We start from the raw sequence: 144179 nt of genomic DNA on the forward strand, positions 1-144179 counted from the left end.
GTTTAGATATATTTATGAGAAATTAAAAAAAAAAATAATAGGTCTCATGTGTAAAGAAGTTTTGAATTCAGTGATATTTAGTAATTTAGAACCTATGTATTTAAATGTTAAAATAGATCTAAAACAGAACTCAACTGAGCTGAGATAAGTTGAATTGATTCAAGGATCCAAGTAAAGCCTAAGAATAATTTGATAAATAGTTCAAGTCTCATTTACAAGGGGATGGAGCCTAAATTTTCTGAATCAAACCCATGATATTTGTGCCACTTTTTCATCACCCAAGGGCCACAACATCCAAAGGCAATTCATCTGGGTTGGAATATTGTGTGTGGGAATAAAGAAGGGAACAATATATATATTTGGTATGAGAATTTTGATGTTGGGAGTTGGGACTGGGCCCATTTACCTCCTTTTGGTCTCCTTGAAGCAACTCGTGATGATGTTCAAAGACATTAAAAGCCATATTAGGACATAACTCAATTATTCTTATGCTTGACTAAAACCAGGATCTATACATATGACATTAAACTAATATATTGTTTCGTTGAATTTGAGACTGCTTAATAGTTCTCAAGTCTGAAATTAAAGAGTGAGATCGATCTGTAAACACGGAAAAGCACATTCAAGTATGTGGGCACACCTATACTCTATCATTTATAGTGGAATTATTGCACGCTCGAGAAGAAAGTGGATCTACGATTAGCCTAATGCTAAGATTAGACCTTACTTAAGGGACAACATAGTTTCAAATAGCTTATTACAATCACCAAATACCTTTGGCGTTTGACATCATTGTATTACCATTTATTTCTTTTTTATTTAAGTATTTCTATTTGTTAATCGGTGTGTAAGACATATCATTCATACAGTTGACATGATATAATTTGATTCGTAAAAACAGTTATCTCATATGAGTTGAAGGACACTTGTATGTATACATATATCGGTACTGTGCACTGTGGAGTTTGTTGTTATGGTGGAACCAACACCAAGCTATATATTTGTTTTAAGCGAGTTAAAAAACAGTACTTTCAGGCTCAATGCAATGGCTTGTTCGATGTTTGGAAAATGCATGGCAGCAGCATATATGTACTGTACATGTGAGAGAGGAGCTTTCCAGCAAACCATAAAACAAACAAATACAAGTTTGTTTTTTAAGTGGCTATTGGGAAACTTTAAGTTTTTTTAAGAGTACTATACTAGATATAAGTCTCAAATATACAAATTTTATACAGGTCTTTTGTAAAAATGTAGATTACATAAAGAAAAAGTGAGTTTTTCATATTTTTTTTTATGGTGAAGTCCACTTTTTCATAAAAGATTTGCTTGAAATTTGTGCATTTGAGACTTGTATATATCATTTCTCTTTTAATAATTCCGTTAAAAAGATGCCAAGTGTATACCATAAACACTTGACTGAGAGTCTATTACTTGATAGGAACATTAGTGCACGTAGCTAAGTACTACTACTTAGCAATCATTTAACATCATACCTTCCACCAAACAAAGTGAAATCTCCCCCAAATTTGGCTCCCATGATTGTTGCCACCATCCAAATTCTGTGTAAATATTGAGAGTTGGTATGGGGGGTGTGAATTATATTTGGACCTATAACAATAATGGACACTTGATTCATCCAACCATAACGAGAAAGAATTTATGAATTTGTTAATTTCTAATACTTTTGTACTTTGTTTATTCATTACAGAGTAACGAATATATTGAGCATTTTTGTTTGTTTTTTGGGTGAACTTAATCATGATCAAACGCCAAGAGCCATATTAGGGTCCAGCCCTAAATCAGGTTTGGTCGAGTCGGCCCTTATCCAAGCCCATAACTCGGACTTCTTCCCTTGGTAAGTATAACCGCAGAAGTGCTTGCGACTTTGTGTACCCAAAAAGGAGAGAGCTTGCGAGGGGGTTTTGATGTTCAGCTGACAACCCATCAGAGTTGGGGCCACTTGTTCTTGATCGAGCAATGTTTCAGCATACACAAATGTGAGTATTAATCATCCCATTCCCTACAAACAATGCATTGGAATGCGAGTGGATATAGTTTATGGTTCCTGCACTGAGACTGTGTCCATAGTCGCTTCAATCACTTCATGTCTTGACAAGTTGGGCGGGGAATGCCTGTGACATATTGGAGGGTGCTGCTGAAAATTTCTTGAATATTGGTTTTACATAGTTGTATCGACGTTGACATCAAGCAACATGTGTGCCCTCTGGAGATGGTTTGCTTTCTTGGCACCACCTGGTATGGCTCAAGGCTCAAGCCAAGCTTTTAACTGCATCGATCAGTTTTCTGCCAAGTGCTAATTCGGGGAAAAAGTTAGGGTTTCGAATCTTCGATGACTGTACTCTAAAGAATTGGCATAAGCATCTGTAGCCATAAACTGAATCTGCCCTAATTGAATTGAAGCATCCCCCCTCTCCCTAACAAAAGTCCCAACAAAAGCCCCCCAGAAAATGGTGCATGCAACTCTTTATCATTCGTTACAATTTACATGTTCGTCTTACATGAATTATCATACAAATGATGGTATTCTTGCCATTTTTGCTCTTGCAATTACTTTTACTCCATTGGAATAGCAAAAGAAAAACTGGAGTCTATAAAAGAGCTTCCTCTACAATAAATAACAACAAATGGAGATTGAATGAGTGACATACTTGTTTTTAATCTCCTAGCTGAACAAACGGACTTGTTCTTTCTTTAACTAGATCGGTCCGTTTTAATACACAGGACTCTGCATTTCATTTGTAAGTACAAGAGTTTAGGCAAGTCTGGTTGGCAGTACTGCGGAAGCAATTCATGGAAGTTCTCAAGTCCTTAACTTTGAAGGGGGGTGCTCGTCTTCTTCTTTGGGAAGCTCGATATCGTAGTATCCATCTATTTCATCTGTCCAAAAAATTGATGTACAGCTCTTGAAAAACAAGCAACAAGCAATTGTTTCAAGGACAAGGAGGAGTGAATACAAGTAAGCAACGAAAAGCCCCTCCAAGGCCATAGATGCAGTGAGCCTTTCGTAAAGGTGATAAGCTCTTACAACCCGGAAGCGGAACAAGGCCTCAGTAGCAGCTAGACCACAATTCAGAGGGAGAGCCAACAAAAGAGCCATTGAATTTGTTCCCCTTCTAAGCAATAAAGCCTTACGAATGGCCCAGATGCCGATGCAATTCTCCATTCCAGCCACAACCAAAGCCAAGTTGCCTACAACCATCATGTTGGCGAGTATGATGTAGAAAACAGTTCTGGTAACCATTAAAAAAATAGGATTGTTGAATAAGAACACAAAAGTTCTGATTGTATTCATGGCAGCCATATTGATGGTGATGTTGAGGATCAAATTGCACAGGTGGGTTATTAGCAGAGGCTTGTAAAGCGATCTGAAAGAGGAAAAGGGTAGTGGAAGAGATCGTCTATGGCCATTCAGAGCTTGAATTATAGAGGCTTTCCCGATCACAAAGGAGGAGAGTATCAAAGGGAGACAGAGAAGATAGTAACAAATGATTAGTGAAAGATTCAGATTGAACAGCGAAACCAATAACCAAGAGAGGGAAAATCCAGCAGCATGGAGAAGTGATTTGAAGTGAGCATGAATGATCGAAAAAGGTGGGGAAGAAGAAGACGGGAAAACGGCCAGTGATAGGAGAACGGAGGCCGAGAAAGGTAGCATAAGAAGAACTGGGGTGGTGGTGAAGTACTGAAACTCTTTGAGAAAGGTATGGATCGACAACCTGATGATTTTTCCTGCCCTTTCCATGATAACAGATGGGGCTTCTTCCATTTTCGTGGACAGGGGAATGGAATGGCTTTGTACCCCGAGTGAATTGAGATAAAGGAGAGACAAAATTTACAGGGACATTTTTTCACCTTTGCTGTCAAGAATTCTATAATGGTTAGGTTCTTATTTTCCTGCAACTTCCAACCACCACGAGCTAACACGAGCCAAAGGCAGGGGGCGTCTTTTCTTTAGGTTAATTATGGCTTTAGATGGCCTAGTGTTACCTGAGCTCTTAGTTTCTAACAAAGGTACTGCTGCTTCAACTAATTTCATGCCTATTTAGATGAGATTAGAGGCTTTCAGATCACAAACTGGTACTAAAATGCTGATGCAAAGATAGACTATTTGTCTCGTTAATTAATTGTCCTACATATCCTACCATTAGTGGGTGATGACGTAGCTTGCACGAGGATCAGTTGGAATAATTAACTTTATTAAAAAGTGTAACCATCAAGTAATTAAGCACTAGAAATGGTACAGGATGGTTCTGAATATAATCGATGCAAACAACGAAGATTTATGTATCAGTCCCTTCATTTGTGGCCTTTCCTTCAGGAAAACGAATGTCTGGAGTATATTATTTGAAAAATTATCCTCACACTTCACATACCACACTTATTTTAATTTTTTTTCATTTTTTTATAATAAATATATAGTGTATGGATGATAAATAGAACAATTTAATTAATTTAATAAGAATAAAATGAAATAAAAAATAATATTTAAATATATAAAATATGTGGTGTGGGATGATTTGTATCATTTATTATTATTTTATATTAGTGTTCATCACGAATGTAGTGTCTTCAATCACATTTGTCGATGCCACTTTCAGCATCAGTTAAGTGGTTTTAATTAAGAAATTCACCACTTTTATATGTGTGATTGATAATAGAAATGACAGAGATTAAAAACGAAGAAGGTCTACTATAAATACCATTATTAGTCTCATTTTTGTAAATTCTAAGAATTGATAGATGGTACAAACTTAATATATAAAATAAAAAAGATTTTAAGTGTATAATTAATTGAAAGGGGTAAAAATATACAGCTCAATATGGCATCCCAAACAAGGATATCATTAGAAAGGAAGAGAAAGAAGGAAACGAGGGAACATAAGTTTAAAAAGGAAAAATGTGGTAAGAGAAAAAAAAATTGACGATAAAATGGAAAAAAAGAAAGAAAAAAGAGGTTAGATACGTGAGAGAAGACAACGAAGTGACATAAAGTTTATCTTCACCAACTATTGACATAGGTCAATAACAGAAATATGAGATTAAAGATGCAAGGATTTCTAGGCGACTTGAGGAGAGAGCTTCTTCAAACCTCCAAGCTTTAATTTTATTTTTTTAGGCAATATGGGTCATCTTATTTGTATAGTGAGTTATAAGAAACTGTAAAATATTTTAATTTATTGTGAATTTTCTCTCTTAACAACCTATGAATGTAAGTCATATGCCGGATAATGTAAATTTATGTATCTCATTTCTATTTCTATTTATTATATTTATTTTCTTTGTACTAAAATGAATGTACATACCGATACTGTATTGCCATTCCATATCACAGTTGGAGACTCTAAACGTCACCAACCAAGGCTCGAATCGTTACTATAAATAAGGAATGACTTCTTATCTTCTTCCAACCAGTTCTTCCAAAAGAGGAATAATATATACCAATTTTTCATTCTAAGTATTTTTTGGAAGTTAAAATAAATATTTTTTTTTTTCCTTTATCTAAGCCAGATTCGTAAAGGGTTAATTACTCGATATCACAAATCGTCCTCATTGTTGTTAGAATATTTTTGTTGTATGCTTAGTTTTATCTTATAATTAAAAGTTGGATAGACATCAGTCGCCATATTTGAAGCTTCCAATTGCCAGACACGTGTCTCAAGTTAGACCTGTGCTCTCACGTCAACGGCTTGGATTAGCACCGTGAGCAACTACAAGTCACAGACAACATGCCCAGATGCTTTGTTCCAATCCCATAACGGTCGCGCTTTCTGATTCCCTGATCCTCCTCTACCCCCGGGAAAGCTCATCCCCTGCGACCTACTCTTCTTGGTAAGTCTTCTAGTTCTGTTACCCAGTCATTCCCTTTAATCTATCATCTCTAATGGCGTTTCCAATTTTCCCGCTCCTTATTGTTTTGCATAAACATAAGATCTGAACGACCGTCTCTTTCGATGATTATTATAATTTTTTTGTGATTTCGATAATGGGTTTTGAATAATTCATAAGCTATCATATAGTAATGTTTCTCAGTTTAGTGGCCTTGGAAATCTGTTAAAATTCGATTTTGATGAACATACGCTTTCTGTGTATGGCTGAATCGGCTTTTCGGGGTCCTTAACATGATACGTTTGAGGATATTAGGTGAATACTTTTCCAACGTTTTTTGCATGATTGTGATCTATGTTTTGGTCCCTTCAACTCGAATAGGTAAAAACCAAGTTGGAAGCTCTTAAGATTTTACAGTGTATGCGAATTGGGGGGTTAGTTCCCAATTTAATAATATGAGGATTGAGAGCAGGGCGGTGGCGATAACTTTGAGATCGTTAAATTGAACAGCATTTTATCTTTGGTAATCATGTTATTGTTTTAGTGGAGTTATTTTTTCTTGTTTTCAGGTGAAACTCAGTTCTATAAGCTTCTTTTGATTCCCGTAATAAACTGAGCAGGATCCGAGAATTTGAAGTAATTTAATTTTGACCTGCGTTACGGACTCGTGTTCAATTTTAGAACTGCTAGCTCTTTAACCAAAAATGGGGAAAATGGGATGGAGCCCATACTGTTCATTGAGGCCAATTTTTTTGTTCCTCCCCCCTTTTTTCGGCTCGATTTGGAATCCAGATAATCGGGTTCCGAATGCGTTTTTCGGTCAAGGGTTTTATCCGGGCTGATAACTACATTACCCACCCTCCCATATCCGAAAGCGGATATGGGTATAGGATGCGGGTACCAGGTTTAGAACCAGATACCCTTAGCTGTGAATGTGATAGATCGATCCATCTCTCTCTCTCTCTCTCTCTCTCTCTCTCTCTCTCTCAGAATGATTGAAAAAATACAGAAAAACCCTACTATTTGCCTTTCTTTTCACCTTCCCAAGCTCAGTGGTTTCTTCGTTTCAGCCTAGACCTTTCTATCTCCCCCTCTCTCTACTTCAACATGTGGAATTTGGTCTTCTAATCGAACTATCTGAAAGATTAACCGCGCTCTGGCAGATGCTATGGTTTTATGAATTTAATCTGTAGCTCCTTATCTTGGTTTATAGGGTTTCTCTATGACATTTCTCTGTTCCCATTTATCCGTCCTGTATTAACTTTGAAAATGGTGACGGGTGAACAGAGAAATTTGTCTTATCCGGAAATTTTCTTCTTGTGATCTGGAATTAGTTTTCCCAAGTCTTTTCATCAGGTTTTCATATTCCATTGCTTGGCATTTCGTTTGATTTATAACATTATTTTGTTTGGCTAAAGACAATGGAATCGCCCAAAATAAAATTTTTACGGAATTCCGGTGGAGCTATTGGTGTCTAAAAAAGGTTGGCATCCTGTGTAATTTGCATGGCTTACAGAATTTTTTTTTTTTGTTTGTAAATTCGGGTACATGTTTATTTAGAATGCTTGGTACGAACATGTTGATGTCTATGGGTGAGACCAGAATGGTCTCTTTAGGTTTTCAATATACTCTCCTTGTATGAAAGTTGGTTTTATGGTATTTTCTTCTATTCCAAGCTAATTTTCATTTCTTTATGTGTGTTTGTACTGTATATACATGAATTTTTATCCAAGAAAGTAAGCACAGTTGTTTCTTAGGAAGTTGAAGTAGTTTGTACTGTATGAAAAAATCTTCTTGCAAGCATACTTTGTGCACTAATTCACGCACCGATATTGATATGCAAGGCATATGTTTAATGAAACGAAGTGAATTGAAGATGAAAATAATTTTCATGAGATAGGAGATTCTCTTCTTCTTTCAAAAATTTTTTTATATTTTTTTTAAATAAAAAAGGTCAACAGTATGCAAATTAGTGCACGAAATATGCTTGTATCTAGCAAAACTCGTACTGTATATACATGAATTTTTATCCAAGAAAGTAAGCACAGTTGTTTCTTAGGAAGTTGAAGTACCAGCTCTTTTGTATATAGTGGAGTGACCCATTTGTTCTCCATTGACATGAAGTCATTGATCCTTCTATATCATTTGGAGTAAAGGAGATGAAATGATGAATATAGTGTGATATTGGGTAGAGTTTCAATGGTGGATTTCTTTTGTCAATCTTTTCTCTGGTCTGGTAAATTTCTCTGGACACTCTAATGACGAGCACCCCCATCTAAAGCCTCAGTTTGAGTCATGAGATATAGGTATTATGTGAACAAGCACTATGATGATGTGTTACTTCTTGTATTCAGCCAACAAAGTTGCCATGCATGTTTAATTGAGAAGATTTTTATTTAATTTGAAACATGGCATTTCTAAGTTCTGTTTTAGGATTATTTGCTTTTGGATGCCAATGGGTGGGTAGTGAATCTAATTTTATGCAGTTGCTAACGTGTTAGTAACATGTTAGTTTGTGCTAACCTTTTTTAACCCATTTTCTGCTTTCCCGATTTTCATTATATTCATTTGATTGTGTTGTTTGTGCATCCCTAGGATTAATTGAGAGTTGAGTTTGATTACTATGGCATCAAGACGCCATGTTCAGTACAATGCTCTTCCTACCGATGAAGATGATAATTATGACGGTATTGCGAGAAGACAGTATGATGCTCGGTTTGACTATACACCTAAAGCCTTGGATAAAATCCCATGGAAATCCATTGCCCTTGCCCTTTTCCTGCTGTTTCTTGGATCAGTGCTTCTCTTTCTTTCATATTTCATCTTCACAGGTCACATGGGAGGGGAGCACTCCCAGGCCTTCGGCCTTTTGGCCTTAGGAAGTCTCTCCTTCCTCCCAGGTATTCATATTATTATTACTAACACAATTATCAGCTTGCACAATACAAAGACATGACTAAGTATTCAACTTGTTTAATACCTATCCAATGCTTTATTTTCTTTGTAAGATAAAATTCTACTTGGGAAATGGAGGGTAATGGATACTCTGGTACTTGCGAATACTTTTTGGTTTGGATTTTGCATTGGTGTAAAATGCCAATTGTCACATATGGAATGTAAGCGGGTATCCCCATCATGGCATGAGATATTGTGTGGTCTGGTGTATACTTGTCCCATTTGTGCTTTGGCATGTAATGCATGTTCATGTTTCAAGTAATACTCAATGTAGTTTAGTTGCAAAATAAAACTTAAAAGCAATACTTAATTTAGTAGCAGTCAGTCCTATGGCTGGCGTCCTGATTTCTTTTCGAGACTTAAGTTGAAGTCTTTCCAGGCTGAACTTGGGTGAGTGCCTTTTATATGTGTTGGCAGAGTCAATTTGTCCACTACTGAAGCAATCTTCTCTTCAAGAGCATGTGCTTCCTCTCTGCAGGTTACCAAGTCATTGATGCCTTGTGGAAGTGCAACCATTTTGTCATAGTATTTAGTTTCGTCTTTGGTTAATTCTTTTGTAACACATCGCAACCTTTTACGCAAATTAGGTTTGCATCTAGTGTAACTATTTCCTGCAACAGAGAAGCTGTGTAAGGTGAAGTGAGTTGTGTTTAAATGCCTTCTCTGAGTTGTGTTTTGAGGATGGATCTGCTAAAAAGTTACCATCCATTTCTCAGTAATTGACCACCTTTATATTGATCGCTTGTGACTGCAGGCTTTTATGAGACTCGAATTGCATATTATGCATGGAGGAATGCCAAAGGATATCGGTTTGCTTCCATTCCTGAGTATTAGTACCTGTCTTTGTGATGTTCCTCAAATCGATGCCACTTCAAGTCTTGGTGTATTGTATAGAACCACATGCATATGAATTTGTTTGTTATTTCATACCTAGTGTAAAACGTGCCTATTCATTTGAATTCCCTGTATTTTTAGGGGTTGTTTTGGTTTCTTTCTGCAATAATGAGTATCTTGATCGACTTGGTGGACGATGAAGTACAGTGCCTTACCGATCCTTCGTGTTCTCGCGATAGGCTGCTTGTTATTGGTTGGATACTTTGCAAGTACATAAACGTCCCAACGAATGCATAAAAGATAGATATAGGAATGAGAAAAATAGGAAGGGAACTAAAATACGAAAAATCATTCTAATCATCGTCTCTAAGCACCACATTTTTTTTTTTAAATTTTTAAATTTTTTTTCTTTTACCAAACATTTTAGTATATGGATAATAAGTATCAGAAATTAATTAGTTTAAAAAGAACAATTCAAAAACAAATTTTAAAAAATACAAAATATGGAATTAATTATTGAATAATTTCAAAATTTGATGAATTAATAGTTTCCATTACTAAATAATATAATTTGGAAATGTGATGAATTAATAATTTGTATTACATATTAATTACTCTTATTACTTTCCATTAATGATTTTCAATAATTTTTCATCACACACCCTTTTTAGTTTTTACTGTACGACCAAAAGTTTTACAGGACTCCGTATTTATCCTCGCCAATTTATAAAAAGTTTACCCGTTCAAACTACACGCAACTTCAGAGAAGCATTTGTTCGAGCCCGTAACTCCGTCGTGAACGAGATGAGGGAAAATTGAAACAGACAAAGTGACTCCGGCGCGAGCGGGAAGAGGGAAACAGACGAAGAGCTAAGAATTAACAGAAACGTAGCCAATCAGGTCCCCTCGCTCGAGTTAGGCCCCCGCGTTAGTGCCTTGCCCAAGACGATTATCGAAGTCAATAGTCTGATTTCTTATTTTTCAATTGGTCTTTTTTGCTTTTGGGTTCTCAGATCTGTCTCAGCTAGTGTTGAAGATAGTCGCTTGGATTGGTAGGTTTTATTTTCTTTATTTTTTGTTTTGTTTTACTATTTGGGCTTTGAGGAATTGTGGGTGATTCAAGCTTTCTCATATGGGGATTTTCTCTAATTTCGATTAGGTTGTCGTTTGATGGGTCGGTTTAATTGTAATTCCCCTCTAATTTATTTCCCTACTGTGAGTTTTTCACCTAGAAACTTTCCGTAAGAGTACATGTTTAAAGTGGCAATTTGTCTTTGAAATTCTTTCATATGATTCACTAGTGTTTAGATGGCTGAGGGAATTGATTGAAAAGTTATTCTCCTCAAATTTACTTTTCCGACCGAAGTTGGTTTGGGGCTGTTTCTCAAAGATTGTGAATGTTGAAAAATGCGATTTTGAACAGTAAAAATGAAAAAAAGAAGAAATTTTTATTGAGTTTATACCCACGTTTATTGGGTTGTCGTTTGATGGGTCGATTTAATGATCTCTCTAAGAAGTTTTTATTGAGTTTATACCCACATTTATAGCTCCTTCCATCTTCTTCTACAAAATCTCTAGAGCTTGTTTTCCATGTTCTTCTTGAGGGATTCTGGCATTTAAGGACCATAAGGTTGAAAACTGCGATAAATTTATTTTGGGAAAATAAAATCCTTTGTTTTGCCTGGTCTCTAGGTGTTCTTGCTGAGTTTTGCTTTGCAACTGTGACAGCAAAGTATCCTTCCACGCTAAGAAGTTTTGTTTTTCTTCTTTTGTAGTTGTTATTGTGATTCTGATATGTTTTTAAGGCATTTTTATGTGAATTATTGAAAAAGTATTGAAACAGCCGCCAATTATAGAAAACTTCCCCTATAAATAATTCTCACTTTTAGTTTTCCTGTCGAGTTTGTTGGATTACTATCATAGAAAACATAAAACTGGCGTGTGACCAAATTCTCCAATGTTTTCACATGTTACTATCTTTAACCTATGAGGTGGTGTTTCCTCTTATAAATTTTCTTACAAAAAATGTCCTAATCTAAATTTTGATTGTAACAACAAAATCGTTTAAAGGAAAATGTCTTGGTGAATTGCTTGTGACTAAGAGATGCTTAGAATGCTCCTTAAATTTCCGTTTCTTGTGATTGGATAAATTCTTCTGAATTATGGACTTTGCTTCACTATGTTGACTGTAAACATACATTATTACTCAATGTTGTACATAGTGGGATGTCCCCCTTTCCTGGGGATGTCTTGGCCTGATTGCTACTTATGTTGCCATTCTACCTGTTTGCTTTTGTGTGTGTAATCTCTTTCCCATTGTCTCATTTTGCATCCATGCCTATTAAATAGGAGATGGATGGCTCAACTGGGCTAGGTGGCAATGACCTGGATGTGTTTTTACGAAATTATAAGCTTGGAAAAACCCTTGGCATTGGTTCCTTCGGCAAGGTGAAAATTGCAGAGCATATCTTGACTGGTCATAAAGTTGCTGTAAAGATCCTTAACCGTCGGAAAATAAGGAACATGGAAATGGAAGAAAAAGGTCGGCATTATTTTCTTGGAGATGATCTAGTTTGTATTATTTTTTCATTTTCCCTTTTGTATAAAATTTTCCTTCATTCATTTTTCCCTTGCAATTGGTGCAGTGAGAAGAGAAATCAAAATATTGAGATTGTTTATGCATCCTCATATAATAAGACTTTATGAGGTTGTGGACACACCAGCGGACATTTATGTTGTGATGGAGTATGTGAAGTCTGGAGAGCTCTTTGATTACATTGTGGAAAAGGGTAGGTTGCAAGAGGATGAAGCTCGTAATTTTTTTCAGCAGGTAGGATTGGCTACTAATTCTCAGATTTCTCGTACTGTTCATTACTCAGATAATTTGAAGTAGGTTGATCCTTATGTGTCAAGGCAGATAATCTCTGGGGTGGAGTACTGCCATAGGAATATGGTGGTTCATAGAGACCTGAAGCCTGAGAATTTGCTTTTGGATTCCAAATGCAATGTAAAGATTGCCGATTTTGGTTTAAGCAACATCATGCGTGATGGTCATTTTCTGAAGACAAGTTGTGGAAGTCCAAACTATGCTGCCCCAGAGGTATGGATATGTGGTATTTTTTGCATAGTAAAATTAAGTAACTAATGCGCGCCAATTTTCATGGTTTCAATCTGAGGGGTTACTATGTCAATTTCTTATAGGTTATCTCTGGGAAATTGTATGCTGGGCCTGAAGTGGATGTGTGGAGCTGTGGTGTTATACTGTATGCCCTTCTCTGCGGCACTCTTCCTTTTGATGATGAAAACATTCCCAACCTTTTTAAGAAGATAAAGGTGTTACAATACTTGTGATGATTAATAAATGTCATATTGGCTGATTTTGCAGTGTTTTTGTGGAATTAAATAGCAGATATTAATTTAGAAAATTTTTGGACGTTATATTTCTCTGATTGGAATCTTACTAGTCCAGTTGGTTGTTTTCAATCTTATGTGGAAGATTTTATTCCTATATGCCATAAACAGGACTGGGAATCTGATGTATGATCGCGCCATTCAATTTTATGTTGAAGATACATGAAATTCACCATTAGCGGTTTTATTATTTTACTTGAAGATCTATTTCATGTGTCACTGGTTGAGTGATAAGTCCAGATTCTGTCCGTGTTTTTCTTTCTACTGTTTTTGTTGAATCTTTTCCCCTTCTCTGTATTCATATCCAAAGTGGATTCACGCTATTGCTAAGAGATCAACTGTACTTTGAAGTGACCTTACTTTTTCCTTTAGGGTGGGATATACACACTTCCCAGTCATTTATCAGCTGGTGCAAGAGACTTGATCCCAAGGATGCTTGTAGTAGACCCAATGAAGCGAATGACCATTCCTGAGATTCGCCAGCACCTATGGTTCCAGTCTCGTCTTCCACGTTATTTAGCTGTGGCCCCACCAGATACAGTGCAACAAGCAAAAAAGGTTTGATGAATCCCATCCCCCCCCCCCCCCCCCCCCGCGGAAAAAAAAAAAAAACACCAACAACCCAACGCACACACCCCTCTCTCTCTTTTGTTGATTGCATGTGTCAACTTGAGGTGAAGTAACTACGCTATTTTGTTTAGAGTGGCCTTCTCTTAGTATGGAATTGGGGTTCTTGCTTTATTGACCCATATGTAGCCATTAATTACTTGAGAATTGGGCAACATACTTGTCATGTAATAGGGTATTTGATTTTATTGTTACATTGGTCGTATTTAATTCTGCTATTGACACACTTTTTCAGATTGACGAGGAGATTCTACAAGAAGTGGTTAATAGGGGATTTGACAGGAACCAGCTGATTGAATCTCTTCGCAACAGAATACAAAATAAGGTTCTGAATTTTATGGATTATATTTTTCTACTTTTTTTCAATGGTATCTTATTGCTTGTGATATATTCAGGCTACTGTTGCATACTATTTATTGTTGGATAATCGGTTCCGTCCTTCCAGTGGCTATCTTGGAGCTGAGTTCCAAGAGACTATGGTATGTCTATTTATTGTGAAGTTATTCTGTGCTGGGAGAGATTTATCAGTGTTATTTTGTCTTCTAGAAAGTGATTTGTTTGGAGCCTTCCATGGTCTATTGGATTCTGTGGTTTATTGGATGGCATTTCTCTGGGTTTGTCACAAGTATATCGCCATTTGAAATGAAATGGACCTGACCTTGTATGTTTCCTGGTTTGAACTCCCTGTTGGGTATGACAGATGATTATACTTAACTGTTAACTTTTTTTGTCGTTGGCCTGGATGTGTCTTTATAGAATGTACTGTACCATTTCTAGAAGTTGTATCATCTATAGTTAATGGTAGTCGAAGATTTTTCTTTGTTATACATATTGTTGGGTTATGGAGCCTGGTTTTGAGATGAGAAGATGTTAAGCCGAGAGACGAGAGGTCGCTTGACTCTTGCTCGACAAGGTGCTTGAGCAAAGTTCAGACAGAGAGTTCACTTAAGGTGTGCTCAACAGTTGGCTCGAGCAAACTTTGGACAGAAACTTCGCTTTAAGGCTTGCTCAATGGTTGGCTTGAGCGAATGTTGGACAGAGAGTTTGCTCAAGGCGTGCTCAACAGTCCACTCCACTTGAGCGAATAACCCTGTTTTGCCGTTTTAGGGTTTCTGGCATTGTTTAATATAAATATGTAATGTTTTGATTACATAATAAATCAGATTGACTATTGAGAGAGAGAGAGAGAGAGAGAGAGAGAGAGAGAGAGAGAGAGAGAGAGAGAGAGAGAGAGAGAGAGTTGTATGTTTGTAATCTCCTATGAATGACATCCCCTGTATCTCTGTAGACGTAGGCATGTTACTGAATCACATAAATCTTGTGTCGTGTTATTGTGCGTGCTTGATTCCTGTGTTTCTGCATTTATTTCATTGTCTATCTTGTTATTGTTGTTTGTGGGTGTGGTGTTTACACAACACATACTTCCATTAGATTAGGAGATCTGTAGATCTTACTTGGTTTTATTTTTGCTAGGATGGTGGTTTCAATCGTATGCATCAAAATGAGGTTGCTGCTTCAGCTGTTGGGCACCACCTTCCGGGATACATGGAGTATCAAGGAATGGGCATGAGCAAACAATTCCCAGTTGAGAGGAAATGGGCTCTTGGACTTCAGGTTAATTTCAAGCCCTTTTTACTCAAGTTTTAAGTCATTTTGACGTGGCCATTGGACTCAAGTTGTCAAGTTGCTATTCTGTTATCTTTCTCTCTCTCTCTTTCTATGCATGCACACATACATATGCATGCATATGTTGTTATTAAGCTTTGCAACATAGTTTCTTTTTGGTTTTCTTCTTGGGCATTATCCTTGATATAGTTAGGCCTTGTTTGGGTAACAAGGCATTCTCAAGTATTCTCATATATTTTTTTCCCAAACATCACTAAAACACATAACACTTTCAATTTCAAATCTTCAACTTTCTCATATAATTATTACCTAATCATTATTCAAGCGCAAAAACCAATACAAATTGTTTAAATTTAAAAACAAAAATAATATTAAAAAATTATATTCAAATAATTTATTGATTTTAGAATATTTTTATTTAACTTTTTCTCTCATTTTTTCCAAAACCCAATAAAACATAACCATTTCACTTCTATTCACAGATATTCTAAAATATTCTAAGTGTCCAAATGAGCCCTTAATCAGGTCAATAGAAGTTGATTGCTTGGCATATTGAAAAGGTCAATGCTTAGACAATGATGTGTCTCGACGATTAGGGTTGTCTGGTTGAATTCATTACTGCCCTTAACAGATTAGTGAATTATTTGACCCACTTGACTGCATAACATGTGGGCAGTGGCAGCAGGGTGAATAGTTTTTTTCTGGACACTGATTCTTTCTTTTTATCTGCTTGTTCTTATATTGGTTTATGTATTGTCTTCATTTTGGCAGTCGCGAGCTCATCCTCGGGAAATAATGGAGGAAGTTCTCAAAGCTCTCCAAGAACTGAATGTGTGTTGGAAGAAGATTGGGCACTACAATATGAAATGCAGGTGGATTTACATGCTGAAAAATCCTGTGCACACTATTTACCAATCCGGGGACGTCGTCCCTGCTGGTATTGAGAATGATGGTGTTATCGACTCAACAAATGTTGTCAAGTTTGAAGTGCAGGTAATTTTCTCTGCTATATTGTTCCTCCCTGCGTTTGTGGTTTGTCTGTGCTTGGATACGTGAGAATGGGCTGCAAGGAAGCATTCTTCTGACTGGGGGAGAGAGAGAGATCGTTGAGAGGACCAATTTTTTAATCCTTTCTACTAACATCTCGAGCATAATTAGATGGACACCAATTAGTATGAAGTTATTTCGCCTGATATATTTTTTACGTGATGTTCTTATCAGCTCTACAAAGCTCGCGAGGAGAAGTATCTGCTTGATCTCCAAAGGGTCCATGGCCCACAGATTCTCTTCTTGGATCTTTGTGCTGCTTTCCTAGCACAGCTCCGAGTCCTTTAAAGCAAGAAGCATAGGCTCCCAAGTTCACAACTTCGCCAGCGAATCTCCTGTTGCTTGTGAATAAAATCTATGATGTATATAATAGCCTTTTAGTTTGGTACCTTTCTTCCCGGTCTTTTACCTCGGGTGATGTTTGGTTCAAGCCACCAATCTGTGATACTGGAATTGGTGGCTTGCTTTCAATCCAGGATTTGGTGCAGTGTGCCCGTTCCCCTGGATTATCCTTAATGTTATACCCTGTTAGGAGTATTTATGAATTAACATGAAATAACTGCTTCTTTCACTCTAGGATGTGTAACTTGGGATCCTTGGCTTTGATGTTTACCTCGTCTAAATCATATATAGAGCTCACTTTTGTAGTTGAATTGTAAAATGAATGTTCATGCTCCTGTTTCCTTATTTTTTTTAATGGTCCTGTCAACTGATGATTGCGGAAGATCACGTCTTCTTTTCATTTCATGCTGCGGTCTTGGTAATGCTTCCTCGTGTAGAGATGGCTTGGTGACTGCTTGCTCCGCCGTGCTTCGCCTCCTAATCTTGCATTCTAACCCTGATGGCTACTGGAGACTGGAGTTCTACCTTTGCACCCTTTTTTATAACCCCCTGTTGTATACAACCAAAAGAAAAATATGAAAGTACTAAATTGAGAGAGAGAGAGAGAGAGAGAGAGAGAGAGAGAGAGAGAACCCGAGTCGTCATTCTCAGGAGAAACAAACTTCAAGATTTCTTGAAAATAATGTTCTGTTTTGAGCTTGTCGCCCTACGCACAATCATGTTCTGTTTTGAGCTTGTCGCCCTGCGCACGATCATGCTACACGTTATACAGATCCCTTGTATATGTTCATGCCACCATAAAACTCTGTTACATGCTATTCATTAAGAATCAATCATTGTTAGGGATTAACCTAAAAGTACTGTTGGTTTGTGTGGCGAAATCTCAGTCAGATGTAAAAAGAATCAATCATTGTTAGGGTTTAAATTGTTTGGGTCCAGCCTTTTGAAAATCTATTACTAATAATGAATGAAGAGATAAAGTCAAGAGATAAGATAAGGAAGAGATAAACTAAAAAGAGTTGACTTAGATTCTTATAAGGAAAATGCTTCACAAGGCAAGTTGGATTCAACCACTCTAAAGAAGAAAATAAATCTCTATAAAAAGAGATCTCTACAAATAAAGGAGACTCTTCACAAGCTTTCTACGTAAAAAACTCCACTACACATAGCGACTCCACCATATCTCTCTCAAGGGAGGCATCATTTTTAACTTCTTGAAATCTTAGATTTTTCCATTGTATTGAGCAATATGTGAGATCATGAGATATTGTAAAATCATCATAATGGATTTTGCCTCCTAATAACCTGTAGACGTAGGCTTTTAAGTTGAACTATATAAATCTCTCTGTCTTTCTTTATCTATTTTTATTTATTTATTTAATATTTATTGAAAAAGTCTGAATGAAGGCAAATTGAAGGACGGATTGTGCACCAATCCCACTTGTACAAACGGTGCCTTTTTATTTTGTAGAGGGAATTGAGTTTTGGGCGGGAAAAGTCTGATTGAAAATGGCAGCAGGTATAGGGGAAACACACCGTTTCATTCGAAAATCCCTTTCTCTCCATTCCGTCATTCTTTCTTGATCCTACTCTCTCTCTCTCTCTCTCTCTTCTCTCCATTATAGCAGAAGTCCCGAAAATTAGTGTTAATCCCAAATGGAAACCATGGTTTTCCAAGTGCTGAAAGCCTGAAAGTCGAGGCCCCTTATCATTATTAGATTGTTAGAGACTAACAGTTTCAAGGTGCATATTGAATCTTCATTGCTGGAATTGTGTATAAAGTTAATACCACATATCACTTGCACCCACTAAAAAGCATTATCGCTTGAGTTCCTTCGTCGTTATTCATTCCTAATGCACTAATGTTATGGTTATAATTAGCATCTAACAACCCGTTCGTTTTTATTTGCACATATAGGGAGCAAAAGAGATTACACTATCTTTGACCATGACAGTTGTTGAAGAGGGAGAGTATGCAGTTGATTTCCATGCACAGTTATCCACGTTACAAGCATTCTTCGTTTGCGTTGCCATTTTGCATGGCACAGAAGCTTCAATCGATGCCAAGAAGGACAGGAAAAAGCAATTATCACAAAACAATTCGCTGAAAGTGCTTATTGGCGATGAAGTGAAATTTCTAATCGAAGCAGTCACAACAGGGGAGAAAACAAAAATCACTAAGATGGAAAAAGAAAGGAGAAGTCGGAATGAAGGCAAGATGGGAGGGAAGACGAACGGGGAGATGAAAATGACTTTTCTTCTTCTCTTCTTGCACTGGAACGGAGAATAGGGGAGACGAAGTATTCGTATTTTTCTTTCTTCTTCTGTTTCTTCTTCGTTCTTTTTATATATATATATATATATAAAAGTCTGACATGGCCGCACGTTGGTGCCCATCTTCGTCTGCCAAAATGCTTATAGCGTATAGGTAAAACTGTTATTTATTTTATTAAAATTTGTTAAGTAGGAGTAAAGTTGCGTACTAATTTATGTATTAATATTAATTTTTTTATATTTAAAATTTAAATTAATATTATTTTTAATAAAATTTATTTTTTAATTAATCACATTAAATCGGTGTATATATTAATATACAGTTATACTTGTAATTATATTTTTTCTTATTTTATAAATAAACATGTGAAGAGTCAAAAGTATCGTATTATGTTTGAATCACCGTTATGGACCGGAGATAATTCATTCCTCTCTTCTGGCCTATTGTGTAATTTTAGGCATAAATAAATAATAATCATATTCGCCCCCTACGATCCCCATCGATCTCTTGTTCTCTAAATTGTGGAACCTCTTCCGATCCAAGAGCAGCCAATGTTACAACATTCTTCCAAATCCCTTGAAGCATTTGGAAAATACCTTGGTTGAATCATGAACGTATCGAGAGAGGTGGGCTTGTCAGTAGAAAACTAAATATTACCTTACAAATGTGACCGCCTTGAGCATCCGAACATCATGAACTAACATTTGAGGCATCAGATCATTGCAACTTAATTGGATGGTTTAAACCTCGGTTTAGGTCTCTTCTGCTTGCTTATAAGCAGGAGAAGAACAAAAAATGGGACATTACTTCATCGTATTGGCTAACAAATAGCGTCACATTTCAATTTTTCCTCAAGCATACATCAGAAGATCAGCATTACATAAAATAAGTGTGAATTTTTTCACCTCTTTGGACTAAAAAAGTTCTATCAATTAGTTAACAAAGCAGATGGGTGGAAGATCCAGTGAGCTCCAAAGTGACAATTCGCCATCGTTGTTCGAAGAAGACGACCCCATTTCAACTGAACTTTGTGGGATATTCTCTCTCTTCCCTATCATTTCTTCAAATACTTGGCATTCTTCTCCATTTTGTTGTGACATGCCTCTTGTAAGTTGCTTAGTTGGTCAGAGATTCCTCTTCCTTCCACATTTAAATTTCCTGATCTGAGCTTAAACTTCAAGCACTCAGGTATCCCATTGAAGGCGTAGAGAGAAGCTGAGAACTTCCTTTCATATTTCATCCTCTTCATGGCTGCTCTAAGCATTGATGGCTCGTCAGTGCAGTTCTCTGGTTCAACCGGTTCCTCATTAATCTCTTCAGCAATCTCAAATGGAGAATAGAAACAGGTCCCAACAGCATCCAGAAATTGGAAATCCATGGTTCCTACATCTGTAGTTGCTTCTTCTCCATCTTCCTCTCCTTCCCCTCCAAAATTATCCTCAGTACCACTAGAGGTCTGGGCTGCATTAATACTCCAATTGTAATCGAAGCCCATTTCCCTCCCTCCGCACTCTTCTTTTTCAGTTATAGAGGATTCAAAACTCGGGGTCATATAATCAGGACTAGCAGCTGTACTAGTAGTCGGTACAACGTTGTTGCAGTCGGTGAAATCTTCAGGATCGTTAAGGTAATGCGTGAACGAGGTATCTAAGAAATCCGTCTCCTCTTCTCTGTATACTTCTGCTTGTTTATTTTCTTGCTGGCTGATTGGCGGGGAAGAAATGGGTGAAGCAGCGCGAGTGTCATTTCTTGCTTTGAGCCTTTGGAGGAGAAGATTCGTGATCTTTGAGGGAAGAGCAGGGGATGAAGATGATGAGGAGGAACAAGGCCAGAAGTTTGTCCTAGTGTTGGAACCACGCAGCAAGCAAGCAGCCTCATCGTACGCCCGGGCTGCTTTCTCGGCTGTGTCGAAAGTGCCTAACCACACTCTTATCTTTTGTATCGTGTCTTTAATCTCCGCGACCCACCGACCGGATGGCCTTTGCCGGACACCAACAAACGGCTTCCGGGCTCTCGCAGAACCACCTAGAGCTGCGGCTGCAGCAGCTTCCTTCACCATCTCTTCCCAAGCCATGGTTCCCTCACTAGAACTTTTTTCTTCCGCTGCATCAAGACCAGCCTCTCTCTTTCTAGCCATGATACTTGTTTTTCTATGTGGAGTTCTCTTCTACACCTCTCCTTTTCTTCAAGCTAGATAAGCTTCGGGGGATTCTTGTTGCCAGTGAAGGTTTGGTTGCTATGTTTCTGTTCGTGTTGGTCTGGTGCATTTATATGAACGGATTGTGGAATATGCTGTCAAATGCATTCGAGGGGAGATCAGCTGAAATGGTCTTACTGCTTGTTCTTGTTTCTTTGTTTCTTCGTGATTTTTGTCATCCATATGTAAATATTGCTGCAATATTTTAGTGAATTTTTATTTGACCAAGCCCACGCGTACCTTAGAGTTCTGATCTTTCTAGTTATTAGTTTTACTACGCTTTTATTTTTTATTTAAAAAAAAAAAACTTTTTTGAAGCCTGAATGTGGTCATTGCATTTTTTCTTAATTTATTCGATTATATATAATATTTTTATGATTTGTACAACCTAGCTAAATGACCTGTTCGTACAAGTTATTGACCTATCCTTCAGGATCAAGCTGGAGACACAAAAGCATAAAAGTCATCACCCAAGGGAAAGAAACAACAATATATATATATATATATAAGATTAGCAAAGTAATTAGTCTATCTATATATATATTGAAAACTTTTTTATCGATTATCTTTATTTATAGCGGAGGAATATCTTATATAAAGGAAAGAAACTTAGGGGTTATATAGATAGAAAGAGATCAAAGAAGACTTGTAGTACCCACTAGGAGGAAGCCTTGCACGATCCATAAAGAAAAGAGTAATCATATCTTTAAGAAGTTAAAGAAGAGACGAGAAATTACCTTACCGCGTATGTCCCATGGGATATATTGTTATTCACAAGTGGAATGTCTTGTACGTTCTCATTAATTTGTTGGTCATTATCGATCATTCCACAAAGCTTCAAATAAATAAATACAATTTGGATGCAGAATATTGGACTTTCAATAGCCAGACCATTGCGTTTTATTAAGATGTATCGCTGAAGCTACCTGGATCTCGTTTGCAGCGCGTAAGATACAAGTTCTAATTACCTTAACAAACAATTAATCAAAGATCCCTGACTTTGAAGGCAAAAATAGTCACAAAAATGGCTGCAAAAAATAAGCATTTTCAGCAATATTTTCTTCTCTTTAATGTGAAAAGCAAAATTATTCCAAGTCATTTTCATGCCCAACTAAGAATATTGATGAATATCTTCTGGGATAATTAACCATATTATAAAGGAGTCCCTGATCATCATCTTGAATTTTTGCTTTCGTCATTGATAATCAAAGTCAAATAAACCGATTTTTTCAAAGCCCCACCACAATATAATATAAGCCTAGCGCTGTCCAGGCCACCAAACCCGACGATCAGAAATATTTTTATTATATATTGGGTATTATAAAATGGCATATCCCTATCTCAATGTTCTTATTATGATCGGTCCAATGATAAAATTTGTTTTTTCTCTCTTGTATCAGCTTATTATAATTTAATCTTGACGGGCTTTTCATCGCTCATGAGATGATGACATTCCAGGACTAACTCCATTTTCTTATATCTGCTTGTGCAATATTATTTCAATTGGTTACACGCTATGCAACAAGCTGATCTCCAAAAGTAAAAATAATTAAAAAAAAAAAACAGCTTCTTTGGTTAACTCGCCGAATTGGAGATTCTTTCTCTTCAATCTTTGGAGCTGCAGCTAGCGAAGGGATTAAGTTTTTTGGAGTTTAATGTCGACATGCAAAAGATTATTTAAATGAAAATGAAAACCGTATGTTTTCCGTTACTTTTAAGATCACATGATCAGAGTTTCATAAATCTTAAAATGGTTCTTACGATAACAGCTTAGAAACTGATCAGTACTCTAGAACTAGTTTCTGGTTGTGTGTGTATATATGTATATGTATATATATATATATCTTTATATTAATAAGTGCCAATAGCTTGAGCTACAGTCTTTTTCGTCTAACATTTTTATTTTCAGTTTTGCCCTTAGCTTTATTTGACAATTACGGTAATTTGTATATATGATAGTATTTGGTTTGGATGGAAAGTGGGTAAGTTGAGTGGAGTAGGTGGATCCATGATTAGAGCAGAGTCGCGATCAAGTCGACATCTAACCAAACATTGGTGGAGCCCCATACAGAAACAATTCATCTGAACTTGGTGCAAAAATCAATGTTTGTGTATTTCCGTAGGACAACACCTTCATAAAATTATTAAAAGAATTTTAAGCGGTGGACTTCAGACGGCAAAATAGTATTTCTCTTATATATGCATGTTTCTTTTGATTTTGTTTGTTAGGCATCTAGCCAGCTGCCAACACCATTGATCTATATAATATTCTAATATAATATTTCTTGTCATCATGGTGCAAAACTAAATGATCTTGACATGATCGATGATTCAGTCTATAATAATCCTCTTTTTGTTAATTATTGTGTGGGTCATAGCAATATAACTAAGGGTACGTTGGGCATAAAAAAAAAATTATCAACAAAGCTTAATGATATCGAGTCATGGGTTAGTGGATTCATTTGGTACTACTGTACTTCTTTAATTTTATATAATTAACCAAACATTGGTGGAGCCCCATACAGAAACAATTCATCTGAACTTGGTGCAAAAATCGAGCTAAATGATTTTTTCCACCGAAGTGATGTCAGGGATTATGTATATTAAAATTTTTTTTATCAATAGTGATAGTGCACTGGATAACTGATATTAGACGTGTGGATTCGAATTGTCATTGGAAAGTAGATGACAATTCACACCCATTTCTCACAAACCTCTCTCTCTCTCTCTCTCTCTCTCTCTCTCTCTCTCTCTCTCTCTCTCTCTCTCTCTCTCTCTTCACTTATTCCTCTTCACCGCCACACCCTCGCCTCTAGCAAAGCAAAACAGAGACACCACCGCCTCCGTCAGTGAAGCACGGTCTCTCGTGTCGGATCTCTGACCCGTGGTTTGATGGGTGGAGAGAAACGGTGATGGAGAAAAAGTCGGTGGCGTGGATGGTGAGGGAATGAGAGGAGAATTTTGGACCATATGAGTGTGAGATGAGTTGGAGAGCTGCAGAGCTGAGTTTGGAATATGCAGGTTATGAGGTTCTGAGGCATTTCATGAGATGTATTGCTCGAGAGCGTGCTGGGTTGACTGAAACATGCTGGAATCATAGTGTCTGAACTTTGATCTCGTGTTTGTTTTTCAGAAAATACAATTCAAGATCAATTGAAGAAAGGTTAAAAGAGACAAGACATGAGAGAGAGACATGATAGACGAGGGAAGTCATGAGTGTGAATCCCCGCTTGGGAGCGCTTTGGTTTGTTTTTTTTTTTTTTTGTTTTTTTTTGTTTTTTAATTTCCTTTCCTTGGAGCAAACTTGACTTTGGTCTTTTGGATGGATAATCTCAGTACTCTACCTTTTGGTGGGGTATATGGTTTCATTTATTTATTTAATTTATTAAGAAAAATGTTAATTTTCATTAATTATGTGTTGGTTTCAGGTGAGGTAGGGTATCTTGGCTTTGAATGATCGATCTAGGTGGTGGAAAAAGGGTGAGTATATATGCTGATTTGAATAATCGATTATGACATGCAATGATCAGCATAGGCCAGTTGCTGAGTCATGATAGCAAGATACAGTAGTAGTTCTTTCATGTTGCGTTGGCTTCTTAATTCCTTGATTTGCGCCTCTGAAAGGGTCTCTGATTAATTCCTCACTCTCTTTGTCTGTCTCAGCTCATATCATACGGGAGTGAGCTGGGTTGGACCATGGAGTACTTTTCCAGTCAACAGTTGGTACTCAATTCGCAAGCTCATAAAAATATACTGACAAACTCTGTTCATTTTAATACTTGTAGTTTTATCATAAAATATGAATAATATAAAACATGAATAATACTTCATTGTTTTCAAAATTAAATAGCCTTAATATTGGTCAATGCATGCATCATTTACCCAAAAACAAAAGGTATATAAATGAAGAAAAATGCACATGGAGGAGTACGAAATAAAGAGACAGTGATGTAAATGATATATATAGTAGTTGATTAGATGCTAATTATAAAAAATTATACAAAATAAATAGAGCGATCACACGTGAATAACGCTGGAGAATCTCCATGCATGCCAACTCGATTATTGATAGATGATGGGGTTCAAGACTTGATTTAGTTTATGATACCCGTTATGGGAACCAACTACTCACGTGCCCACTGCCATTCAACTAACCCTTCGTCACTTTAGGACTTTGTTTCCATATAATATCTTTTCTTATCTTATCTTAATATTAATAAGTGCTAATAGCTTGAGCTACAGTATTTTCGTCTAATATTTTTATTTCTAATTTTACCCTTAACTTTATTCCAAAATTACGGGGAGTTTGTTTTTATTTCTGTTTTGGCCATTCTCCCTTTAAAATAGTCCAAATTAGCCCTAACAATTTAAAAAAATATATAATAATATAAAATAATAAAAAAAAGTAAGGAACCCACAAGAAGGAAGATATGTTTGCTTTGATTACGGAGGACAAGGCGGGACTATTTCTGTTTTGTCCATTCTCCCTTTAAAATAGTCCAAATTAGCCCTAACAATTTAAAAAAATATATAATAGTATAAAATAATAAAAAAAAGTAAGCAACCCACAAGAAGGAAGATATGTTTGCTTTGATTACGGAGGACAAGGCGGGACCAACATTGAATAAGGATTTGTCATCTACTTTCCAATGACAATTCGAATCCACACGTCTAATATCAGTTATCCAGTGCACTATCACTATTGATAAAAAAAATTTTAATATACGTAATCCCTGACATCATTTCGGCGGAAAAAATCATTTAGCTCGATTCTTTTTCATCCATGTAATTTGGCACCCTTGAGCTTCCTTTTATTGTTGCATGTGAGACTAAAATGAAGTTTATTGTTTCATCTACTAAAATGAATTTTTTGCTATTCTGGGAGCACCAAAACATATCAATAATTTGTAGAAGCAGATAATAGCACAAATTGATTAGGAAATGTGTTGATTACATATAACATAGCAAATTACTTCATTTTAGTACACTGCAGGTACAATTCCATGCATATTATGCAGTAGTCATCAGTTCATCTTCAATTATGTTATTACTACAATAAATGGCAAAAGTTTAAAATGTCTTAAAATAAAAAACAAAAGAAATAAGTACATCTCATTCAGTATACTGAAGCAACTATTTATAAGTAAGAAGTAATAAAGAATGAAAAGAACTAATTTGGTAATCTAATATAATTAATGGCATATAGTTAAACATATATATAAGCCCAATTATTTATTAAGTTCCATCTTCCATTATATACATATGTCATCTCCAAACATACTGATTTATATATATGGTGTATATATTTTTAGAAGCCTATTAATCGTTAAGTAATTAACTTATAATATTTATATATCCCTTAAAATACAATACATGATCAATTATTAGTTGATATGATTCGAGATGAAAAATTAAAAAAAAAAAAATAGCATTTCTCAATTTCTTAGTTTCGTTTGGAAAAGTAGTCATGGATGGATAACTTTTTGACAATTGATACGTGGAGATGATTGGCTTTCAATACAAGTTAGGTGGGTTTGATCATAATTTATCAAATCTAAGACTTAATTATTATTATTTTAAAAAAAAGTAAATAACTAAAAAATAAATACTGAACCAACGCCACAAAAAGCCATAAGACTTTTCATATGCCCCAGGCCATCTTATTTAAGTGATCACATGTTTTGCTCCGGCCACGAGCTTTATTTTTTTTTTTTCTGAAGGAAATATACTACTATTAAAAAACTAAACAAAATATCCATTTCGTTGTTGACTTGTTGTGGCATAAGCCATCTATTTCCCACCAGCGGTTGTCATGGGGAGGAAAATCGTGGCTAAATAACATATTTCTTGTAGTGTTTGTGCTAATCTACATTCGATAATTTTGGGCGTTTGTAACAATGGAGCCCATAAATAATTGAATTATATAATGATCGACAGCTTTGAATTCAAATTTACAAATTCTCAACACGAAATTAACACAATTCAAAACGAAAATTAGCGGATAAACGTCAAGGATCCTTATTAATGGTGAATAAAACTATTCTATTTCTTGGCGGTACAGGTGGAATCGGATAAGAACAATGGAGAAGTCATCGTTTGAATAGTTGAAAACCCATTACGTGAATTTTTTAAAACTTTCATGATGCTCATCTAATCTCTATCGAATAAAAAAGTTTACAAGGAAAGTTGGTGCTAAGTCCCTTTCTCGAAAGCTCCCTCCTACCGACACATCTAAGAGCTCTCGCTCGGATTTGGTTTTGAGGAGACAAAGACCTATGTTCATTCAAAGAACAAAATAACAGTTAGTTCTTGATTATCAACTTATTATGGTTCAAATCTTTTTCTTCTAATATAATCAGATCCTAATAAAAACCATGAAAAATCAGTACCTGATTTGATCTTTGGAACCGAATCGTTTGTTGCAGGATTGCTTTTGGATTCAATGCACGACACCCCACCTGCACCATAAATTAAAAAGAATTAAATACGTAAGCAGTCGAAATAAAGAGATAAAATGATCGACATACTAACTTTATTCAATAATTAAATAAACTCTTCCATCTTATGTACACGTGTTATTGATTCCGGTACATGATTTGGCATATTCTCCCTCTCTTACATCTTCCCTGCCAACGTGCATGTATCATTCGACACATAGAGGTGCTGATAATTATTAGATGTGTCAACAACTTGAAGGAGCTTTCAAAGCATTTTCACGTGCTGGCTTAATTTACGAACCAAATTCAAAATGGTAGCTGGATTATCTTCTAAGTTCTCAAAGCATTCGCATTAGATTGACTATTTTAATTTTTAAAATTTGAAAAATATGTAATTTTTTATTTTTTAGCTAATCACTTAACTCTTAAAATTTATATTAAATTAACCATCACATTCTCTATAATAATAAAATATTATTATTTTTTAATTTTTAATTTTTTTTCTAATGTTCGATAACTTGCGATAATCATATTTATTTTCATATTCATAATCTAATAATCTATAATATAATAATTTTATATGTATATAGATGACAAAATCTCATATATAAATAAAAATTCCATATGTATAATCTATAATAATCACATATCTATAATATAATAATCTCAAAATATAACAAAATAATTTATTATTTTGTGTTACTAAATATCTTGTTGAACTTAAACAGTAGGGTTTTAACTTTTTTTTTCACAACAAAAATGCACATGCATGCCGGACCCTACCGAAATACTATTGAGAGCGATATGAGAGACTTCATTAGAAAAGAAAGGCTCCCTCATAATATTATCTATTGTTAATTACACAGTGCAAAGTGGGGCTAATCGACATCACCTCTATCCACGAGCAAACATTTTCTTAGATGCCTCACCATGCCAAAAAGTCAACAAAAAGACTCAAAAGTCTCCACAATATTTCACAGGGACGTGGATATGCGTGTGCAATTGTGCATGGAATATGTTGCGTGGGTTGGAATAATGATACGCTATTCTCGCACGTTTTTGGAGCCTATGGAAAAAAAAGGGGGGCCGACGCCGAGGCCGGCGACCAGGCAATAATTTAGAGAATAATTATTTATTAATATCGGTGGGTCTCGCCTGTTTGCACTGAATTCCAATTTTACATTTTGTGATTCCGAAATTAATTAATTAACTAATAAAAAAACCCAATTAAAATATAAAAAACTGAAGTAGTATTTTTGGCTTTGTCTGTGTCAAACGTATTATTATTATTTTAAAAAAAAGTAAATAACTAAAAAAAAAAATACTGAACCAACGCCACAAAAAACCATAAGACTTTTCATATGCCCCAGGCCATCTTATTTAAGTGATCACATGTTTTGCTCCAGCCAAGAGCTTTGTTTTTTTTTTTTTTTCTGAGGGAAATATACTACTATTAAAAAACTAAAAAAAATACAGTTAAGTACTATTATATTTGTTAGTTTTAAAAAATAAAGATAGACAATTTCAGAAAATATAATAAACGGGTAGCATAATGTATTAAATATGATGTTATATCATGTTCATAGTGTTGCGAGTAGAGCAGTTAATCTAACAATGTAACGGGTCGAAGACAGACTTAGTTGAGCATCCAAACAAGTCGTAATTCACAAAAAAAAAAAAAAAAAAAAAAACCGAAAACCGTTTTAAGGACGGCTGGTTTTCATTTGGTGGGACAGAATCCACTTCTCAGCACAAAAATATTGCATGTGGGTTTCTCTTGTGTGTATTGTCACGTACACAAACCTCCCACATTCCTCTAACGAAATAAAAGTAGGAAAAATATAGTTGTAAGCACAATTGTGTACTGATTTGTACACCAATGTGATGTGATTGATCAAAAAGTAGATTTTATTGAAAACAATGTTAATTTAAATTTGAAGTATGAATGAATCAGTATTGGTACACAGATTAGTACGCGACTGTGCTTGCATATAACAAAACTCATAAAAGTATTCCCCATTGAGCCACCCCGACTTCTATCATTTCGCTCCTCACCTTCTCTTTCCTCTCACTTCTTTTCTCTACTTTTTTTTGCCCTATCTCATAGGGTTTTCATGTCCTGGTAGTTTTGTTACTCTCATGAACTCCTGGCCTAAAACTCTGTACAAAGAGATTTTGGCCGTTGTCTTCTTTGGGTTTCTCTTTTTTGTTTTCTTTGGAGGGTTTTTTGGTGGAAAACGGTGTGGATTCGACCTCCTGGGTTTTTTCAGCCGTACCCATGTCTGAGATCTTCGATTTCAGTGGTAAGCTCTCGATTGCCTTAGAAAAACATAAGCGATATACTTTAAATATTCTTCTAAATGACATAGTTAGTAGAGAATTCATCAAAATTAAGCCGTTAACCTCTGTCTCTCTCTCTGTTTTTTTCAACAAAAACGGTGGCCCTTTGTTTTAGACCAGACAACTCTGATCCGTAGAATTTTTACAGGTCTTCTATAGCTGTCAGGCGCCGCAGCTATGATACTACGTTGCTCTTCTGTAGTTGTCAGGCGCCGCATAACTATGACACTACTTTGCTCTTCTGTAGATGTCAGGCACCGCAGCTATGATACTACATTGCTCTTGTCTGTTATAGAGAAATACTTCACAAGAGATGAGTCGTCATAATTTTCTCTATAAAAGAATTATTCAATTCATCTTCTTTCGCATCTCATCTTCTTCACTTTTCTGAAATTAGTCTGCATTCTTACTCTGCAATCTCTTTCTGCTTTTTCACTTTGTAATGGCTCAGCAATCTTCTCATTACCACTACATGAGGTATTCTGCACCTCGTTCACCAGTTGTTTCTGCTTCTTCCGTAAGTGCTATTATGCAATCTAATAATGATCTGACTAATAAGTCAGATAATGAACTTATCTACGAGCTTGTGAGTCTCGGTACCCGATACTCATCAGCCATTGTCGCATATTTTCAGCGACTACAATCCAGGACTGGTGGGGTTGACAAACTCCACGAGAATATTGCTATCCTTCAGCGGCTTCTTATGGAGTCCAACATGAAGATGGAAGCACTAAAGCGAGATAACAGAGATTTAAAATCTTTGCTTAAATCTTCTTTTCGAGTGACTACTCCTTTAGATAGGAAAGGCATGCAGATTTTTGAAGAGCAAGAGCGTTTAAAGATTGAGGCGAAAAGCCTCAAATTTCTGTAATTTTGCTTCGACATAATAAAATAATACTTCACAAATATTCATATTTGTATTTCTATCTTCTGTTAGATCTTCTATGTGTTCCATTTTATTTTTCCTCTAATAATGCACAATTTCTTACAAAACCGTAATATGAATCTGAAATACTAATTGTATTTAAGAGATGGTATTTTAGATCTAATAATTTTATTCATCTCCTCCATGAATGTTTCTAAATCTCAATTGAAACTTGTCATTTTACAAATTTTTTAGTTACAATTCACTTGTAAAATCTTTGCTTGTTATTTGGAAAAATTCCAGTGGATCAAGATATCAACAATCATGACAGTGTTGCTGCTCTCCTGTTAAACATGTTGATTCACATGAATAACCTCAGTTGCTTCAGTATACTGAATGAGATGTACTTATTTCTTTTGTTCTTTATTTTATGACATTTTGAACTTTTGCCATTTATTGTAATAATAACATAATTAAAGATGAACTGATGACTACTGCATAATATGCATGGAATTCTACCTGCAGTGTACTAAAATGAAGTAATTTGCTATGTTATATGTAATCAACACATTTCCTAATCAATTTGTGCTATTATCTACTTCTACAAATTATTGATATGCTTTAGTGTTCCCAGAAGAGCAAAAGCACATAGTGAAACAGCTTCTGAATTTCAGGTCAGTGATGGAGAATCCCTCATTTCTCATTAACTTCTAACCGACACTTACTTATCAAATGACACCTAGATAGAAAAATAAATCCATAACTCATTTTGTTGTTTATATCTGTGTAGTGTAATATTTTGTTGTTTATATGTTTATTATGAAGAGGAAGAAAATTGTTAAAATATAGATGAAATTCTGTCTATTTATAGCTAAATTGAAAAATTTTTAAATTGTTACACTTAAAAAAAATATCGACTGGGCACACGTGCATCGCACGTGCTGCTTTACTAGTATATATATATATATATTTATATAGATATGGATGCAATTGATCTTTTCATGTAGAGGGAAAACTTAATAGAAGGTGAGGTAGGCTGCATGCAGTGCAATATATACCACCGCCTGATCAGCAAGCTAGACATATAAACGATCGACATCATGCATGTGCTAGGTGACGGATCAAGGGAAAACGAAGAGGAAAGACCAAGCAATTCTTTATATATATATATATATATATAGTTATGCGGTGTTGGGAATTTGGACCTCCCAAATTCAACCCCCCCTAGGATCTACCATTTGCAGGAGTAATAAGAAAAAATAGAGAAATAATAACAACACAAGAAATTTACGTGGAAACTCCAAAACAGGAGAAAAAAACCCCAGACTCAGAGAAGAAAATACACTATGTGAAAAATTATTACAATCACATAATTTCTCTCCTCACCCCAAACACACCCACAAAGCTTTCCCCACTAGAAAAACTCTAACTCACACCTCTTCCCATTTTACAAAAATGGACAACAGAGGAATTTAACTAGAGTCAAAAGTTACTAGCTAAGCATTTGACTGGTGCACATAAACTAAGAGGCTAAGCCTCTTATTTATAAGCCTTGAGAGCTTGCTCCTTCCCATTTTCCACCCATGTGGGACTAAACAAAGGAGCAAAAAGTCCAACAATCTCCACCTTGCGACTTTGACTGGTCCCACAGTCAAGCTCCACCTCAATGAAGATCTTCATAGCTTTCGCTATCATGCTTCACCATAAAAGCATACCCACTTAGAATAAACCAATTCCAAGCATTTCACTTCAGCCCATGTCGAAAAACAATCTTGCTGAAAATTATGGTGTAACTTCCATGTCTCCTGGAAGTTCATCAGCCATTGACATGAATTTCCACCACACACCCTGCATCAATGCCAAACCAATGCCTTTGTGCAAACTTGTGGACCCGCTAATATTAACACATCCTCTATCATGACAACTTTGGGAATTAGTAACATGCCATAAGGATGTACATGTCTCCTTTTTCATGGAGAGAGACACAACATTAGCATCAATACCAGTATCTCCATTTACTGACTTGGAGCCATTTGCCGAACCAGCTCCTTGTACTAGCCGTTTCACCAGTTGCTAGAATCACTGCTGACTTCAGGGGTTGATCTGCCCTTCCACACCTTGTGTAAACCAATTTCTCTACCTCAAATCTGACAAGATTTGAAGCCCTACTTCTTGATATTACTTTGATGAATTTATTGTAGAAATGAATAGTACCTCACTAAGTCAGTTCCCAGGAAAGATTGGAGGGTCACAATGGACACACTTAAAATTTCCAATCTCCTAGACAGAATCTCCTTAGACTGTACATATCCACACTACCACACCAAAGCTCCACCCCACAAAAAGAACCTAGTGGCTCTGATACCAATTGTTGGAAATTTGGACCTCCCAAATTCACCCCCCCTAGGATCTACCCTTTGCAGGAGTAATAAGAAAAAATAGAGAAATAATAACAACACAAGAAATTTACGTGGAAACTCCAAAACAGTAGAAAAAAACTACCAGACCCAGAGAAGAAAATACACTATGTGAAAAATTATTACAATCACATAATTTCTCTCCTCACCCCAAACACACCCACAAAGCTTTCCCCACTAGAAAAACTCTAACTCACACCTCTTCCCATTTTACAAAAATGGACAACAGAAGAATTTAACTAGAGTCAAAAGTTACTAGCTAAGCATTTGACTGGTGCACATAAATTAAGAGGCTAAGTCTCTTATTTATAAGCCTTGAGAGCTTGCTCCTTCCCAGTTCCCACCCATGTGGGACTAAACAAAGGAGCAAAAAGTCCAACAATGCGGACCGTACAGCCATAACAAAAGATGAGACGACGAGGGGCAATGACGCAGCTAGGGAGGTTCTAACCGAGGCGCGTCTATTGCTGGTTGAAAACTATTTCCAAACCCCGTCTTAGGCCTGGGTTCGTCCCTGGCCTTCGAGAATTTCTGGAAGGGCTCCTCTATGGGGTGAAGCTCTACACACCCCCAAGCAAAAAAAAAAAAAAAACTCCAAATTATGCCTCAACCTTTGTCTTTCGACCGTTTCCTTTATGTCATGTGCTAGCTCTTGAAGTTATAACCAACACGTACACTAAGTTTATCAATTTTTTTTTTTTTCACAAACAAGATGTTTTTTATATAAGTAATGCTACTTATTATCTTAATTCTTATCATCAGATGATATAACACTAGATAATTAGAGACTATTTATTATATTTAACTTGTAAACCTACTATTTAATATATACTACATCATAAAATGATGACAAAATAGATGATGAATAGAATTTTTCTTTTTAAATTATTTACAAGTCTCGTGCAACTATGAAAAAAAGTAAAATTCATATAAAAAAGAATATATGTGTTACGATGAATTTTATATGTTTTCAAATAATTTGCATTAAATTTGCATATCCAAACTTATATCTAACATTACTCTTTTTATAAATTAATATTTTCAAACTCAATTAATAATAAATAGGTCGAGTACTCCTCCTCCTCCACTACAAAAAAAATGAATTTTTATGATTAATTTATTACAATAAAAAAATTATTTATTATAATAAATTGATCTCAAAAATTTATTTTTCTTGTAATGGATCTAACTCATATAAAATGGACATATGGACGCGCAATACTAAAATATGGAAGCATATCTATAGTGATAATATAAGCGGCAATCCGCTTGCTACAGTGTTAGGAACAGTAAATATTTTTTTCCCCTTTTTTTTTTTCTCGCTCCAGCGTTTTTTTCCCCATTTTATCCTTCAGTTTTTTTCCCCGGTTGTATTCCACCGACAGCCGTTTTTGTCATTTTAACTTCCCACCGACAGATTTCTTTTTCTCTTTTTTTTCCCGATTTTACCCTTATTTTTATTATTTGCTTCGTTGTTCTCAGTGTCGTTTTGCTTCACCGGTTTGGTTATATTGTATTTTTACAGTTAATTCTGATTGGAACTGCAGTTTAAATATTCAAATTTCTTTCACATTTCATTTCGTTGGGGCTCTCTACAACGTTCTGCACTCTCAGCAATTGACTTGTAGGTACGTTTTTATTGTTTTCCTCAGTATATTGCAAAAATTTACTGTCTTGTATGAATCAATGAATTTGTTACATTATGTAATTAGATGATATGTAGATGTATTACAGCAAAAAAAAAAATCCAAAGATAAAAACTATGTTTGCATATTTACATCTTTATTATTTACAGAGAGTACACCGAACAAAAAAATTTAACGCATCATATACAAATTCAATCTTCTGAAATTTCATCTTCTGGTTTGTTGTTGTGTGCTGAGAATAGGAAAACAAATTAACAGTTAGTCAAAAAAACAAAACCCAGTTAGTAAATTTTTGAGAAAAAAAAAACTATCGGATTGGAATCAATACACCAAAAAAATGCACAAATGAAAAAAATTTCACCTTCTGGCGTGGTCGTGCGCTTCCACGGGTGGCCATTTGCTGCGGATGTGAGCGACGATGTGAGGGACATCCAACAAACAATAGATTCAACCGAGAAACCCACAGATCCAAATAACAAACCAAAAATTTCGTTCAGATAAAAAAAAAAAAAAAAAAAAACCGAAAAACGAAATAGGTGAAAAATATCACACCTTCCGCGGTGGTCGTGGCCTGCTACGCGCCGCCATACCCAGCGGATCTGAAAATTTCCGACTTCAAACAACAAAATCGAAAACGATAAGAACAACATAAGACAAAAGACAAAAACAAGAACAAAAAAGGACAAAGAAAATTAAACAAAAAGAAATATGTTCAGATCTAAGAGGAAAAACAAGAAAATTCAAAAACCGTAAAAACATCAACAGATCTGTTGTACAGATCTAAATGTTAAAAAAAAAAAAAAATTGCTGTAAAGATGAGTGCTCCGAACGAAACTGCAAAATATTAAAACAAGAAGAAAATACAAACATAAATCAAATAAGAACATGAAAACTGTGAGAGAGAGAGGGGGGGCAACGGCCGTACATATCGTGACCGTAGTTGTTGTACAGATCTCAAAATTTCAAACTTCAAACAACAAAATCGGAGACAGTAAGAACAAGATAAAACGAGACAAAAACAAGAACAAAACACGACAAAAAAAATCAAACAAAAACAAATATGTTCAGATCTAAAATGAAAAAAAGAAATGAAAAACCGTAAAAAACAGTGTTCATCTGAAAGTATGAAAAAACAACAAAAAATATACCAAATAAACAGTTTTAGATTATACTCTAAACAACAATCTAGATCTAAACGCACAAAAGAAAAAAAAAAAAAAAAAAAAAACCCAAATAAACGGAATAGATGAGTGCTGCGAACGAAACTCCAAAACATTAAAACAAGAACAAAACACAAAGATAAATCGAACAACAAGATGAAAGCTCTGAGAGAAACGAGAAGGGACCGAGAGAGAAACAGAAAAAGAGAGAGAGAGAGAGAGAGAGAGAGAGAGAGAGAGAGAGAGAGAGAGAGAGAGAGAGAGAGAGAGAGAGAGAGAGAGAGAGAGAGAGAGAGACGGAAGATGAAAAGAGGCGGCCGAAACATTAGGGTTAGGTTTAGAGAGGCTTATATAGGGATTTGTAGGGTTAGAGCAAAATGACTTTTCTGCCCTCCTATAATTTGTTTATTACCGGATTATTTAGTTATTATTTATATCTATATTTCTATATATATATATATATTTACATAGATATATATTTACATAGATATATATCTAGCTATAGACGGACCTTTTAATTTTTAATTATATATATAAATATTTATATATTTATAATCATTTAAACTTTATATTATATTTATTTACTTTTAATTATTTACACTTTTAATCTTACTATATTTAATATAAATTTAAATAATAATTTTAAAAATTATTTAAATAGTTATGGAAATATAAAAAATTTAATTATATAAATATTATCATACTTACAAAAAAATTATTTAAATTTTTGTTTAAAATATTCACTAAAAAAATACAAAAATAGTATTTTAATATAATAAAGAAATTGTAAAGATTGACATATTGGAAGTTTATAAAAATTGAGTAAAATTTAGAGAAAATTTTTTTAAATTATCATTTTTAACTAAATTATAAATAATTTCATGGGAAAGTTAATGTGAATGGGTTTATAACATAAGTTTTTTATTATTTTTTCAAACTTGTCTATTTTGGTTTTTGTTAGATTTTTGTTTTTTTCTCCATTACTTACACAGTTTATATATTAGTATAAAATTAATTTTGAATATTATTTTTTTATTAATATTTTTTTCTAATCATGTAAACTTTTTATTATATTTATTTACTTCCAATTATCTACACTTTTTATCATAATTATATTTATTATCTTTTTAAATAATAATTTTAAAAATAATTATGGAAATATAAAAAATTTAATTATAAAAGTATTATCATACACAATAAAAATGGTTGAATTTTTTGTTTAAAATATTCAATAAAGTAACATTTCAAAACATACAAAAATATATTGAGTTGTTAAAATTCTAAATACAACTAAGACAATAATAAAAAAATAGAAAATTATTATTTTAATAGATTAGATAAACAAACTAAGATAATAAAAAAAAAGAATAGAAAAATATTATTTTAATATATTAGATAAACAATAGCAAATCAAATGTTATAGGTTTTTAAAAACTATGTAAAATTTGAAAAACAAATTTAGAAAATCTAATTTTTAACTAAATTATAAATAAGTTTATGGGAATTTTAATGTTAATGCCCTTATAAAATTACTTTTTCTGTATTTTCTCAAATTTGTCTATTTTGCTTTCTATTAGATTTTGGTTTTTATTTTTTTCGTTTACACCATTTATAGATTAGTATAAGAAGATTAATTTTAAATTTTATTTTCATATTAATATTTCCTTCTAATCATTTAACCTTTTTATTATATTTATTTACTTCGAATTATCTACAGTTTTTATTATACTCATATTTATTATAATTTTAAAAATATTTTAAATAATTATGGAAATATAAAAAATTTATCGTATCTAATTTTTTGTTTAAAATATTCACTAAAGTAACAATTTAAAAAATAAGATAAAATATTGAGTTCTTAAATTTATAAATAGAGGTAAAAACTTAATAAGAAAACAATAATAGAGTAAAATAAATAAAGAATAAGCAATTGAATCTTAAAGGTTTAAAAAAAATAAGTTAAATTTAAAAAAAAAATTAGAAAATGTCATATTTTTCTAAATTAAAGATAATTTTATGGGAAATTTAATTTTAACACTTTTTTAATATTACTTTTATGTTATTCTCTCAAATTTGTCTTTTTTTTTTTTTTTTTTTTTTTTTTTTTCCAGATTCAGGTTTTTTTTCCTCATCATTTGCACCACCTATACATTAATATAAGATTGATTTCATATTTATTTTCTTCATTTTGTAGATTTTATTGTTAAGTAAAATTATTTTCCTTTATTTTTTTAACTTTTTAAAACAATATTTATAAAACTAAATATGAACTAAATTTATAAAAGTAAATCTACTTGTAGGATGGGTGACTAAATCTATTCATGCTTTACATTTTTAATTGTTGTAGTATTTTTGTCTTCTTTATGTTTTACTTTTTATTTTTTTCAACACAGATGTAATCAATTATTAGAGTAGCCATTTATTTCAATATTCAAAAAATCTTTGAAACATGAATAAACTCAATCTAAAAGTCTTACACATAATAAAACAATAATATTGAGTAATATAAAGGAAAAAACATTTGTAGATGTAGCTAAAAATACAAATATAATTTAATATACTTATAAAATTGAATAATAAATGAGAACATAACATTTCATTTTTATATATGTCAATAATCTATAAAAATAGTCAATATTGTCAATTTATATAAGTATTAACAATGATTAGCTTAAAAATGATCAATCATATTGAGTAATATAAAATAGAGTAAAAATTTTACATGTAAATTAAGAAAAATATATAAAAAATTCATACCAATAAATGACAACTCATCATTTTATTTTTGTACACAAAAAAAAAAATAAAGGGGAACAAATCAAATTAAAATATAAATATTTATTAAAAAAACACTTCAACAACCAAAAAAATTATTTAGAAAAAAATATTATATTGCTGTAAAAAAATTAAACTAAAACAAAGTTGATTCAAGTTAAGAATAAATTGTTCAAATTTTTAGACATATGTTATATTCTGTGAAAAAACAATTTCAATGAAGAAAAAATATATAAAAACATAACAATAAAAATAACAACTAAATTTTTTTATATCTAAAAATATAACATTTAAAAAAATTTATATGCTTTAATTTTTTAAAAATTAATATGCTTCTTTTAACTAATAACATCTTCTTCTTCTTTTTTTTTATTTGTTGTATTTTTTGTTGTTAAAAATAGTGGCTATTTTTATAATATATATCCATATATATAAATATATAGAAATAAGAAATATGAATAAATAGAAATAAATAAAATAAAATAAAATGAAAAATTTTTCAAAAAATCAAATTGATTCAATGTTTGTAATTGATGTATCTAAAGTTATTAAACTATTTTGTTTTGCTGATTTCATTTGTATAAATGAATTTTACATTATTTTACATCTTTAAAGAAATATATTCTTATTAAAAAAATTCTAATATATTATTTGTTGTCAAAAATAGAGCCTATCTTGTCAACAGGAGTATCAAAATTCAGATGACATTATAATCATTTGGTAAGAAATTTGTAAGTGTTCATTTGTTTTGTAAATATTAAACATTTATTTTTTGTTCTATTAGATATTTAATTGTACATATTTCTTCAAAATTTAAAAAAAAAAAAAAAAACTTATGTCTTATTTGTTGTCAAAATTAGGGCCTTTCTTGTTAATAAAGAAATCAAAATTTAAATCACATTATAATCTTTTGAAAAGAAATTTTGAAATAATAATACATATTTAATCTTAAATATTTTTTATTTTACCTTTTGCTGAAATATTCCAAAAATCTGTTTATCATATTTTGACTTTTATGTTTTAATAAACAAATGCTATGAAACTTTTTAAAAAAAAAAATTTGACTACATATTACTATATGTTTCTTTTATGTAAAATCATTGTATATATTATATACAAATCTCAATTTATTCTTACATATTAATTACACAATTATAAATGTCTTAATTTTTCTTGTTCTTTTACAATATTTGCATTTTATATATCCATTCATACTTCAATAATTTGTTTCTTTAACAATAGTTTCATTTCTTTAAACATATTTCGTGAGACTTATTATATAAATGTTATTTTTTGCAAATATTTATTGATTAACATATGGTCAATAAAATTTTTAATATAGATTTCAATCTAAATAATGGTGTTTCCGCCAAGTTTTAATCTCAAAATCACTATACAACATAGTGATTTTAAAAATAATACCTTATTTAGACAATGATTTGTATGTAAATTTGATTTTATCAATCTATAAAATTTATACCTATAAATTCAAAAAAACATTTTATGACCAATTCTTTGACTGTAAATATTTGCAAAATAAAACATTATAATTTTTTATTATTTCTAATTTAAACTATTTAAATTTTAATTTTTTTTAAATTTAACCATTTAAATAAATGTATGAATTAAAAAATTTAAATTAAATACAAACTTAATATATAATATAAATTTTTATAACTTCTTTTATATAATTTGTTAATTCAAAAATTCAAAAGAAATTTTTAAAAAAAGATTTGAATGTTATCAATTGTATCCCTCGTCAAAATTAATTGCAACAAATTAAAAATTTTTCATCTCCTTAAAAATTTTAAAAATAAATATTTGTTTTTGAAAATAACATACATTTTTTTTAATAGGTATTACATTCTCAAATAAAAAATCTGCAGTTAACAAATATCGTGCTAGCTAAAGAAACTGTAAGTATTATTTTTCTTTATATACTACAAATTCTTTGCTTTATTCAATTTATGGTTTAAACTATATCTTTATAAAACTATAAAAAATTTATTTGCAAAAATTTATTATTCTGACTGTAACAATAAATTGTTAATTTATTTGCTTAAAAACTTAGATTATATTTCAGATAAAATTTATCACATTTATTTTGGTGGTTTCATTTCTATAAATGAAATTTACGTTACTTTAGATTTAAAAAAAATATTTTCTTATTAAATAAATTCTAATGTATTATTTGTTGTCAAAAATAGGGACTATCTTGTCAACAGGAAGATCAAAATTCAGATAACATTATAATCATTTGGTAAGAAATTTGTAAGTGTTCATTTGTTTTGTAAATATTAAACATTTATCTTTTGTTCAGTTATATATTTATTGGTACATATTTCTTTAAAAAAAAAAAAAAAATCTAATGCATTATTTGTTGTAAAAAATATGGCCTTTTTTATTAACAAAAATTTCAAAATTTAAATAACATTATAATCTTTTGACATAAAATTTCTAAATATTATATTAAATATTTATTTTTTTTATAAATATATATTTAATAGTACATATTTAGTCTTAAATATTTTTTATTTTAGCTTTTGCTAAAATGATGCAAAAATCTATTTATCATATTTGTGTTTTAATTTTTTAATAAACAAATGCTACGAAAATTTTTCAAAAATAACAAATTTACTACATATTAATGTATTGTTCTTTTATTTAAAATCTTTGTATATATTTACAATTGTCTTTTATATTTTGTTAGTTTATAAATTTACACATCATCTCTTTGATGTGAAATTTATTTCCTAACAAAAGTAAATTTATACATTTCTTTTAAAATTATTTTACTTATTAACTGTTTGTATTTTTTTAAACATTTATTTGTCCTTGAACATCAATCCATCCAGAACTTTATTAATAATTGATATCTTTAAAACATTTATTAACATAAAAAAATAAAAATAAGAATAAACTTCTATTTTTTATTTTTCTTTTTTCCAGTTCTTAAAAATTTTAAATTTTATAAATATGTTCTTTAAACTTTAATATTTAAATATAAAATCTTTGCATATAAATTTTAATGTTCTGGATGGATTTTTGTTTAAGGATGAATATTTTGTTCCTCTATATAATAGAATTAAATACCAACAGTTATAAAATACTGTTTTGTCACAATACTATATATAAATCTCAAATTATTCTTAGATATTAATTATACAATTACAATTATAAATGCCTTAAATTTTTTTTCCTTTCAAAATATTTGCATTCTATTTGTCCATTGATACTTTAATATTTTGTTTTCTTAACAACAATCTCATTTCTTCAAACATATTTTATGATAGTTATTATATAAATGTTATTTTTTGTAAATATTTCTTAATTAACATATGGTCAGTAAAAATTTTAATATAGATTTCAATCTAAATAATGGTGTTTGCATCAAATTTTAATCTTAAAATCACTATAGAACATAATGATTTTAAAAATAATACCATATTTAGACATTGATTCTATGTAAATTTGAATTTATCAAGCTACAAAATTTATAGCTATAAATTCAAATAAGACATTTATGACCAATTCTTTAACTGTAAATATTTATAAAATAAAACATCCTTATTTTATGTTCTTTTTGATTTAAACTATTTACATTTTATTTTAATTAAATTTAACCATTTAAAATAAATGTATAAATAAAACAAAATTAAAATAAATACAAACTTATTATATAATATAAATTTTTATCACTTCTTTTATATAATTCATTAATTAAAAATTCCAAAATAAATTGTTAAAAAAACATTTGAATGTTGTTAATGTTTTAAATTTGATATTATAATAACAAATGACTATTCTTACTATTATATATCAACCAAAGATCAAATTCTTGCAATTTCATTTATCAATTGTATTATTTTTGTATTTACAAATAATTATTATAATATCTCTAATCAAAATTAGTTGCAACAAATTAAAACATTTTTATCTCTTTAAAAATTTAAAAAATTATATTTCTTATTAAAAATAACATACATTTTTCTTTTTTAAAAATAGGGATTATATTTTCAACTAAAAGATCTGAAGTCAACAAATATTCTGCTAGCTAAAAAAACTGTAAGTATTTTTTTCCCTTGTATATTACAAATTATTTCGTTTATTCAATCCATGCTTAAAATTATTTCTTTATTTAGCACATAATATTTTATTCAATAAAGTATATACTATAAATAAATATATTTATTATATGTTCTTTTTTGTTCCAATTAATAAACTTTCTGAACTTTTTATTTATTGTCAATTTAAAATTTTGAACTTTTAATTTACTTTATTGACATATCAAATGATAAAATTTTATTATTTATTTCCAAAATCTTTATTTAAGGAAATAATTAAATAAAATTTTGCTTCAAAAACAATCAACAACAAAAATGTCATCTAAATATCTTCTACAAAACAAAAAAGATCAATTGCAGCAAAGAACAACAAAAAGACATTGTCAGAAACAAGTTTCAAAAAGAGATATGGTTGATTTTCAAGATTCAACGCCATCTGATATTGATCAAATGATTATATCAATCGATGATACATCAAATGATCATCTCGAACCTATTGGCAATATTGAAACTTCTAATATTCAACAATACCATGGAAAGAAGCCCAGAATTTCTCGCCGTAATTTTAACATTCTTGGAATGACCTCCTCAGAAGAGCCTAGCATATGCCCAAATGTTCATCTCCTTGCTGAAAATTCAAAAGAATCTACACAATTAAATATTTCATACAGTTCTTCTGCTGGCTCAAATTATTCTGTAAATTTGTCGAAAGGAAAGTCAACAAATGCACGAACAGAAACAAGTCAAATTTCTGAACAACTTATGGTCCAACAGGTTTAGTAACTTTTCTTTTTTGTCATCATATATTTTATCTATTTACTCTCTTTCAATAATTATTTTTTTTTCTAAAATAGGTTCTTCTTGTTGATCAATCACAATCAAGTGCTCAAAAAAATATGCGAAGATGTACTTTTGGTAAGAACTAAAAAAAAAATGAATTATTTAATAACATTATATTTTATTGTTATTTATATTTAAAATATTGATTGAAAAAAAATTATTTAATTATTTCTAATGAAATTTCTTATATTTGTTTTTCCTTTACCCCAACTCAATAGGCAGATTACGTCGTCATAATGTTGTACATAGACAGATATTACAAAATGTTCCAGTTGAAGCAAATTATTTACCAAATATGCCACATTGTCAGCATTGCAAAGCAAAAAGATTCTTTCATGAAACAAACAATTTCTGCTGTGCTGATGGATCAATCTCTTTGGTTACAAATGATGTTCCAGATCAACTCTATAATCTGTTTGTTTCAAATACTGCTGAATCTACACAATTTCGGACATATGTTCGAACGTACAACAACAAATTTGCTTTCACATCTTTTGGAGTTAAATTTGATAGAAATTTATGTCGAAGAAACAGAGGAATATATACATTTCGAGCTCAAGGTCAAATTTATCACTATCTCCCTGATTTGATTCCTTCAGATGGTCAACCTTCTAATTTGCAGCTATATTTCTATGACATTGAACATGAATTTGAGAATCGCATTGTTGACTCAATCAGAATGGATCCTTCTATTATTGCTCAACTTATGGATCTCCTTCGTGTAAATCCATATTCAACATTTTTTCGATTTATTGGTGATTTACCAAATTTAGAATATCAAAAAATCTGTATAAAATCAGATCCTGGTTTAGATCAACGGGTGTTTAATGCCCCAACATCATCAGAAGTTGCAGCTATTTGGGTTGAAAATGATGATTCAGAACATTTAACACCTCGTGATATTTTCGTATTTAATCATGTTGGCGGGAGTCATTTAGTTCAATATTATTTTGGATGCTATGATCCACTTCAGTATCCTCTGTTGTTTCCTCTCGGAGATATTGGATGGCACCAAGGCATACAAAGAATTAACAAAAGAATTGCATCTGTATCTGCCAATAACTGCACAACTCAATTAATTGATCCTCATCAATCAACATCAGCAGAAGAATTACTCAGAAGAGAAGAACAAGGTTAAATGTTCTATCCTATCTTTTTTATACAACTTATTATTAATATATTTGGTATGTATTTTTTTAAATAATTTTTTATTGCTTTTGTAGTTTTAAAGAAAAAGAGAAAAGATCCCATTGTTTCTTGCCGTGAATATTACTGTTACAAGTTGCAAATTAGAGAAAATCTGAAATCTATTCTTCTAATCTCTGGCCGACTTCTTCAACAATTTGTTGTTGACATGTATATCAAGATAGAGACTTCAAGGTTAGATTATTTTCGTTGCAATCAACAACATATTCGATCTGAATTATATCAAGGCATTGTTGATAGCATTAATCTTGGACAAACAAATGCTTCAAGAATTGGGAAACGTATAATTTTGCCTTCATCTTTTATTGGAGGCCCAAGAGATATGCAAAAAAGATATTTAGAAGCAATGGCTTTAGTTCAACGATATGGCAAACCAGATATTTTTTTGACAATGACATGTAATCCAAACTGGAAAGAGATCTCAACTCAATTGTTACCACATGAGGAAACCCAAAATCGACCTGACTTAATTGCTCGAATTTTTAGAGCAAAATTAGAGGATCTGAAGTATGAACTATTCAAACGAGAAATATTTGGAAAAATCTCAGCATATGTTTATGTTATTGAGCACCAAAAAAGAGGACTTCCACATGCTCATTTCTTAATTATATTGCGTCAAGATTGGAAATTATACGCACCAGAATCTTTTGATGAGATCGTATCTGCTGAATTACCTGACAAAGACAACAACTTACATCTCTATACAACTGTTATTAAGCATATGATGCATGGCCCATGTGGAGTTCTAAATCCAACAAATGTATGCATGAAAAAAAATGGTTGTTGCAAAAATAATTACCCAAAACAATTTGTGTCAAACACTGTTGTTGGAAATGATTGCTTCCCAATATACAAACGCTGCAACAATGGAAGAACAGCCAAAATCAGAGGACATGATTTAGATAATCGTTGGGTTGTTCCATATAACCCTTATTTACTTGCAATGTTTGACTGCCATATTAATGTTGAGATATGTTCTACAATAAAAGCTGTCAAGTATCTCTACAAATACATTTATAAAGGCCATGATCGTGTTGCCTTCAATCTGGTTTCTGAACAAAGCACTCAACAGATTGATGAAATTGAAAGATTTCAATCAGCTCGATGGATTACTCCACCAGAAGCTATGTGGAGAATATTTGGCTTTATTATCAATGAAGTTCATCCAGCAGTCTATAGCTTACATTTACATCTTGAAAATCAGCACCAAGTTACTTTCCGTGCACATGAAAACTTAACAAATGTGATAAACTCTGACTTTTCAGCAAAGTCAATGCTGACTGAATTTTTCGCAACAAATCAAGTTGATCAGAATGCCAGAAAATTGTTGTATAAAGAATTTCCTGAATTTTATGTTTGGAGCCAACAATACAAAATGTGGACTATTCGGAAAAAACAGGTTGTGATAGGTCGAATTGTTACAGCAAATCCTTTTGAAGGAGAAAGGTATTATCTGCGGATGTTATTAAATCATATAAGAGGTCCTTTATCATTTGATCATCTCAAAACTGTCAATGGTATCTTGGCCCCCACATTTCGTGAAGCTGCAACTATGTATGGTTTATTACAGAGAGATGACAGTTTAGAAGAATGCTTATACGAAGCCTCTCTTTACCAAATGCCTTTCAGTTTAAGAAGACTATTTGCAACAATTTTGGTTTACTGTAATCCTACAAATCCAAGAGATCTCTGGGAACGCTTTGAACAAGATATGTCTGCTGATTTTCAATTAGTTGAAAGTTCTTCATCAACTGTTAGAACTGAGACTTTACGCTCCATCTCCACAATATTTGAATCAATGGGTAGAAACATTAATTCGTTCCACCTTATCAACCAAAACATTGATTTTGATCAAGATGAGTTTTTGTTTAGAGAAATTGATGATGAATTAGCTGTTCCAATTCCAGAAGAAGATCTTCATGCATCAACACTGCTTAATTGCGAACAACAAAATGCTTATAATTCTATCTTACAAAAAGTTTTGTCAGATGAACCTGCGATGTTCTTTATTGATGGTCCTGGTGGTACAGGAAAAACATTTTTATACAAAGCACTCCTTGCTACAACAAGAACAAAGCAATTAATTGCTCTTGCAACTGCTTCATCTGGTGTAGCTGCATCAATCTTACCTGGAGGTCGAACTGCACATTCACGATTCAAAATTCCGCTACATACCAACAAAAATCTCACATGTAGTGTCAGCAAACAAAGTGGACTTGCAAGATTACTACAAAAAGTAAAGTTGATCATATGGGATGAAGCTCCTATGTCAAGAAAAGAATCTATAGAAGCATTGGATAAAATGCTAAAGGATATTAATGATTCAGAATTATCTTTTGGTGGAAAAGTTATTGTATTTGGTGGAGACTTTCGTCAGATTTTACCTGTGGTCCCAAAAGGAACAAGACAACAACAGATTGATGCCAGCTTAGTTTCTTCCTACTTATGGCCAAAATTGACAAAAATTCGTTTAACTGAAAATATGCGTGCAAGATTAGATCCAGACTTCTCAAAATACATATTGGATTTAGGGAATGGGTTACCACCAATCACAATTAATGAATGCGTCAGAATTCCTGCAGTCATGTTAATTCCATATGAAAATGATGCTGCTTCTTTGGATCATTTGGTGGATACTGTTTTTCATAATATTTCTGATTATTCAACAAATATTTCAAGCATGATGAATCGAGCTATATTGACACCAAAAAACAGTTATGTTGATGAAATAAACACTTTGTTGATTCAGAGATTTCCTGGAGAGTTAAAACAATATTACAGTTTTGATGAAACAATCGACGCATCTGAACAGGCAGTCATGGAAGATTTCTTACATACTTTAACACCAAATGGACTTCCTCCACATGAATTATTGTTGAAACAAAACTGTCCAATCATGTTATTGAGAAACATCAATCCTTCAGAAGGGCTATGCAATGGAACACGACTAATCTGTCGCAATTTTGATCGTAACATTATTCATGCAGAAATTGCAGTTGGTCATCACAGTGGCAAAAATGTTTTTATTCCAAGAATTCCATTTTTACCAAATCCTGATGAAAACAGTGGTTTCCCATTCAAACGAACTCAATTCCCTGTTAAACTAAGCTTTGCAATGAGTATAAACAAGTCACAAGGACAGACATTAGATTTTGTTGGGATATATTTACCACATCCAGTTTTCTCACATGGACAATTATATGTAGCTTTATCAAGAGCTAAGACTATTTCTGCAATCAAGATTCTGATACGACCAATCTCAACTGATGAACCAGAAAAAAACTGCACAAAAAATATTGTCTACACAGACTTATTAACATTGGCCTCCTCTGACTGATGTTATGCAGGTAACAAATTTTTTTTTTTATATTTAATTTTAATTGCTATAAATAGATTAAAATTTTCCCACATTTTTTTTTTATATTTCCAATATTCTATTAATTTATTCTTATTAATTAATTAATACATATAAGTTTCTATTAGTTTTTATTTTACAGTTTAATTAATTCCATTTATTTCCTTTTATGTTTATAGACTTCATTTCTTTTTGGCTTATCAGTTTTCAAAATGCGGATCACTTATACATCAATTAAAGATATTACTCCAAAGACAAGGGACTGGAAAATCAAGATGCTCGTGGTTGAAAAATCCCCCAAACGAGTTGGGCAACACTCATCAATAAAATACCAAAATTTAATGTTGGTAGATGAACATGTACAATATTTTTTTCTCTACTTACAATTTAATCTACAAATATACTCATATATATATATATATACTTTACATAACATATCTTATACATTCTATGTAATTATAATTACTTGTAAAATTTTTTTACTTTTTTTTAAAAACAAATTCCTTACTTATTATAAAAACTAACAACCAATACTTTCTTATATAATATAGGGAAATCGTCTGCAAGCAACAATGTTCGGAAATGATATTGATTCAAGAGAAGACTCTCTCCAGATGTTTCGATCCTACTATATTATAAACGCATATGTCAAACTACTGGATCCTAAATATAAAACTGAGTCGCATGAATACCAATGGATTATAAATGCAAAAACAATCATCGAAGAGATTCCAGAAAATGAACAACAAGTAGAAATGCCAAAATACAACCTCATTCCCATTAACGAGTTGGATGCTTATAAAGATTCAATTGCAGAAATAGGTAAATTATTATCATTTTTTAATTTTTTTTTCCTAAACAGCTAATCATTTCAATATTTTTAATCAGATCTCTTAGCAGTTGCTCTTCACATCAAACCTCCAAAAGAAATAACATTAACAAATGCACCAACTACTCTTCAAGAAATCTATGTTATAGATCAAAGGTAAATTCTTTTTCCCCTTTTTAATTTTTGAAAATTTTTTTATAATCTTTACTTTTTAAATTCTTTTTAATTTTCTTCTTTCATATCATGTAGCTTCAATCCTATCTCGTTGACTATGTGGGGACGTTTTGTTCAAGATGAATGCAAAAAAATTTCTGAAATAATCGAAACAAAACCAATTCTACTTGCAACAAAGCTCAAAGTTCGTTCTTACAATGGTAATTCTATTAATTCAAATTCTTAATTCTTATTTTAAATCTTACATTTTTTAACTAACAATTATCTATATTAACGAAACAGGACTATCTCTTTCATCTCGACCAGCAAGTGCATTTACAATCAATCCTGTTATCCCTGAAGCAAAACTGCTGCAAAGATGGTAATTCATATTAATTACAATACTTTTTATTAACATATCTATTAAAATTGTTCCAATTATAATTTCTTTTTTTCTTTTTTTAGGATTGCAATCAATGATTCAAAACTTGAAGTCATAATTGCAAAATCATTAAAATACCCATCTACATCTTTATCGTCAGTTGGTATTCGACAAATAACAAAAAATTGTGATGTTGCTGCATTACTAAAAAGTCTGCAACCAATGGAGGTAAATTATTTTTCTTAACATCATATTTATATTTATATTCCTTCTCATTAAACAAAATATTGTTCTTAATATAATATAGAAAGCAAAATTCTGGATCAAGGCAAAGATAAATATCATAAATTTGGACCAAATATTCTTCTATATGTCATGCATCAATTGTAACAAAGGAACTGGGCATGACCATAATGAAAGCTTTCTCTGTTACCACTGCAAACATCAAAGTGTTGCTGAACCACAGTACACATTTTTTTTACTTCAATAATTAACAATTCATTTCAAAATTATTCACATATTAATTTTACCAATACTAACAAAAAATAATACTTTTATTATTTACAGTTGTCGAGCATATGTTGAAGTTGATGATGGGACAGGAAAATTAGCAGCTGTTATATTTGGTGAACTTGCAGAACAAGCATTGGGTCATTCAGCCATTGATTTCATGAATCATACTGGAGAGGTAACTTTATTCTTTTTCACAAAATTTTCAAATAAAATTATATATAAATTATTTTTACATTTATTAATTATCTAAACTCACTAAATATTTACTACACAGGAACATTTACCATTTATACAAAAAATAGCATCAGAAGCTTCAGAAAATCAATGGATGATTCAACTTACTGTGGACCCAGAAATATTCAACCAACAAAAACACAAAAACTTCAATGTTATCTCCATCAGTCCTGTCCGATATGGACCTGAGCTTGAATGACACCTAGACAAAAAAAACAGATCGATAACTCATTTTGCTGTTTATATTTGTGTAATATTTTTGCTGACAAATTTTTGTAACTTAACTAAACAGTTAACAGTAGAACGAAGCAAACGTGCATCGCACGTTGAACCTCAACTAGTATATATATATATATAATGTATGTGATCTGTCCTTGATCGGTACCCATTTGTCATAATTAGAGGCCGTACTCAAGCGGGACTTTAATTTTTCATTTTAGAAAATTATTATGCCACGTACTTTTAATTAGACAAGTTGACTCTAGATTGCCCTGTCACGTGTAACGCTTTCGTTTCTCCAAGATTTTAATTTAGGACAGAAACTAATTAATTATAAATAAGAATATATATATATATATATATAGTATTAGTTAGTTAACTGCCAGTACTAATTTATAAGCTTGATCGGGACAAATGATCGAAGACCCTGCGAACATCATGTCATCAATATCCCTGCTGCTGGAAGATGTCAAATAGTTGTCATGCGGAATGTCCAGGTCGAACAAATCCATACTGAATTAATTATTTTCATACTCTAAGATTTAATTAATAGACAAGTGGAGAGACTCAGGAATATAATATATATAATTATAATTCTCTTTCCATGGGTCAAATATATATGTGCTGCAAATTAGCTGGGTTGTCCACGAATTTCATGCATGTTTCCCTGCCTGTATATCATGTCTTACATATATAATATAATTTGAAATAATTAATAGGTGTTATTTATTAATTTATATATATATATATATATATTGAAACGAAGAATAGAATAATAATTAGTGAAAACGGAATTACACACACCTATATATATATTAACGTCATTGGTAAAAGTCTGACTGTTTGAATATATATACTTTGCTACATTGATATGTATCTATTATTGAGGTTAGTCTCCACATCAATAAAATAATTTTGTTTTTCACTTTTCGGGCTTGACAACGTATACTTGTTGTCAAAGCCCAGATATAAATGGAGAAATTGTCATCAAGCCCACAGATGATAGTTTCTGATCTGTTTCATACAAACAAGGCCCATGAATATTGTTATATATACTTGAAAGAATAATATTTAAACTAAAAAGGAGTTTGCGTAAATAAATTCATTTATTTATTTATTTTGTTTCTCAAACAAGAATTATAAAACGCTACGGGATATATGATTAGGGACAAGGGCGGTACCTAAGACGCTAACAGACACTCAATAACAATAAACACATAAACTCAAAAAGAAATTAAAAAAATAATTTTTAAAATCAATAAATTGATCCGGCCCTAATCTTGGACAAGTCAAAGACAAAGCTGTAATATTGTCCCGTTAGAATCGTGGTAGATTAAATGAGGACGACGTTGCTTGCATTTAATTTATTATTCATCTGTATTAGTTGATGGAGGATTGATTCAGTACTTTCTATATAGAGTGCTGCTACACTCACGATGGGCGCTACTCAATGTCTAATTTTTTTTTTCAAATATTTTTTTTTAAATTTTTTAAACATTTAAAAAAAAAATGACAAACTCATTCAAAAAACATTTTCTAATTAATCATTAGGTAAAGAAAAAAAATGCAATCGATAGATTTTATCAGTGGAAATAATATCATTTCCCTTCTATATATAAAATTTATTAATTAAATTAAATAAATGTGGCTATTTCATAGACAGTGAGAAAGAAAGGGATTTATAAGAACATGCATAAATATATATTATTTGAGTACTTATTATAAGTATATGAATTAATAAAGTAATTTAGGTTAATGTCATGATAATTATTTTTCTCGTGATGATTAAATATTATAGTTGCTTCTTCTTATTCTTATTCGTCCTTTTCTTTTTTTTTTTTGTTTGCCAGTAATGCGCGCGGTGGGAGTCCGGGATGCCAGCAAGCAACCAACCCACTTATCCTAATCCACACGTTGATTTTCATTTTTCATTTCGAAATTCATTTTAATTTCTAATTTTAAACGATTTATGTCGAATAACGTACGTACGTGCAATCTGTACGTAGCTAGCTGGAATATTTTACCATGCTATATATGTAGTACCAATATCATATTTCAAGGAGATCAGTAAATTAATTATAAATGGAATTCCAAGATATAAAATGAAAACAAGCCGACCAAACCTAAGTCGACAAAATAAAAATTCATGAATAATACCATCCCCGGCCATCATAGTAAGATTACAGTAAAACAAAAATATATATAGTTTGTAGAACTTTCCCAAAGGAGATCTCAATAAGCTCGATCTATTAATAATCCATTACATGAAACCAAACCTGTTTATTCTCAACCGTAGGTTGTACTCCTCCTCGTGATCACGAGAATTAGCATCCCGGCCAGTACTACTTATAGCTTACTATTTTAATCACACCATAATTATAAGTAGCTGGTAAAGTACGTACTCTGATCACACCATAATTATAAGTAGCTGTTAAAGTACGTACGTAGTTATTCGAATTAATTAGTTCCAGCTTCAAGTTGGCCCGCAACGGTCATAGGGGGTGTGTCGTTTACACTTGCGCTTAGGCTGTGGTTTTGCTATCACTACAACAAAAAACATATTTTGGGATGAAAATTTTCGTCCCAAAATATATAGATTTCGTTCCGAAAGATTTTTTGGGACGAAAAAATTTTGTCCCAAGGTCGTCCCAACATCACTGTCCCAGAAGATATATTGGGACGAAAATCACAATTTCGTCTCAAAATATATCTTTTGGAACGATTTTGAAATTGACCGTTCGATACCGTTCAAACGATGGATATTTTTGTCACAGTTAAAATTCGTTCCAGAATATCGTTCGAATGCTTCTCATATACCGTTCGAATGTTAACGTTTCTTTTGAACGGTTATCAAGATACGTTCAAACGATCAGTAGAAATACGTTCGAACGTTAAATGAGACGATCGAACGGTATAAGAGATCGAACGGTGATGATCAACGTTCGAACGATATGGTAATGTCATGCGTTTGAACGGTTTTTTGAGCATCTGGTATCGTTCGAACGGTTTGCGCATTGTTGTTTGAACGGTACATTATCGTTTGAACGGCATGCCCATTAATGTTCGAACGTGACTCGGTCGTTCTAACGGATATTATTTTTATTAAAACCAATAATTATAAAAAAACTAAATAGACATCCATATTATTTGAAAAACATAAATTAGGAACTGTTTAATTACTCACAAAAGTTTTATAATAAGTGCGAAGAAATAAATAACCATAAAACTAGCATTGTTCATACATAATTAGATAATGTCATAAGCTAGACGTAAAAAACCATCAGTTGGTTGGAGGCCTGTACTGTTGCATAAGCTGTTGCATTTGGAGTTGCATATCTCTCCTGAACTCTGCTTGTTCTTCTTCATGTTGTTTGAGGCGCATCTCCATGTCTCCTTGTCTCGCCAATTGAGCCTCTAACTCTTGTTGTTTTGCAACCAATTCTTCAATTCTACGATTCGCATTCTCTTGAGCTATAGAGGCAGACCCGGAAGAAGAGGAAGAGGGAAAAGGTTTTACACAGCGACCCAAACCCCTCAAATATCCTGAACGTTCACCCAGAACTTGTGTAAAAATCTCAACATCTGTATTTGAAGAATTTTGATCTGACGCAGATTCAGCACGCAGGGCAACCATTTTATCCTACACATAAGATAAAGAGTTAATATCATCATAAATATTCAAATATATTTATTTAAAACAAATTATAATACTTACATAATTTTCACGGGCATCAGGAGACTCCACTCTCCATTACGATTAGTATGTGATGCAGCATATAATTTTGTCAGATCATAATTGGCATCTGAATCTTGCTATAATAAAGATTTGTTAAGATATAAAGTCATTATGATTGATATATTCAGTTAACTATATACAAATGAAAGAATAGCAATACCAATTTTTTAGAGAGGCGGTGGAAAGATCTTGAGCCTGCATGATGAGTAATCTTCAATTTTGATCTATTTGTTTTGTTTATAGAACTTCGCTCCTACATAAGAATTGAAAATATTAGAAAGCGAAATTAAAAATAGGACTAAAATAATTAAATTAATTATACCTTATATGATGGATCCTCAAACATGTCACAAAGTTTTTCCCAATCAGAAGGTTGCACATCTTGAAAAGGATGTTGGCGTGCTTCTTCACTATTTTCAAACTTATTATAATGCTCATGACACCCCGCCTTATACTTGCGGAATGCATTACTCATAAGCTCTTCCACAGTTTTACGCTCCTCTCTCCAACCAAAATTTAATTCGAAATCATCCTTACAGAAAAAAGTTTGGACAAAAATATTATCATTTATAATATTCTAACTTTAAAGTAAAATAAAATTATAAGTCCAATTAAATTTCATTTATTAAACATTACCAAACAACGCTTCTTGATAAGGTCCTTAACATCTTGGGGGACTTTCTTCCATGAACTTGTTGCTAAAGGTGCATAAGTTCGTGTAAGAGCACCCACATGCGATGCAAGCTAAGCTGCTGGTTGTCCTTCGCCTCCGGTATGTTCATCAAGAATGTTAACTTTGGTCCTATCCCATTCACGTGTGCATCAACAAACAAGCATGTATCATGTATCAATCAAGGAGTATGCCACCTTACACCGGGTAGTTGGTCCTATCCCATTCGGAATTGTAAGATCATAGTCGTAAACCTATCCTCTATAATCTGTCACGCCCAACAAAATTTCGGCAGCATCTCCCCATAGTTCTCCAAATATGCTCGTCTGGTTGTGTGCACCGACTTATCCATCGTCGATACAACATCACCGAAACTGCATATCCGGAGAACAAGGGATAAATCTGCCAAAATCTTAATGCTGGACGTATAACAGATATAGATCGATAGTTTGCGAGAATGATCTTACAATTCCAAACTGTCCACTTTGGACAATTCAAGAGTTATCAATCTTTCAATTAATGCGGATTGATAACTCTCAAACGGGTCTAAGGCTAATATTGATGAACAAGCAATATAAGATATGTCAATATTTAACATGTATCAAACAAATAATTCAACATCATAAATAATTAAGTTTTGTAACAAATTTTGGATGATTTGTAATTTAATTCATTCTCATTTGATTATTTGAATCTTTTAAGTATTTAAGTATTATTAAATGTAGATTATAAATAATTAATTTTTAATTACACTCATGCATTTAAAATGTTAATTATTTTAACACTGCCCAAGAAATCGTTCAAACGGTGCTCGTCACCGTTCGATCTAATATATTACGTTCGAACGGAACACGAATACCGTTCGAACGGATTACTTCCAGAAATCACTCGTCTTCAACCTCCGAAAACCCCAAAATTTACAGTCCATATTACATCAAAAGATAGCAAACTATATGACGAACTCATGTAAGCAAACGAAAACACTTATATAAAAACTAAAATGAGGTCAAATTTAAGGAGAATACCTGATTTGGAGAGATAAAGCGGAAAATCCACCAAACGGTAAAAACTCTTCACCAAACAGTAAAAACAACCTCTTAATCCGAAAATATAAGAGATTGATAGGAGTTAGTAATATTTGAGGGCTATATTGAAGAATAATGGCGTTGGTTGGAACAAAATGAGCGTGAGAGTGATGCTCGGTCGACTAGAACGAGTGCGAGATTGTGAGGTTCTATCGTGTAAATGTAGAACATTTACGTTCGAACGTTCGTTTAATGAACGTTCGAACGTCAAATCGACAAGCGAGAAAAATTTCCCCACTAATTTAACGTTCGAACGTGAAAATATACGTTTGAACATTTTTATTAAACGTTGGAACGGTTATATTAGACCGTTCAAACGTCAAATCGATTAGCGGGAAACATTTCCCCCCCTAATTTAACGTTCGACGTTCATATATACGTTCGAACGTATTCTTAAACGTTTGAACGCCAATACTAAACCGTTCAAACGTTTAAGTTATATTGTTGCTTATTGTATTTTTTTTGCACTATACCTTTAAATATAATAATTTCTAAATGTACTATAGTTTAGAGCCATAGTAATATAACTATATAATATATAATCAAACATATATTATATATAATAATTTCTAAATGTACTATAGTTTAGAGCCATAGTAATATAACTATATAATATATAATCAAACATATATTATATAGTTTAGTAACATATATTGTATAAAATATCATATTACATCTAATATTATAGTCAAGTACATATATTAACCTATTATATATAACATATATATGGTATCATAGCATAGGGTTATATGTATCACATGCATATATATATAATGTTTAGTACTATAATATTAATAGTAGATATTTAATAATAGAATATCTACTATTAATATATATAGTGTCATCTATACTAGTATATATATGTGATACTAGTTAATATCACATATAATATATATGTTATATAAATACATGAACATAGCTTCATGTATATAGTAGTCTATATTATATTAATTATACTATATAATATAACCTATACTATATACTATATAATATTCAATAGTATAATATATTTTAATTAAATATAATATAATATATACTATATATATAAAAAATTATATATATAATACATAGTGTTTAATAATATATAAGTGCATTAAATATATTGCATTTAATATATTTAACAATTAAAATATATTATAATTGAATTAATTATTATATTTAATATAATTAATACCGAATATTACATTTAAATATTATTTATTATCATGAAAACCGATTAATTAGGGATGGATATTAATATTCAGTTAATACGTTCGAACGGTATTAACTTACCGTTCGAACGGAACTGCATATATAAGCCCCCGACGTCACTTTCACGGAACTTTACGTCTTCATTTCCTCCGTTCTAAGCCTCCAAACCGTCGATCTCCGTCGTTGAACGCCGTCTTCGCCGCCGTCAACAGTGCCCACTCGAAGCCCCTACCTCTAACTACCGGTATTTTTCATTTTTAAAGCATTTTACCGTTTAGATTTAGGTTTTTGATAGATTAATTGTTTAAGTTAGGGTAAACCGATTTATACATCAAAATAATCGGTAGATTTGCATAAATCCATGTTAGGAACGTTTATTTAGGTTTCTATTGCATTTATTTTGGTGTAAAATCCAGGGAATCGAAGGATTTCATGGATTTCAATGGCCGAGTCGACTCGGCCTGGAATCCCGATCGACACGAAGATCGTTCGAACGCTATGCGTAGCGTTCGAACGATCTAACTTAACGGTCGAACGGTTTGTTTGTAACCATTCGACCGTTACAGTAAACGTTCAAACGATCTAACTTAACGGTCGAACGGTTTGTCTGTAACCGTTCGACCGTTACAGTAAACGTTCAAACGATCTAACTTAACGGTCGAACGGTTTGTCTGTAACCGTTCGACCGTTACAGTAAACGTTCGAAAGTTTTTTAATATTATATTTATATTATTAATATTGATATTGAGAAATATATTTATTGTTGATAATGTTGTTCAGAATATCAAATATTATTAAATTGCTGTTTGTTTCAAACTACTGTAAATAATTTTTTATTGTATTTTTCTTGTTAATGTTATATATCTAGTTTGTAATTATAAATTTCAGGTTGATTATAATGTCTACTTCTAGACCGGCACGTAAGCGACGCAATGTTGGTGAGAGTAGTAGTGGTCCAGTTCGGGAGAGGACAGTTTCACTGGAGCGACCAGTGAAGATTTCTGATTTCCAGAGTCTTCTCTGGGAGGGTCATTCATTGCCCTCAATATTCAGTGATCGTGGTTGGGGACCTATCTTGGATGAACGGGAGGAAGCATGGGAGCCAGTCTCCTACATTGACATTGTTGCTGAGTTCTATAGAGAACTCGGCAGTGCCATCGCAGATGATTCTGGGGCCTACAGTATCACTGTCCGAGGAGTACCCGTTGTATTTTCACGAGATGGACTTGCTGAGCATCTCGGTATTCCTAGGCTGCCAGATGCATATCCGAATGTGGTGCCTAGAGAGTCTGATCCTTCAGTTGAGGCGGAGACAGCTGAGGAGGAGGCATCAGTTTATACTGATGAGGTCGATACCCTTGCTGATCACGAGGTGAGGGATTTGGTTGTCGGTCCAGATGCTCCACCGTATGACGGGACGAAGAGCATCAAACAGGCAGAATTATCTTCTTTCTTTAAGATATTAAATTTGATAATTGCCAATAACATTGACCCTCGGCAGCACAAGACAGAAGTTGGCATTGATCGGACGAAATTTATGATACGGGTCGCTCGTGGCATTCCTATCGACTTGGTGGGGTATATATTCGATAGGATTCGATCAGAATCTCGGTACATTTCGATGGATATACTACCATTCGGAGTCCTGATCACCCGATATCTACTATGTGCTGGTGTTGTGCCAGATGTTGCTGAGCGTAAACGGGAGCCGATGGGATCGATAAACAGCACCACCCTCTCACGCAGCACGGGACACTCGAGACTGCGTTTTCGTGCACATGTTCCAGAACCAGTTGATCCTCACGGAGATGCACAGCCGGGAGATCATGGAGTCTCATCTGCAGCTGCAGAGACATCTACACGGGCCGAGGCATCAGTCCACAGTGTTACTCGTGAGGAGATGGCTGACATAGTGCGTGCAGCGATCAGCGAACAGATATCAGCAGTGATCGATGCAGTGCGTATGGAGATCCATTCTGCTGTGTCTGAGCTTCGTACAGAGTTTGCTGCCATGTCTGTGACTCAGGTCACCATCAGTACTCGACTGACACAAATAGAAGAACGTATAGCTGCAGTCGAGGAAGTGTGCAAAGACTTGGAGTCTTAATTACTTTATGATAAATTTTATTTATTTATTTCCTGTTTTTTGTATGGACAATATTTTATGTTTTGTAAATTCAGTATTTAAGTTATATGAAATAGTATTGTTTTATATTTTCTAAACTAATTCTTAATTTAGATTATTCATATTATTTAATTAACCAATTTTTTATAATTACTAGTTAATCTAAATATAATTTAGCAAAAAACTTAAAAAATTAAAACTCTGTCACCGTTCGACCGATTCAAATAACGTTTGAACGGTGAATATGCATCATTCGAACGATTAATATTAACCGTTCGAACGGTTTATCTATTTCCCTCCAAAATATTTTTACCTATCGCGCCAATATTACGTTCAAACGGTAAAAATTAAACGTTCGAAGGGTTAATCATTAACGGTCGAACGGTTAACTTATTTGGGACAAAAAGTTTCGTCCCTAAGAATACCGTTCGAACGCGTTCGAACGGTCTGGCATAACTGTCGTCATTTTGGAACAAAATTCAAATTTCGTTCTAAAATCTCACTTTTTGGGATGATTTCCAATTCGTCTCAAAGTAATTTCGTCCTAAAAAATGTTTTTTGTTATAGTGTATGCAACTGCTATACGCGGGAGTGCCAGGCTTTCCGCATGCTGCTACTCCCTTATTGGGATTCTTGGATACTGCACCAGAACCTGCATTAACATGAGATTATAATAATTGCACCGGCAGATAAAAAATTTTAAATGTGTTTTGCAGTATACTGACAATATGATTGACCAAAAAAAAAAAAAAAATCTAGAAGCAAATAAATAGATATTTATGCGCTCACCACTCTGAGCAGCCAGTTCGCGAGCTACAATTGAAGGGGGTGAGAAAAGAAGGGAAAGCAGGAGAAAGCAAATTATAACAAGGATAGCGGCTTTCATGTTGGTGATTGTAGATTAATGGATTGTGCTAGCTGATGAGGCCATTTCACTCCTATTTATAGTCCATTCAGGTCTGGATTTGTGGTTGGCCTGAGGTACTCGTGTGAATGGCAATTAGTAGTGGGTGGAATTTTCTTCATTTAATTATACGCACAATCAGAACAGGCCAACATTGAGTGGTATAAAAAAGCTAGCAAAAGCTACCCTTAATATTTGGCAGATAAGATGAAGTTTCCTATGAAGATAAAGGGAAAGCGATTAGCTAGAAGACATAGCAATTGACTAGATCAAGTCTAGAGATCATGATTCCCTGTTCAAGAGGAATATGAAAAGAAAAGACAGATTCCATGATCATCAGTTCGTTTAACTCTCCTTAGCTGTATAATTAACCCATCAATTATTACACTACAACAAATAAGCCTATTACCGCCGAACACAAGTCGCCGCAAATAGTATACTTTTCGCCACAAAAGCTTATTTCCGGCTGAAATTAGCTGCCCCAAAGTGGCCAGAAATTTTGAGCCACTAAAGATTTTTTCCGGCTACAGGAGCGAATGACAGAAATATTTTTCTATTTTCGGCAACATTTAGTCGCCGGAAAAAGTATAAAAATGGCCGCAAAGACATCTGACTGCCTCTAATCATAAATTTTTTTAATACGATTTTTTCACCTTTTTTTTTTAAATTATATTAGTTTTTATCCACTCTTATCAAATGATAAAATATGTCTTTTTCTTACAAGCACTCTAGAATTAATTGAAATTTAATGGATTTCATTCCCAACAAGTAAAATTTTTCTTGGCCAACAATAAATTTCTCAACAAAACAAACTCTGAATATCACAATAAAATAATGAGTTTGTTTATTATTTCTTCAACAACTCGAGATCAGTTTGGCATTGTTTCTTAATATCACACTCATTATTTCATTACAAAGAACATATAGATATATATATATATATAAGTATTCAAGGGAAATCCAACTATTCCAAGAGCCAAGTGCCTAAGAAAAACACTCAAAGGAGTATTAAGTTATTTCTTCTTCCACCTCTTTAGAAGGGAGGGAAGGAGGCTCAGACATGATAAAAGTCCTATAAGCTGAGATTACAGCGAGAACAATGAGACACCAAAGAGCCAGGTATGGAGAACTAAAGCTAGCTTCATTCTACTGCAAAACCTTCCGTAGGAACTACATGCTTCACTCCATGAGATTTTTGTCACCATTGTAAGCTAAGTACAGTATCTCCAACACTGCTGCCCCGGATGTGGCTATTAAGCAAGCTACAATCTGCACCAGAAAAATAATTGCAAAAGAAAATTGCTATTAGAACCTTTTTTGAAGGAAGATTTCAATGTTTATTTTTTCTTCAATCTGTATGGAATATTTTAAAATGCCAAAATTTATGTTACTCATTATTCACATACTACACACCTAAAGCAAAACAGAACATGTCGACAATGTTTATTATTAGTCCTCACTGCAACTTCAGGTAGTACTCCAACTTGACAATATAATGAATATCTACAATAAAGAAAAACTCCAATGCTATCTACTTTTAAACTTGCATAAAGATATTCTCTTCTGAAGTAAGACAAATTGACTATATATAATTACTGAAAAATTTGAACTTGTTACCAATAAGTTGGAAAGGATGTTTCTGGATCACCCCTCAGACTGAGTGGAGCTAATGGTTCTAACAATGACTGCACAGGATTAGCTTCAGGACAACTACTTGAGCCAATTGGCCATCTCATTGGAACAACTAAATCCCTGCAGCAAATGCAATGACAACTCTTCTGCAAAATAATTTATATTCATCAAGGTCATTATGAAAAAAAAAAAAAAAAAAACCAGAAACAAAGAAAACTAAGGTGTCCCAAAGCCTATGCCTCAAACTAAGGTCCAGCCATGTCTTTGAATGGGCCTCCCACACTGCAGGACATGTAAGAAATACCAAAACAAGTTACAAGAATTAAGAGATTATAATGAAAGGAAGCATTAACTAATCCATGTTAAACTAGAAAACAAAAGGTCCACACAAAATTCTGCTGTATTCAAAGTAGATGACTACCTTAATATTATAGAGCCTTGAAATTTAATAAGCAACTTAGGGAAACTGAACTCTTCTTCAGCAAATAATCCAGATACTTCGATTTTCTAATAATATTTTACCAAGCCTGATATCAAGGGTACAAGTCACACAAACATTTGGAGAAATACAACCTAATACAGTACACACTACCATTAAATATGAACTCTTTGATCAGCAATTGAAAAATAAACCCCAATCAAGAGGAAAGGAGAGGGGGCAGGGAGAAAAATTGTGGAAAAATATCATGAAACCGCTGTTTTCACTTCGTGTTAGTGACCTGTGCATATGGGCCAATCAGATTCCATGTCACCCCAATATTCCTAACCTATTGTCTTGTTCTAATGGTACTTGTATTTCTTTTTTCTTAATTATAAACCATGACTAATGAAAAACAAAGGGTAAAATGGTAGAATGAGTTCACAAAAAACCTCCCATTACCATCACTACCACTGCTAGAAATACTATAGGTAAGGCAAAAAATGAAGCGATAAGAACAGCAACAAAAAAGAGGACATCAACAAGACTTACGTTCAGGAGGATTGAAAGTTATCCACTTCCTGATCATCAACACCATTGCATAGATCACTATTGAACTTTTTCAATAATTATTTAATTTCCAATCACTTGAATGCAAATGTTCTTACCTCTTAGCACAGGACTTTAGTACCTGTTCTATTTGTCAGTGTACATGCACTAACAAAATCCCAAGTGAGAAAATGGTTAAAAAAGAGTCAAAGAAAAGGATACAACTTTAGACAGCAGAAAGCTTTAGTGAATTTAAAAGATCAACATATTGATGTAAAATGATCTAAAGATAAAGTCAGCAATGCTGCAGAAAGATGGAGTTTTTTTTATGAAACTCCATTTTTTGGTTGTTTGTTTGGTTGGCCTGTAGGAAAAGTCCAAGCCAGGTTCTAGGAAACTACAAACAGCAGAAAAACCAGGGGGATTGAAAACAGGAGGATTATAAAAAGGTTTATTAGCTAAATTTTTTTGGCATCAAAATTATAAAAAGGTATTTATGGCCAGATCTAGAGAAGTTAAAAACAGGGGGATTGAAATTCAGTATAGATATAAGCTAACCAGGCTTAGAAAAACCAAGTAATGAGTCCTAAAACTCTTTAATTATGATTCATTCTACTACAATATATAGAGCTAGCATTTCTCTCTTAGCATTAGAAGTAATTTCTTGTATTTTCTACAGAACTCAAATCCACCAATGGATCTGGGAGACATCGATCTTTTCCAGCTATTTATGGTCGTTCCTACAAAATTTTGAAGCCCGCAAACAGAGCAATGCTGAAAGTATTTGGTCTAGGTATGTAAGTATACAACAAGGAAAAAATCACAACAAAAGTAACTATTTCTATAGAAAAGTTCACAGAGTTTAATCTCGTGTTCTGCATCTACCCTTGGATTACAAAAAGATTTGTAATCGAACGAAAATCAGACTACTCAAAAACAAAGAAAAAGAATAAACATCTAAGATAAAAACTACACAAATCGGAAAGCTGTAAGCTCACATATAGAGAGAGAGAGAAAGAGAGAGTAACCTTGGCGAATCCGAGTGAGAGTTAGAGAGAGAGAGAGCATGACAGATAAAGTCAGAGAAACTGACCAGCGACGACAAGAAGACGGGCGGCGACGAGACTACGGCGTCGGTGTCAGCGCTTGGAAATCCCGTGAGAATCTTAAATCCCTAGAGAGACAGAGAGAGAGGGAGTGGCGAGAGTGACGGAAAGGGCAAAAATAAGGGTATTTAGAATAGTTACTACGGTGAGTAGAAGTCGCGGTAATAAGTCATTTAAATGCCAATTACGAAATTGTGGCAAACCTTTGTCGCTGTAACAAGTTATTAAAACGATCTACAATTACGGAACAGGTTATTTTTGGCAAAACTATTTCCGGCGACCAAAACTCGCGTGAAAAAGTGTTTAATTCCGGCTACATTTTCCAGTTAGCCAAAAAATCTCGACTGAAATGAAAATGTTATTTTTTTGTGGCGAAATTTGTCTTGTAGAAAATAAAAATAGTCCAATCTATTAATTTTTTTTGTAGTGTTATTTTTATTATAAGAAAATAGTAATATTAGTTTTATTTTTTCAAAGCCTCCACATGTGATGTCAATACAACTTAAATAGTACATAAGGTCTTTAATTTGATGGGTTTAGTTTAGTGATCATAAATTACAAAACCTCGATTCTTCTTCTCATTAGGTTATAATTATATAGAATGAATAAAAGTTATTAAGGGAAGGCGACATCAGTGATTTTGCTTTCCACTTTTCTCATTGATAGATATCAAGGATGAGAGTGTGAAGAGCTCTAAAATAATTAATTATAGTACTGCATCATTACCCAAGGAGTTTGTGTCGACTCTTGGCAACAATATCTTTAACTCCATTGAAATTATATATATACATAAAACAACGTCCTTAATAACGGTTTTATTCTCAATTTTGCTGAAAAACATGGACCTAAACCAAAACTTTTAACTCTTTTATTTTAAATTAAAGGGAACATTGATAGGGCTTTTATTTTAAATTAAATGGGACTTTTATTTCAGACCTTACTTTTATGAAATCTCAATGATATATTAAAAAGTAATCCAAATCAAGTTGTATAAACTAATAAATAAAAGTTAATGCTTGACAAAGTAGTTAGAATAGAGTGTGAAAGCGTGGAGCCAATTAATCTCATTCAGTGTCATGCACATTGTCCTAAAATAATATGATCTTAATGATCAAATGGAAAACTCACGGCTATTGCTCATCCCAAGGGATACCCCTTTATTCGGCTTCCTTTGTCTCTATTGTGTAATACCAGACCCCATGATTGGAGCTTCTTCCTCTTTAATCACGTGTTTGCTTTTATTTTTCATTTTCATTACATATTTTATAGACATGGAGAATTATTGAGTCATTGTACCAGTTTTAAGAGTAGTAGTTAGTAAATTATTTACATGATATTAAACCAAAAGAGGTGTGTCGCTTACACTTGTGGTTGCGCTCCATTCCTATGCATTGGCTATAGTCCATTTAGGTGATCTGGATTTGTGGTTGGCCCTGACGTGTGTGAATAGCATGCAAGTAGGTGCATGGAATTTTTTTTCATTTAATTATATACGCACAATCAGAACGGGCCAACATTATTGAGTGCATGCATGCATGGTACATATCAAAAAGCAAAAAAGTTACCTTTAATTGGTAGGTAAGATGAAACTTTCCACGAGGAAAGAGGGAAAGCAATTGGAAGACCTAGCAATTGACTAAAGATGCCATGTTCAAAAATAAATGAAAGAAAAGACTAGTAGAGATGCCATGATGATCAGGCCGTTTAACTATGATTCCTCGCTGTTTAACCCATCAATTACTATTTTTAGTATAGGAAAATAGTAATAATAATAGTTCATTTTTTTCAAAAGCTTCCACATGAGATATATGTCAATCCAACTTAAATAGTAAGGTCTTTAATTTGATGGGTTTAGTTTTCATCAATTACAAACCTCTATTCTTTCTGCGTATTAGGTTATATTAGTGATTATGTAGAATGAACTATGGTGGGGTGTTCTTTGTGATTTCGCTCTCCACTTTCCAACTTTGACAATACGAAGGATGAGAGTGTGAAACACTCCATATATGCATCAATACCCATATGGTCATATTGTTTATAATAAACATATATATGGTTATATGGTGAAAGTTCTAATTTTTCAATTATCGCATTATTTGCTACTAGTGAGGTGTCGAGCGAGTCTCGAGCAAACTCTCTGTCTGATGTTTGCTTGAGCAACATGTCTATATTCACTTTGGCTTGAGCCTCAAGCCTACACCCTATAGCTCAAGCCTCGTTCCAACTCTACAAAAAAATCATGACAAATCATTGTCGGATTGAGTCACCAAATCAGGCCGCCATAATAATTAACCATGCTTTACAAGCCCAACACCTTTAACTTCATTAGTTTTATTTTTTATTTTTAATTTTATAGGGACATTTATTAGGGCTGCTCACCTCGTTTTGGTATTACATATTTTTACTTTTATGAAATCTTAGTAAACCAAATCAAGTAGTATAAATTAATGAAAACCAGTTAATGTTTGACAAAGTAGTTAGTAGTTAGAATAGGGTGTGAAAGCCTGGAGCCAATCTTATTCTGTGTCATACACTTTGTCCTAAAATAATATCTTAATGATCAAATGGAAAACTCATGCCCGGCTATTGTTCATCGCAAGGGATGTCGCCCCTTTATTCGGCTTCCGTCATCCCCATTGCGTGATACCGAACCCCATGATAGGAGCTTCTTTGTGTTGAATCACATGTTCGCTTTCATTTTTTATTTTTATTATTAGATTTTATAGACATCGAGAATTATTGAGTCGATGAACCAGTTTTGAGAGTAGTAGTCAGTAAATTATTTAGATGTTCTTTTATTGATATATTAAACACATCATGATCAATACAACGTACGTGTCAACGATATTGTTGGGGAGTGTTTAAACAAACTTCCTATAATGCCTCGAACCCAAATCGCCCTTGGCATGGCATGTAATTATAACACTATGAATCTGCAAATAAATTTACCAAAACAAGCCGAAATAATAAGTATATATATACTTATTCACATTAACTTCCCCCAGTAAATGGATTCCCACTCACAATGAATATCGACAGCCTCGTATTCTCGCTCCTAAGATTCCATAGGCTCCATAACATTTATGAGATGAGATCTACTCAAACTCCTTTTTTTCAAACAAAAAATAATAATAAATAAATAAATAAATAAGTTGGATAAACGCAGGCTTTAGGCTTAGAGCGACCACCACAAAACATTGATATGTTAGGCAATGCGAGCAATAGTGGGCTTTGCCCATATTCCTAACATTACGAAATGGGTTTGCAAGTGAGGAAATGGGATTCGAGTCCTTTTATTTTTTATTATTATTATTATTATTATTATTATTATTATTATTTTTAAGAAAACTGTTACATACAAAAAAAAAAAATTAGACATAAATCTATAAATTGATGTAATTTTATAAAATCTGTTAGATCTACTTTATAATAAAAGTAACTTTACAATTTAACACATCATATGAAACCACATCAATTTAAAACTTTATTTATATATATTTTATTTGTGGTTAAAATATATATTTTTTAAAATATTATGAGCTTCACCGGACAACTCGCAATCCCAACCGCAAATAATGTAGGCTGTCATCAAGTTTCATACATGATGATTGTTTCTTACGTACAACCAGAAAATTCATCCGTTTTCTGCAAAATTATAACGTGAGTATATCATATATGTACGTATTGCAATGTCATAGAGAATAAATTAGATCCAAAATATCAATAAATTATTAAGATAAATGATATTTATAGTTGTAGAGTGTGCAAGTATCGTACATTTGAAAAAATTGAGTAAATATGAGATTTACATAAAAATAATAATTTTTTAACAGTGAACATCACTTTTTTTTAAATGATTGTACGGAAATTATGCACTCCACAACTGTATATAACATTACCAAATTGATAAGTTTTAATTTAATATAATAAAAAAATTTCTAGTTGGTTAAGTATGTTTTTTTCAAGAGTAATGAGGTGGGACCGTGCACAATTATAATTTTTATTTGAATTCTCAATAGCAAACATTCACTTCTTCTTTTTCGTTTTCTTCTTCTTCTTTTTGTTGCTAATTAACCATTGATAATGTGTATGATCATTTCATTTTATATCATAGACTACTTTGTTCGATTGAATTCAATGATTTCACGCCATTTCGACAGGAATCCAGTTTGTTCATAGATTCCGGCCTTCACCATATATTTGTATAAATAAAAAGTTTTTTTACCACGCTCTCTAGGTTCGTATATAATTCCAAGAGAGTAAATTAATTATTGAAATTCCATTAATTAGATGGGAAGAAAACAAGCTAACCCAAGTAATTAAGTTAGCTCTTTTATTATTGGCACACGCACATCATATCAAAATGAGAAATACAGTAACATGATTTTACATATCTCCACAGTGCAGAGCTAGAGCAAGCTCAAACAGCTTTTTTTTTGGAAAGAAACATGACTTCATTGACTTAATCGGTTGTTACAAGACTTATTGAATGATACATATGGAAGAACCTCCGAAGGACCTTCTTCCATCCAAATAGTTTTAACACGTAGATTATAAGCATGCTTTGCTAAATGATGGGGTGATTGATTAGCCTCTCTTTTGACAAAAGTGAATTTCTATCTTGAGTGTGCAGACTTGATCATTCGGATATCTTCAATAATCTGGCCCAGCCAAGAGGAATCTGGAATATTAGTATTTACAGCTTCAATGAGAAGTTTTGCATCCCCCTCAAATACCACATCTTCCATCTCCAACTCAGCACATAATTGAACTAATTTGAGTAGGGCATAACTCTCTGCAGCAGAAGCAGATTGCACATGTTGTTTCTGTCCAGCTAATGCAACATAAATTTCTCCATCTACATCTCTGATCAATATTCCCACTCCAATCTGTTCTCTATCTTTTACAAAGCAATCATCAAAGTTAACCTTTAAAAAACCCCTTACTGGAACCTGCTAATGAGCCATCCTTGAGGAGATAACATTTCATGCTCGTGAACAAGTGACTTTTGAATTAATCTCAGTGAAATCTTCTACTTTTGCAATTGACGCTACAATTAGCTGACTAGGATTAATGAATTTATTTCTAAAAATAAAATCACATCTTCTAATCCATAAACGGTAGCATATTACCATAGCCAAGTTCAGTTTAAAACCCTCTAGGTTTTGAATAAAATCATGCCATAACTCAACAAAGTCAGCATAATTAGAATTCCACTTTGAAACTAGACTATCACAACCACCCCAAACATCCATAGCAGCCTTGCAACTCCAAAGAGAGTGTATTACATATTCAACACAAGTATTGCAACATGGACATAAAGCATTATCAACTATCTTCTTACTAAAAAGATTAGCTTTTGTAGGCAAAAGATTTGACACAACTTTCCAAATAAATACTTTTACCTTACCAGCTACCCCAAGATTCCACAGTTTTGTTCACTGCAAATAATTTTGTCCACGATCAGATGATTCTCCTTCATATGGCTTTTTTCATTAAGCGCTATGTAATAAGCAATTTTTACAGAAACAATACCTTTGCTCGATGTGTTGAAAACCACCTGCAATGTGAAACCATTTCAGCACTATTCTCCAATTTGGCATATTAGGCGCCATCCACAGACACCCACAGTGTTTGCAGCAAATGACGCCCCAATCTCCTTCTGCAAATCACTGCACTGAAATCATAAATGGTAGCTGCTCTCTCCTATAAAAGAGAGAGCTCAGGTGGGCAAATATGGGAATAGGAAAACAGAGAGAAAAGAAGGACGTGAGAGAGTGAGAGAAATTTGTAGAGTTTTTTTGTAATCTCGTACAAATTTAGTAAAAGAAGCTCCAGTGGACATAGACAATTTGCTGAACCACTTAAATTTCGTCTTGAGTGATTTTGGACAGGCCAGAGTGCGCAACAATTGGTATTAGAGCTCTGGTTCACGCTGTCCAGAAATCAAGTTGATCGAAATCAACTTTTGACAACTCCAGGGTGTTCCTCGCGTCAAGACGAATCCGTTGCCGCAAACAAAATCCAAAACAGAGGTCGGAGGAGCCCACATGCGCCCTAAGAAGATGCATGAATCCACACGCCAAACGCGCATCTGGAGGTTGAAGACGACTGGACCTCATGCTCCACGCGCCCCACTCTTAGACACGCACCGTCACGTGCACGGAGGTTGAAGACGCGTGAAGTCCACGCTCCACACGAGCCCTCACGGTCCCCAGAGAAGGAAGACGCGTGAAATCCATACGTCTCACGTGCCCCCACGCATCCTAGAAGGGACCTGCGCGTGTCTTACACGCGCCCCAGCCGCACGGCTCCAGTGCGTGCATCTCACGCGCTAGACGATCGGCGTTCATTTTCCAGATCCATTTTGGGCTTGATTTGAGCCATTTGGAGTCCGATTTCAACAATCAAATAGTGTTTTCCAACTATTTGGATCATTCTGGACTCATCCGTATAGTTAGAATTTTGAAATTTTGTTGTCTAAGTTTTCTAAATTCAAATGGAAAGATCTGGAAGAGATAGGAGCTCTGAAAATCCCATTAGCTCAGGGTGTCGGTCCACAGTGTCTAATGCCAAGTTTGAAATTGAGAAATTTGATGGAACAAGCAATTTTGGCATGTGGCAGTGTGAAGTGATGAACGTTTTGATCTAACAAGAGTTGGATATTGCGTTGGAAGAACGATCAGATGACATGACTGAAAAGGATTGGAGGAATCTTAACACCCAAGCTTGTAGTACAATCCGGTTATGCCTTACCAAGGAACATAAGTATTTTGTCATGAGAGAGATAAATGCTAGGGAACTTTGGCAGAAATTGGAGGATAAGTTCATGAAGAAGAGCATTGAGAGCCATTTGCACTTGAAGAAAAAGTTCTTCAGATTCTAATTTCGTGAAGGTATTTCAATGTCTGAACATCTAAATAGTTATAACCAAATTCTTGCTGATTTGTTAAACTTGGATGTTGAAATCTAAGATGAAGATAAAGCTTTACTTTTGTTAAATTCCTTGCTTGATACATATGAGCATTTAATTACCACTTTACTGTATGGGAAGGAAAAGATTAGTTTTGAAGATGTATCTAGTTCTTTAATTAGCAATGAGTACCGCAAAAAGGATAAGCAGATACAACAAGATACATCAAGTGAAGCGCTAACAGCAAGAGGGAGACCATAGTCAAAGTATCCCGGAAAGAAGAACGGTTTTCAATCGAAAACCCAGGCCACATCACGTGGTTCATCAGTTGGCAGAAAACTCGCCAGAGACGAGTGTTCCTTTTGTCGCAACAAAGGACACTGGAAGAATGATTGTCCCAAGCTGAAGGGACAACAACAGAATCAACCCACCACAGCCAATGTCGTGGACATATATGATGATTCAGATTTTGTTTTGACAAGTTCATCATCTATTTTTCATTCCGATGAATGGATTATAGATTCCGGATGTACTTATCACATGTGTTCCAATTGGGACTGGTTTACTGACTTCACAAAGATTGAGGGTGGAGCAATACTTATGGGCAATGACAGTGCTTGTAAGACTTAGGGAATAGGTAGCATTCGATTAAAACTGCACGATGGTAGTGTCAAGACTCTGACAAAAGTTCGGTACGTTCCGGACTTGCAGAAGAATCTCATCTCACCGGGATCTCTGGATTCAAAAGAATTCAGAATCACTATTGAAGACGGAACTCTCAAAATACTAATGGGAGTTCAAGTGGCAATGAAGGATTTGAGACGAGAAAACTTGTACTTCTTACAAGGAAGTATTGTTGATGGAAAAGTTTCCATATGCTGTGAGAAGCTAGATGAGATTGATGCCGATACCACTAGTCTTTGGCATATGCGTATGGGACACGCTGGAGAAAAGACTTTGCAAACACTGGTGAAGCAAGGCTTACTCAAAGGTGCCAAAATTGGTAAACTATTTTTCTGTGAGCATTGTGTATTAGGGAAGTAGAGGCGAATCAAGTTTGGAACCGCTGTACACAATACACGAGGAATACTTGACTGTGTACACTCCGATGTTTGGGGACCTACCCAAAATGCATCTTTGGGAGGTAAGCATTGATTTGTAACTTTTGTGGATGATTATTCTCGTCGTGTGTGAGTGTATACGATGAAGAATAAAAATGAAGTGCTGAAAATCTTCTTTGATTGGAAGAAAATGGTTGAGACTTAGACCGGTAGAAAGATCAAGTGGCTCATATCTGATAATGGAGGAAAGTACACTTCAGACTCCTTCATGGAAGTATGCCGGAGAGAGGAAATTGTCAGACATTTCATGGTACTGGGTACATCGCAGTAGAACGGCGTGACAGAATGGATGAATCGTAATTTATTAGAGAAAGTGCGATGTATGTTACTGGATCCTGGATTCAGTAAGAAATTTTGGGCTGAAGCTGTGACATATGCTTGCTACCTCATCAACCGATTACCCGCAACTACCAATGACGGGAAGACACCCACTGAAATGTGGAGAGGTACACATGCTACTGATTATGATTCTTTACACGTTTTCAGATGTCTTGCTTACTATCATGCTAAAGAAAGTAAGCTTGATCCTAGAGCTAAGAAAGCAAAATTCTTGGGCTTTAGTACTGGTGTAAAAGGGTATAGACTCTGATGCATAGAGTCTAAAAAGGTGATCATCAGTAGAAATGTTACATTCAACGAATCTGAGATGCTTAAGTCACATAAGCATAAAGATTCCAATGAAGGCAACCATGATAGCGAAACACCTAGTGATTCACAAAAGGTGAAGTTTTCCACTCAAAATGATTCAAGAGAAACAAATGGAGAGCATGGACAAGATGAGGTTGATAGTCCAGTCACAGTACCTCCAATACAACCTGAATCAATAGCAACCAACAGACCGAGACGAGAGAAATGTATACCTACACGTTTTGCAGACTATGTGACATAAGCATTACCAGCTAAAGGGGGTGAGATCCCAACCACTTATAGAGAAGCCATATAGTCCATTGAACAAGTTGAATGGACAAAGGCGATGAATGAAGAGATGCAGTCTCTTCACCAGAACCAGACTTGGGAGCTTGTGCTGCTTCCCAAAGGAAAGAAAATAATTGGCTGTAAGTAGATCTTCAATCAAAAAGATGATCAAGCTGTTAAAAATGGATTACGATACAAAGTTAGGTTGGTAGCTAAGGGCTATGCTCAGACAGAGGGAATTGACTACAGTGAAATATTCTCTCATGTTGTAAAGCATTCATCCATTCGGATATTGCTAACTTTGGTTGCACAATATGATCTTGAATTAGCACAACTTGATGTAAAGACAGCTTTCTTACATGGTGATCTGGAAGAGGAGATTTATCTGTCTCAACCAGAAGGTTTCAAAGAAACTGGAAAAGAAAATTGAGTATGCAGTCTGAAGAAGTCTCTCTATGGCTTGAAGCAGTCACCTCAGCAATGGTATAAGCGGTTTGACTGCTTTATGATGGATCTGAAATACACTCGTTGCCAATACGATCACTGTGTGTATTTCAGAAACTTGCAAATGGATCTTTCATTTATTTGCTTTTATATGTAGATGATATGTTAATTATATGTAAAAGCAAGGGGGAGATAAATCGCTTAAAAATTCAGTTAAATCATGAGTTTAAAATGAAAGATCTGGGAGAAGCACGAAGAATACTGAGGACGGAGATCAGCAGAGATAGGGTGAAAGGTACAGTTCACCTTACTCGGAAGCAGTATCTGAAAAGAATATTGCAACATTTCAACATCGACTCGAAGACGAAGCCGGTAAGTACTCCTGTGGCCCCATATTTCAAGCTCAATGCATTGTAGTCTCCTAAAATCGATGAAGAGCGGGACTACATGAGGAATGTCCCATATGCAAGTATTGTTGGAAGCTTAATGTATGCCATGGTGTGTACACGACATGATATCTCCCAGGCCGATAGCTTAGTTAGTCGCTATATGCATAATCCTGGAAAGGTTCATTGGCATGCAGCTAAGTGGATTCTACGATATATTTTAAGGACCGTAGATATTGATTTGAAGTTCGAGAAGAGTGAAGATAATCTAGTAATTGGATATGTTGACTCAGACTATGCAGGTGATCTTGACAAACGTTGATCGACAACTGGATATGTGTTCACTATGGCTGGAGGACCAGTTAGTTGTCGATCAACTTTGCAGTTGACAATTGCACTATCATTCACTGAGGCTGAATACATGAATGTAACAGAAGCTGTGAAAAAAGCCATTTGGTTATAGGAATTGGTAACAGATCTGGGCTTTAAGCAGCAAGAGGTTACCGTTTATTGTGACAATCAAAGTGAAATTCATTTGACCAAGAATCAAGTGCATCACTCTCGAACAAAACACATAGATGTCCGATTTCACTTTGTACGTGAAATATTAGAAGATGGATGTAACACATACATGGATGTAACAGAAGCCGTGAAAAAAGCCATTTGGTTACAGGAATTGGTAACATATCTGGGCTTTAAGTAGCAAGAGGTTACCGTTTACTGTGACAATCAAAGTGTAATTCATTTGACCAAGAATCAAGTGTATCACTCTCGAAAAAAACACATAGATGTCCGATTTCACTTTGTACGTGAAATATTAGAAGAAGAGGACATCAAATTTTAGAAGATTGGCGCTGAAGATAATCCAACAAATATGTTGACAAAAGTCGTCATAGGAATCAAGTTCCAACGCTGTTTGGACTTGATCAGTATTGTACACTGCTGAGCACCTTCGGGTGCATTGGAGCATATTTGATAGCAGAAGTCTCTCATGTCAAAGAAAGATGTGCATTCATTTGAAGAATGAATCAGTTTGCAAGCAGCCTGGTATGACACACTTGGGTGGAGGGGGTGATTGTTGAAAACCACCTGCAGTGTGAAACCATTTCAGCACCGTTCTCCAATTTGGCATATTAGGTGCCACCCACAAACACCCACAGTGTCTGCAGCAATGACGCCCAATCTCCTTCCGCAAATCGCTGCACTGAAATCGTAAATAGTAGCTGCTCTCTCCTATAAAACAGAGAGCCCAGGTGGGCAAATATGGGAGTGGGAAAACAGAGAGAAAAGAAGGACGTGAGAGAGTGAGAGAAATTTGTAGAGTTGTTTTGTAATCTCGTACAAATTCAGTAAAAGAGGCTCCAGTGGACGTAGGCAATTTGTTAAACCACTTAAATTTCATCTTGAGTGATTTTGGACAGGCCAGAGTGCGCAACACGATGGTCCCCAAATGATCTTGTTTGGTGTTCCAACAGAACTAATAGGGATGCTTAGAATTATATTTGCTTCTTCATATGAAGCCAGCCTCTATGATCTCATCTTTCCACGATTTTCTTTCCTCATCAATAAGACTAGAGACCAGAGCATTAATATCATTGCCAAAAGGAGCAGATTGTACCCTAAAAGTACTCATCTTAGGAAGCCAGCTATCTTTCCATATATGAATATTTTGCCCCATCCCCACTCTCCAAGCCATCCCTATTTTCACAAGGCCCAACACAGACCATAAGCCTTGCCATATCTATGAAGAGTAGGTTCCCATCTTGGCCTCCATGAGATCACACTTTTTGTAATATTTGGCTTTGTATATCCTTTCCACCAGTGAATTAGGATCTTGAATTATCCTCCAAACTTGTTTTGACAACATAGCTTGATTAAAGCATTGAAGGTCTCTAAATCCAAGACCTCCCATTTTTTTTGTATCACTTAGCTGCTTCCAACTTCGCCAACAGATTCCTCTTCCATCAGGGTCATTTTTCCACCAAAATTTGGAAAATATTTGCTCAATTTCTTTTAGGAGTTTAATGGGGGAGCTTAAAGACACTCATGGTGTAGGCCGGTAAGGCTTGCAACACACTTTTAATAGAGATTTCCTTTCTTGCTGTGGAGAGAAATTGGGATTTCCAGCTATTTGTACATCGCCAGATCTTTTCTTTTAAGCTTCTAAAAGTGTTGTATTTTGACCTGCTAACTACAGTGGGAAGACCCAAATACTTATTATAATCAGAACAAGGGATTCCACCATCATTTTGTAGGATACATTGTCGAATAAGAGCAGTTATATTGGAGTTGAACAACATTTTGCAGTTGTATGAGAATGCTTCTGGCCAGGCTATAAGCTCAAACGGCTTTAATTCTTATGATATCAAACCAAACTCTATTTTTATTCTCAACTATTGTATATGCATACGTACGTTCTAATTCTCATGAGAAACGCCATGTCAAGTACTACATATTTTTTTTTGTTGAAATAGATTTCATTCCATTCAATGAAACCGAAGTTACAAATGTGACTAATCAATACAGGAAAAAATCCAGATTACTAGCCAAACTGCTCATTTGTGAGGAGCTCCCCTGCCCATAAATTTCTTTATGGCGGATATCGTCTTAACTTTTATAAACTCTCTCCTGACAACAGTTAATTAAAAAAGCGTTCTGTTAAAAAACAAAACTAAAATAACATCTCTTCCAAAAAAGATAGGTACTAACACGCTCCACCCTCTCAAGGAGTAGGAGTACAAACACTCAAGTTCCTCTAACGGAGGAGTGAGATAGTCACCCACCTTTCTCTAAAGGAGGAATGAGACTTTACTGCTATGAATATCAAGTCTAATAGCCTGTTAAGTACTACATATTCAAATTCCTTTAGGTGGCATGCATTCGTCCCAATCATCTGGAGTACACTTGGTGGGCTTCGGTTTCTGATTCGCTATATATGCATTTGCTATACGCGCGGGATTGTCGGGCTGTCCGCATGAAATTATAACCCTCTTGGGATCCGCGGCTTGGCCACCAGAACCTGCATTAAGTAATAAATGAATATAACTACATAATTAGCCAATGTAAAATTATTAGTTATACCTAATAATTGCATCAATAGATAAAATTATGTATTCTAGAGCTGCTGTCTCTATTTTCTAGTAAAATTTTTGAATATATCTAATACGTAATGAGTTTATTTGAGATGATCATTGATTTAGCAGTCAATAAATTATGATATATTTTCTTTATTTTTGGTGCTAGCTTCTGAATATCGGACCAGAGTACTCAAACCCTTCTCTTCTAGTTCATGTATAATATATATATATATATATATTTATATATATAATCTCAACACTGTATTTAACATGATGATGTCATGTAGGACATGCATATATAAAACACGTGACATGATGTTCAAACATTTGGTACACATGATATAATTGTAAAATTATTTAAACAATTAGTCACAAATTAGGGATTGTGAGAATCCGAATGAAAACTGTTATTATATAAAAGCAAGAAGGCTATTTAAAATTGGGCTCATGACTGATGGAGAATAATATCTTTGAATTTTGTAATAAGCAGACATGACTAACGAATATAAAAGATGACTAAATTGTGTACGTTCTCTCGCCACTCTCAGCCAATTTGCGAACTGTAATTGAAGGAGATAAGATAAGTAGGGAAGTAAAGAGCATGCAGATAATAAGAATGATAGTCTTCATTTTGTTGATTGCTGATTAATAGTTTGTGCGGAGTGGCCATTTTCCTCCTACCTGCACTTCTATTTATAGACTACCATTAAAGTGCATCATGTGTAATTAGCGTGTGAATGTGATTTGAAATCTCTTCAGTTGATAACACGCAAGTACGTACAGTCAGATCGAGCAGGCCAACATCGAGTAGTGGTATCAAAAAGCAAAAATGCTACCTTTAATTTCGTAGATAAAGATGGAATATTACTTTTCTATGAAAAAAAGATGAAAGCAAGAAGACCTAGCAATTGAGTAGATCAGACGCCAGCCATGTTTGGGATTTTTAAAAAAAAAAAAAACGTTGGGAAAAACAAGAAGAAATGAAAAAGATGCCATGATCGTGAGGTGGTACAACTATCCATGCTGACTCATTAATTTCTTCATGTACGCATTTTCCTAAACTATAATCTCAAGGATCATCAAATGCGAAGTTCTTGGCTGGCTATTGCGTAATACTGCATTAATTAAGGGAGCTTGAACCGATCGTTGGCTATCTCTTAAAAACATTTTAATTAATAACTATCGACCCGGCCAACCCGGCCAAGAAATAAATGGATTATTGACAAGACATTACGTCCCTTTTAAAAAAAAAAACAAAAAACAAAAAATGGGGTTCTCTGCAGCTTTCTTGCTTTAGAGAAGGAATCCACACTTACCTAATTATATATAGGATACAGTGAAAATAAAGAAGAACGTATATGATATCTAGATATTATCACTAAAATTAACTATAAGTTTAGTTGACCCGGAGTCTTAAAGTAAAGCCGACACGACCATGCATTCATAGGCATGAAGGCCATATTATATATATATATATATATATATGCTAGTTTTGAGATTATGCAAAATTTGAGCTGAAGTTAATCAATGCTGGATGATTCATGGACTAGCTACATGAAAATTAAAGCAAATTATAAATTAGATCAATAGTACTGAGCTGCATAGAGACCGATCATCCATTGAGCCACGCCGATTTTAAACCACTATAAGAAAATTGTTTGTTGAATTTGCTGCCAGTTATTTTCTATTAAAATGATTATTTTTTGTCAAAATAAGTCTATTCTTATCGTAAATAAGTCATTACAAATACTCATTATTCTTTTTATAATGAACATACGATGGATACAAATTTATTTGGAAAATTTGGCATGCATTGGAAGAGCACTCTCATTACTTGACAACTTTAACCAAATTTATTTAATAAGATATTTAAAACACTCCACATTGAATTAGGCATGTCTGTATAAATTTAGACATTAACTATAGTAACTTACCGAATATGTGGGTGTACAATAACTTAGCCAAACACTATAATATTCATTTCTCACTCCTCGCATCAAATATGTAGATATTTTTTATAATTAAGAAATTTGGTGCGATTTATTATTATTAAATATAAAATGTGATAAAAATAAATTAATTAGTTAATATTAATTAGAATATTAATTATTAATTTAATTAGAATATAATTAATATTAATATTTAATAAATGTGATAAATATTAATATTAATTTAATTAGAATAGAATTATTATTAACATTTAATTGGCAGAACAACAAAATATGATAAAAATAAATTTTAAAAAAATTATTAAATTAATAATATTTTTATTATATTTAGAGTAAATACATAATCTAATGTGTAGATTGAATTTGAATGAAATAAATAAATGTAATTTCATTTGATATCACCTAAAATTTAAATTTATATTTGACCAATTCAATAAAAATTCTCGAGCTACTTTATGATCGAAAACCAAGTTATGATCAGTATGCTTTTCAGAAATTTATTAAAAAAAAAAAGGTTATGATCAGCATGCACAGGCTACGTACAGAAGTAGCTAGAAGTGGATGAAAATCTTAACAAAGAAAACGAAGGTTCATCACAAATCGCAAGCGGTCGACATGCCGTTATTTGGCAGCTTCTTCGTGTGTACGTAATCATGCGTTTGCTTTCCTATTTTTTTTTTAAAGAGAGATGCTACATGTCCCGCTGGTTGTTCGACGGTGGATTTGGATGGCTTTTTATTTTTTTATTTTTATTTTATATATATATATATTTAAATTATTATTTAATAATTAAAAATAATAATTTTTAATGATATTATGAGCTTTTATTTAAAAAAATTATTTAAAGGTATTAAAAAAGTACAAGAGAAAAAAAATAAATAGATAAAATATACTAGCGGAAGAACCCACCAGAAACCTACAGCAGTGGTTGTAGAAGGATCATTTTTTAAATATTTCATACACGTTGGAATCTCTTATGACTGATTACTCTTATTAATTATAAGAAATATTTTAGCCACAACAGAATTACATAAAAATAAATCTACAAATTGATGTGACTCGATATAATACGTCAGATTATAAAATTACTATTAAGGACGTGTCTCGCCACCTCAAATGTACCGTTCACATGCACTAGATAAGTAAAATTTAGCATGATATGCCTGCAAACATTCCGATGCTTAAGTCAGTAAAGAGTCTCACTCAAGTAATCAAGAATTCATATTTGGACTGTCTTTGGAATTATCTGGTATATATAGGTTTCCCATTGAATTAGATCAGCACTATAATGAGATCACACTTGTGTGATGTTTATCTTGCGCAATGTTTATCAGCATAGAATATCTCTGAATAATCGAAACAACCATGTACTTGCATGAAATTCTTATCCTTCCATACAAGGCGGTATGTAGATCCTTACTGGGCCTGGGACCTGCAGTTTGGGCCGTGTGATAGAGAGCCTTCTCCATTGGGTTGGAAGCACTAACCTCCAGCTACCCCGCTAATTCCCTTCGCTCAAAGGCATATGGAATTTTTTTATGATGTGAAATCTTATTGTTAGTTTTTTTGAACGAGGGGGAAACAGAAGGACTTCCCAGAAGGTCACCCATCCTAGTACTAATATCGCCTAAGCACACTTAACAGCAAAGTTTTGATGGGATCCAATGCATTATTGCTAATATGATCGCACCCGTATGCCAGAATAAATGAGAATTCCCCTGTTGGAGCCTTTACCAATATTCTATACACCCAAAGTAACCCTGGTAGCTTGTCTGCCCATTCTCCGTTCTTCTCTGTGACCCTTTTTTTAAGGATTGAGAGTAATGCCTTATTCGTCGCTTCAGCTTGTCCATTCGCTTGCGAGTGACCTAGCAAGGAGTATTTCACCTTGATCTTTAGTTTTGCACACCACTTCTTGTAGTGGTCTAAGTCAAATTGGCATCCATTGTTTGTAACTATCCTTTGCGAGATTCTGTATCTGCAAATGACATTCTTCCACAAAAATCTTGTCACATCTTTGTCTGTCCACTTTGTAAAGTAATCCACTGCGATGACCATGAACTTCACGCCGCCTCTCCCTTGAGGGAAGGTCCAACTAGATCCATGCCCCTTTGGGCAAACGGCCACGGTGCTGTTACAGATGTCAATTCTTCAGGTGGAGTGTGAGGTATTGGTGCGTATGTCTAGCATTTGATGCATTTTTTAGTGAACTCTTGAGCATCCCTTAATGCATTGGGCTAATAGTATCCCGCCTTTACCGCTTTCCTGGCTAAGGCTTTTCCGCCAGAATGGTGTTCGCATATTCTTTCGTATATTTCTACTAAGACATATTGCGCTTTTTGTGGTGAAAGACATCGCAGTAACAGGGTTGAAAAACCTCGCTTATAAAGAACTCCATCAATAAGCATGAACCTTGCCGCCCTTCTCCTTATCCTTCTCCCATCTTCCTTTCCTTCGAGCAATTTTCCCACATTTAAATATTCGACCACATCACTCGCCCACTCTAGAATACTTGAGCCTAGGACACCCACTTCTTTTCAGTAGTTGGGACTTCGACGATTCTCCTTTTAACTTGCCATGGAAGAAGAGCTTCCTCCATTCCTGATGCCGTACGTGCCAATTTGTCCGCCACTTCGTTGTCCGCCTGAGGTATTTGAGATATATTGAAATATAAGAAAAGATTGCATGCCTCACAAACTTGCGCTAAGTATTTTTTCAACTTCTTCTCATTCGTGACGTATAGGACCAGCACCTGATTGACCACTACCTGCGAATTTGATTTTGCTTCTACCTCAGTTGCTCTTATCATGGCGGCTATAGAGAGTCATGACACCAGTACTTCATATTCTGTCCCATTGTTAGTTACTTTGAATGTTAACATCGCTATGTAGTGTCATTTCTAACCATTGGGATTTATCAAATGTACTCCCAAGTCTCCGTCCGCTCGGCAGGATGAGCCATCTTTGGAGAGCACCCATGGTTTTCTTATTGGAGCTACCGCATCTTCTTGGGGGAAACCCGAGGATTCTACCACAAAATCTGCCAATGCTTGCCCTTTCACCATTTTGCTTGGCATGTATTATGTATTGAATTCACTTAGCTGGATCGACCACCCCACCAACCTTCCTGAGTTGTCAGGTTTTTTTAGGGCCTTTACTAATGGGCTCTCTGTGAACACCCTTACTGTGTGGGCCTGAAAATACGGGCGGTGTTTTCTAGCCGCTATCACCAAGGTGAAAGCTAACATCTTAACTCGAGGATACCTTATTTCCACTCCTCTTAAAGCCCGACTCACATAATATACAAGAAGCTGGGTGACCCCCTCCTCCTTCACTAGGATAGCTGACACCGCAAGTGGGGAGGCTACTAGATATGCGTAGAGCATGTTGCCTTTCTCTGATTGCTTTAGGAGTGGTAGGCTGCCTAGGTGTTGTTTCAATTTTTCGAAAGCCTCGTCACATTCTTCGTTCCGGGGGTGCATCTTGCATAGTACCTGGAAGAAAGTGAGGCATTTGTTCATCGATCTGGCTATGAATCTACTTAGAGCGACTATCCTTCCCGTCAGCCGTTAAGTGTCGTTTAGATTTTTTGGCAGTTTTGTGTTGAGTATGGCATCTAGATCTTTGGACCCATATTTGGGGTACCTTAAACTTTGGTGGGAGTGGCATGGCCATAATCTTTTCACTGTATGACAGATCAATTTGGTTTAATAGGCATTCTATCAAAGAAGATCCCCCCATCTTTGTCGCTATTTCTTCATACTTTCCCGCTAGACTTCTCAATTCGTCGTGCATCTTTCTCTTTTATGCCATTCCTAGAATCGACTCTACATTGTAATGCGCTTCACTCTCATCGTACTCACTGTGACCAGGTGCGGTGGTGTCGTTAGATTCTGCATTCTTTTGCCGCAAGTCATCGTTTTCCTTCTTCAGAGTCTCCATGGATTCCAATGCCTTCTTCAGCTTTTCTTCAGTCACTACTAGTCGTGCTTCCATGGCTGTTGGTAACGTATCCATCTCTCGGTTTGCTAAGGAATGGGTTATGGTTGGCATGTGAGAACCATGTTGGTATGCAATGAGAAACTGGACCCAAATCCCATAGACAACGCCATTGTTAAGGATGTATCCCACCATCTCAATGTAACAGTTCAATTGCACTAGATAAGAAAATGTCGGCATGATATGCCTGCAAACACTCCGATACTTAAGTTAATAAAGAATCTCACTCAAGTAATCAAGAATTCAGATTTAGATTGTATTTAGAATTACCCGGTATATATAGGTTTCATGCTGAATTAGATTAGTAATATAACGAGATCATGTGATGTTTATCTTGAGCAATATTTATTAGCAATGATAGAGAGCTTTCTCCATTGTATTCAATAAGAATGATAGAGAAATTGACAGATAAAATATGTAGTTCTTTATTTTCTTTAGTTAAACAAAAATATTTGGAGATGAATGAGTGTTTTGTATTAAATTTATGGTTGTACATAAAATATTACTACATTTGTCATGTGCTTATAACTAATTAATAGTCTCTATCTCCTTTATATACGAGGCAAAAAGTGTCAATAATTGATGTTAAATACATAAATTATATGTTTATTGAAACTGTTTAGACTAATATAATATTTTTATTGAAATTAGTAAATAAATTGATATTTTATACTCTTTTATATATATGGTATTAAATGCTTGAATTACATTAGATATGAGTTTTAATATTTTTATCAACATTAAAACAGTCTATTTAAAATTATCATGAATCACTCAGTTCAATTTATTGAATCGCCCGAGTAATTGAATCGGTCTGTATCCGATTCCCAACATTATTTCAATTTTTCAATCCTTGCGTCTTCCACAGTCCCACACCAATTTATAAATAAATAATATTTTTTGTATATCATTCATATCCTCTGAACGAATTACCAAATATCAGAACTAGGCTCAGATTTGGGACGTTAGAGGGCTGTACTGCTGCTAATAATACATCGTTGTACGTGCGGAGGAGATCGGATCGGCCGACTCCTAGTCCAATTAATTTAGCTTTTGCCATACAGCATACTATACTTACTCGTCATAATTGATTAAATATTTGATATATAGGACAACAAGATGACCAAAACTATTTCGGTCAGCTCCATTTTTTAATTTATTGGCAAACACTAGTACAGCATATCAAGATGCAGCATATTTTACATATATATTTCCATACTGCATGAAGGAAGCTCGATCGAACGAGCTCCATTACAATATTAATCATGGTCAAGTCCAACGAAATCCTATTTATTCTCAAAGCATAACATAAGTACTATTTATTCATACTTTCACCACACCACAATAATTAAGTAGTACTACTGATTCAAGGTCCTTGAGGTGGCTTGCAAGCGCGGCCTCCATATACGCCTTTTGGCTGACACTTGTGGGGCGGCTTTGGTGTTGATCCTATGCATCTACCATATGGATCACCCGGATGATCTCCGCATGATACTTTTGGCTTGTTGGGTTTCCCCGTTCCAACAGTAGATCCTGCATCGATAGAAGACTAGATTAATTAGCTCTTTATATTTTTACTCTGTCATTTGTAAACATATTTGTCATGCTCGATCGTGATGTCTCTTCCAGTTAGGTGTCTCACTGCCATGATTATTTTATAGTACTAAAGTTTCCGAGATCAGTTTGAGGTTGCATTGGGAAATTCAAATATTTTAGATATTTTTAATTATTTTTTTAAAATATTATTTAAATACAAGATATTTCTTAATTTTAATTTTTTAATTTTTTCATCTAATCATTAAAATTTTTTCAGACTTTTGAACAAAAGACAAAAAATAATACAATTTTTTTTTTTTAAATTTCAAAACAAAAATAATAGTAAAAAACTATATTCAAATAATTTATTAACTTTATATATAATATTTATATTCAATTTTTTTTTCTTTTTTCTCAAAATCTAATAAAACATCTTAAATCAAACAATTTTATTACTATTTCCAAATATTTTGAGATATTTCTATTTAGTTACACAGTTTAGATGAGATGAGATGTTTTGTTAAAAATTAAATAAAATATTGTTATAATATAATTTTTTAAATTAGTTTTGTCTTGAGATTTAAAAAAATTGAATTATTTATTATATTGTGTATGAGGATTTGAAAAGTTATAATGATGAAATAAGATGAAATGAGATGAAATGGTTTATGTTTGGATAAACAAACAGATTTTTCAAATCTAAACTATTTCATCTCATCATTACAACTTTAAACAAGATCCTGAGTCTTGAAGATTAATATTAGCAGTGAAGAGATTGTTCTATATCCTTTCGTTTTATCTCCTGATATTTAGAGAGGGAGTTTACAATGTAAAATGATTTAAAAAATATTCTTATTTTGTTTAAGCAGGGGGCAGGTAGACATAAAATATCTAAAGGGTAGAATCATGATGAACAAGTACTACTACTTGTTATGTAAAATTAATTAATGACTAATTAATGAATGCAAATTAAACAAGATTAGAAATTTGTTGTAGATCTCACCATCCCGAGGAGTAGCTAGTAGTTCGCGAGCCACAATAAACGAAGGGGAGGAGAAAAGAAGGGAGGCCAGCAGAACGCAAATCAGAACGATCGTCTTCATTTCTAGATAGGATTGTCGCCTTCATTTCCTCTACACTCCTATTTATAGGCTATTCCAAAGTACTTCCAAGTCATGTGGACCTGTACTTGACTAATTTGCCCCGTGTAAATAGTAAGGTGGTGGCATGGGATCTTTTCATTATTCCATAATACACGTAGAACAGGCCGGCCAAGTTTGAGGGGGTATGATGATCATTCATCAAAAAGCAAAGTTTGATAGCTGCAAAAGTTACCTTTAATTGAAAGATAAGATATTAAACTTTTTAAAAATGATCGCTATTATTACAGAAAATTACCTATTAACTAATTAATTTTAGTAAAAGGACTATTTCTCATTAAAATTGGTTGTAAATAGTTTTTTGTGACCCAATAAATTAGTCACAAAAGTTTAATTTTCTATATATAATTAATTAATTAATTAATGCGCAATACCCCATGATCAAATCTTCATCTTGTCTAATCTTATGTTTGCTTTTTTTTTTTTTTTTCTTTTTAATATTTTATAAATATAGAGAATTATTGAGTCGTGTATCCGTCTTTTATAGATATAGAGAATTATGACCAGGTGCATGCTCAATGTGGATGGTGCAATTGGGGTCCCTTTCTTTTCTCTGCCGGCAGAGGAATGTTCACCAAGCAAGATCAGATTGACATGTTATTCAGAGATTGTCGTGATTTACTAGATGATCCGCATGGAGTACTCTTGGTGCTCGCACAGTCCATTGGTCTGATCGATTGGCTTAGTTGGATTGCGCGCACTTATAAATATTCGTATCCAGACCTATGGGTTATGTTTTGTGTTTGTTTCTCAAGGTACAATACATCAAATCTGGGAAACTGACGCATTAGCGATGGGAGTTTTGAAACTATATGGCGCATTTTACCACAAGGGATGCCGTAGAGTTGCATGGTCCCCTCTCAGATATAAAATGGTCCTATGTTCACTGCCACTCATATGACTTGTTAGTGACAAAAAAGTATACACTTTCATTAACTTGATGTTATTATTTAGTGCCCTCTAGATGAATGAGGATTTCACACTTACCTACCGGGTACAGTACAAAGAATGAAATTGAACGTGACTATGCTATTTTAGTGCATTGGTTGACCACACGCATGTAACGTGTGGTATTTGCGGGACTATTTGGAGCAGTTACTTGAAGGTCTCTATGGAATGAGTTTCACCATTTCTCATATTTTCCGTGAAGGCAACCAAGTTGCTAATTCACTTGCTTGGGATGGTGAGACTGGTACCAATAAAATATATAGAGAGGGTGATAGATTACTACAGGCAGCACGAAGATTAATGGTTAGACCTGATAAAATTGGTCTCCCTTCTTTACGGTTTTAAAGTGTACGTTTTGTAGTATGGTTTGTTTAGTTTTTTTTTTTTTCTTTGGGTTTTTGCTTTGGGTGGTTTGTGAGTTTTGGTCGGGGTTTTTCTTTTTTGGTGTTTGTTTTTAGATACATGGGCTGCATTTTTATTAGAGTGCTTTTATGTGTTAATTCCACATGTCATGTCTGTTATCACGGTATTTATTCGTTATAAGTTATGATTTTTTTAATAAATTAGAAGGAGGTCATTCTTGAACATGTGATCCATCTCCTTTTAAAATAAATAAATAAATAAAAAAAAAAAAGAGAAAGAAAAACAGAAGGAAAAGCTGATGGGCTGCATGCTTATCTTGGCCCCAACTGATGTCTTTAATTTTTGGAGACCATAATGGTCGACATGCTTATCTTGCTATATATGTAACATATAAAACTAAATAAACAAAAGTTAAAGCTGGTGGGCTACATGCACATTATCATTATGAAATTCAAATTATAAATAAATCACATTTTTATTTGTAGAGACTGAAATGAACGATCGAGCCTGCCTTCAGTTAGCTTTCGTCATCCCTATTGCGTAATACTACATGATGGAAGCTTATAATCCGAGTCGATTCACGTGTTTACTTTTTCTTTTTTCTTTTTTTCCTTTAGAATGTACGTGCGGTCTCCCTTTATCCTACACTCCTATTTATAGGCCATGCCAAAGTACATCCAAGTCACGTGGACTTGTGCTTGACTAATTTGCTTGCTCTAAAACAAAAAGAAAATAAGTTGCTAATTATCCAAATTACTTGTGTTGAAACCGAACCAAAAAATAAATTACATTATAATTAATGAGTTTCAACGTACAGCCTCATATTCTCGGGCCTAAAAAATTATAATACCTTACATCCGGGTGCTTCGGATATTGATGATCTACTAATTTTTTTGAATTTTTTTTGAGAAATAAATAGGTCGAGATAATTAAATCGAGTGTGAGGTCGTGCTATATTTTTTAACTTACTGTTTCTTTTTCAATTAAAACGATCATTTTTAAAGGAGTTTAAAAAAGCATGCATTTGATCTTATTTATAAAGCATGACATGATCACGCCATGGCTAAGTCGAACAGAATCCTTTTCTCTTTCTTCAGTACGTACCTCTCGAGGCCTGGCCTCTATGATATGATATCTCGCACAAGAAGAGAAGCCATGGCATGGCATGCTTTATGCGTGCGTGCGTGCGAGAGCAGAATGTTATTGCCGTACATATCTATTAAAGTCGTGGTACTGATCACCACTGAGAGCAAATGCAATGCAGAAACTGACATGATCTACAAATAATGACGAGCAAACTCAATAGAAGCAGTTGATCTTCCACTTTCCACGTTTATAGATACTGAGAGTGTGAAAAGCTTTAAAATAATCAAGTATAGTGCATCATCATCCTAGGAGTTTGTATCGACTCTCGGCAACAATATCTTTAACTCCTCCATTGAAATATATACATAAAACAACGATTTTATCCTCAATTTTGCTGAAAAATATTGACTTAAATCAAAACTTTTAACTTATACTATAAGAAAATTAGATAGTTATTGTTACTTATTTCCTACGAATATAACTATATTATACTAAAACAGACTCATTTTAAAAAGATATAATCATTTTTATAGGAAATAAGTAACAATAACTATTTAATTTTTTTGTAATGTTAATTAATCTTTTATTTTATATTAAAGAGACTTCTATTACATCTTTTACTTTTATGAAATCTCGATCATATATTAAAAAGTAATCCAAATCAAGTTCTATAAACTACTAAATAAAAGTTAATGCTTGACAAAGTAGTTAGAATAGATGTGAAAGCATGGAGCCAATCTCATTCCGTATCATACACTTTTTCCTAAAATAATATATCTTAATGATCAAATGGAAAACTCATGGCTATTGTTCATCGCAAGGGACACCACTTTATTCGGCTTCCTAATTCATCCCTATTGCGTAATACGGGACCCATGATCGGAGCTTCTTTATATCTAATCGCGTGTTTACTTTTATTTTTTATTTTTATTATATATTTTATAGATATCAAGAATTATTGAGTCCTTGTACCAGTTTTAAGAGTAGTAGTCAATTTTAAGAATAGTAATCAATTTTATTTACATGATATTAAACCAAAAGAGGTCTGTCGCTTACACTCGTGCTTGGGTTTCGTTCGCATACATTGGCTATAGTCCATTCAGGTGATCTGGATTTGTGGTTGGCCCTGACGTCTGTGAATAGCATGCAAGTGGGTGCATAGAATTTTCTTCATTTAATTATATACGCACGATCAGAACGTACCAGCATTGAGTGCATGCATGGTACGTATCAAAAAGCAAAAAAGTTAAGCCTTTAAATATTGGAAGATAAGATGAAACTTTCCATGAGGAAAAGGGGAAAGCAATTAGAAGACCTCGCAATTGACTAGAGATACCATAATCAAAAGAAAAATGAAAATAAAAAACCAGAGATGCCACGATGATCAGATCGTTTAAGTATGATCCCTCGCTGTTTAACCCATCAATTACTATTTTTAGTATAGGAAAATAGTAATAATATTAGTTTCTTTTTTCAAAGCTTCCACTTGAGGTATGTGTCAATCCAACATAAATAGTAAGGTCTTTAATTTGATGGGTTTAGTGCTCATCAATTACAAACCTCCATTTTTTTTTTTTTTTCTGATTATTAGGTGATATTAGTTAGTGATTGAGTAGAATGAATAGAAGTTATTGATAGTAGGGTACTATTCTTCGTGATTTTGCTCTTCACTTTCCAGCTTTGACAATACGAAAGATGAGAGTGTGAAACGCTCTAGAATAACCAAGTATAAATGCGTCAATACCTATATGGTCATCTTGTTTATAATAATCATATATATATATGGTTATATGGCGAAAGTTTTAATTTTTCAATTATCGAATTATTTATTATTAACGAGATGTCGTACAAGTCTCAAGTGAACTCTTTGTGTGATGTTCACTTGAGTAACATGTCCATATTTACTTTGGCTTGAGCCCCAGGCCTACACTCCATGGCCCAAGCTCCATTGAAACTCCACCAAATAATTGTGATGAATCATTGTGGGATTGAGTCAGCAAATCGGGCCACCACAATAATTACCATCCTTCACAAACCCAACACCTTTAACTTTATTAGTCTTTTAATTTGTAATATTATGGGGACATTTATTGGGGCTACTCACCTCATTTTGATATTACATCTTTTTATTTTTATGAAATCTCAATAAATCAAATCAAGTATTATAAATTAATGAAAACCAGTTAATGTTTTGTAAAAGTAGTTATAAAAGAGATTCCATGATGATTAGGTTGTTTAACTCTCCTTAGCTGTTTAATTAACCCATCAATTACTATTTTAATTTATTATACGAAAATAGTAATATTAGTTTTATTTTTTCAAAACCTCCACATAAGATGTCAATCCAACTTAAATAGTAAGGTCTTTAATTTGATGGGTTTAGTTTAGTGATCATCAATTACAAAACCTTAATTCTTCTTCTCATTAGGTTATAGTTATGTAGAATGAATAAAAGTTAATAATGGGAGTCGTCTTTAGTGATTTTGCTTTCCACTTTCAACATTTATAGATACGAAGGATGAGAGTGTGATCAAAAGCTCTTAAACAATCAAATATATTACATCATTATCCCATGAGCTTGTGTCGACTGTTGGCAATGATATCTTTAACTCCTCCATTGAAATATATACATAAAACGTCTTTCATAACGATTTTGTCCTCAATTTTGCTGAGATACGAAGGATGAGAGTGTGAAAAGCTATTAAATAATCAAATATATTACATCATTATCCCATGAGATTGTGTCGACTGTTGGCAATAATATTCTTTAACTCCTCCATTGAAATATACACATAAAACAACGTCTTTCATAACGATTTTATCCTCAATATTGCTGAAAAACATGGACCTAAACCAGAACTTTTAACTTTATAACTCTTTTATTTTAAATCAAAGGGCACATTTATGGGGCTTTTATTTCATCTTCATGGCAGAAGAAACGTAACTTTGAAATATATATATATATATATATGCTCGAAAGATTAATACAAGAATTTTATAATATATATTAATATTATTGGCACAACTTATACAACATTATCATATATATCAAAATACATATTCTACATAAGCTCCAGCTCCATTATTAATCCATGATATTAAACCAAACCTGTTTATTCTCAGGCTAGCGTACATGATTCTCCTCGTGATCACACGGGAGAAGCAATATCCCAGCATACAACTTATATATAATTTACTATTTTAATTAATTATATACTTTCATTCCCTTATATATGATACAGTTGGTAAAGTAGTTATATATTCAAAGTTCCTTTAACTTGGCCTGCAACGTCGGTGCTCAAAAGGGGTGTGTCGCTTACGTACACTTGTGCTTGGGCTCCATTCCTATGCATTGGCTACAGTCCAACCAAGTGATCTGGGTTTGGCGTTGGCCCTGACGTGTGTGAATAGCATACAAGTGGGTGCATGCAATCAGAACGGGCCAACATTATTGAGTGCATGCATGGTACGTATCAAAAAGCAAAAAAGTTTTTTTTGAAATAAAAAAGCAAAAAAGTTACCATTAGCTAGTTGGCAGATAAGATGAAACTTTCCATGAGGAAAAAGGGAAAGCGCGCAATTAGAAGACCTAGAAATTGACTAGAGATGCCATGTTCAAAAGAAAAATAAAAGACCTGAATGATCAGGCCATTTAACTATGATCCCTCAATGTTTAACCCATCAATTACTATTTTTAGTATAGGAAAATAGTAATAATATTAGGTTTTTTTTTCAAAGCTTCCATATGAGATATATGTCATAAATCCAACTTAAATAGTAAGGTCTTTAATTTGATGGGTTTAGTGCTCATCAATTACAAACCTCCATTTTTTCTGCTTATTAGGTTATATTAGTGATTATGTAGAATGAGTAAAACTTATTGATGGTGGGGTGTTTTTCCTGATTTCGCTCTCCACTTTCCAGCTTTGACAATATGAAAAATGAGAGTGTGAAATGCTCTAAAATGATATAGCATATATGCATCAATACCCATATGGTTATATTGTTTATAATGAACATATACATATGGTTACATGGTAAAAGTTCTAATTTTTCAATTATAGCATTATTCGCTACTAGCAAAGTGTCTAACGAATCTTGAGTGAACTCTCTATTTGATGTTCACGCAACATGTCCATATTCGCTTTGGCTTGAGTCTCAAGCCTGCACTTTATGACCTAAGTCTCATTCAAACTCCACCAAAAAATCGTGATGAATCATTGTCAGATTGAGTCATCAAATCGGGCCGCCATAATAATTAACCATGCTTTACAAACCTAACACCTTTAACTTCATTAGTCTTTTTACTTTTAATTTTATGGAGACATTTACTTAGGCTACTCACCTCGTTTTGGTATTACATCTTTGTACTTTTATGAAATCTCAATAAACTGAATCAAGTAGTATAAATTAATAAAAACCAGTTAATGTTTGAAAAAGTGGTTAGAATAGAGTGTGCAAACGACTCGCACTCCATTTGAAACAAGTGAGTAAATATGAGACTTTCATAAAAAAATAATTTTTTAATAGTGGATCTCACTCTATTTCAAAATGATTTGGTAGTGGTTGCATACTATATAATTATATATAGTATTATGAATTGATAAGTTTTAATTTAATATAATAAAAAAATTTCTAGTTGGTTAAGTATGTGTTTTTCAAGAGTAATGAGGAGGGGGACCATGCACAATTATAATTTTCATCTGAATTCTCAATAGCAAACATTCACCTTTTTTTTTTTTTTGTTGCTAACCTTTGATAATTATGTGTATGATCATTTCATTTTATATCATATCATAGACTCCTTATGTTGTTCGACTGTGTTCAACGACTACTTCACGTCATTTTGGCCGGAATCCAGTTTGTTCATTGGTTCCCTTCACCATATATTTGTATAAATAAAAGTTTTTTACCACGCTCTCTAGGTTCGTATATAATTCCAAGAGAGTAAATTTATTATTAGAATTCCACTAATTAGATAGTAAGAAAACAAGCTAACCCAAGTAATCAACTACTCAGCTCTTTTATTATTGGCACACGTACATCATATCAAAATAAGTAACATGATTTTACATATCTCCACACTGCAGAGCTGGAGAGAGCTCTAACAGCTTTATTCTTATGATATCAAACCAAACTCTATTTTTATTCTCAACTACCGTACGTGCGTACGTACGTTCTAATTCTCATGAGAAACGCCAGGTCAAGTACATATTCAAGTTCCTTTAGGTGGCCGGCTTGCAGTGGCCCCTATCGTATCGAGTGCACTTGGTGGGCTTTGGTTTCTGCTTCGCTATGCATTTGCTATACGCGGGATTGTCAGCCGGCTTTCCGCATATAGCCGACGCCTTAGTGTTGGGATCCCTAGGTCGGTTCCCAGAACCTGCACTAACTAATAAATGAATATAACTACATAATTAGGTCGGTCTTTATATTTAATAGCCAATGTAAAATTATTAGTTATCCTTAATTGCATCAACAGATAAATTATATATTCTACAGCTGCCATCTCTATTTTCTAGTAAAATTTTTCAATATATCTAATACGTAATGAGTTTATTTGAGATGATCATTGATTTAGCAGTCAAGAAATTATGATATAGTTTCTTGATTTTTGGTGCTAGCTTCTAAATACCGGACCAGGGTACTCAAAACCCTCTCTTCTAATTCATGTATGTGTTATAATATATATATATATATATATATATATAATCTCAACAATGAATTTAACATCATGATGTCATGTAGAACATGCATATATAAAACACGTGACATGATGTTTAAGCAATTGGTACACATATAATTGTAAAATTATTTAAACAATTAGTCACAAATTAGCTAGGAATTGTGAGAATCCAAATGAAAACTGTTATTATATAAAAGCAAGAAGATAATATTTAAAATTGAGGTCATGAACAACTTCTATGTAGAATAATATCTTTGAATCTTGTAATAAGCAGACATGACTAACGAATATAGAAGATGACTAAATTGTGTACGTGCTCTCACCACTCTCACCCAGTTCGCGAGCTGTAATTGCAGGAGATAAGATAAGCAGGGAAGCAAAGAGAATGCAAATAAGAATGATAGCCTTCATTTTGGTGATTGCTGATTAATGGTTTGTGCTGAGTGGCCATTTTCCTCCTATCTACACTCCTATTTATAGACTACCATTCAAGTGCATCATGTGTAATTAGTGTGAATGTGGTTCGAAATTTCTTCAGTTGATAACACGCATGTACGGTCAGATCGAGCAGGCCAACATCAAGTAGTGGTATCAAAAAGCAAATTAAAGGCCGCTACCTTTAGTTTGGTAGATAAAGATGGAATATTTATTTTCTATGAATAAAAAATGAAAGCAAGAAGACCTAGCAATTGACTTGATCAGATGCCAGCCATGTTCCGGATTTTTTTTTTTTTTTTTAAACACTGGGAAAAACTAGAAGAAATTAAAAATATGCCATGATCGTGAGGTGGTACAATTGTCCATGGCCATGCTGACTCAATATTTATTTCTTCATCTACACATTTTCCTAAAATATAATCTCAATGATAATCAAATGCAAAGTTCTTGGCTAGCTATTGCGTACGTAATACTGTATTAATTATGGGAGCTTGAACCGATCGTTGGCTATCTCTTAAAAACATTTTTAATTAATACCTATCGACCCAACACGGCCAATAAATAAATGGATTATTGACAAGTCATTACGTTTTTTTTTTTTTTTTAAACAAAAACAAGAGTTCTCTGTAGCTTTCTTGCTTTATACAAGGAATCCACATTTACCTAATTATATATATGATACAGTGAAAAAAAAGAAGAACGTATATGATATCTAGATATTATCACTAAAACTATTAAGTACTTTAGTTGAACCCAAGTCTTAAAGTAAAGCCGACATGCATGACTATGCATTCATGGACATAATGGCCATATATATATATATATAAATATATATATACTAGTGAAGGTGCTATGTGCAAGGCACATATCCCCTTTGCACATAGCACCTTATTAGAAAGAAAGGGTCAAAAACAAAAAAAAAAACAAAAAAACAAAACAAAAAAACAAAACAAAAAAACAAAACAAAAAAACAAAAAACAAAAAAAAAAGAAAGAAAAAAGAAAAAGAGAGAATTTTTTTTTGGTTTGGGCTTCTGTTTTTTGTTTTAGATTTGTAAATGGGTTTTTTAATATCTGAACTATAAGATTTAAACATCTAAACTATTAGACAAATTCTTATTTAAATATGATATACCTATAAAACTACAATATTAATAATGACATAAAATGTATTTAAAAATTGCAAATATTATAATTTATTTTTTATGAAATTTATAATGGAATTTATTTTTACAATTTATTTTTATAATGGAATTTGTGATAACAGTTTTAGACAAACTAACATCTGAAATGGTATATTGTTGATATACAAAGCTTAAAAGTGATTGTACCCACTTAAACAAAGAGCCAATAGAAAGCATGCCACACATACTACTACACTTACTAATAGAGAAATGCTCTGAACCGGTCTGGTGACCTTCTCCAATTTACACCGGTTAATAGAATTTCAACAAATATGAGATTTATATATCTTATGGTTTGTTTTACCTTATTGAAGCAACTCTATGCTTCTTACTCTCTCATCTGCCCTTTTTTCTTTTAACTTTCTTTCCCCAGCGTACTCTGTGACGTCCCTAAATTCCGTTTGGGATCGGACGGACATTTGAAGCGTCGAGACATGCAACACAAGGTTACCTGCCCCCGTTCATGACATATAAGATGCAATAATCCTAACATGCATATAACATTATGCAATATTTGCAGCGGATAATTTTTTTTTCTTTAGCAATACTATGCATCAAACTGAAAATATCCCAATACTTAAAACATACTTCATACATAAAGATCCATTGAATAACTAAGATCACAACACTATTCCAAAATAGTTATGATCCAATAGTACTGGAGATGCAACTCCATCGTACAAGTAGTAATTTAACTACTATATTAACATTAACGACGCACCGTCGTTCAGTCGACTGTGTCTAGTTGGTCAGCTCCTGATCCTCTTTCAGGTCCTGTAACAAGATCTACCATTCGGGGGGAATGGTAGTTGGGACTACCACAGTGAGATTTGATTACAAATCTCAGCAAGTTAACAAAAAACTTCCACACAGACTAATGATGCATGGATGACAGTAAAAGCATAAATGCATAATCAAATTCACAAATAATTAAAGAATAACTTAGCGTACAACATAGCATAATTGACATAACTTAAATTGAAACATGAACTGAACTTGACTTGACATGAATTTGATCTGAAACTTGATTTAGCATGAACTTGCTCTGAAACTTGAATTAACATGAAAAATACATATTCCACAGTTGTTGTGGCCTCATGTATTCTACGTGTAAATACATACTCCACAGTTGTTGTGGCCCCATGTATTCTACACAAACTTGACTTAACATGAAAAATACATACTCCACAGTTGTTGTGGCCCCATGTATTCTACCTGTAAATACATATTCCACAGTTGTTGTGGCCCCATGTATTCTACGTGTAAATACATACTCCACAATTGTTGTGGCCCCATGCATTCTACACAAACTTGACTTAACATTAAAAATACATACTCCACAGTTGTTGTGGCCCCATGTATTCTACGCATCACAATTGTAGTTAAATACATACTCCACAGTTGTTGTGGCCCCATGTATTCTACACATCATAATGTACTCAAGATGAAATGTGACTGGAATACGAAAGGATTGAAGTCCTGACGTAACATAACGTGACTTGAACATAACTTAGAATACATGACCAACTTGAGATAGAAACATTTCATAACATGGCATAACATATAATAGAAAACATATTTAACATGACATACTTAGCATGACGTACTTGTAATGTACAGTAATATATAACAGAATATATTATGTAACAGATAAAAATTGATGACAGAATAAATTCTGTATAATAGATAATTACGTGATAATTTGGCATGGCATGACATATATGATAACATACATACATACACTATAGTTCGTTTACTTAGCACACATACACAGTAGACTGCTAGTAAGTTAAAAGCTAACTTACCTCGATCTTCGCGTTTCTTATAAAACTTCAAGTGCGATCAAGAGGAACTGTAATTAGTGATTCTAAAAGTTAGAACTAAATCACTAATAATTTGAAATATGGAAAATACTAACTTAAAGAGTAAAATTTTCATTTTACTCTCTACATGTGGGAAAATGACCGTTTTACCCATAACTTAAGGATTTTGCATACTAATTCCAAAAGTTTCCAAAATTTACATTCCTCATGTAAATTTTGTCCTAAACTTAAATATCAACTCAGAAAAATTTAAAACAAAACACAAATATGAAGAACACATTATGGTTGAAACATCCATAGGCCATTTCCCTTTATTTTTTGTTGCAATTCCTTCCAACTTCAAAACTCATGCTTAAACCAAAATTTTGCAACAAACATCTTCCAATCCTAAGTTCAAAACCATACTTAAAACATCCATTTAGAAAAAGCTAATAATCAACACCAAACTTTTTTGTAAAAAAAATTCAAGCACTTGAATCACAAGTTTTGACCTTAAATCAAAACATCTCCAAGAATTTCAAAAATCAAATCTTACTTCTAACATATTCATAATATCATCCTAACATCAACCATGCTTTAAATTATCAAACTAAAGTCACCAAAATCACAAAATAACATTTGGAGTTTTTGGTTTTACACTTAGTCCAAAAACAGAAACTTTTTCCTCAACTAGTTTTGATAAATCTCTTGATCTATGACTTATAAATATATGATCTTCAAACCAAACCATCACATGGTTTAAAAAGATGTCCTAAAACATATATAAGTTTCTAATTCAAGATCACATGGTTAGAAATTAATCAAAACATAAATTTAGCCAAGAATATCCACACTTTGGCTTATCTGAATATCTCTTTGCATAAAATTTCATATCTTTGGAACTAACATCAAATATCTTCAAAATAATAATATAACATGTATATAAGATGTTTAGGATCCTCCAATAAAATTATCAAAGTCATTAAAATAGGTTTAGACCACCAAAGAGTTAAATTTTCTCAAAACAGAAACTGTTTTTCCTCTTCCAGTTTCTAAGTTTCTAAATCTAAGAAAATCTTTCATCAAAACCTTTAATCATGCAAAAATCCTCAACCAATAGTCATATATACATGTTAACAATACTCCATAAAAATTTCGGACCAATATCTATCCATTAGCTTGGTCAAAAACTCCAAACTATAACATACTCTCCAGATTCACGCCCAGAATGACCTTTCTATGGTTAAAAATACTTTTGACCGACCAAATGACCATGGAATGATACGAAAAATACATCTACGGAAACTAGACTCAAAGAGGAACAACTTATATGAAGGAGACTTTATGATAAAACACTTACAAAAGCTTCGAAATGGGTGTGCAAAAGAACTCCTAAAAGCTGTCCGAGAGAGAGTGTTTGGTATTCTTTCAATGGAAAGCATAAATGAAGATAATTTCGTGGGGAGGGATGGCTGGAGATATTTGTGGATAAGATATGGAAGAGATGAGGCTGGAGTGAGAGTTAAGTGTAGGACTCTCTTACCCGAAGTGAGAGTTAAGTGTAAGACTCTCTTACCGGAGTGAGAGTGGAGTGTAGGACTCTCTTACCTAATAATATCTACAAAAATCAACTCAAGATATTTTTACCCAATAATATTCATGAAAATTACCTCAAGATATTTCTTTTTATCCAATAATATCTACAGTTTAAAACAGACGTTTTGACCGAAAATATGAAAAAATGTTATTGCGCCATAAGACTTTAAATAACCCTCCGAGTCTAATGACACAAACCATAATACATTTTGTCACTTCTAACTATCTCCAATAATCAAAAACACACTTCTGATACCATAGTAAATAATAACACTAACTATGTAGTTAGACAAAAACCTATATGATTAATGGATTCGTGAAAACTTATGGGGTTTTCACGAGATTCTTAAAGTTAATAGAAATTTCACAATTGAATTTCTAGCGGGCTGTTACATACTCTCCTCTTTATCCTCTCCCCCTTTTCCCTTTCTCTCTTCTCTCCCCTCTCCTCTTTCTCCTCTCCGATTTGCTAGAAACCCATATTTGATCTGGAACCCACTGGATTTTAGCCATTTCTTGAAGTTTTTTTTTTTTTTGTTTATTCTGTATATATATTAAGTATTTAAGGTTGTTGATCTGGTTTGTAATTTTTATATGTACAATGCGACGATTGTTCCATAATTTTAAGAGTTGTTGCCATCTTTGGACTAAAAAATAGTGGTGCATACCTCTGCTCATGGATTTTGGAGACTAAAAAATGGTGGTGCATACCTCTATTCATGGATTTTGGAGACTAAAAAAATCGTGGTTCACAGCTTTATTATTAGTTCCAAAATCCATGAAACAACTCAAAAAATGTGTTTTTGAATGAAATCTTATTGTTACAGTTATCCATAGGAACCAATATTACATCCTGGATACAATGAAATGACGAATTTAATTTTGAATATCACATTCTATAAATTTATTTTGAATACATTATATACTTCACTATTTTTCATTAGTGTTATATGAATAAAAGAAACAACCTTGTTCTTTGAGCTCTCATCCTCTATAAAAATTTGAGCTCTATCTCAATAGAAATTTGAGAGAGAGAGAGAGAGAGAGAATAAAATATTGTGATTATCTGCATGTGGTTTATTTTTTACTTTAATGCAATCTATATGTTATAATGTTTTATTCGTGGGTGTAAAAGAAAGTTTGCCACCCGATCGGCTGTGTGCGTCTCTCTTACTAATATGCTAGAAAATAAACTGGACTACTTATCAGGACAGGCCCCTTTTATTTACTTAACATGCTTATGAACTCTAAAGCCCACCAGCACAACCTCAGGGCCAAAGGCCCAGTTCTTCACATCACCTAATCATTCTTCTTTCTTTACTCAGTAGAATCCTTCAACACCTTCAAGCCCTAGTAGCGCCGTTTCTTCCTTCTCCCACCATCCATCCTTCGTGCCTGTAATACTCATATCCCATTTCTTCTTCTCTCCCATACCATTATTTTTCCTCTCCTCTCTCTTACTCTCTGCATCGTCCCAACTCCCTCTCATTCTTCCCTCTGTCTCTCTTTGTCTCTCTCTATTACTCTTTATCTCTGTCTTTGAGGATTACGCCCAAAGAATTTCAAGCCCAAAAATGGCGTGGACCACCACTAGTATCAATTACGGCGGCATCGAAGCAGTCCAAAATCTCCAAAAACCACCCCACCTTCGATCTCTAAAATACGCCTCAAGAAATGATGCAGAGAAGCCATATCCACCGCACAACCCTCCCTCTTTGTCTCCTCCTTCATAGATTTGCACTCTCTCACTCTCTATGTGAGATTCGAGTGGATTTTTTTATTAACATTTTTTTTCGTGTCTTTTTGTTTTGTTGTTGATCTATGTCATGGAGTGCAGATCTATGTTGTTTGCCTTTGGATATGAAACCGCATGACCCTCCCTCTCCTTGTCCTCTTGGATTTTTTGATTAATTTTTTTTCGTAGTCATTGCCTTTGGTTTCTCGTGGTTGTTTGCCTTTGGTTTATCATTGATTTGTTTTATTGTTGATCTTTTTTGGGATGGCATTGTCAAAACCCCTAGGAGGATTGCCCAGGACCACACCTCGACACAGCTCTTAGAGGGCCAAGACAGTCACATGGCTAGCTTGCTTGCATGCCTTGGCTCATGCTCTGACACGCAGCAGGCGCCCATGGAGCTTACTGGCCACGCGCAGACCAAGCGTGCAAGCCTGTGCATACCCTTGAGTGTGCACCTGCGCATTCACAGGCACACCATCCAGCACACGGCTCCAGCCCGTGCCTTGTAGGTAAGGCCAGTGGCATGCCCATCAGGCATGCCATCCAGCGCACGACTCTAACCTATGGCTTGCAGCCCCAGTACCTAGACCATCAATTTAGGCCATGCATGCTCATCACCTAGGCCACTAACCAGGGCCATGCAGGAACCCAAGCTACCTGACTGGGTCTCACAGTAGAAGCAGCACAACACTATCCTGTGCCCACCATCAGGCCTAGGCTTGGCACGGCCACGCACAGTGCTATGCCGTGACCACCACCAGACCAACGCATGGCACCATGCCATGTCATTCAACCAGCCACGGGACCAGACTAGGACTAGCACAATCCTGGGCCATGCACCACCTTAGCCCACCATAGACCTTGCATGCCACGGCCATCATGGGGCTATTTATCAATTTTATTATTTTTATTTATTTTATTTATTTACTTTGTTTATTTATTTATTCATTTTAATTTGCTAGGGACCTTTTGAGAGTTTCCAATTTGTAAACTCTATAAATAGGACCTTTAGTCATTTTATTGGAGATCTTTTGACATTTTGAACATTTGTGTGGCCGGCCATAGTGCTTGGGATTATCATTCGGTGCTTTTGCACTAGGATTTCTTGGAGTGCAATTCATGAATCCCCAAGGAGAAGGATCACATCTTGCAATCCGTGAATATGTGTGATTCTATTTATCTTTTAATACAATTTGAGGTTTCCTTTCAATTTTTGTGCAATTCGTGAATCAAAGTTGACTGGATTATCTTGTGTTCTTTGGGATTTCTCTTTGTGATTGTCTTGGAGTGTGTTGATTGGAGTGGTGGAGCTGAATCCTTCATTGGGATTTTCATTGGGATTTTTGGCCTTGTGCTCTAGATCTCAAGATCTCTTGTGTTCATATGTTTTCTCACATGTTCATAAGTTTTCCTTGAGATTTCTTGAAGATTCTCACTTGCCAAACAAGCCATTCGGCAAGCCCTAGCCCCACTTGCCTTACACGCCACTTCCATTGCCCATAAGCAAATAACCCTAGCCCACCAATTGCCCTACATGCCCACCACTATTCCCATAACCAAACAAGACCATAAAACCCTAAGACTTCCTAGATCTACTCGGCCATAGCCTCCTTGGCTTGGCCGAACTCCTCCTTCCAGAAGTCTCTCACCAAATCTTACCGTAAATTGTTTGATTGGTCAATATCCCTTAATTGACTCAATCAAATCTCATTCCCAACCAAAGCTCATCAACGCCTTATCCATTCTAACCATTTTCGGCAGTCCCATTTTCAAATTGGATCTCACATCTCAATTCCCAAAAATTAGGAGATCTCCTTGCCACCTAAGCCCTAGCCGTATGCCTCACTTCCCTTAGCCGAAATTCCCACTCAAACCCTAGCCACATTTTCACATCTTCCAACCCTAGATCTAAAGTGGCGCCTAGCACCCAAAAGACCCATTGCCGGGCACCCTTGCCACCCTACTCGAGATCACCCTAGCCCATACACCACCCATATTTCCCCACCATTAAACCTTAACCTCAATTCACCCAAGTTCTCTTTTGGGTTACATGTGATCAAGACCAAGCAAAGGAGTCCTATCGGTCAATTGAGGAGCAACAACGAGAGGATAAAACCCTTAGTGTGTGAGGGCTTGACCGAGGTCCCCAACAGGCATGTCGTGGGTATGGTCTCATGGATGTTCGGTTTTGGATCTGTAACCTAAGTCATGCTTTGATTTTTGGTTGTTCGCCGGGGGGGATGGAAATGCATGTAGGGGCAAAATGGGAAGAATAAATGTGACAAAATTGGAAACAAAATTTGGAGAAAATTATTGTTCATAAACAAATAAACAGGGGCAAAGACAAATTTTTAAATAAAATGAAGGGACAAAAACTTAAATTTGTAAATAAAACAAAACAAATATCAAGGACAAAACAGGAAAAGAAGAATGAAGAGGGACAAAATTGAGAAATGTGATTTGGAGAAAAAGCACTATTCATCAGCGATAGGCTCTTTTTGTCATAGAAGATATATGCTAATTTTTAGATTATGCAAAATTTGAGTTGAAGTTAATCAATCCTGGATGGTGCTTGCATGTATGGACTAGCTACATGAAAATTAAAGCAAATTGTAAATTAGATCAGTTGTAGCGAGTTGCATAGAGAATGGTTTCGATCATCCATCGAGCCATGTTGATTTTAAATCACTAAAAAAATTGTTTATTTAATTTCCTGCCAATTATTTTATATTAAAATGACTATGTTTTGTCAAAATAAGTCTATTCTTATTGTACTTAAAAAAAAAAAAGAAAAAAAAAAAAGAAAGAAAAGAAGAAGTCTATTCTTATTGTAAGTAACTCGTCACAAATACCTCTTGTTCTTTTTGTAATGAACATACGATCAATACAAATCATTAGGAAATTTTGGCATGCATTGGAACTACTTCACGATCGAAATCTAAGTTATGATCTGTGACGCCCCGGTCTCGTAGGGGTCGGAGAGTCACTTCCAGTAATTTAAAACTTACATTTCATCAAGATATTTACAGATTCCAAAATATAAACTCATCAGAATACTATAAAATCTCTTAATAAAATCTGCATATTCTTAGAAATCTTCTATAAGTAATCCACTATACTTAAATATTCATCTCACATATGCTCTATAATCCCGATCCTTAGTTGAACTATTCAAAATCATTTGAAAAATATTATGAAGATAAGAGGTGGGTTATCAACAACTCATAAAAACAAAGCACATATACTAGTGTGTAAACATGAGCATTTTCAGAAAACTTAGTATGCATAAACAAAACATTTCATTTTCATATACACATCTCAAAATGTATTATAAGAAAATTAGAGCAACTTTTCAAACTGTTTATATAAAAAAAACAATTGTTCATATTTCATATCCTTTGTTTATAATCATATACCGACTACAGAATGTACCTATCAGAGCATTGTAGGTAAGAATCACAGGCGTGACTCTACCATCGTCCCTGCTTACGACCATCACAGCTTCTAGATGCTAGGAATTATCAGGCAGGATTCTACCACCATCCTTGACTTTGCTCTAATACCAACTGTTCATATCATATCAAAGACTTTTTATTCATATTCAAAACCACACATTTTCTTCATCATATCATGTTATTTCATATTTTATCATATCATATCAAACCACGTGCAAAACATATTCTTATTATTTCCATATAATCAAAATAGATCCAAAACATTTTCATATAACACATACAAAATTCTCAAATATCATATTTACTATTTTGCACATTTCATAAGCATGTCACATATTGCTTATGTCTACACTAGTTATGTCAGAAAACATTTTCCTCTTTCATATAGATCTCATGAGTAATGCAGAAATACTTAACTGAGATTGTTTTTCACATTTTCTTTTCAAAACATGTCATGCACATTTTCGAAACACCTCAGTTCATTTTTCTTTTTTTATGCAAAGTCTAGCATAGAAACTCCGCTTACCTGAACTTCTTAGCTTTTCAAAAAAATTTTCAACAATGCCAAACAAATATTAATTGTCATTTATAAAATAGTCACGTAATTTTCGTAAATTTCCAATCGAACACGTATATCAATACTTAAACCTGAAATACTAAGTAATCTATTTTTCCTTAAGAATGATCTACAACTCTCGTAACCGTAAAATATTGTCACTTCCCAAATTCATCAATGTCCACTTATTATTCATTTAACCTAATTCCTACTTAGTCATAAGGTTTATTTAAAAAAAAAAAAAAGTCAAAATCCAACCCATTTAAAAAAGAACAATCGTTGAAATAAAAATATTACCCGATCCAAAAATAATTTAGAATCCGACAACCCAAAAATATTTTACTCCAAAATAACTTAACATAACACACTAAAAAAAAAAAAAAAAAAAAAAAAAAGCCTAATAGAAAAACAAGCAAGCTGAAATAAATCCTTAAAACTCCTAGTTATAAAACTGAGGGCAAAATCGTAAACTTGAAATATCCTCTTCCTACCACGTAACAAGTGAAAGAGCAAAAACCACCCTCCAAACTTGCAGGGCAGTACAAACGCTAGCTCACCCAGGGTACTCGGCAACGGAACTCACCACGAGAGCAGTTGCGAGGTGGCGGAGACACGGGCAGATCTGGTGGCTGAGAGAGAGAGAGAGAGAGAGAGAGAGTGTTGAGAGAGAAAAAAAGCAAGAGATAAGAGAGGGAGAGACGGAGAGTGAGAAATAGAGGTTCAGTCAGTTGCTCACCAAGGAGAAGGATGCAAGCCGTAGTGGTCTGGATGGAGGTTGACAGCGGCGTCACTCGGCTGGGATGTGGTGAATGGCCGGCAAACAAAAAAAGAAAGTTGATCTATTTTCAGGAAGGGAAAACTGGGGCCTCATTGAATGTCCGAAGGCAGCATGCATGGGGTTCACGGCGCAGGGTGGCATCGGAGGGAAGGGCTGCAAGTTGTTGTCGTGGTGAATGGGCTTATGGTGGCTTGGGCTGCTCTGTTTTTGGGGAGTAAAACAGAGGCTTATTGGGCAGTGGAGAGCAAACCGAGAAGGCGCGCTATTTGGTGGTTTAGTGGGTGGAGGCGTTGGGCTGTGAGTGGTGCGCTGATCAGAGTGGCTGAGGGAGTTGAGGGTGGCGTGCGACGGGTAGTACTATTTGCTTCTGACGTGAAACGATGGCTGAAACTGAGGGACGTGGGGTCTTGCTTTTTCCTTGGCTGTGCCATGTTTTCGTGGGGTGAAACAGGGGCTGTTGTCAGTGGCGAACCTAGGTATACCTTGGTGTGGCCCTAAAGCTTTTTGAAAATTTAAAATATCCCTAATTTTTATTTATACCTTTACAAATATAAAAAATGGATCTCCAAAAAATTTATAATTCTCATAATTTTAATATACTTATAAATGCTCATTTTTTTTTTCTTCTTATAGTCTCAAAATTTTGTATAATTTCTATATAGTACTATCTATTTTTAGGGATTTATCCTCACAAAATTAAATTAAAACTAAATTTAGGAGAAATAATAAACTTATTAATATGGATCTCAAAGTTTTTTGTTAAATAAAATTAGACTTTTTAAAATGAAAATACAAGAAAAAATATTTAAAACTGATGATCTATATGAAAATAGTTGAGAAGTTTTATCCTCTAGACTTCATTGAGTAAGAATAAATTTATTTAAGGTCTTAATTATAACATTATATACTTAATGTGACATGAAAATATTTAAATTTTATATGACACTTGATAAACTAGCTTATATACTAGAATGAAAGATAACATTCTAAAAGATCGCTTGATAGTTTTTATGAAAATAAATGCTAAATATTTCATTACAAAAATAATAATGGATGAATATTATTCCATAAAATATTATCGTCAAAAATATGAAATATATATTAAATTGTGTTTTTATTATTTTAGTTCTATGTATATGTAGCAAATACTAAGATAATTTTATATATAGTTATGTTTTTATGATTTTTAATCTCTTTTTATTTTACATAAATGTGTCATACGGTAGAAAGGTCAGCCCCTCCTATAAAAAATTGCTGGTTCCACAACTAGCTGTTGTGGTGGATTTTTCGTGCATTGAGGTGGTGACCATGAGGAGGTGTAGTGTGTCACGGACTTAGAATTTCTTCACTCGACCCGTGCGGCCTTAGGAGGCTTTCTCTCCCACAAAACTCCTAAGTAAGCCTTCTAAAGGACTCAAGACAATAGAGAACAAACTAGAGAGAGAAGATAGAGAGAGATGCTCTAGAGAACTTATTTATCTTATTGCTTGGTGATTTACACAAATGAGAGCCCCTCTATTTATAGGGAGCTCTTGGTACAAAGAATGGTTAGGATTGTGACACTTGTCACCAATCCAAAGGTAAAGAACTTTCTAGATCACTACTCTAGAATTGTCTATAAAGCCCTTTTTAGAACACTACTCTAGAATTGTCTATAATGCCCCTTCTAGATGACTCTACACAATTCCACAAGATTACAAAGGACTTGGAGGCTTCTAGAAGGGTAGGGAATTCTCTAGAAAAAACCTAGGTGGTGACATTCTCCCCCACCAACCTTCGCGACGTCCTCGACGCGGTGTCTTCATGGAACCTTCGGATGTGATCTTCAAACTGCCACAATGACTCCTTTGGTTCCCAAGTTGTCTCACTTTCTGGCAATTCTTTCCACTTGATCAAGTATTCTTGGCGTGGCATATGACTCTTTCGCCTGATGACACGGTCCGCCAAGACTTCTTCTACTTCTTTATCAAAAGTGGCAGTTATGCCCAAGGGTGCACGCTTAGACTCTCCTCGTGATGGCTCCTCTTCATCACCATGGTAAGGCTTCAAGCAGCTGACATGGAAGACTGGATGAAGTTTGAACTTAGAGGGCAAGTCTAGCTTGTAGGAGACCTTCCCTATTTTCTTGATGATTGGGAATGGTCCCTCGTAACGTCGTACAAGCCCCTTATGTAGCTTTCTTGTGTAGCTTGTAGGAGACCTTCCCTATTTACTAACACCAAGTCGCCTATACGATATTCTGCGTGCCTCCTCTTCTGATCAACCCACTTCTTCATCTTCTTGGTTGCTTTGTCTAAGTAGGAACGGGTCACATCCAATTGCTCGTTCCAAGACTTAGCAACCTTGAAGGCTGTCGGACAATTCCCCGCATAGCTTGTCTCCAATGACTGGGGAGTAAGTGGCTGCTGTCCCATTACAATCTCAAATGGGCTTTTGTTTGTAGATTCGCTCCTCTGTAAATTATAGGAGAATTGAGTGACATCCAATAACTTAGCCCAATCGGATTGGTTGGCACTTACAAAGTGCCTCAAGTATAACTCTAACAAGGCGTTCACCCTCTCAGTTTGCCCGTCTGTCTGTGGGTGAAAGCTGGTAGAGAAATGTAGGGCAGACCCCATAAGCTTGAATAGTCCTGACCAGAACTTTCCTGTGAAGCGAGGGTCTCGATCACTAATGATGCTCCGTGGTAAGCCCCAATACTTCACCACATGCTTGAAGAATAACTTTGCAGTTTCTTCAGCTGAGCAATCCTTAGGAGCCGCGATGAAGGTGGCATACTTGGAGAATCGATCTACCACCACAATGAGGGTACCGCACCCCTCAGATTTGGGTAGAGCCACTATAAAATCCATGCTCACACTTTCCCATGGGTGAGAAGGAATGGGTAGTGGTTCTAGTAATCCCGCAGGACTTTGATTCTCCACCTTATCTTGTTGACACACAAGACAAGTCTTCACGTAGAGTTCCACCTCATCTCTCAATTGAGGCCAATAGTAGGAAGATTCCAGCAAAACTCGAGTACGTCGTTGGCCCGGATGTCCAGCCCACAAGGAATCATGGCATTCCTTGATAAGGTTCCTCCGTAGGTTTCTCCACTTTGGAACATAGATTCGCCGCCTGATGGTGTAGAGAAGACCGTCCTCTATCCAGAATCTCTTGGTTTTCCCTTCCTTAGCCATGTTCACCAAGTTCTTGGCTAAAGGATCATGCTCGATGCCTTCACGGATCACGTCAAGTAGCTCCCCTTGAGCTTGAGTGATAGCAGAAAGTTCACCCTTCCTGCTTAGTGCATTAGCAACAAGGTTGGCTTTCTCGGGTTTGTACTCCAAGACAAAATCAAATTCTGCCAAGAAGTCTTGCCACCTAGCTTGCTTTGGGCTTAGTTTCTTCTGACTCTGGAAGTAACTAGTGGCAATATTGTCGGTCTTGACCACAAAATGGGAGCCAAGCAGATAGTGTCGCCAAACTTTAAGGCAGTGGATGATAGCCGTCATCTCCTTCTCTTGCACGGTGTATCTCCTTTCAGTCTCATTGAGTTTGCGACTCTCATATGCAATGGGATGTCCCTCTTGCATGAGAACTCCCCCTATGACAAAATCTGATGCATCTGATTGTACCTCAAAAGGCTTGGTACAATCCGGTAGGGCCATGACCGGTTCCTCCGTGATGGCTGATTTCAGATCGTCAAAGGCTTCCTGACACCTTGATGACCACTCCCATGTCCGGTTCTTCTTGAGCAAGTCAGTGAGGGGGGATGCTCTTGTAGAGTATCCCTTTATAAATCTTCTGTAATAATTGACAAGCCCAAGGAAGGATCGAAACTCGGTAACCTTAGTGGGAGGATCCCACTTCTTGATTGCCTCAATCTTCCCCTCTTCCATGCTGAGTTTTCCACCTTGGATTTTGTGGCCAAGGAAGTGGACTTCGTTTAGTGCAAATGAGCACTTCTCCTTCTTGACATAGAGTTGGTTTTCCTTTAGGACACGGAAAACAACTCTTAAATGCTCCACATATTCTTCAAGGGTAGAACTATAGATGACGATATCATCTAGATAGACTACCACAAATTGATCAAGATAGGGATGTAAGATCTTGTTCATGAGTGTGCAGAAGGTAGCTGGAGCATTTGTGAGACCAAAGGGCATCACTAGGAACTCGTATGCCCCATAGCGAGTTACACAAGTCGTCTTTGCTTCATCTCCTTCCGCAATTCTCACTTGATAGTGTCCCGATCTTAGATCAAGCTTGGAGAAGTACTTTGCATGGCCCAATTGATCAAATAAATCAGCAATCAAAGGAATTGGGTATTTGTTTTTTATGGTTACCTTATTTAGAGCTCGGTAGTCGATGCACAGCCGCAACGACCCATCATGTTTTTTTTGGAACAACACGGGTGCCCCATATGGTGCCTTGGAGGGTTGAATGAATCCGGCATCAAGTAGCTCCTTAAGTTGCCTCCTCAGTTCTTCAAGCTCTGGAGGTGACATGCGATAAGGTGCTTTGGCCGGTGGTTTGGCGCCGGGTTCCATCTCGATCTGATGGTCCACCTCTCTCCTAGGTGGTAGTTGCTTGGGCAACTCTGGAGGCATGACATCCTCATAGTCCCTAAGGACTTTTTGGATTTCCTTGGGTGGAGGAGAGGAAATCTTCACTTCACCTTCCTCCATAGAAGCCAAGTAAGACACCTCGCCCTTCTTCCATCCTTTCTTGAATTGCATGGCGGATAGAAGTTGGGTGGTGTTTGGGTTGGACACGGTGGGTATCATGCATGGACCGCCCTCCAAGATACACACCGAGTTGTAGTGGGGAAGAAACACTACATTGAACTGTCTCAAGAACTCCATCCCCAACACGATGTCGAAGTCATCCATAGGAGCGACGGAGAAATCCACCATACCTCTCCAAGTGCCAAGTTGCAGCTCCACCCCGTGAGCTACGCCATCAAGGGGTTTGGTCTCAGAATTCACGGTCTTCAGTCATCCTTGACCCTTCTTAAGAGGAATCCCTAGCCGTGTGGCCTCTTCCTTCTTAATGAAGTTGTGAGAAGCTCCTGAGTCGACCATGGCATGACTCTTCTTCCCATTGACGAGTACCTCCACAAACATCAAAGATCCATCCTTGGTGGTTGGCTTCGTGCTTGCCTCGAGGGAGTTGAGAAGTTGTAGACACCCCAGGTGCGACTTCTCTTGAACTTCCTTCTCCTCCAATATGGCATTGAGGGCCTTCCTCTTGGGACAATCTCTAGCCCAATGTGGTCCATTACAAAGGAAGCACGCATCCTTTGGCTTCTTATCTTTGGAGTAGTCTTTCTTGCCCTCCTTTGATGTTGAGGGCTTGTCTCCACGGTCTTTGTACTGTGGCTTGAACCCCTTTGCTCCCCCACCCTTACTGTGATTATCCTTTGAAGACTTGGGTTTCAAAGAGTTGTCACTCTTATGATACTCGAATTCTTCTAAGGTTTCTGCCACGGTCAAGGCGGTGGAGATGTCGTTGACCCCACGACGCTTGAGTTCTTGAGCCACCCAAGACTTGAGACCATCGGTGAAGTTGAATAGGAGATCTTCTTCACTCATGTTTGTAATTTGAAGCATGAGGGCAGAAAATTTCTCAACATAGTTGCGGATAGAAGAGGTGTGCTTCAACTCCTTCATTCTCTTCCGCGCATAGATAGCCACATTCTCAGGATAGAATTGTCTCTTGAGTTCACGCTTGAACTCTTCCCAAGAATTAATAGTGCAAGCACCCCTTTCTATTTCACTATGTTTACGACGCCACCAAGTACCAGCAAGATTAGTAAGATAGAGAGAAGCAGTACGTACCTTGACACGCTCGTCTTGCATGTTCAAAGCTTCAAAGTAGCGCTCCATGTGCCACATGTAGTTGTCAAGTTCTTTGGCATCCCGCTTGCCATTGAACTCTTTTGGTTTGGGGGTATCCACCCTTGGTGTCGCCATCATCCCAGCTCCGACGACGCCCCTATTGGCCACTGCCCGCTTGCATATGACCCAGTCCGCCTTGGTCTCCTCCAGACCAACGCGGTGTTCCTCCATTTGCTCCTGGAGTTTTGTTAGCTCCCCCAAGACCCGGTCTTGGAAAGCAACGTTCTCAACATGCTGTGCTTCGATGGTTGGGTTGATGGTGCTCAGAATGGACTCTTTGAGCGATTCGGATTGTCCCTCCAATCCTAGCTCCTCCAAACCTTGCTCCACGATGTCAAGTCGGTCCTTGACATCCGCCACTGCCACCTCCATCCTCGTCACAGAGTTGTCAAGGGTGCTCACCTCCATGTGAGACTGATCCCAATCTTCAATCTTGGCCAATATCTTGGCCATGGCCTTCTCGATCCCATCGAGACGAGACTCCATAGATGAGCTTGAGTCCTTCGACCTCTTGCTCTTCCGTGTCTCCAGGTGCTCCAGGGTGATCTCGCTTTGATCCGCCATCCTAACTTGGTTGGCTCTAATACCAACTGTCACAGATTTAGAATTTCTTCACTCGACCCGTGCGGCCTTAGGAGGTTTTCTCTCCCACAAAGCTCCTAAGTAAGCCTTCTAAAGGATTCAAGACAATAGAGAACAAACTAGAGAGAGAAAATAGAGAGAGATGCTCTAGAGAACTTGTTTCTCTTATTGCTTGGTGATTTACACAAATGAGAGCCCCTCTATTTATAGGGAGCTCTTGGTACAAAGAATGGTTAGAATTGTGACACTTGTCACCAATCCAAGGGTAAAGAACTTTCTAGATCACTACTCTAGAATTGTCTATAAAGTCCTTTCTAGAACACTACTCTAGAATTGTCTATAATGCCCCTTCTAGATGACTCTACACAATTCCACAAGATTACAAAGGACTTGGAGGCTTCTAAAAGGGTAGGGAATTCTCTAAAAAAAACTTAGGTGGTGACAAGTGGCTCTTCTAGGGTGGTTCAACCATGGGTTGGCTTCTGCATGTTGGGGTGTTGTTGCGTATGGGAGGGAGTCAAGGTGGTGGGGGTCTGTTGATGTAGTGACGAGATTGACGAGGGCTATGCGTGCATTGTGAGGTTAACGTGTGAATATATATATAGGCGATGAAAAATAATAACAAACCCTAGAAAGGTGAGGGATAAAGAGACATGCAGGCGTGGGCTATAGGAGTAGTGGGAAGTGGGGGCTAGGGATTATAAAAATAAAATAAACATAAAACTATCTGAACGTGGTAAGAAGCAACTGGAACTAACTAGAATTTTAATCGGAAAAGGACTCTAGAGTCCGTTTGAAAAGATAACAAACATTTAAAAAAAAAAAAAAAAAAATCATAGGTTGGATTCTTGAAAATAAATTGGACTCGTAATCTAAAAAAAAAAAAATCGAAAACTCAACTGTTCTTTTCATACATATAAGTCCAAAAATATTTAAAAAGCGGGCTTGACTGAGCCCGAGTGTTACATGATCAGTATGCACATGCCACGTACAGAAGTAGCTATAGTGGAAGAGAATCATAATAATGAGATCGAAAGCTCATCGCAATTCGCAAGCGGTCGACATCCTGCTATTTGGCAACTTCTTTGTGTCGTTTTTTTTTTTATAATAGAAATGCTGTGTCTCGCTAGTCTTGCTAGTATGAACTAGCGGTGGCTGTAGAATGACTATTTTTAAAATATTTCATACATATATGGAATATCCGACATCTGATTACTTTAATTGGAAGATAAAAAATTAAACTTTATACGAAGGATCGCTATTATTAATACATAATTCCCCCATGATCGGTTCTTCTTCCTGTCTAATAATGTGTTGTTTTTTTTAATATTTTATAAATATAGAGAATTATTGAGTCCTTCATGTATCAGTTTTGAGCTAGTATTCACGAAAAAATTATTGAATCAAAAAATATATTTATAAGTGTGTTTATTAGTACATTAAATATATACATATATAAATATAATTGATGTGACAAATTAATTTGAATAAAGAAAGAAAAATATATGGTTTATTTATTTATTTTATAATTATAATGAATTATACAGTAAACAATCATGTGTTTATCGACTTAATTATAAGTAATAAAACTTTTGGTATTTGACGTTTTTGAGCAAGATGTTTGGACTAATGCCAGACTTGCCAGTACTTGAACTCCCAGCTTTTAAGTTATAATTAAGACTTAATTTGCAAATAAATTTACCAATACTGGCCCAAAGTAATTTCCATGCATATCCACAACTTCTTTTTTTTTCTTCGTATGGAGGGGAGATGGGGTGATCAGCTATCGTAACTACCTTCACTGGACGTGACCATAATTGTGACCAACATTTAGTAATAATTACGCAATGAATTTAAAAAGTCTCAGATTTTCACATTTGAGAATTCATAATTAATATATCTCCAAGATCTTTAGTTTGGAAGATTTACTAAATTTTTTGAAAAATGTTATAGATTAAACCATACCAAAAATGATATGGTTTGATAGTAAAATGAGAATTTTGAGTTTTAAGATGAAATATTAAAATATTATATTTTAATATTATTATTGTTTTGGAATTTGAAAAAGTTAAGAAAAAGTTAAATTATTTATTATATTTTATATGAAAATTTGAAAAAATTGTAATAATAAGATGTGAATTTTGAGTTTGGGATGAGAATTTTAAAGGGCCAAACCATATAATATACCTGATCAGTTGTCTCAGTAAATTGAGATAATTAAGTACTAATTCAGCTAAGATATCATGTATCATTGCCAAATAAAACGAAATAGCTAGATGACCATCTATAACACTTCAAAAGAAGAAGAATATTAAAATACTAGTTATAAGAAAACAAGCGAGCTGACCAAAACTAAGTCGGTCAGACGTTCTTAATTTTATTAACACATACACTGCAAAGGAAGTTCGAGCTGATCCATGCATTACTTGATGATACGGTATCGAACTAAACCTATTTATTCTCAAACTTGTATGACCTACGTTCTTCCCATGATCATCGATCATCATCATCACGAGAAGCATCGTTAATAACAGTAGTACTACTTATAACTTTTACTGTTTTAACCATACTAATTTCATTAGTACACGGCTATTAAAAGCTCTGCTTATTCAAGTTCCTAGCCTTGAGGTGGATTGCAACGGCGATTATATGCGCTTCTTGAACTGCATTTCCTGGGCTTCTGTTTCCCTATGCAAGCAGCATATTGGGGATTTCCTTTGGGGCTTCCGCACGATTTTCCTGTCGCGTCTCTGTCAGCAGTAGTAGTACTAGTACCTACATCCATCCAACGTACATAAGTACTAGCTAGATCATAAGCTGATCTCTATACTTCGAGCATTCTCATTGTAAACTTCTTTGCCACAATAATTACATGCGTCAAATGATAATTAATTTAATTATCATAGCTAGTACTCCTCTCATGTAAATTTATTTTTAATGTATTTCATAACCCCCACGTTTGATCATGTTTTCATGTTATGGCAACACTGTCATATTTATTTTCCAGTAAAGCTTCTAAATATATCAAAATTCCTAATAATTAAGTTCGGGTCTTCGAGATTATCTTTAATTTGATAATATATGTATGTAAGAAAATAGAAGCAAATTAAAAATTTGTGCTCTTACCATCGGCCTCATGATCATGAACAGCCAATTCACGAGCCATAATTGAAGGGGACGAGAAAAGAAAGAAAGACAGGAGAACGAAGCCAATGAGCAAGATAGTCTTCATTTTGGTGATTGCAGCTAGCACTCCTATTTGTCCTCCAGCTAGCACTTCTATTTATAGGTCCATTCAAGTGTGAAATTGTGCTTGCCCTAGAGGCGTCTAATAGAAAAGGAGGTCGGATTTTCTTCATTAATTGATAACGTTAGGCATAATATAATTGGAAGAGGCCAACTAATTTGAGTGGTACAAAAAAAAAAGTAAAAAAGCAAAAGTAACCACAAAGAAAGTAATAAATAAATAAATAAAAACAAAAGCAAAAGCTGGTGGGCAACATGCTTATCTTGGCCCCAACTGATCTCTTTAATTTTTGGAGACCATAATGGCCGACATGCTTATCCTGTTATATATGTAACATATAAATTAAATAAACAAAAGTTAAAGCTGGTGGGCTACATGCACATGATCATTATGAAATTCAAATTATAAATAAATAACATTTTTGTTTATAGAGAGAAAAACGAAACATCGAGCCTACCTTTAGTTGGCTTTCGCCATCCCTATTGCTTAATACTGCATTATGGAAGCTTGTCTGAGCCGATTCTCCTGTTTACTTTTTCTTTTCCCTTGGGTATGTACATGTGGTCTCCTTTTCCCATATACTCCTATTTATAGGCCATGCCAAAGTACTTCCAAGTCACGTGGACTTGCGCTGGACTAATTTGCTGCGTGTAAATAGTAAGATGGTGGCATGGAATATTTTTACATCATTCCTTAATACACATTATCAGAGCAGGCTGGCCAAGTTTGAGGGTAGGATCATTGATCAAAGCAAAGCTACATAGCTACAAAAGTTACTGGCCTTTAATTGAAAAATAAAAATTAAACTTTTTACGAAGTATCGCTTTATTAATGCATAATTACCCCATGATCGGATCTTCTTCTTGTCTAATTATGTGTTGCTTTTTTTTATTTTTAATATTTTATAGATATAGAAAATTATTGAGTCCTTCATGTATCAGTCTTGAGAGTAGTCAAAAAATTATTGAACCAAAAAATATATTTATAAGTGTGTTTATTAGTACATTAAATATATATATCATTTATCGATGTGACTACATTAATTTGGATAAAGAAAGAAAAATATACATTTTTATATTTTTTAAATTATAATGAATTATACAATAAGCAATGTGTTTATCGACTTAATTATGAGTACTAAAACTTTAGTATTTGAAGTTTTTGTAGTATTATGAGTACTAAAACTTGTACTAAAATTTAATTATAAGTATTATTAGTGCGTAATTGTACTTGTAATTAAATTTTTCTATTACGTAATGAATTTAAAAAGTCTCAAATTATCGTATTTGAGAATGTATTATCTCCATACAAGATCTTCAGTTTGGAGGATTTATTAAATAATTTCTTGAAAAATGTTATATATTAAATTTAGTGATCAGTTTTCTCAGTAAATTGAGATAATTAAGTACTAAGATATCATGTATCATTGCCAAATAAAATAAAACGAAATAGCTAGATGATCATCTATAGCAACTTAAAAAGAAGAAGAAGATCTAGAAGAAGATTCTAGTTATAAGAAAACAAGCGAGCTGACCAAAACTAAGTCGGTCAGACGACGTTCTTAATTTTATTGACACGTACACTGCAAAGGAAGTTCGAGCTGATCATCCATCCATTACATGGCGATAAGGTATCGAACTAAACCTATTTATTCTCAAACTTGTACGTACGTACGTTCTTCTCATGATGATCATCGACCATCATCATCACGAGAAGCAGCGTTAACGCCAGTAGTACTGATAACTTCTATTATTTTAATCATACTAATTTCATTAGCACACGATCATAAAAAGCTCTGCTTATTCAAGTTCCTTAGCCTTGATGTGGATTGCAACGATTATATTTGTCTTTTGGACTGCATTTCTTGGGCTTCTGTTTCCCTATGCAAGCAGCATATGTTGGATTATCTTTGGGGATTCCGCACGATTTTCCTGGCACGTTGGGATTATTCTTGCTTCTGCCAGCAGTAGCACCTACAATATCCATCCAACGTACGTAACTAGATCATTGTAAACTTCTTTGCCACGATAATTGGATGCATCAAATGATAATTAACTTAATTATCCTAGCTACTCCATATGTGAATTTATTTTTAATGTATTTCATAACCCCCACGTTTGATCATGTTTTCATGTTATGGCAGCAGTACGGTCATATTTATTTTCCAGTAAAGCTTCTAAATATATATATATATCAAAATACCTAATAATTAAGTTCGGGTCTTCGAGATTATCTTTAATTTGATAATATATATAATCTTTTTAATAAGATCGTAATTAATAATAAAAAATTATGTCTATATTATGATGATGTTTACAATGTAAATTAAATAACTCATATATACACTTTGTCACAAATTAAGGATAATAACGTTGGGAAAATTGAAATTAAAAATAATAATAATTTTTTATTATTCAAGCAGGGAGGATATATATATATAGCATTTAAAAGTGGCACGATACGAACAATTTCTTATGTATAATATTGTATTTTACAGCATACTGACATGACAGGTTTTGAAAATAGAAGCAAATTAAAAATTTGTACTCTCATTATCAAAAAAAAAAAAAAAAAAATTTGTACTCTCACCATCGGCCTTATGATCATGACCAGCCAATTCACGAGCCATAATTGAAGGGGACGAGAAAAGAAGGAAAGCCAGGAGCATGCAGCTAATGAGCGAGATAGTCTTCATTTTGGTGATTGCAGATTAGATATGTTGTCTGTGTTGAGGCCATTGTCCACCAGCTAGCACTCCTATTTATAGGTCCATTCAAGTGTGAACTTGTGCTTGGCCCAGACGCGTTTAATAGAAAAGGAGGTCGATTGGATTTTCTTCATTTGATAATATTAGCTAGGCATTATATAATTGGAAGAGGCCAACTTTGGGTGGTATCAATATAAAAAGAAAAAAGAAAAAATATCAAAAGTAACCACAAAACAAAAGCAATATAAAATCAAAAGTAAAAGTAAAAGTCACCTTTAATTATTAGAACTAGTCTCAGTACTATTTTTTTCTTCCTTAATTTCACTCTCACTCTTTTTGTTTTGCTCAACTTTATTTTTACTCTCTTTTTTGATCAATCTCACGTTCTTTTTTTCTTTTCTTTTTTTATCTTTTTTTTTTTATCAATCTCACTTTTACTTTTTATTTTTTTATTTTTATCAACCTTACTTTTCAACTTCAGTTGGTCTTTATAGACCTTTTTTGTGGTTAAAGTAACAAGTTTGATTGTTTTGTCAATTAAAATATGATTTTTTTTAATACAGAAAAATGAAAGAATGAAAGCTTATCAATTGACTGGAAAATCAATTGATTTCCGACCTAATGGCATATTCTTTCCTTTATTTTTGTTGAGTATTGTGGAGTCTGGTCCACACCGCTCGAGCGGAGGTATTGGCCGCTCGAGCGAAGTCAGGCAGAGTCAAACGCTCGACGTCAGCTCGACAGTGAGCTCGAGCAGGAGGCTTTCGCTCGAGCGGAGGCATTGGCCGCTCCAGCGAAGTCAGGCAAAGTCGAACGTTAGACGTCAGCTCGACAGTGAGCTCGAGCGGGACGCGGAAGGGAAGTTCGCTCGACACGCTGCTCGAGCGAACATGCGATTTTAGGGATTCCGCTGTTTGAACTATATATATGATGTTTTAACTCATATGGCCGGTCACTGTAGACACGAAAATATTGTAGACGAACAGTGTTGAGATCCATCTTGTAGTGTGATATTCCTCAATAATAAAATCCTCTGCAACTCCCGTGGACGTAGGCAATTTTGCCGAACCACGTATATCTTGTGTCGTGTGTGATTGTGTGTGTGATTGTTTTTCTCGTTCGTTATTATCTTTCAATTCATTGTCATCGTTTTTCACAACAATTGGTATCAAAAGCCAAGGTTCGGGTCTGAGGAGAAACGATGGCTGGAGATGAATTGAAGGTATCGGGGATCGAGAAGTTTGATGGCACGGATTTTGGATACTGAAGGATGCAGATAGAGGACTACCTCTATGGGAAGAAACTTCATCTTCCACTATTGGGGCAGCAACCGGAAAAGATGGATGATGCTAGTTGGAACCTGTTAGATCGACAGGTTCTGGGGGTTATTCGATTAACCCTGTCGAGATCCGTTGCACACAACGTTATCAAGGAGAAGACGACTGCGGATCTCATGGCGGCTTTGTCAGGTATGTATGAAAAGCCGTCAGCGAATAACAAGGTACATCTGATGAAAAAGTTATTCAATTTAAAAATGGCAGATGGTACGTCTGTTGCACAACATCTGAATGATTTTAATACTATCACAAATCAATTGTCGTCTGTTGAAATTGAATTTGATGATGAGATACGTGCATTGATACTATTGGCTTCATTGACAAATAGTTGGAAAGCCATGAGAATGGCTGTTAGTAATTCTGCTGGTAAAACTAAACTGAAATATGATGATATTCGTGATTTGATTTTGGCTGAGGAGGTGCGCAGGAAAGATTCAGGCGAGACCTCGGGTTTGAGTTCAGCCCTAAATGTTGACTCTCGAGAGAGATCACATGACAGGAACTCAAACAGAGGAAGATCAAAATCAAAGTACAGGGGCAAGAGCAAGTCGAGGCCTGGTCAGCAAGCAACTTGCTGGAATTGTGGCAAAGCTGGCCACATAAAGAAAAACTGCAAAAACCCCAAGAAGACGGAGAATGATAGTGCTAATGTGGTAACTGAAGAAGTACAGGATGTACTATTGCTTGCAGTTCATAGTCCAGTTGATGACTGGATACTGGATTCAGGGGCTTCCTTCCATACATCTTCCCACTGGGAGCTAATGCGGAACTATGTTGCAGGTGATTTTGGGAAGGTATATTTGGCTAATGGTGAGGCTTTGAATGTAGTGGGGATGGGAGACATTGACATTGCACTCCCTGGCAAGAACAAATGGACCTTGCAAAAGGTCAGGCACATTCCTGAGTTGAAGAAGAACCTCATTTCTGTTGGGCAATTTGATGAGTGTGGTCATTCAGTGGTATTCTCAGATAGCACCTGGAAGGTCACAAAAGGGGCATTGGTACTAGCTCAGGGTAAGAAAACTGGTACACTATATATGACTACTGGTTTAATTGACACTATTGCTACTACCGTTGCAGAAAGCACAGCAGATTTGTGGCATTGCAGGGTTGGTCATATGAGTCAGAAGGGCATGATGGAACTTCTGTCTAGAGGCAAACTACCAGAACTGAAGACAGTTGATCTCAGTATGTGCGAGAGTTGTGTTATGGGGAAACAAAAGAAGGTCAGCTTCTTGAAAAGTGGCAGGACGCCAAAGACAGGAAGACTTGATCTTGTGCACACAGATGTGTGGGGTCCTTCCCCAGTTGCATCTCTTGGAGGTTCTCGGTACTATGTTACGTTCATTGATGACCATAGTAGGAAGGTATAGATTTATTTTTTGAAACATAAATCTGAAGTATTTAATGTTTTCAAAATTTGGAAAGCCATGGTTGAGACAGAGACAGGCTTGAAACTGAAGTGTTTGAGGTCTGACAATGGTGGTGAGTATGTTCATGGCGGGTTCAAGGAGTATTGTGCAGCTCTGGGTATCAGAATGGAGAAGACCATTCCTGGGACACCACAGCAAAATGGAGTTGCTGAGCGTATGAACAGAACTATTAATGAGCGTGCTAGAAGCATGAGGTTGCACGCCGGACTACCACCCACTTTTTGGGCAGATGCAGTCAGCACTGCCGTTTATTTGATAAACAGAAGGCCATCAGTTCCACTGGATTGTGGATTGCCTGAGGAGGTTTGGAGCGGGAAAGAGGTTAAGTTTTCTCACCTTAAAACTTTTGGTTGTCTTTCTTATGTGCTTGTTGATTCTGATGCTCGTAGTAAGCTTGAGGCTAAGTCAAAGAAATGCTATTTCATTGGCTATGGAGATGAGGCATTTGGCTATCGTTTTTGGGATGATCAGGGTCGAAAAATCATAAAAAATAGGAATGTGATTTTCAATAAGAAAATGATGTACAAGGATAAGTCAAGTACAGCTTTTGCAGTAGCTCCTCAGGAGTCCGAGTTTGTAGGATTTGATGACCTACCAGAGGTCACAGTGCAATGTAGAGATGTGAGTGACGGGGAGAGTGGGTCCAGTGCACCCATTCCTATTATTCCGCAGACAGTTTCAGAACCGTCTACTCCTATAGTTGCAGTTCGCAGGTCAGTTAGGACTATACGTCCTCCACAGCGTTTCTCACCTACTTTGAATTACATTTTGTTGACAAATGGTGGAGAACCGCAGAGTTATGAAGAAACCTTGCAAGATGAGAATTCTAGCATGTGGGAGCTGGCCACGAAAGACGAGATGGATTCCCTGCTAGGGAATCAGACATGGGAGTTGACAGAATTTCCATCAGGGAAGAAGGCATTACACAACAAGTGGGTGTACCGGGTGAAAACTGAGCATGACGGCAATAAGAGGTACAAGGCTAGACTTGTTGTAAAAGGTTTTCAGCAAAAGCAGGGTATTGATTACTCTGAGATTTTTTCTTCTGTGGTGAAGATCACAACTATCAGGATGGTACTAGCTATGGTTGCCACTGAAGATCTATTTCTTGAGCAGTTAGATGTGAAGACAACTTTTCTTCATGAAGACCTTGAAGAAGACATCTACATGCACCAGCCTGAGGGGTTTTTGGTACAGGGAAATGAAGGTTCAGTTTGCAGACTAAAGAAGAACTTGTATGGCCTGAAGCAAGCTCATAGACAGTGGTACAAGAAATTTGACAACTTCATGCATAGTGCAGGGTATATTAGATGTCAGGTAGGTCACTGTTGCTATGTCAGGCATTTTGACAATTCTTACATTATTTTGCTGTTGTATGTGGATGACATGCTTATTGCAGGGGCTAGTATTGATGAGATCAATAATCTGAAGAAGCAGATGTCAGAGCACTTTGCAATGAAGGATTTGGGAGATGCAAAGCAAATCCTTGGCATGAGAATTGTCAGAGACAGAGTCAGAGATACGTTGAGACTCTCACAGGCTGAGTATGTGAAAAATGTACTCAGCAAGTTCAATATGGACAAGGCCAAACCAGTTGGCACACCCTTGGGAAGTCACTTCAGACTCAGTAAGAATCAGTCACCAGAGTCAGAGGAGGAACAAGATTACATGAGTAAGGTTCCTTATGCCTCAGCTATTGGTTCACTTATGTATGCTATGGTTTGCACAAGACCGGATATTGCCCATGCAGTGAGAGTTGTGAGTAGATACATGAGTAACCCAGGAAAACAACATTGGGAAGCAGTGAAGTGGATTTTGAGGTACCTAAAGGGTTCCTCAGAAACCTGTTTATGTTTCTCTGGAGAGAGCTTGGAAGTGCAGGGCTATGTTGATGCTAATTTAGCTGGAGATATTGACAGCAGAAAGAGTATCACGGGCTTTGTTTATACACTTGGTGGTACTGCAGTGTCATGGGGTTCTAATCTACAGAAAACAGTTTCTTTGTCTACAACAGAAGCTGAGTATATTGCAGTGTCAGAGGCTGCAAAGGAGATGGTATGGCTACAAGGCTTCTTGAAAGAATTGGGTAAGAAGAATCAGAAAGGCACTCTCTACAGTGATAGTCAGAGTGCCATATTCCTTGCCAACAATCCAGCATTCAATTCCAGAACCAAGCACATTCAGATCAGGTATCACTTCATACGGTCATTGTTAGATGACGGACAGTTGTTACTTGAGAAGATTTGTGGAAGCAAGAACCCTGCTGATATGTTGACAAAGGGTGTTACGCTTGAGAAACTAAAGTTGTGCACAACTTCAGTTGGTCTTCTAAAATGAAGACAGGAACAGTGAGTTGCAGAGGTGGAGGATATCATGTTTGAAGAAGACGGCGATACAACGAGTGTAACAGTCTCCAAGTGGGAGAATTGTTGAGTATTGTGGAGTCTGGTCCACACCGCTCGAGCGGAGGCATTGGCCGCTCGAGCGAAGTCAGGCAGAGTCGAACGCTCGACGTCAGCTCGACAGTGAGTTCGAGCAGGAGGCTTTCGCTCGAGCGGAGGCATTGGCCGCTCGAGCGAAGTCAGGCAGAGTCGAACGCTCGACGTCAGCTCGACAGTGAGCTCGAGTGAGACACGGAAGGGAAGTTCGCTCGACGCGCGCTCGACACGCCGCTCGAGCGAACATGCGATTTTAGGGATTCCGTCGTTTGAACTATATATATGATGTTTTAACTCATATGGCCGGTCACTGTAGACACGAAAACACTATAGACGAACAGTGTTGAGATCCATCTTGTAGTGTGATATTCCTCAATAATAAAATCCTCTGTAGCTCCCGTGGACGTAGGTAATTTTGCCGAACCACGTACATCTTGTGTCGTGTGTGATTGTGTATGTAATTGTTTTTCTCGTTCGTTATTATCTTTCAATTCATTGTCATCGTTTTTCACAACAATTTTATGGTTCTTGTTTTAAATCCATCATTACCAAATATATAATTCCGATTTCTGAAATTCTAACTCTACTTCTTAATAAATTCATAGTACTCAAAACTGGTTATAATATTATGAAGAATATTAATGTATCATCTATATATATATAAATTAATACTAAATATATTATATTATATATGCGCACACATGCACACAGCCAATTTACCAAATGCTTTTCCCCCGTTCCTTTCAAATATTCATTAGCTAGCTCCATGTGCATACGTTTTAAAAGATGAAGCATGCATGCATACCACACATCTAATTTTGAAGCCAACCCCATATAATTTGTATATATGTTCTTTCAGTTATCTATTGTACATCTTTTTTTATCACGCCAACCGGAAAAACAAATAAATTCGTCACATGCAATATTCATTGTGCTAGGGAAAAAAAAAAAGACAGAGAAAGAGAAGAATATTATAAATTATTTCGTGCCCTATTATATATAGATCAATGAGGAGTTCACATGACTTGCCTACCGGGTACAGTGAAAAGAATGAAGATTGTACGATCTATATGTTAATTAGATTACAAGAAATTGGCCCCGACTGATCTCTTCAATTTTTGGGGACCATAATGGCCGACATGCTTATCATGAAGAAATTAAATAATGTAACATATAAAATTAAATAAACAAAAGTTAAAGCTGGTGGGCTACATGCACATGATCATGAAGAAATTCAAAATATTATAACTAAATCACATTTTCATTTATAGAGAGCGAAATGAACGATCGAGCCTGCCTTTAGTTGGCTTTCGTCGTCCCTATTGCTATACTGCATGATGGAAACTTGTCCGAGTCTATTCACGTGTTTACTTTTTCTTTTTCCCTTTAGAATGTGTGGTCTCCCTTCTCATATATCGAACAATTATAGGCCATTCCAAATACCTCCAAGTCACATGGACTTGTGCTTGACTAATTTGCACCGTGTAAATAGTAAACTGGTGGCATGGGATCTTTTCATCATTCCATAATACACGTAATCAGAACAGGCCGGCCAACTGTACAAGTTTGAGAGGATGATCATTGATCAAAAGCAAAGCTAGCTGCAAAAGTTACCTTTAATTGGAAGATAAAGTATAAAACTTTTTACGAAGGATCGCTATTATTAATGCGTAATACTCCACGATCGGATTTTCTTCCTGTCTAATTATGTGTTGCTTTTTTTCTTTTCAATATTTTATAGATATAGAGAATTATTGAGTCCTTCATGTATCAGTCTTGAGAATTATAAAAAAATTATTGGACCAAAAAATATATTTATAAGTGTTTATTAGTACATGAAATATATCATTGATGTGAATAAAGAAGGACAATAGTAATTAAAATAGTAAACCAAATCAAGTTGTATACGGCCGTATGTTTAGATAGTGGAAATATTTTATCTTATCTCATTTCATTATTATAATTTTTTTAAATTGATCTCACACAAAATATAATAAACAATTCAATTTTTTCAAATCTCAAAATAATAATAATATTAAAAAATAATATTCTAACAAAATTTTATTTAACTTTTAACTTTCATCACAATTTATCTCATATCAATTCACTATCCAAATGACACCTAAATTAATTAAAAAAAAGGTTAATGCTTAACAAAGTAGTTAGAATAGAGTGTGAAAGCATGGAGGCAATCTCATTCTGTGTCATTCACCTTGTCCTAAAATATAATATATATCTTAATGATCAAATGGAAAATTTATGGCTATTGTTGATCGCAAGGGACAACCCTTTATTCAGCTTTCGGCATCCCTATTACGTCATTCTAGACCCCATGATCGGAGCAATATCTTGTGTCTAATCACATGTTTGTTTTTATTTTCTATTTTTGTAATATATTTTATAAATATCAAGAATTAGAGAAATGATTTGCGTAAATTTCAAATAGACAAGTCTTAAGTAAATCTTTGTAAAAAAGTAAACCTTACCTTAAAAAAAAATTAAAAAAAAAATTAATTTTCTATTAGTAAAACTCACTTTTTTGCAAAAAATTTATACAATTTTTCTATTTGAGATTTCAAACTAAACATTTATTGAGACTTGTACCAATTTTGAGAGTAGTCAGTTAATTACGTTTTCAAGAAAAGTTATTTTCATGTTCCTTCATAGATAACATAGCTTTGATATGTCAGGCTACGCGAGGCTCGAGCAATAGAGTGGACCTTGGCCCAAATTCCTAATAATGAGGAAATGGGTTTGAGGTGGAGGAAATGGGATTCGAGGCGAATTTTGTTTTCTAATATTATGGGCTTCAACTGAAAATAATGTAGGCTCTCATCAAGTTCATATATAATTGTTTCTTAAATTCTAATGTACAACCAAAAAATTTGTCCGTTTTCTGCAAAATTATAAGGTGATTATATCATACATGTACGTATTGCATTGCCATAGAGAAGGAACTAGACCCAAAACATCAAGAAATTATTATAAGTGTCTGAATTGATAAGTTTTAATTTAATATAATTAAAACTTTCTTGTTGGTTGAGTACGTTTTTTCCAAGAGTAATGAGGTTGGGCCGTGCACAAACAGAATTTTCATCTCAGTTCTCAATAGCAAACGTTCACTTCCTGTATTTTTCTTTTGCCTAACCATTTATAATGTGTATGATCATTTCGTTTCTTTTTTATCTCAGACTCCTTACATTTTTCGACTGAATTCAATGACTTGGAACCTTCTCTCATAATTAATTAGATATATCTAGTACATAACAAGTTTATTTGAGATCATTGATTTTAGCAGTCAATAAATTATGATATTTTCTTGATTTTCGGTGTTTCTGAATCCTAGACCAGGGTATTCAAAACTCCCTTTTCTAGTTCATGTATGTGTTATAATATATATATATATATATATATATTAACGTCATTGGTAAAAGGATGAGTGTTTGAACGGGAGCCACCGAACGTCCAATTTTTTTTTCAAACAATTTTTTAATCTCCTAAATATTTTTAAAAAAATTCGAACTCATTAAAAATGCTATTTTAATCATTAAGTAAAAAAAAAAAAAAAATTGCAATTGGTGGGTTTAATCGATGGAAATATCATATACCTTCTAAATATAGAGGTTATTAATTAAATGAAATATATGTGGTTATTTCGTAGACAGTGAGAAAGAAAGGGATTAAGAACATACAATATATATTATTTGAGTACTAATTATAAGTCTATGAACTAATAAAGTAATTTAGGTTAATGCATGTCATGATTATTATTTTTCTTGTGTTGATTAAAAATAAGAAGAAGATTTGCATCTTTTTATTCGCCTTTTCTTTTCTTTTCTTTTTACCGAGTAATGCGCGAGGTGAGAGTCCAGGATGCCAGCAAGCAAGCAACCCACTTATCCTAATGTACATGTTGATTTTCATTTTTCGTTTTGAAATTCATTTTAATTTCTAATTTTAAACGATTTATGTCGAATAACGTACGTACAAATATCTGTACGTAGCTAGCTGCAATACTTTACCATGCTATATAGTATAAGTACCATCATATTTCAAGGAGATCAGTAAATTAATTATAAATGGAATTCCAAGAGATAAAATGAAAATTACCAAACCTAAGTTGACAAGCTCTTTATTATTATTATTATTATTGGCATGCATACATCATATCAAAATATATATATTTCACATATTTTCACACGAATAATATTACAAACTATATATATATTTCTATTCCCTTTGTCATCCTACTATATATATATAAGGTGTGGTATTTTCATCATCGATCCTTGAATCATTTTTTATTTTTTAAATAAAAAATAAAATAAAAATTCAAGAATAATACCATCCCCATCGTATATAGTAAGATTACAGTAGAACAAAAATATAGATTGTTTGTAGAACTTTCCCAAAGGCGATCTGGATCAATAAGCTCGATCTATTAATAATAATCTATTATATTAAACCAAATCTGTTTATTCTCAACCGCAGGTACTCCTCCCCGTGATCACGAGAATTAGCATCCGGTCGGCTTTGATCACACCATAATTATAAGTAGCTGGTAAAGTACGTATGTAGTTATTCAAATTAATTAGTTCCTTCAAGTTGGCCCGCAACGTCGCTCAAAGACGTTGTGTCGTTTGCACTTGTGCTTAGGCTTTGGTTTTGCTATGCAATTGCTATACGCGGGAGTGCCAGGCTTTCCGCATGCTGCTGCTTCCTTGGGGGGATCCTTGGATGTTTCACCAGAAGTTCCTGCATTAACATCATGAGATTATAATAATTAATGCAAAAAATGATAGGTTCTGGCCATCTTTATTTTTTTTAATATTTTTTACTTCGTGATTAATAAAGGAAGTGTTTTTTTAATAATATTGTGAAAATTTTCAAATATTTAAAAGTATTAAAAAAAATACATGTAAAAAAAAAAAAAAAAAAAAAACCTAAACTGCTAACAGTAACTCTAGTGGGAGCTGGGTGCTGTGACCGTAGCGGCTTCCAATAATTGCACCGGCAGATAAAAACTTTTCTAGTGCAATTTTTTTCCTAATACATGAAATGTGTTTTGCAGTATATATACTGACAATATGATGGACAAAAATATATATATATATAGAAGCAAAATAAATAGATATTTGTGCGCGCGCTCACCATTCTGAGCGGCCAATTCGCGAGCTACAATAGAAGGGGGTGAGAAAAGAAGGGAAAGGAGGAGAATGCAAATTATAACAAGGATAGACTTCATGTTGGTGATTGTAGATTAATGGATTGTGCTGATGAGGCCATTTTCCACTTACACTCCTATTTATAGTACTCCATTCAGGTCTGGATTTGTGGTTGGCCCTGAGGTACCGTGTGAAGTTGAGTAGTATCAAAAAGTAAAAGCTACCTTTAATATTTGGCAGATAAAAACAAAAGCAGTTAGCTAGAAGACCTAGCAATTGACTAGAAGTCTCAAGATCATTTTTCCCTATTCAAAAGGAAAATGAAAAGAAAAGATCAGAGATTCCATGATGATCAAGTCGTTTAACTCTCCTTAGCTGTTTAATTAACCCATCAATTACTATTTTTTATTATACGAAAATAGTAATATTAGTTTTATTTTTTCCAAGCCTCCACATGAATGTTAATCCAACTTAAATAGTAAGGTCTTTAATTTGATGGGTTTAGTTTAGAGATCATCAATTACAAAACCTCGATTCTCTTCTCATTAAATTATAGTTATATATGTAGAATGAATAAAAGTTATTAATGGAGGGCGACTTCAGTGATATTGCTTTCCACTTTCCACATTTATAGATACTAGGATGAGAGTGTGAAGAGCTCTAAAATAATCAAGTATAGTACTGTATCATTACCCCAGGAGTTTGTGTTGACTCTTGGCAACAATATCTTTAACTCCTCCTTTGAAATATATACATAAAACACGTACCGTCCTTCATAACGGTTTTATCCTCAAGTTTGCCGAAAACATTGGACCTAAACCAAAACTTTTAACTTTATTACTCTTTTATTTTAAATTAAATGGAACTTTTATTGTTAAAAAGCCACCTGCAGTGTGAGAAAGAGAGAAGCACTGTTCTCTCTTGGCGTATTAGGCACCCCCCCCACATGCAGCAAGTGGCCTGCTGCATCGAATACACATGCACCGTTCGGTGCTTTTGTTTCTAGTAGGCGCCTCCCGTAATTTCAGCAGCAAACTGCTGCATCGAAACTGATCAGCAAATTGCTAAAGAAAACTTCTCCTATAAATAGGAGAGTTCTGATCTGCAGAAGGTGTAGTGGGAGAGAAAGTAAATAGAGAGAAAGAGGGACGTGAAAGAGATAGAAATTTGTAGAGTGTTTTGTAAATCTCGTACAAATTCTATAAAAGAGGCTCCAGTGGATGTAGGCAATTTGCTGAACCACTTAAATATTGTTTTGTGTGATTTTCGGATAGGCCAGTGGCACAACAATTGGTATCAGAGCCACTAGGTTCTTTTTGTGAGGTGGATTTTTGGTGTGATAGTGTAGATACGTACAGTCTAAGGAGGTTCTGTCTAGGAGATTGGAAATTTTAAGTGTGTCCATTGTGACCCTCCAATCTTTCCTGGGAACTGACTTAGTGTGATACTATTCATTTCTACAGTAAAAATTCATCAAGAGCTCTGCTTCAAGCTGTCCGAAAATTCAAATTGGTCAAAATCAATTTTTTGACAACTCCAGGGTGTTCCTCGCGTTGAGACGAATCCGTTGCCGCAAACAGAATCGAAAACGGAGGTCGGAGGAGCCCACACGCGCCCCTAGAAGATCGGCGCGTGCATCTGCTACAACTCACGCGCCCCCACGCGCTTCAGAGGAGGAATACGCGTGTTAGACACGCTCCCACGCGCCCCCACGCGCCCTACAGTGTTTCAGTGCGTGAAATCTACGCGCCCACGCGCTCCCACGCGCGCATAGTGCTGTAGCGCGTGTGTCACACGCGCCTCCTCGCCCCCCACGCGCACTGTGCAGCGCGTGCATCCCACTCGCCAGACAGATCAGAAACGTCCGTTTTTCAGATCCAATTTCGGCTTGTTCTAAGCCATTCGGAGTCCGATTTCAACAATCAAATAGTGCTTTCCTACTATTTGGATCGTTCCGGACTCATCCGTTCGGTTAGAATTTTGAAATTTTGAGTCTAAAATTTCTAAATTCAAATGGAAAGATCTGAAAGAGATAGGAGTTCTGATAATGCCAGTAGCTCCGGGCGTCGGTCCACTGTGTCAAATGCCAAGTTTGAAGTTGAAAAGTTCGATGGAACAAGCAACTTCGGCATGTGGCAGTGTGAAGTCATGGATGTGTTGATCCAACAAGAGTTGGATATTGCATTGGAAGGAAAGCCAGATGATATGACTGATCAGGATTGGAAGAAACTTAATACTCAAGCTTGTAGTACAATCCGATTATGCCTTACCAAAGAATAAAAGTATTTTGTCATGAGAGAGACAAATGCTAAGGTACTTTGGCAGAAATTTGAGGATAAGTTCATGAAGAAGAGCATTGAGAGCCGTTTGCACTTGAAGAAGAAGCTCTTCAGATTCCAATTTCGTGAAGGTATTTCTATGTCTGAACATCTGAATAGTTACAACCAAATTCTTGCTGATTTGTTAAATTTAGATGTTGAAATTGAAGATGAAGATAAAGCTTTACTTTTGTTAAATTCCTTGCCCGATATATATGAGCATCTAATTACTACTCTATTGTATGGGAAGGAAAGTATTAGTTTTGATGATGTATCTAGTTCTTTAATTAGCAATGAGTACCGGAAAAAGGATAAACAGGTACATCAAGATACATCAAGTGAAGCTTTAACAGCAAGAGGGAGACCAAAGTCAAGGTATCCCGGAAGGAGAAAAGGTTTTCATTCGAAAACCCGGGCCACATCACGTGGTTCATCAGTCGGCAGAAAACTCGCCAGAGACGAGTGTTCCTTTTGTCACAACAAAGGACACTGGAAGAAGGATTGTCCCAACCGGAAGGGACAACAGCAGAATCAACCCACCACAGCCAATATCGTGGACAGAGATGATGATTCAGATTTTTCCTTGATAAGCTCATCATCCATTTGTCATTCCGATGAATGGATTATGGATTCCGGATGTACCTATCATATGTGTCCCAATCGGGACTGGTTTACTGACTTCACAAAGATCGAGGGTGGAGCAGTACTTATGGGCAATGACAGTGCCTGTAAGACTCAAGGAATAGGTAGCATTCGATTAAAGCTGCACGATGGCAGCGTCAAGACTCTGACAGAAGTTCGGTACGTTCCGGACTTGCGGAAGAATCTCATCTCACTGGGATCTCTGGATTCGAAGGGATTCAGAATCGTCATTGAAGACGGAACTCTCAAAGTACTAATGGGAGTTCAGGTGGCAATGAAGGGCTTGAGGCGAGGAAACTTGTACTTCTTGCAAGGAAGTACTGTTGCTGGAAGAGCTTCCACAGGCTGTGAGAAGCTAGATGAGACTGATAATGACACCACTAGTCTTTGGCATATGCGTATGGGACACGCAGGAGAAAAAGCTTTGCAGACACTGGTGAAGCAAGGCTTACTCAAAGGTGCCAAGACTGGTAAACTATCTTTCTGTGAGCACTGTGTATTGGGGAAGCAGAGGCGGATTAAGTTTGGAACCGCAGTACACAATACACAAGGAATACTTGACTATGTGCACTCCGATGTTTGGGGACCTACCCAAAATGCATCTTTGGGAGGTAAACATTGGTTTGTAACTTTTGTTGATGATTATTCTCGTCGTGTGTGGGTGTATACGATGAAGAATAAAGATGAAGTGCTGAAAATCTTCCTTGATTGGAAGAAAATGGTTGAGACTCAGACCGGCAGAAAGATCAAGCGGCTCAGATCTGATAATGGAGGTGAGTACACTTCAGACCCCTTCATGGAAGTATGCCGGAGAGAGGGAATTGTCAGACACTTCACAGTACGAGGTACACCGCAGCAGAACGGTGTGGCAGAACGAATGAATCGTACTTTATTAGAGAAAGTGCGATGTATGTTGCTGAATGCTGGATTGAGTAAACAATTTTGGGCTGAAGCTGTGACATATGTCTGCCACCTCATCAACCGACTACCTGCAGCTGCCAATGATGGGAAGACACCCATTGAAATGTGGAGAGGTAAACATGCTACTGATTATGACTTTTTACACATTTTCGGATGTCCTGCTTACTATCATGTTAAAGAAAGTAAGCTTGATCCTAGAGCCAAGAAAGTAAAATTCTTGGGCTTTAGTACTGGTGTAAAAGGGTACAGACTCTGGTGTATAGAGTCCAAAAAGGTGATCATCAGTAGAGATGTAACATTCAACGAATCTGAGATGCTTAAGTCACATAAGCATAAAGATTCCAGTGAAGGCAGCAGTAATGGCGAAACATCAGATGATTCGCAGAATGTGGAGTTTATTACTTCAAAGAAGCATGGACAAGATGAGACTGATAATCCAGTCACAGTACCTCCATGTCAACCCGAATCAATAGCAACCAACAGACCGAGACGAGAGAAACGTGTACCAACACGTTATGCAGACTATGTGACATATGCATTACCAGCTGAAGGGGGTGAGATCCCAACCACTTACAGAGAAGCCGTACAGTCCAGTGAACAAGTTGAATGGACAAAGGCGATGAATGAAGAGATGCATTCTCTTCACCAGAACCAGACTTGGGAGCTTGTGCCGCTTCCAAAAGGAAAGAAGGTAATTGGCTGTAAGTGGATCTTCAATCAGAAAGATGATCAAGCTGCTAAAAATGGAGTGCGATACAAAGCTAGGTTGGTAGCCAAGGGCTACGCTCAGACAGAGGGAATTGACTACAGTGAAGTATTCTCTCCGGTTGTGAAGCATTCATCCATTCGGATATTGCTAACTTTGGTTGCACAATATGATCTGGAGTTAGCACAGCTTGATGTAAAGACAACTTTCTTACATGGTGATCTGGAAGAGGAGATTTATCTGTCTCAACCAGAAGGATTCAAAGAAGCTGGCAAAGAAAACTGGGTATGCAGTCTGAAGAAGTCTCTCTATGGCTTGAAGCAGTCACCTCGGCAATGGTATAAGCGGTTTGACCGCTTTATGATGAATCTGAAATACACTCGTTGCCAATACGATCATTGTGTATATTTCAGAAAACTTGCAGATGGATCTTTCATTTATTTGCTTTTATATGTAGATGATATGTTAATTGCATGTAAAAGCAAGGGGGAGATAGATCGCTTAAAAACTCAGTTAAGTAATGAGTTTGAAATGAAAGATCTGGGAGAAGCACGAAGAATACTGGGGATGGAGATCAGCAGAGATAGGGTGAAACGTACAGTTCACCTTACTCAGAAGCAGTATCTGAAGAGAATATTGCAACGCTTTAACATCGACTCGAAGACGAAGCCGGTGAGTACTCCTATGGCCTCATATTTCAAGCTCAGTGCATTGCAGTCTCCTAAAACCGATGAAGAGCGGGACTACATGAAGAATGTCCCATATGCAAGTGTGGTTGGAAGCTTAATGTATGTCATGGTGTGTACACGACCTGATATCTCCCAGGCCGTTAGCTTAGTTAGTCGCTATATGCATAATCCTGGAAAGGTTCATTGGCATGCGCCTAAGTGGATTCTACGGTATATTGCGGGGACCGTAGATATTGGTTTGAAGTTCGAGAAGAGTGAAGATAGTCTACTAACTGGATATGTTGACTCAGACTATGCAGGTGATCTTGACAAACGCCGATCGACAACTGGATATGTGTTCACTATGGTTGGAGGACCAGTTAGTTGGCGATCAACTTTGCAGTCGACAATTGCACTATCATCAACTGAGGCTGAATACATGGCTGTAACAGAAGCCGTGAAAGAAGCCATTTGGTTACAGGGACTGGTAACAGATTTGGACTTTGAGCAGCAAGAGGTTACCGTTTACTGTGACAGTCAAAGTGCAATCCATTTGGCCAAAAATCAAGTATACCACTCTCGAACAAAGCATATAGATGTCCGTTTCCACTTCGTACGTGAGATATTGGAAGAAGATAACATCAAACTTCAGAAGATTGGCACTGAAGATAATTCAGCAGATATGTTGACGAAGGTCGTCACAGGGATCAAGTTCCAACACTGTTTGGACTTGATTAATATTGTACACTGCTGAGCACCCTCGGGTGCATTGGAGCATATTCGGTAGCAGAAGTCTCTCATGTCAAAGAAAGAGGTGCATTCATTTGAAGAATGAATCAATTTGCAAACAGCCTAGTATGGCACACTTGGGTGGAGGGGGTGATTGTTAAAAAGCCACCTGCAGTGTGAGAAAGAGAGAAGCACTGTTCTCTCTTGGCGTATTAGGCACCCCCCCACATGCAGCAAGTGGCCTGCTGCATCGAATACACATGCACCGTTCGGTGCTTTTGTTTCTAGTAGGCGCCTCCCGTAATTTCAGCAGCAAACTGCTGCATCGAAACTGATCAGCAAATTGCTGAAGAGAACTTCTCCTATAAATAGGAGAGTTCTGATCTGCAGAAGGTGTAGTGGGAGAGAAAGAAAATAGAGAGAAAGAGGGACGTGAAAGAGATAGAAATTTGTAGAGTGTTTTGTAAATCTCGTACAAATTCTATAAAAGAGGCTCCAGTGGATGTAGGCAATTTGCTGAACCACTTAAATATTGTTTTGTGTGATTTTCGGATAGGCCAGTGGCACAACATTTATTACATCTTTTTACTTTTATGAAATCTCGATCATATATTAAAAAGTAATCCAAATCAAGTTGTATAAACTAATAACTAAAATTAGTTCATGCTCGACAAAGTAGTTAGAATAGAGTGTGAAAGCGTGGAGCCAATCTCATTCCGTATCGTATACTTTGTCCTAAAATAATATGATCTTGATTCTTAACAATCAAATGGAAAACTCATGGCCATTGTTCATCGCAAGGTACACCCTTTTATTTGACTTCTTTTGTCCGGCCTATTGCGTAATACCAAACCCCATGATCGGAGCTTATTCATGTCTAATCACGTGTTTGTTTTTATTTTTTATTTTTATTATATATTTTATAGATATTGATAATTATTGAGTCATTGTATCAGTTTTGAGAGTAGTAGTCAGTAAATTATTTACATGATATTAAACCAAAAGAGGTGTGTCGCTTACACTTGTGCTTGGGCTCCATTCCCATGCATTGTCTATGGTCCATTCAAGTGTCCTTGATGTGTGGTTGGCACTGACGTGTGTGAATAGCATGCAAGTGGGTGCATGGAATTTTCTTGTTTTAATTATATACGCTCAATCAAAAGGGCCAACATTATTGAGTGCATGGTACGTAACAAAAAGCAAAAAAGTTGCCATTAATTGATAGATAAGATGAAACGTCTTTCCATGAGGAAAGAGGGAAAAAGCAAAAAAGTTACCTTTAATTGATAGATAAGATATATGAAACTTTCCATGAGGAAAAAGGAAAGCAATTAGAAGACCTAGCAATTGACTAGAGATGTCATGTTCAAAAGAAAAGACTAAAGATGCCATAATGATCAGGTTCATTTAACTATGTTCCATTGTTCCCTCGCTGTTTAGACCATCAATTACTATTTTTAGTATAGGAAAATAGTAATAATATTAGTTTTTTTTTTCAAAGCTTCCACATGAGATATATGTCAATCCAACTTAGATAGTAAGGTCTTTAATTTGATGGGTTTAGTGCTCATCAATTACAAGCTTCCATTTTTTCTGCTTATTAGGATATATTAGTTAGTGATTATGTAAAATGATTAAAAGTTATTGATGGTTGGGTGTTTTTCGCGATCTCGCTATCCACTTTCCATCTTTAACAATACGAAGGATGAGAGTAATGAGTGTAAAACGCTCTAAAATGATCAAGTGTAAATGCATAAATACTCAAATGGTCTTATTGTTTATAATAAACATATATATATAGGGTAACATGACGAAGGTTCTAATTTTTCAACTATCGCATTCTTCGCTACTAGCAAGGAGTTAAGTGAGCCTCAAGTGAATTCTCAATCTGATTTTTGTTTGAGCAACATGTCCATATTCATTGTGGCTTGAGCCTAGAGCCTGCACTTTATGGCCCAAGCTCCATTAAAATTTCACAAAAAAATCGTAATAAATTCTTATCGGATTGAGTCATCAAATCGGGCTACCACAAGAAGTAACCATGCTTCACGAACCCTACACCTTTAACTTCATTAGTCTTTTTATTTTTAATTTTATGGGGACATTTGTTAGGGCTACTCACCTCGTTTTGGCATTACATTTTTGAACTTTTATGAAATATCAATAAACCAAATCAAGTAGTATAAATTAATGAAAACTAGTTAATGTTTGACAAAGTAGTTATACTAGAGTGTGAAAGTGTGGAGCGTATTAATCTCATTGTGTCAGACACCTTGTCCTAAAATAATATCTTAATGATCAAATCGAAAACTCATGCCCGGCTATTGTTCATCGCATGGGACGTCACCCCTTTATTCGGCTTCCGTAATCCCCATTGCGTAATGCCGGACCCCATGATAGGATCGCTTCTTCATGTCTAATCACGTGTTTGTTTTTATTTTTTATTTTTTTATTATATATTTTATAAACATCGAGAATTATTGGGTCGCTGTACCAGCTTTGAGAGTAGTTGTTAGTAAATTATTTACATGTTCTTATATTGATATATTAAACACATGATCAATACAACATGTCAACGATGTTGGGGAGTGTTTAAACAAACTTCCTATAATGCCTCGAACCCAAATCGCTCTTGGTATTGCATGTAATTATAACACCATGAATCTGCAAATAAATTTACCAAAACAAGTAGAAATAATGAATATATATATATATATATATATTAGTTGATGGTGCAACGTGCAAGGCACGTTTTTCCCGTTGTGTGAAGAGTAGCATTCAAAAATTCGTTTTTTATTTCTTGGCCAAAGTCTTTAATTCAAAACAGTTATTGGCACTCAAAAGAATGAAAATGTGACACCCAAATGCCAAAAAATAATCATGTCTACCTGAGGAACGTAGAGGAGGGAATAGTAATCTTATCTTCTAGAATAAAAACTAAATTCTATCATTTGAAATCGTAGAATGCTATGCATTGAAAATAATTCATTCTACCAAGTCCAAAAAACATATGCCAAAATCAGTAGTCATTACATTTAACAGTCAGTTAAGGTTCGGATAAAATGAATTATACAAGTTTCAAATAGACAAGTCTCACACAAATTTTTATAAAAAAAACAGGCCTCACCTTAAAATAAATATTCAAAAAATTAATTTTTTATTAGTGAGATTCACTTTTTTATAAAAACTTTATAAAAAATTATCTATTTGATATTTCAACCTAAAAAATTATTGAGACTTGTAGCAGTTTTGAGAATAGTCAGTTAATTATTTTTTGAAGAAAACTTATTTTCATGTTCCTTTATCGATAACATAGCTTTGATAGATCAGGCAACGCGAGGCTCGAGCAATAGAGTGGGCCTTGGCCCAGATTCCTAATAATGAGGAAATGGGTTTGCGGGGAAGGAAATGGAATTCGACTCCAATTTTGTTTTTCAAATATTATGGGCTTTCATCTAATACTTGCTCTCAAAGCCCAATTGAAAATAATGTAGGCTGTCATCAAGTTTATACATGATTGCTTCTTAAATTCTTACATACAACAAAAAACTTCGTCCGTTTTCTACAAAATTATGAGGTGATTATATCATACATGTACGTATTGCATTGCTATATAGAAAAAATTAGATCCAAAACGTCAAAAAATTATTATAAGTTTCTGAATTGATAAGTTTTAATTTAATATAATTAAAAATTTCTTGTTGGTTGAGTGTGTTTTTTTCATCTGAATTCTCAGTAGCAAACATTCACTAATAATTGGATCGACAAAGAAAATTATATATTCTGCAACTGCCATCTCTGTTTTCTAATAAAATTTCTGAATATATCTAATACGTAACGAGTATATTTGAGATCATTTATTTTAGCAGTCAATAAATTATGATATATTTTCTTGATTCGTACAAATCTTGGACCAGGGTATTCAAAACTCTCTTCTAGTTCATGTATGTGTAATAATATATATGTATATATATATATATATATAATCTCAACAATGTATTTAACATGATGATCATGTCTGCATGTAGAACATGCATATATAAAACACGACATGATGTTTAAACAATTGGTATACATGATGTACTGACATTATTTAAACAATTAGTCTCAAATTAAGGATTGGGAAAATCAAAATGAAAACTATTATTATATAAAAGCAAGAGGATAATATTTAAAACTCGGGTCATAAACAACTTCATGTAGAATAATATCTTTGAGTCTTGCAATAAACAGAGACATGACTAATGAATATAGAAGATGTAGTACTGTGCTCTCACCCTTACTCTCAGCCAGTGTGCGAGATGCTATTGAAGGGGACAAGAGAAGAAGGGAAGCAAAGAGAATGCAAATAAGAATGGTAGCCTTCATTTTGTTGATTGCATATTAATGAATTGTGCTGAGTCCATTTTCCTCCTACACTCCTATTTATAGAATACCATTCAAGTGCATGTATGATTAGTACCGGGTTGGAAGTTTTTTCAGTTGATATTGATATATAATACGCCTGTACTTACATTCAGATGGAGCACTAGCAGGCCAACGTCGAGTAGTGGTATAAAAAAGCAAAGAGGCGACCTTTAGTTTGGTAGATAAGATGGAAGATTTATTTTCTATGAATAAAAAAAATGAAAGCAAGAAGAACTAGCAATTGATTAGATCATATGTAATTGACTAAACTCATCTCAACTCAAACCCGTTTTACATTTGGGACTTACAACATTTTTCAACTCAACAACGTCTCTTTATACGCGAGATCCACAACCTTTTTCAATTTTTTATAAATACATCTAAACTTATCTTAACATTTAAATACATATAAACTCATTTTAAGTAGATCTCACAAAACTTCATCATCTTAATTCACTAATATTTACTATTTATAAAAAATTCAATTCAACTCAACATCCAAACGAAGTCTTGATCAAACAGAAAACTCATGGCTATTGCTCATCGCAAGGTACACCCCTTTATTTGGCTTCCGTTGTTGGTCGTGGAATTGATAAAGTAGAAAAGCAGAAAGATAAAAGATGCTAAGGAGTTTTCTGTATATTGATGAAAAACTTTCTGCGTACAGTGTGATGACTAGCTCTATATATAGTAAGTACAGTAGTGTAAAAGAATGAAGCAGAGAGAAAAAAAAAATAAAGAATCTTTCTAACAAACTTTGCAGAAGATGCTAACGGAATGCTAGTAATTTTATTTCTAGAAGCATCTTGTGATTGGCTGATTATTTGGATGACTCGTGGCATCTTGCTGTGATGAGGTAGCTGGCACGGTGTGCTGCTGTGATGACTGTATTGCTTGATTTAATATCCCCCTGCAAGATGGAGAGTGGAGATCAGTAACTCCCATCTTGAGCAACAATGAGTAGAACATGGGGGAATGGAGGGCCTTAGTTAAGAGGTCTGCAAGCTGCTGCTGTGAGGGTGTGTAGGCAGTGGAAAGAACTCCTTCTTGAATTTTGTCCCTAATTAGATGGCAGTCTAATTCAATGTGTTTGGTTCTTTCGTGGAAGACGGGATTTGAGGCAATGTATAAAGCTGATTTGCTATCACAATAGAGAGTGGCTGGTTGAGGATGAGGAACCTGAAGATCAGTGAGGAGATATTTGATCCATACGATTTCACATGAAGCAGATGCCATGGAGCGATATTCTGCTTCAGCAGAACTTCGTGATATGGTTGTCTGTTTCTTGCATTTCCAGGAGACAAGAGATTGGCCAAGGAAGACACAGTAGCCTGTTGTTGAACGCCTGGTGTCTGGACATGATGCCCAATCAGAATCGTAGTAAACAATCAAGTGACATGAGGATGAAGATGAGAAGAACAAGCCCTGTCCTGGAGATTTCTTGAGGTATCTCAGCACTTTATAAGCAGCGTTTAGATGAGGAACCCGTGGTGATGACATGTATTGACTCAAGATATTAACTGAGTAGGAGAGGTCAGGCCGTGTAATAGTAAGGTAGAGAAGTCTTCCAACCATGCGTCTGTATTCACTAGGATCATCCAATAATTGACCTTCATCTTTGCACAATTTAATATTTGGATCCATTGGGATTAAACTTGGTTTACAACCAAGCAAACCAGCATCATGTAATATATCTAATATATATTTCCTTTGACAGATTTGTATACCAGTAGGATTTCGGGCAACCTCTAAGCCCAAAAAATATTTTAGATAACCAAGATCCTTGATTTTGAATTTGGTGGCTAAAAAAGCTTTTAAGGCAGAAACAACCTTGATATCATTAGAAGCTACAATGATATCATCAACGTAGACAAGTAATGCAATGAATGAAAGACCATTGCCTTTGGTAAAAAGAGTGTAGTCAGCCTGAGATTGAATGAAACCAAATTGAAGTAAAGATGAGGAAAATTTGGCATACCATTGCCGAGAGTCCTGCTTGAGGCCATACAAACTTTTCTTTAACTTGCACACTTTATTTGGGTTGGAAAGGGAGTAGCTAGGAGGCATCTTCATGTAGACTTCTTCATTTAATTCTCCATGTAAGAAGACGTTATTTACATCAAATTGATGCAAACTCCAGCCTTTAACAGCAACAATGACCAATAGAGACTTGACTGTGACAAGTTTGGCAACCGATGAAAATGTTTCATTGTAATCAAGTCCTTCTTCTTCGGTATACCCTTTAGCAACCAGGCGTGCCTTGTGTCTTTCTATAGAGCCATCTGAGTTGTATTTGAGGCGATAGACCCATTTGGAACCAATTGCTTTCTTTCCAATAGGCAGATCAACAACATCCCAAGTATGATTCAATTGTAAAGCATCAATCTCAGCATCCATGGCTTTGTGCCATTCTAAAGATTTGACAGCTTGGGAATAAGTGGTAGGTTCAGAATTTTGAAGAATGGTAGCAGCAAAGGCAACATATTTTGGAGAAAAATTTGTGTTAGATAAATAAGAAGACAAAAGGTAGAGAGAAACATTACCTTTTACCTTGGAGGTTGGTTGTGAAGAGGGTGTCACAATGACCTGTTGACAAGAATAATCTTGCAAGTAGGAAGGAGGTTTCTTTTGTTGAGTGGATCTTCGTGGGGCAGGAGGAATGTTAGGAGTAGGAATTTGAGGGGTGGGGGATTGTGGGGTAGACTGAGTGTTAGGGAAATGAGGTTGGGAGGTAAAAATAGAAGTGTGAGGTGGGGGGGGGGGGGGGGGGAGTATGTGTAGGTAAGGGACTGATTGGGCCAAGAAGAGGAAAGCATGGTGTAGAAAGTGAGGTGCTGCTGTGATTATTGGACATGGAGGAGGAATTGTAAGGGAAAATGTGCTCATAGAAGATGACATCACGGGAATGAAAGATGGAATTGGTGTCGAGATCTAGTAACTTGTATCCCTTGATGCCAAAAGGATAGCCAAGTAAAATGCATTTTCTGGCATGGGAATCAAATTTGTGGCGGTTTTGTTTGATGGTTGATGCATAACATAGACATCCAAAGGTCTTCAAATGATTATATGTTGGTTTCTGTTGAAAAAGTAAGTGATATGGAGTGCTGTTTTGTAGATTTGGGGAGGGGGTACGGTTGATAAGGTATGTAGCAGTTAAGACAAGATCATTCCAAAAGGAAAGTGAAATGTTAGATTGAAATTGTAGTGCTCGGGCAACATTAAGAATGTGTTGGTGTTTGCGTTCAACAACACCATTTTGTTGGGGACTTTAACACAGCTTCTTTGATGAATTATTCCTTGTTTTGAATAAAAATCTGTCATTGCAAATTCAGCTCCATTGTCTGAGCGAATGATTTTTATTTTAGACTGAAATTGGGTCTCAATGAGAGAACAAAAAGATTGAATGAGAGGTCTGGTTTGAGACTTATTTTTCATTAAATATAACCAAGTGCATCTTGTGTAGTCATCTACAATGGTTAGAAAAAATCTAGAGCCATCATAGGCTATTTGAGAGCAAGGCCCCCATATGTCACAATGTATGAGATCAAAAGGTTTCGATGAACGATGTTCACTTGATTGAAATGGTAGGCGGTGATGCTTAGAAAAATGACAGATAGTACACGGTGTGTTGTCATTGAAAGCAGCAAAATTAGGCAAGTCTTTTTGTAATAAGGAAAGTCGGGAATTAGATAGATGACCCATTCGATAATGCCAGAGATGTTGGTCATTATGATGGGTAATAACAGAGTTGGAAAATGAAAGTTGAGTACATGGTAAAGCAGAAAAAAAAAAAAGTGGAGAAGGCAGTAGGTGAAACTGTTGTCAACTTGAGGTGGTATAGGCCATTGTGAATCTCACCCTTCCCAATCGTGCTCCAAGAGAAAAGGTTCTATAAAAAACACTCATTAGTGAAGAAGAGTAGACAGCTAGATATATCTTGTGTTAATTTTCTGGCTGAGATCAAATTAAAATTAAATGTAGGGATACATAGAACATCATGAAGGATGAGTTTGTCACTAAGATGGACAGTGCCTTTGTGAGTGACTCGTGCAAGATGAGCATTTGGAAATTTGACATTAAGAGACACGTGAGTGGGGGGACTGGTGTATAGGGAGGGGCAACAAATCATATGATCTATTGCTCCTGTGTCGATTATCCAAGAGAGAGTAGTGTTTGGTGGAGAAGGGGATTGAAAAGCTGAGAAATAGAAATTCATACCAGTCATTGTGGAAGCCGAGGGGCAGGGGGGTGTGGAATCAAGTTGAACCTGATTAACAGAAGGTTGTGTAGGTGGTGATTGCAGCAAAGTCAAAAGATGTTGATATTGTGCTTTGGTGAGAACTGCTTGGGATTCCTCATTGATCTGTTCTTGGTTGGATGAGCTGACTTGGTTAGCAAATGAGTCTGGTGCTTTTCCTCGAGTGCATAGTTTATGGCTAGGTGGATAGCCATGCAATTTAAAACAACGTGCAGCAGTGTGACCAACTAAATTGCAGTGAGTACATATTGGTTCCTCAAGATTTGGGTTGGCCTTAAAACATTTTTCAAGGGAATGGCCAGGAATTTTACAATGGCTACAAAAGTATTTTTCACGCCTTGAAGATCCAAATGGTTTGGAGTTGTCTCGGTGAGAGAAGGAAGTAGATTTTGCTGCTAAAGCAAGGGTATCATGGAAATTGGGAGGATTGGAAATTTGCTTGCGTTTTTCTTCTTGTTGAACCAGGGCATACACTTCACTTAGGCTTGGAATGGGTTTAATCAAAATGATTTGAGCTTTGATATTGGTAAATGAATCATGAAGTCCCATGAGAAACTTCATGGTCCAGTCACGTTGCTGGTTTTCAAAGACATGTTTCATGGCACCACAAGTGCAGGATGGAATGAATTCAAAGTTGAGAAGTTCATCAAGAAGCCCTTTCAATTTGGAGAAATATAGACTGACAGAATCATCTCCTTGAACAATGGAGTTAATGGACTGCTTGAGCTCATAAATTCGAGGACCATTATTTTGTGCAAATCGTTGTTCCAACTCAAGCCATAGGTCATGAGCGGTATCAACATACACTACACTGTTTTTGATTTCCAAAGACATTGCGTTTTGAAGCCAAGTTATCACCATGTCATTACATTCAAACCATGGTTCTAACAAGGGATCATTAGGAATATGAGGTTCCCGTAAGGTGCCATCAATAAAACCCAACTTCTTTTTGATTCGTAAGGAGCGACGAACTGTGCGTGCCCATGAGTGATAATTATCTGCTGTGAGAAGATGATTGGTGAGAAGGGTTGCAAGGCCATCATTAGGATTAAGAAAGTATGGGCTAGAGGGATCTTTAGGATTTTTGTTGGTTGGGGGAGGAGGAGGAGGAGGAGGTGGCGGTGGGTTATCTAAAGCCATTATGGCTCTGGTACCATGTTGGTTGTGGAATTGATAAAGTAGAAAAGCATAAAGATAAAAGATGCTAATGAGTTTTCTGTATATTGATGAAAAACTTTCTGCGTACAGTGTGATGACTAGCTTTATATATAGTAAGTACAGTAGTGTAAAAGAATGAAGCAGAGAGAAAAAAAAATAAAGAATCTTTCTAACAAACTTTGCAGAAGATGCTAACGGAATGCTAGTAATTTTATTTCTAGAAGCATCTTGTGATTGGCTGATTATTTGGATGACTCGTGGCATCTTGCTGTGATGAGGTAGCTGGCACGGTGTGCTGATGTGATGACTGTATTGCTTGATTTAATATCCGTCGTCCCTATTGCATCATTCTGGACCCCTTGCTCAGAGCTTCTTGTGTCTAATCATGTATTTGCTCTTATTTTCTATTTTTATAATATATTTTATAGATATCAGGACATTTTT

General features: G+C 34.9%; 4 protein-coding genes, 5 long non-coding RNA genes and 2 pseudogenes across 12 annotated transcripts; 5 read left to right on the top strand and 6 right to left on the bottom strand.

Moving 5' to 3' along the window:
* Positions 1-1928: 1928 nt before the first annotated feature.
* Positions 1929-4040, bottom strand: LOC122302420. Of its 2 annotated transcripts, none has more exons than XM_043113674.1 (2): positions 2670-4040; positions 1929-2304 (listed from the first exon to the last, which is right to left on the bottom strand). In XM_043113674.1, the coding sequence occupies exon 1, from the start codon at positions 3785-3787 to the stop codon at positions 2822-2824; it is 966 nt and encodes a 321-aa protein (XP_042969608.1). In that variant the 5' UTR covers positions 3788-4040; the 3' UTR covers positions 1929-2304; positions 2670-2821. The 2 variants fall into 2 exon arrangements, with proteins under 2 accessions (XP_042969608.1, XP_042969607.1); XM_043113673.1 differs by having other exon boundaries at positions 1929-2314.
* Positions 4041-5692: 1652 nt separating this feature from the next.
* On the top strand, positions 5693-9837 carry LOC122302421 (transmembrane protein 230-like). Its single transcript, XM_043113675.1, has 3 exons — positions 5693-5850; positions 8443-8747; positions 9557-9837. Exons 2-3 carry the CDS (start codon positions 8471-8473, stop codon positions 9634-9636), a joined length of 357 nt encoding a protein of 118 aa, XP_042969609.1. The 5' UTR covers positions 5693-5850; positions 8443-8470; the 3' UTR covers positions 9637-9837.
* Positions 9838-10363: 526 nt separating this feature from the next.
* On the top strand, positions 10364-18994 carry LOC122302418 (SNF1-related protein kinase catalytic subunit alpha KIN10-like). 3 transcript variants are annotated; one of them, XM_043113669.1, is made up of 11 exons: positions 10364-10688; positions 11986-12178; positions 12282-12466; positions 12554-12736; positions 12838-12969; positions 13420-13605; positions 13910-13999; positions 14070-14153; positions 15148-15288; positions 16072-16293; positions 18608-18994. In XM_043113669.1, the coding sequence occupies exons 2-11, from the start codon at positions 11989-11991 to the stop codon at positions 18977-18979; spliced, it is 1785 nt and encodes a 594-aa protein (XP_042969603.1). In that variant the 5' UTR covers positions 10364-10688; positions 11986-11988; the 3' UTR covers positions 18980-18994. The 3 variants fall into 3 exon arrangements, with proteins under 3 accessions (XP_042969603.1, XP_042969604.1, XP_042969606.1); XM_043113670.1 differs by lacking the exon at positions 18608-18994 and adding an exon at positions 16522-17008 and having other exon boundaries at positions 10369-10688; XM_043113672.1 differs by lacking the exons at positions 10364-10688; positions 11986-12178 and having other exon boundaries at positions 12296-12466; positions 12550-12736.
* A 560-nt stretch (positions 18995-19554) lies between these two features.
* LOC122305680 lies at positions 19555-21336 on the bottom strand (annotated as a pseudogene).
* A 2565-nt stretch (positions 21337-23901) lies between these two features.
* Positions 23902-24981, top strand: LOC122305778. The gene is made up of 3 exons (XR_006241231.1): positions 23902-24405; positions 24590-24641; positions 24825-24981. It is a non-coding gene; the product is annotated as an uncharacterized LOC122305778 (long non-coding RNA).
* Positions 24982-33639: 8658 nt separating this feature from the next.
* Positions 33640-33780, top strand: LOC122305863 (annotated as a pseudogene).
* Positions 33781-34972: 1192 nt separating this feature from the next.
* On the bottom strand, positions 34973-35407 carry LOC122302195. The gene is made up of 2 exons (XR_006240397.1): positions 35228-35407; positions 34973-35098 (listed from the first exon to the last, which is right to left on the bottom strand). It is a non-coding gene; the product is annotated as an uncharacterized LOC122302195 (long non-coding RNA).
* Positions 35408-43273: 7866 nt separating this feature from the next.
* LOC122305822 lies at positions 43274-48248 on the top strand. Its single transcript, XM_043118357.1, has 4 exons — positions 43274-43639; positions 43720-43780; positions 43924-44838; positions 44929-48248. Exons 1-4 carry the CDS (start codon positions 43274-43276, stop codon positions 48246-48248), a joined length of 4662 nt encoding a protein of 1553 aa, XP_042974291.1.
* A 35672-nt stretch (positions 48249-83920) lies between these two features.
* On the bottom strand, positions 83921-85616 carry LOC122305554. The gene is made up of 2 exons (XR_006241163.1): positions 85355-85616; positions 83921-84348 (listed from the first exon to the last, which is right to left on the bottom strand). It is a non-coding gene; the product is annotated as an uncharacterized LOC122305554 (long non-coding RNA).
* A 7296-nt stretch (positions 85617-92912) lies between these two features.
* Positions 92913-94254, bottom strand: LOC122305534. Its single transcript, XR_006241157.1, has 2 exons — positions 93918-94254; positions 92913-93300 (listed from the first exon to the last, which is right to left on the bottom strand). It is a non-coding gene; the product is annotated as an uncharacterized LOC122305534 (long non-coding RNA).
* Positions 94255-116358: 22104 nt separating this feature from the next.
* Positions 116359-117763, bottom strand: LOC122305532. Its single transcript, XR_006241156.1, has 2 exons — positions 117438-117763; positions 116359-116821 (listed from the first exon to the last, which is right to left on the bottom strand). It is a non-coding gene; the product is annotated as an uncharacterized LOC122305532 (long non-coding RNA).
* Positions 117764-144179: the final 26416 nt, after the last annotated feature.

The sequence above is a fragment of the Carya illinoinensis genome, chromosome 3 (genome assembly GCF_018687715.1).
Source record: "Carya illinoinensis cultivar Pawnee chromosome 3, C.illinoinensisPawnee_v1, whole genome shotgun sequence".
Lineage (NCBI taxonomy): Eukaryota > Viridiplantae > Streptophyta > Magnoliopsida > Fagales > Juglandaceae > Carya > Carya illinoinensis.

Coding starts and splice junctions, on each gene's coding strand:
- LOC122305822 (XM_043118357.1), top strand. CDS start 43,274: ATGGTTGATTTTCAAGATTCAACGCCATCTGATATTGATCAAATGATT. Junction 43,640..43,719: donor AACAACTTATGGTCCAACAG/GTTTAGTAACTT, acceptor TTTCTAAAATAG/GTTCTTCTTGTTGATCAATC. Junction 43,781..43,923: donor TATGCGAAGATGTACTTTTG/GTAAGAACTAAA, acceptor CCAACTCAATAG/GCAGATTACGTCGTCATAAT.
- LOC122302421 (XM_043113675.1), top strand. CDS start 8,471: ATGGCATCAAGACGCCATGTTCAGTACAATGCTCTTCCTACCGATGAA. Junction 8,748..9,556: donor AAGTCTCTCCTTCCTCCCAG/GTATTCATATTA, acceptor TTGTGACTGCAG/GCTTTTATGAGACTCGAATT.
- LOC122302420 (XM_043113674.1), bottom strand. CDS start 3,787: ATGGAAGAAGCCCCATCTGTTATCATGGAAAGGGCAGGAAAAATCATC.
- LOC122302418 (XM_043113669.1), top strand. CDS start 11,989: ATGGATGGCTCAACTGGGCTAGGTGGCAATGACCTGGATGTGTTTTTA. Junction 12,467..12,553: donor CTCGTAATTTTTTTCAGCAG/GTAGGATTGGCT, acceptor GTGTCAAGGCAG/ATAATCTCTGGGGTGGAGTA. Junction 13,606..13,909: donor CAGTGCAACAAGCAAAAAAG/GTTTGATGAATC, acceptor ACACTTTTTCAG/ATTGACGAGGAGATTCTACA.